Source organism: Primulina eburnea, chromosome 13, assembly GCF_022965805.1.
Source record: "Primulina eburnea isolate SZY01 chromosome 13, ASM2296580v1, whole genome shotgun sequence".
NCBI lineage: Eukaryota > Viridiplantae > Streptophyta > Magnoliopsida > Lamiales > Gesneriaceae > Primulina > Primulina eburnea.
The window spans coordinates 3,938,615-4,082,793 of record NC_133113.1 but is presented as its reverse complement, the minus strand read 5'-3'; the positions used below and the strand labels follow the sequence as shown (position 1 = coordinate 4,082,793).

General features: G+C 35.8%; 9 protein-coding genes across 17 annotated transcripts; 5 read left to right on the top strand and 4 right to left on the bottom strand.

The window, feature by feature from the left end:
- Positions 1 to 9,269: 9,269 nt before the first annotated feature.
- Positions 9,270 to 11,328, bottom strand: LOC140810211 (uncharacterized). Its single transcript, XM_073168083.1, has 4 exons — positions 10,318 to 11,328; positions 10,065 to 10,217; positions 9,453 to 9,722; positions 9,270 to 9,365 (listed from the first exon to the last, which is right to left on the bottom strand). Exons 1-4 carry the CDS (start codon positions 10,576 to 10,578, stop codon positions 9,270 to 9,272), a joined length of 780 nt encoding a protein of 259 aa, XP_073024184.1. The 5' UTR covers positions 10,579 to 11,328.
- Positions 11,329 to 14,112: 2,784 nt separating this feature from the next.
- On the bottom strand, positions 14,113 to 18,618 carry LOC140808882 (uncharacterized). Of its 2 annotated transcripts, none has more exons than XM_073166211.1 (15): positions 18,149 to 18,618; positions 17,636 to 17,812; positions 17,427 to 17,554; positions 17,197 to 17,335; positions 16,741 to 16,890; positions 16,599 to 16,652; positions 16,399 to 16,494; positions 16,223 to 16,282; positions 16,025 to 16,099; positions 15,899 to 15,952; positions 15,696 to 15,797; positions 14,999 to 15,613; positions 14,775 to 14,873; positions 14,554 to 14,661; positions 14,113 to 14,413 (listed from the first exon to the last, which is right to left on the bottom strand). In XM_073166211.1, exons 1-15 carry the CDS (start codon positions 18,536 to 18,538, stop codon positions 14,264 to 14,266), a joined length of 2,397 nt encoding a protein of 798 aa, XP_073022312.1. In that variant the 5' UTR covers positions 18,539 to 18,618; the 3' UTR covers positions 14,113 to 14,263. The 2 variants fall into 2 exon arrangements, with proteins under 2 accessions (XP_073022312.1, XP_073022313.1); XM_073166212.1 differs by having other exon boundaries at positions 17,427 to 17,551.
- Positions 18,619 to 68,567: 49,949 nt separating this feature from the next.
- Positions 68,568 to 72,926, bottom strand: LOC140809054 (uncharacterized). Its single transcript, XM_073166521.1, is given in 17 exon segments — positions 68,568 to 68,868; positions 69,009 to 69,116; positions 69,230 to 69,328; positions 69,454 to 70,071; positions 70,154 to 70,255; positions 70,353 to 70,406; positions 70,479 to 70,553; positions 70,683 to 70,742; positions 70,858 to 70,898; positions 70,901 to 70,927; positions 70,930 to 70,951; positions 71,056 to 71,109; positions 71,198 to 71,347; positions 71,654 to 71,792; positions 71,884 to 72,008; positions 72,093 to 72,269; positions 72,525 to 72,926. Coding segments are annotated over 17 exon segments (2,403 nt in total). The 3' UTR covers positions 68,568 to 68,718.
- A 21,103-nt stretch (positions 72,927 to 94,029) lies between these two features.
- On the top strand, positions 94,030 to 94,646 carry LOC140810210 (uncharacterized). Its single transcript, XM_073168082.1, has 2 exons — positions 94,030 to 94,155; positions 94,248 to 94,646. The coding sequence occupies exons 1-2, from the start codon at positions 94,030 to 94,032 to the stop codon at positions 94,644 to 94,646; spliced, it is 525 nt and encodes a 174-aa protein (XP_073024183.1).
- A 10-nt stretch (positions 94,647 to 94,656) lies between these two features.
- LOC140810209 (uncharacterized) lies at positions 94,657 to 95,430 on the top strand. Its single transcript, XM_073168081.1, has 2 exons — positions 94,657 to 95,031; positions 95,182 to 95,430. The coding sequence occupies exons 1-2, from the start codon at positions 94,657 to 94,659 to the stop codon at positions 95,428 to 95,430; spliced, it is 624 nt and encodes a 207-aa protein (XP_073024182.1).
- Positions 95,431 to 96,479: 1,049 nt separating this feature from the next.
- LOC140810697 (F-box/LRR-repeat protein At4g14103-like) lies at positions 96,480 to 99,160 on the top strand. Of its 6 annotated transcripts, XR_012113276.1 has the most exons (5): positions 96,480 to 96,817; positions 96,885 to 97,815; positions 98,345 to 98,488; positions 98,707 to 99,070; positions 99,109 to 99,131. XR_012113276.1 is itself a non-coding variant. In XM_073168576.1 (4 exons), the coding sequence occupies exons 1-4, from the start codon at positions 96,777 to 96,779 to the stop codon at positions 98,971 to 98,973; spliced, it is 1,119 nt and encodes a 372-aa protein (XP_073024677.1). In that variant the 5' UTR covers positions 96,480 to 96,776; the 3' UTR covers positions 98,974 to 99,159. The 6 variants fall into 6 exon arrangements, 5 of the variants coding, with proteins under 5 accessions (XP_073024677.1, XP_073024676.1, XP_073024674.1 ...); XM_073168576.1 differs by having other exon boundaries at positions 96,885 to 97,551; positions 98,707 to 99,159; XM_073168575.1 differs by having other exon boundaries at positions 98,880 to 99,159.
- A 9,475-nt stretch (positions 99,161 to 108,635) lies between these two features.
- Positions 108,636 to 109,580, bottom strand: LOC140810208 (uncharacterized). Its single transcript, XM_073168079.1, has one exon. It carries the CDS (start codon positions 109,578 to 109,580, stop codon positions 108,636 to 108,638), a length of 945 nt encoding a protein of 314 aa, XP_073024180.1.
- Positions 109,581 to 116,667: 7,087 nt separating this feature from the next.
- Positions 116,668 to 119,463, top strand: LOC140810775 (F-box/FBD/LRR-repeat protein At3g14710-like). Its single transcript, XM_073168666.1, has 4 exons — positions 116,668 to 116,825; positions 117,255 to 118,221; positions 118,672 to 118,815; positions 119,039 to 119,463. Exons 2-4 carry the CDS (start codon positions 117,271 to 117,273, stop codon positions 119,333 to 119,335), a joined length of 1,392 nt encoding a protein of 463 aa, XP_073024767.1. The 5' UTR covers positions 116,668 to 116,825; positions 117,255 to 117,270; the 3' UTR covers positions 119,336 to 119,463.
- Positions 119,464 to 123,587: 4,124 nt separating this feature from the next.
- LOC140810720 (F-box/FBD/LRR-repeat protein At2g26030-like) lies at positions 123,588 to 126,611 on the top strand. 3 transcript variants are annotated; one of them, XM_073168603.1, is made up of 5 exons: positions 123,588 to 123,753; positions 124,042 to 124,133; positions 124,232 to 125,008; positions 125,545 to 125,688; positions 125,832 to 126,611. In XM_073168603.1, the coding sequence occupies exons 2-5, from the start codon at positions 124,062 to 124,064 to the stop codon at positions 126,132 to 126,134; spliced, it is 1,296 nt and encodes a 431-aa protein (XP_073024704.1). In that variant the 5' UTR covers positions 123,588 to 123,753; positions 124,042 to 124,061; the 3' UTR covers positions 126,135 to 126,611. The 3 variants fall into 3 exon arrangements, with proteins under 3 accessions (XP_073024704.1, XP_073024705.1, XP_073024703.1); XM_073168604.1 differs by having other exon boundaries at positions 124,042 to 124,484; positions 124,668 to 125,008; XM_073168602.1 differs by having other exon boundaries at positions 124,042 to 125,008.
- The last annotated feature ends 17,568 nt before the right edge of the window (positions 126,612 to 144,179 follow it).

Below are 144,179 nucleotides of genomic sequence, written 5' to 3'. Positions count from 1 at the left end.
ATTTTTGATGTCATTTAAAATATTGATGCTCAATTTATAAATCTTATCAACCAAGGAGCCAATATCAATCACATTTGAATTTCGGAAAAAACTTGAAAGTTTCACTACCAGATGAATAAATTAAATGCTTAATTTGTCCAAAAATATCGAACCCGAACATGTTCGCCAAGGAAGCAGATTAGGGAATCCTTATCATCATGTTCTTCCAGAAATTGACTATCACGTCCTCTTTAGCGAAGTCTCGGAACTAACACGTAGCGAAGATAGGAAATACCGACTCAACTAATTCAGCTAGAGAAAGAGAGTCATTGATTGTAGGATGCAATATATATATATATATATATATATACAGGGACGGATTTATTCAAGGGCTGTACTGGGCTGTAGCCCAGCCCTTAAAAACCGTCGCGAATATTTGCGACGGTTAGTAAAACCGTCGCCGATTTAAATCGGCGACGGTTTTACAAACAGTCGCTATTAGCGATTGTTTTTTGGAAAACCGTTGCTAATAGCGACGGTTGTTTCGAAAACCGTCGTACATCAATGTCTTAATCCAATCACGTCCCGTCCATTTACAAGGCTGAGACCAAATTCATCCCATATCCTCTGATCCGCCCCACCTAAATTCTACAAAATTTCTCTCCCAAGTCCCAAGCTCTTTAGCGACAGAATAGAATTGCGGACTCCCGAAGAAATCGAATTGCTCATCGGCAAGGCAACAACCTGCCAACAATCCAGGTAAGAATCGGGCAATCGGCTATACATTTTTTATTTTGTTTTTTATAGCTTCTCTGTGCGTGATTTATGGTTTTTTGATTGTTTGTTGTTGAGTTGTTGATTGACTATTACTTGTTTATTTGTTTAATAATTATTTTATTCTTGTTTAGGATTATAACTTGAACTATTTCAAAATGGAACATCAATCTGCTGCAAAGAAAGGAAAAACATTGATATCCTCTTTCTTTAAGAAGAGAGATCGTCAAGCTAGTGAAGCATGTGTTTATGTTATGTGGACGATCAAGTGTTTATGTTATGTTGACTAGATTGATTCATCTTGTTTTGACATTACCTGTGTCTACTGCCACTACTGAGCGGGTTTTTTCAGCAATGAAGCATGTGAAGACGGCACCTCGCAATAAAATGGAGGATGACTTTCTTGCCGATTGTTTGACACTCTATATTGAACGAGATTTAGCTAAACATATTGATGTAAATTCTATTATTGATGAATTTTATGTTTTAAAATCTCGTAGGACACAACTTCGTTGAACGATATAATGTAAATTTTTTTTAATAATATATAACTTATCATATTGAGTTCAAACCCCCCCCCTCCCCCCAACTTTTATTCCTGGATCCGTCCCTATATATATATATATATATATATATATATATATATATATATATATATATATATATATATATTATATATTCTATGACTTCTGTTTATCAAGAAAATAATTCAATTGGAGCCTTGAGCAATGGGAAGTAAGGGGACATGCTACGATTCTACGATGTCACGAGAAATATTTTGACTCAATTTATTACCATGTTATGATTTCGTAGTTTTCTCATCACTATTTGTTAAGATAAATTTTTTTAAAAAACATACAATTTTATGTTTTCAATCCTAATAATTTTAGGTAAAATTATTCAATGGATGAAACTCGTCAAAATTTTGGTGGGAGAAAATAGAGATTTAACCAATTTTATGGGTCGACATATTAGCTCAAGATTTATTGCGGGATAATTTCAATTTGATCTTTGGAGCCATCGAAATTAACTCAAGTTTCATTGAGATCAAAATTGTTCTTCGTCCAAATAAAAAGAATTTAAAATATAGTTATTCGAAATTTATGGGAAATCGATTTTTTTTTTGGTTCGCTGACTTATTTTAATTTATTAAGACTTCAAAGTTTGGTTTTGATACATTAATTTTAAATTTTTGGTTATTTTCTTTCAATTGTTAATGTGATATCTGAGAAGTCAATAATTTCGATGTCACGACAACATTTTTAATGTCTTATCATCGTTTTTCGATGTCAAATACAAAAGTAGTTGAAAACTAAAAATCAATATATCAAATCTAAACTTTGAAAAATTAGTGTACTAAAACTTAAAATACAGAAAATATATTTTCGGAAATTTATGGACATAAAAAACTCGGAGTGTGCCGCTGTGTTCCCTGATTTTCTTCTCGCAAAAAACAAACATGTAGTAAATAAATAAATATTCTAAATGGAAGAGAAATGCTTCCGCCCAAAGATTTTTCGAGAATTTTCCGACAAACCGGAGGAAAAAGGTAGCATTTCCAACGAAAGGGTTCAATCCTTTTCAAGTCCATAATCTTCCGAAACATTGCTAAAAAGAAGTCCGAAAGAAATTTGTTTTGTTTTGTTTTGTTTTGTTTTGTTTTGCCCACAATTTGTGAGTAATATTCAGACATTCAATGCTCTCGAATTGGAAGAAATTTGTTGGAATTGGGATATGCACAATTTTTTCGAATCACCTTGCAATTCCTATTTCTTCCCCTTGTTTTGAATATATTTGTAACACCCCGAAAATTTCAGGTCTACATAATCTTCCGAAACATTGCTAAAAAGAAGTCCATAATCTTCCGAAACATTGCTTATAAAAACAATATCACGGAATGGTCATGGCTATTCTATATATTAAGGGATAGTTTGGTGTCCTTGATAACTAAGTGATTAATAATTTATCCCTCTTCAACCTATATTTGGTTCATTTTTTAAAAGTCCACAAAAACTAGATGGGCCCGTGATGATGTTGGTCTAGCATGGAGAAGACATCCCACCAAATGTTAGTGATATCTGCATGATAAAATAATAAATAATATGAAAAGACATTATTAACCCCCAAAGTTTGATGCTTTTTCATAGATTTGTCATACTATATTCCGTACTTTGGTTTTATTTTTTTTAATATGCGATGGTTTTAATTTGCCTTTGTTGTTTGGTATCTCTTTGTTTAAATATTTTAAATGCATTTAAGTTAATGTTTATTAAATACATACATATATACAAATATATATATATATATATAATATATATATATATATATATATATATATATATATATATATATATATATATATATATATATATATTATAGCATAATTTGGTGTGGCCGATGAATTTTTTTATTGTTTTCTAAATTCTCTCATTTTTTTAAAGGAAATAAAGATGAATAATTATTTTTAAAATTGTTTAAAATTATTCATCATTTATGATTTTATTTTATTTATTTCTAATATATATTTTTTAATAATTTTTTTAATTTAATCGGGATTTTAAAAAAATAAAAATAAGAATTGAGACATGCAATTACAAGATCTTGATAACAAAATATAAGTTTTTATAGTAGGGTTAATTTTGTCATTACAATTCAATATATAAATTTAATCACTCATCTTAAAATCATACCAAACATTCAACATATTATCTTATCATTATATTTATCCTTGATTTATCCTTATACTATATATCCTTTACTTATCCTATCCTATGTACCAAACTGTATCTAATGGGTTAATCGACTAAAATATTATAACGAAAGCAGTTATTCCTAACCCATAATGGTCTTCTGGACAGTTCCATGAGTGTTCCATCAAGCCATGGCCTTAATTGTTTGTAATGCAGTTTGAGTTGGGTGAGTGAGTTTCACATATTATAGAGTTCACAATAATGTTTTAGAGATCAGGCGTTACAAATTTGTTGGATCATGAGAAGTGATGTTCTCGATCCCTCTTTGTATTTCTTTACAATTGAACAATCGATAATTCAATGGATCAAAATATGACTTCGCGTATATGATATACACGTACTTTCAATTCCAAGAACACAACTATTAACAAGCTAAAAGAAGACACGCGATTTACGTGGTTCGATCAAGAATGATCTACGTCCAAGGGAGAATCTCATTAGGAAGACAATCCAGTATACACATTAAACAAAGAAAATCAGAATATGCAGCACTCAATACAATAACACTCTTGTTCTTCTCCTATGCATTTCAGAAGAACACACTTGTTTTGATTCTTTTGTGCTTTTGAAACTTCTGATTCTCTTCCCTTTATCTCATCTCTCTTTTCTTCAGATAGTATTCGGATATATATATATATGTGTCTTGATCCGATCATTCTGCTGGTTTATTTGAATCCAACTTCAGAGGTTTCAGGCCATTGATTTGATTCAATCAGTTTGTGAGCAACTGTCAATAACCAACTGTCCATTCTTGAGTCCTTCATGTGTTGATTTTATATTATTCTCCCATTAATTTTTGACACTATATTAACAAGAAGAGTAGCTTCTGACTTGGAAGGCTTTGATCAATCCACATGTTCATTCTGTTAGGTGCCATCATGTTGTTTTACCATCGGAATTGTTCCAAACAAGGTGGCGTTGGCAAATCATAATGCTAAGATCTATGGTGTAGAAGATCGTATTGATTTCATTGTAGCAGACTTTTCCCAACTTGCTCCTTTCTCGAAGGTATAGATTCCCTTTTAGGCCATTCCTTTTTTTTAAAAAAACTGAAATATGAATGTCCACCAATTTACAATGCTTCTGCTTCATTAATTTGTTCCAAATACGTGAGTAATATTCAGACATTCAATGCTCTCGAATTGGAAGAAATTTATTGGAATTGGGATATGCACAATTTTTTCGAATCACCTTGCAATTCCTATTTCTTCCCCTTGTTTTGAATATATTTGTAACACCCCGAAAATTTTAATTTCCACATAAACCACATGCGCAAGTTATTAAATTCTTTGTGTATTTTAATTAAATGTTTTAATTGCATAAATTAATTATGTTGTGCATATTTACATGTTTAAAATATACTTTTCTACATGGTTGCATTAAAATGAATTTTTAAAAAGGTTATTCGAGTTGCGATCGATGAACGGAGACCGAGGGCTGAAAAATAGAAAATGATTTTGTTTTTAATTATTTAAAATATGGATGATGCTTTTTTATTATTTTTGAAAATAAGAGGTTTTGAAGTGATTTTATACGTCGGGACGTAAATTTTATCGGTGTTGGATTTTTAATAAAAATACGAACTTTTTTGCAACCCGGCTATTAAATTCACAAACTTATTTTAACAAAACTATTTTAAAATTTTAATTAAATTCTAATTAAGACTAATGGACCTACTTTGTGTGCTTAATGGGCCTAAGCTTAATTAAGGAAATAATTAACTATATAATATACTAATCTACCCCATAATTCACCCCACAATTGTATGAAAACTCACGCCACTTTTCCTTGTGCAACACAAACACTTCCCATCAAAGTACACGACACACTCACACATTAATTTGAAGAAAAAATTTGGAAAGCTTCAAGGAATTTCAAGCCTAGGCCCTCCTCGTCGTCGTTCTTCATCGTCAACGAAAAATCGTGCGTTTAAAACGCAAATGCACGCCTTAATCTCCTTTTTCTCATCTTTCACACCATATTATGTGTTTGATACATGATTGCATGAAATACATGATGCAACTTTTATATTTTCGTTTTTATGGCTATACATGCACAAAACTAGTGTTTTCATCTTTTAAAACTCCTCATAATGATGCATAAAGGGGCTGCCATGGTAGGGATACTTGAAGGGATGTTTTTCCACATGTTTAAGGGTCCCTAGGTGTAGGTTTAAGGGCTGAAAAAAATAGGGAAGGAATAAAAACGAAAATAGACTCCTTAAGGGAAAGGACTCTTCGACTAGGAGTCTTTGAGGGTCACGGATGCTAGCTGCGGTTAGGGAAGGTCCACTAGACTTAAGTGGGCTGCATATGAGGGATGGGTAGAGGCTGGACATGGTGGTTAAGGGTTGGAGGCGAAGCTAGCCTAGGTTCGAATCATATTAGGACTAGGACTCTTGTGCAGAAAAACTCAGTAGCTTCCTAGGCATGTTCAAGGGACTTAATGGGCTGGAATTTGGTTGTATATGGGTTAGTTAGGTGTTATTAAGTTTTGGTCCAAGTTTGGTGAGTTTTGGTTAAGTTTCGAGTCCATACGAATCAAAACCGGGAAGTACGTCTAAGTTTAAAAAACGAATCGGGAAACGCCTAGATTTAAGCTTAATAAAATTATGAAAAATTATATTAAGCTAAAATAATTATTAAAAGTTAAGTTTTTAATTTGAGAATTTTATATTAAGTTTTGGTTTAATTCGAGATTAAAACGCAATAATACGTCTTATCTAAAGATTAAATTAAAAGTCCTCGATTTAAGCTAAATAAAAATATGAGAAAATTCATGTAAGCTTAAATAATTATTTGGGACATGTTAGAGTCAATAGAATTAAGAAAAAGTCAAAAACGAGAAATTTTACGTCTAGGGGTAAAACGGTCATTTTACACCTAGAGATTAGTAAACGTCATGGCAGTGCCCTGAATGCTGTTTTATGTGCTAATATTATTATTTTCAATGGTTATGGATGTTTATGGGATTTTATATGTAAAAATGAATATTTTAAATGTTGATGGAATTTTATATGTTTAGGGATTTTTGTGACGAAAGATTTATTTTAAATGTTTATGATTTAAAATGCTAAAATGTTATGTTTATGATGTTGAAATGTTTATTTAAAATGTTTATGTAATCTTTAAGATATGATATCATAATATCTTTAAGATATGAGATACTTATTTTAATAGAGTTTTTTTCTCTAATAACAGCAGCTTCCGTGTTTTAATAAAAAGAGTGAGGAGTTAGAAGATTGAGAGAGAGACGAAGGTGTTCGAAGAGTTTTGAAGAACGAAGCTATCTCGAGCCATTGAAAAGGTGTTGCTAGGAAGTGTTGACACCATCTGAAGACAACACCTAATCACTGTATTGATTAGTGTGTTGATTCTTGAATACTTTTCACTTCTCGGTTAATGCATCATCTGTATTTTGGTTATACGGTTTGTTAGAGGCTTAGGATGCAATTTGTTACTATTCTTAATAAGGGAGTTGTTTTATTTTTTCACTAGTATTGGTTTTTGTAAACTTACGAATTTTTCAAGTGAATTATTTTTCCGTGAGGTTCCGCACAAGTATTTTATACTTGTGCATAATTTATATCTCGTCTCTCGTATTGTTATCATTTCAGTTGCGTGTTAAAGTGCTAAACCATAATTTCCGCTGCATGTTGTCGTGGGTGTTACAACATCTACGCACAACACCTACATTCTGAAACACACAACATTCACCCTCATCACACACATACACTGTGGAGACGGAACTTTCAGATATGTTGCATGCTTGGTTTCAAAATAAAATGGTATTATATGCATGTTTTTATTAAGTGATGAAAATACGACATGTTGAAGGATGTGAAGGGATTGTGACTACTACATGTTGGAGATATCGTGAGGGTTATGGTCCCAGTGGGAGCCCGACGATCTTTTTTCCTTGGATACGGATACGAATACGAATATGTTAATACGTTGGCCAAGGCCCAGTTGACGGGTGAGAGTGTCGTTGGTGTCCTCGCCGCCCAGTACTGTGGTTTTCTCTAGATGGATCCATCGCCCAATACGATTAAGAATACGAGTCACAATCACGATCTGAATTCAACAAACATGAACATAAATACGAATATGAATATGATGACATGAATATGTTGATATGAATATGTTGATATGAATATGGATATGTTTATATGAAAATGTTTTGTTTTAAATTTATGCATCTTCATGAAAACGATATTTTAAGTACAAGTATTTTTCACTGTTATATGTGATCTGTATATGTATTACTTGTTATCAAGATTATGGTGTGTTGAGTCTTCAGACTCACTAGGTGTGATTGATGCAGATGATTATGATAATAATGTTTATGGAGGTCTTGATGGTTGATCTTAATGGACTGAATATGCACATAACCCGAGGACCTACGCTAGTTTTCCGCACTAGTTTACGATTCATGATTTTAAGTTATGTTAAAGATATTTTTACGACGATTTATTTATGAGTGGTTTTTGAGAGGTTATAGTATGGGCTATACTTTTCAAATGTTAGTTGGTTGATTTATTTTAAAATGACGTCAAAAATATTTTATGGTTCGGCCGAATGCTATGTGAGGTTTGAAAAAAAATTATTCTAGAACATTTTAAGAAAACGAATAGCAGACGTTTCAATATTAACTAAATGTCTAAAGGATTATTTGAAGAGACTAGAACAAAGAAGTCAATATTAACTCAAATATCTATGTTGCGCTGATTGAATGAAGATGCCATCTATTTACAGATTTAAGTTCCCGTCACTCATTCTACTGTTATTTTGTGGAGTTTATGCTTTCTCCTTGTGAAAATCTGATCCTTTCTTCTCTGTTCATATTCTTGTTGGTTAAATGGAAAAGATAGATGGTGATTTTAAGTTACGGGGTATCTTGCATTTATTTGCAGGCATTCCTTGTTTCAAGTTGCTCAGGCGATTACGCCTAACATCATAATGTACTTGCCTCGCAATGTTGATGTGCCCCAAGCAATTGAGCTTTCGTGGATGTTTTCTCCTCCCTTGGACGTCGAGGTACATTCACTAACGTGCATTTGATTTCAGGTATATGTCGATGAATCGTGGTCGCATCTGTCATGTCTTCTAATAAATATATTTAAATTAATTTTAATAAATGTAAATTATAATTATAAATATTTAATTATCTATCCAATTATTTTAAGAATATATATTTAATTAGTATTCGGGGCATTTTGGTCATTACAATAAAATTTACAAAATTAATCCATCATTTTAAAATCATACCAAACACCATGTTATTTATTCCACCATACTATTAATCCATATATCTCATTTTTTAATCACACTAATCATTAATCATTTACTTATCCTATCACACGTACCAAACGGAGCCTAAATAATTTGGAATTTGAATAGGAAACAAATTAAAACCGGATCAGAATTATCTACTTGCCTCGCAATGTTGATATAGTTGAAAATTTCATGCTCTTAAACGCTTAACATCATAATTATCTACTTGCCTCGCAATGTTGATACGCCCAAAGAAATCGAGCTTTCGTGGTCGGAAAAAGCCATATCTATCATATATTTTGGTTTTATAAATATAATGTGGTAAAAAAATCCCAATAATTTTTTTATTTAATCAAAGATATATCAAGATTTCTCTATTGATTGGGATTCTGCAAATCGTGAATTTTGTAAAAAGATTTACATTTACATAAAATAGTACAAATAAAAGTGGAATGGAAATAATATAAAAGTGGAAACGAGTCATGAGAAAATTTCAACAGTGCAACGCAAAAGCGTACATAACAACTACAACAATCTGCATGCAATATGTAAAACTACTAACGCCCAGGCCACCAAATTCATCCGCATCCTAGAAATATAGCAATGTCAACATTCAAATAACAAGCTCAAATTATACTCATCCAAAAACAATTTGAAAATCGGCCATAGTCAGCACCGAAGGTCCCAACTCCAAATCACCCATCTGATATGCTCCTCTCAAACGATCCCAAAACTCCCTTTGAGCTCGTCTCTCAGAGGATTTATCTCTCGACAGCCCCAACATCTTTTTCAGGCCCACCCCATTTTTCAGTAAAAAATCCGCTAGCTTAACTTCTTGTCGCCTCCCCTCGAAACCAACAAAAACTACTTCATTAAGATGACAAGCGATACACGGCGGCACCGATTCCACCGAATCAAAATCATAATCATCCCGGCCACCCTGCTGCTAGAAGCAAAATTTGACCAAACTCTCATCAATAAACATACAAAAAAATTAAAGTCAAGGGTGGAGGGTTATATTCAAACCTGACACTAAAAATCTGTGTGTTTTAGACATGGATCAAGTATGTTGCAAAACAAACTTAAAACATACATGTATAAATTGATATATACAGGAATGATATTAGATTTTAAACTTAAAAGTGGACATATAATAGGATCCAAGCCTGTTGTTAAAAAGAGATTCACAACCCAAAAGTAGCTCCAAGCCTACTGGAATCATCTTTCAGGAAATAGCGCATGCATTGATTATCAAAATGAAAAGCAGGGTGGGTAGTGACAAGCTTACCACGTCTATCTTGATCGATTCGAGCGACGGCATCACATGGAGCAACTTTAGAATAGCTCCACCGTTGCAACCGTGGTAACTCCAACACAGATCCAGTCGTTTCAGCAAGATGAGTTGAGGAATTTGAGGTCCTCGACTTGATCGGAAGATTGCCTATCACGGAACAATAAATGTTAACGGTAAATGAACAATAAATGTTAACGGTAAATGAAAATCATAACTGTCATGTATTCTCTTGGTCAGGGAAACTCACATCAGCGAAAAAACCAGTTAGCTCCAAATGATACAATCTGGAGCACCCAGCCAGTAAGATCTTGGCGTTCAGGCCGTTCTTCCCGAACGCTTGATTAGGCCGCCCAAAAGCGCCGTCATGCCTAAGAGTTATTGAATGGACAGAAGAATCCGTCATGTCAAATCTTCCGAGACAGCTGCCAAAGTAGTCGAATGAGAGACACTTGGATTCCGAAACTTTGACGAGGCATCTTTGTGTCGTAGGACGACCTCCGGAGATCATTTCATTTTCATCTACGGATAGGTTTGTCAAACACGGGGACTTGATTTCAATGGACTCAAGATTTGACCATTGGCAGTTGCCAAGAATTAGTGTTTCTAAGACTGGAAAATTAAGAACAAAAGGCTTGGAACAATCCTCACTCAGAATCTGAGCGAAGGAAAGATGAAAAACCTTGAGGCTAGGGAAAGAATTACTAACTGGGACTCTAAAAATGCAAGGCAATGTCAGCTCCAGTTTTGTGACCGACGTGCATTGAAAAAGAATTCGAGGTAAAACCACGCCCTCATGGTTAAAATCTATGTGCAGGTTTTCCACTTTTTTTCAACAGAACCGCGGTTATCCAAGTTGCTACCCTAACTGGATTATAAGAGTTATGGAAAAGGGAAAGCCGGAACTTGGTTATGACGGGAGTCCTGGAGAAAAAGATAACTTTGTCGACGAACTGGATCACTTCATCCTTCCTGGGAGATTTCTTGGCTAATAGCTCACCGTCCCGGATGTCTATCTTATGGATCATAGTCCACCTGTATTCCCAGGCTTTGGAAAGCAGACAGGTGCGGAATGCATCTTTGGCTGGCAGAAGGGACAAGACACGAGTAATAATGTCCTCCGACAGATTTGTGAGATAATCTTCACTGTTGTGATGATCCATTTGTGAATGGTAAACCTGAAAAAAAAATTAAATACGAAAAAATCCAGGGGAAAGGTTGACCGGACCCACCACTAAGCTAGATTCTGAAAATCAAGAATAAAAAAATGGTATAAATGCATACCATGCATGCAACCAACCAACCTCTAGAGCTAGTAAAAAACAAAATTGGCGGCAGAAATAAATTACAAACCAATGCAGCTAGAAATAAAAATCAATAAATCATTTGGGATCACCTCCACAGCCAGAAATAAAAATCATAAAAATCAATCAATCAATCATTTGGGAACGTTCACCTCCACAAGGCACACTAGCTGAGCAAAAATAACAAGAAAATAATTGAAAGAAAACAAGATTGCATTACCTCGTGGTTCTTCTCGGAGAGGGTAGGGTTTTGTTGGAGTTTTCTCCCCGGCCGGTGAGTTTTGGGGAGGGAAGGGGTTTTCTTTTGTCGCGTTTTACTTTTTAGTAGTGTTTTACCGATAAATTAGCTCAAATAAATGTCAAAATAGTGGGACCGAAATTGCCAAAGCCCATGATTCATAAAGCAACACATTTAAATAATTTACAATTTAATCTATAACCATTTCACACAAAAATTACACATTGAAATTATATTTTATCGACAGTCAGTAACACATCTCGTTTACTAGTATATTTTGATAGTTTTCTCCTTCAATCGAAATATATACAGTGTCTCAAACTAGTACATAAGAAACACATTAATCTTCACAAGTTTCTTCTTAAATCAAGGTTGAACCTCCATTAATATATGAAAGTTGAGTCGTCATTATGAATAGGGTTGAATAATAAATTTACTCAATTTTTTTCCCAAAACAAAATTTAGTAATTAAAATAATAATCTAATGTTACACGATAATCAAATATGGATTCTCACATTTTTCGAACAAAATACCAAAATGGGAGAACATTAATAATAATAATAATAATAATAATAATAATAATAATAATAATAATAATAATAATAATAATGGGCTTTTAAAATTTTAAACTCATTAAAAAATTTGAGATTCATTTTCAATGAAAAAATTGAGAATCGTTAGTCGACTCCATTAACAATGTCATTGCAATTTTTCCCCCTTCATATCATTTACCATGAATGTGTCCCTTATCTCTACTTTCATGATCCACTTTTAATTTTTTTTTTTTTTGCTAATATTTTGTGACTACTCTTATTTTTAGTTTAACTATAATTTTTTTGTTGAAACATTACAAGTTCTGGTGATTTAACAATGCTGCTGATCCAACGGCTAATTACAGAGCCTAATCGAACCGAATTCTAGAAAGAAAATTGAATATTCATAAGAAGAAGTTTTCTAAGAAGCCTAACTGATTACAAAGTAAGACTGATAAAGCATAAGAAGGATACTGATAACTAAATCGATTCAAGGATAACTAATGAAGCTCAATTGACAAATATCAGTCAATCCAAATCCATACATTCCCTAAAAAATCAGTATAATCAATGATTAAGTATTAGAGCCTAGTTGAAATAACGGATAAAGTTTTTCGTGTCAACAATCACTGAATCTTAACAGAATTTCGGGTTTCAGCTACCAGAACATGTCAGACAATACGATGACACGACAACAACGACATCTGTATTTGAAAACGAATATGTTATTTTGAAAAGTTTACCATTGCAGAGTACTCTATATATAGATAAGTTGAACAAAGCATAAAGGTAACAGACACACAATCTATCTTTGAACTTCTAAGAAACCAACCGATCTTCTCTGAAAAAGCTCTCTGCGAGCCAAATCGGAAAGTTAGCACACGTTGATAAGTCTATTATCTGATCATTTTGAGGATCAAATTTGTGCTTAAATTTCCTTTTGAAATCTATGTAATTGAGAGTAATAAGTCTTGCTGCTCAAATCGTTCTAGATTGAAATTTACTAAGTGTTTCAGTTAGGCAGTGTATAGTCCTACTGAAGTGGGTGATTTCAAATAGTTTGTAATTACCAAAGTCTTTTAGTACAATTCTTCTGTGAGAAAGAAGGGGTGATGTAGGAGTATTGAAGTCTCCGAACATCCAGAAATAAATTTGTGCATATTTATCTTTCAGTTTATCTACCTTAAGTATTATTTAGTAATCTCCAACTGCTTTTCTTTACAAGCCGTTTGTTCAAAAAATCTCAGTCAGTCTACTTCTGCATAGTTCATACTGATTGACTTACTGATAACCCAACTGACAATAATCAAATTTCAGTATTGCTAAACCAACCAAAATATTTTGTAGCTCTGAATTTACTTCCGATCCTAATAAGTGATATCCGAGTGGTTTATTCTTGTCTCTGAACAAAATTTTTTGAATGACATCATTCAACAGGATCCCAAAATTCTCTAAAGAAACTTTGATGACCAGAAGATTAGTACGTATTTTAATGAATAAACAAATATACATTTTGATTGATGTATTTTAATGAAAACAGTTATCTTATTCATTATTAAACAGTTAAAAAAATATAATTACAATTCTAAGCATATATAAGTTGAAGAATAATTATCAATCAAAAGGAAAGACAATAAGCATGGAATAAGTCCATCTTTTAGTTCAACCTAATCAATTAATTAAAGAATTTAAAAAACGTGAGTAGATTGTCGACAAATTAACAATGTAATTTTATTTCATAACTAAAGAGAGTCAAATGCAGAATCATGGTTAAAAAAAAATACAAACAAAGATCAATGTTGAATTTGACACAAGTCCATTCGAGTCTTTTTTTTTTTAAAATTTTCTGATCGATATATTGGCCAGACTTAAAGAGTGGTGAGCCAGGTCATGTTTGGATTGTTGACCACTGATTTCCTAAAAGATCAAGACTTCATTGTTCGAAGCAATATTTGTTTACGCGATGCAATACCAAAAGTCCCCCACAAAAGAATATTCATTGCGCATCAAAGCTTCACAAAGAAACCACAACTTGAAAATTATATATAAAAATACGTACTAGGAAATGAAAAAAGATTGATAGATGGTAATTGAATAAATAACAAAATGAAAAATGCAGTTCATTTCCATGCTTTCCTCCCACGGAATTGTTTGCCCGGCCGCGCTGCTCGTTTCTTCTTCTCTTGAATAGACTTGGCCACCTTAGCTCTCTTTGCTGCAAGGGGCATGGCTTTATTGTGTACCCTCTGCTCATTGCTCAGACCACCCGTCTGTGCAACATACAAACATATTCGAAAAATAAACCCAAGAAGAAAATAACCAGAGTTGAACGCGTTTTTCTCGTCAAAATAGCAACCCAACTCTCAAAAGGCAGACTCTTGAGTCCAAAGAACATATACGACACACGCACCTTTCTCCGTTTTATAGCAGTCCGAGCCTGGTATTCCCCTCTTTCCTCCCTCCCTGCTCTTATTAACGCCAGTTTTTGTTCCTTGGTTAGTTTCTGCTTTATTTTAGCCTGATACGAGACAACAACAGTTAGCACCAAGAATATAATCAATGTGAACAAAGGATAATGAAATTTGACAAATAGAACTTACGATATAAGAACATTGAAAAAGAATTACTCACGTCAAGTTTGGCAGTATGAACTCTTTTGACCCTAAGTTGCTCGGAGCTTGGAAGCTTAAACCCATTATGGGTCAAGGCAATCCTTGCCTCCTCCTTAGCCTGACGATAAATGGAAAAGAAGAAAACGAGTTGATGGATATTCAGGACTTCATAAAGTAACACTAAAGCACAAATAGTATCTCTTAATTTTTAATACATTCTTCGATCAGCATTAAGATCCAAACCTTCAGCTCTTTTATCCTTTCGAAGACCTCATTGGATAGAATGCCATCTTTTGCATCTGAGGAGGCATTTCCATATTTCACCCTAGCTAATTTCTTCAAAGCTTGTAAACTTTTATCGGCAGCATTTAGTTGTTCTTCAAAATCAAAGGCCTTCCTTTTTTGTGCTTTCGATCCACCGTCATAAACACCATCATCCCTCCTACTTGTATCCATTTCAAGTAATCCACTGTTTTCAGCATCATCGTTTTCATCCTCGGCAGCGTCACAGTCATCTTCATCGGACACTTCATTATTGAGTGGTTCGTCACCAGTGCTATTATCATCCATCTCAAAACCATTATCACTGGAACAATCACATTTGTTTTCAAGATCTCCCTCATTTTCACCACCACCATCCTTCTCGATAAGACCAACACCACCATGGCTCTCACAATCCTCACCGAGCATGCTAGCACCGCTCTCCTCATCTACATCCTCATCACTATCAACCCCTTGCTCCAACAACTCAATGTCGGGGATATCGCTAGCGACATTCACTTCACCATACGCCTTAGGTCTGGCCTCTGGGTTAATGGGCCTCCCTCTATCCTTCTTGCTCAACAGTGAGGGGAAAACCTGCAAACAAAATGTCAGATTTCCTAAAAGTCAGTGTGAGAGATAGTACGCATGTGTGTGTCCAAGGGATAGTGCAACACACCACTCGAAACAAATGGAGAAGGGCACGAACAGCTGAACGAACTCCTTGCTCCTTCGACTTGTCATACAGAACAAGGTCTTGCAGCAAATCTTCGGTCATCAGCTGAAGATAAGAGAGAGGGAAAAAGTACAGGACATGAATCTCGGTTGAAGTGCAGGAAGGAAAAGGGATAAACCACACTTCAAGGCTGTCAAGGAGTATACCAAGGGCATTCGTAAACATATCTCATGCACTGTGTGCAGCCCAACAGCGATGGCCTGCCAAGACACAATGATACCAAGTAAGGATCATCAAATGGAAGAAATATATCAAGAAAAACAAATTGGCACCTCCGGACGCGATCTATCGTGCACAAATTGGTTGACTATTTGCTTAAATAATGGTTCAACTGCATCTGGCGGGACCTAGTAAAGCAAGACGATTTCGCATCAAACATGAATCTTCGGGGTAAATAAAGAGATAAGAGTAAAGAAAGTACAAGGAGATAGAACTTGGGTGAATAATAGCTAAGCTAAAACGAAGTATACCATGTCATGACATGCCTGAATAGCAGCACGAAGTAATCTTGCGATATGGCGTTGATAAGGCTGCAAATGCATTAATAACAATACTTTGACTAAAAACCAAATTTAAATGCACTATAAGCAGACTTAGGTGAGAAAATCATAGTAAGTTACCACCTGAGAGTGGTACATCAACACACCTGGACATATTTCTGAAGGTATGGATAGAAGTTTAATAAAATCAAACGGTGAAGGCCAACAGTTCGGGCAATTACTTCGAGCAACATCATCTTAACCTAAGATGATATGGAAAATCTCAAATATAATTGAACAGCATAAGTTTATCCAATTAAACAAATCAAAAGAATTATATCTTAATCAAGCACTGAACATCAATTACCTCAAACCTCTCGTTGCAATTTTGCAGGCGTGACAACAGTTTTTCCACAAAGCCCTTTATGCAGAATGTTGTACAGACTTTTATTTTACTCTTTATGCCAGAGCATATTAAAGAAAATGATAGGATAAAATATTGAACAGACCTGCGCATCTTTCAAATGATTCAGTGGGGAACAGTTGTTTGTGATACTACTGTCGAAAGACAGCCTCTGTTTCTTCTTCATGCTACGGGCGACTCGCAGCAGTTTTGCTTTCTTTTTCTTTTTGCTAGATGTGGTGCCTTTATGGCTTGCCTACAAATTCAAGGATCAGAAAACTGGCAGCGAAATAATGCATCTGCAAACAACATGAGGCACTTTTCTATTCTGTGTTAAGATTTGTCTAAACCAAGAAGAAATGCCACATATATTTCAAACAATCTTATTTAGTATCTTAAAAAAAGAGTGAGATAAGGGGAGAATGCAGACGTTAACAATGCTGGAGGATGTGCTTAGGGACCTTACACTTTTTCCAGCTGGTAGTATCGCACTAATGCACAAGGGTAGTCTCTAAGGCATGTACATAAATCGTATTAAAAGTAAATATAATGAGCAACCAACCTTGTAGAAAGCCTCTTTAGTCAGTGCTATTTGAGGCAGTTGAGCTGTTGCGTCATCTTCGCCGCCAGAATCATTACTATCATCACCATCTAAAATCTTCTCAAAATCAAGAAGAAATGACAAAGCAGCTGTCATGATCCTGAGAAAGCCAAACATGCTCACAGCTTTCAGGACTCCATAGGAGTTTTGAAACACAGAAGAATTAGACTACATCGCATGTCAATTCAAACCTTGATGATGAATGAAAACATGCCATACATATTGCATTTGATGTCCTCTCATCAAACCAAACTTTCCTTCGATGGAGATCGCACAGGGTAACTAGTGCCACTTTTGCTTTCGCTTCTTCCTCTTGCTGCTGTGCAATGAGAAACGACAGCATGAACTGAGAGAAAATCAACCGATACGAGAACCACAGATTATCTAGTAGATAAAATACCTGCAGCATCCTATATAAAACATTCTGAAGTGCCCGATTCTTTGGATCATTCTTATGCTTCCGGTTCATACCCCAAATACTCTGAATAACATGAGAGAATGCCAGTTTTTTTAATGCCCGATCTCCCAAAGTCTGTAGCTCCACGAACAACACAAGGGTCTCAGGGATATCAATCATCTGATACAAGAGAAATCAGTTTCAACCTTCATTTAAAGGTACACAAACTCTGACATAGTGCCAATACAAGATGTAGTTGACATAAATTAAGTCGAATAATTAACCCTAACACTGCAGGCACAGAAAAATCTAGTTTCCTCCGTTCCACAATAAACTTACCGTGTCTAAATCGAATGCTTTCCAAGGCCATTCAACCAATTAACAATATAATCCACACTAAAAAGCTGAGTAACACGTAATCAAGATTTATCCAAAACCTTAGATGCTTAAATTTCCCATAAAATAAAACAGAAAAATGAAATTTTGCAATACAAAAAAAAAAAAAAAAAACTGTACCTTGCGATTAACCAACAGAACCAGAGCTCGAGTCACATTCACCCTGAGTCCGGACGGCAGGCATCGTGCAGATGAATTTAAAAACAGGGCCAACTCGTTTGGATAACCGAACAACTGTTTCGGGTAAAATTTAGTGACATGGGCCAAAAACATGGAACGATCACCTAAATCCCGAGCCACCGTCGGGTCATTGGCGATTCCACTCAACGAGGTGAAATTCAACGAGGCTTGCCTCTCAAAGAGCTCAAGCAATGACTTAAATTGATCGTAGATTAGGTTTAGCTCTGACTCGTAACCTTCTGGGTCATATTTCATTTTGCTTTGCAGGTTCGGTAGATTGAGCTTCTCTGAAACTCGTTCTGAGGCAGATACCGAGTCTTGGGAATCCATCCCTAAAACACCACTCGAACACCGCTGGGCAAAGGATGACGAATGGGTGGAGGAGCCGTCGGAAAATTGTGTTTAAAAGTGTTGTAAAAACTAGGTTTACATATTATTATTATTTTTTTTTAAGAAAAAAAATATATTTTACGTAACACTCATAGTAAATATTTTAAAAATTATTTGAAGTTTTCAATTTGGTCCTTTTGATTTTTTTTTTTTAAATCATGTAATTTTAAAAGAAAAAGTTTGATTGTTAATCAAATCTTTAAACTTATATACCACACTCTCATGAATCTCTTAAATAATAACTGGTTTACTGTTTGAGCAAGCTACATTTGATATTTTGTTTCTAAAAATACTGATCGAGAACAAAAAAAATGTGTTTTTAATTGTATATCATATATCGTATCGTTTTCAAAATATTTGAGCTGCGGACATGCCAAAATGTGATGTTCTAGGATTGAGACTATGATCGAAAATTTTAGAGCAAGTTGTTTTTTTTAGTTGAGTTGTCTTTTTTGTTTCCTAGTTTCTCCTATTTTATATGTCACGTTTCTTAGTAGCGATTCGTCGTGTCACGTCCAAATTAACCCAACTCAATTCAAATAAATATGTAGTAGTGTGAGTAGAGATTATTCCCGCGAGAATGTATGAATTTAATTGTGCTATAAATAAAATATAGTAAGGTAATGAGATATTTTCAAAATTAATTACTACTAAGAAATTAAATTTTATCAAAACTAATTATAATGCAGTCAGATTAATAAATAATTTGTTGGTTGTAAATGGGTTTACAAAATAAAATATCTATCAGATGGTTCTATTGAAAGATATAAAACCCGTCTAGTTGCCAAAGGCTACACTCAAATAGAAGGTATCGATTATCACGATACTTTCGCACCAGTAGCCAAACTTGTAACGAACCGTACTTTTACTACTTTTCAAAATTTGCGGAAAAATTAAAAATTTTCTTAAACATAAAATTCATACAGTCGTTACTTATCATTCAACATAATAATATTTAAAATCAACATCTCATACTCAAATTTTCAAACAAAGTACTTATTCCAAATTATCTCACAACCAACATAAAAACATAATATTTTTAAAGTTTTCATAAAACATAAACATAGTGGTCCTCGGGTTTAGCCTTCCGCTCAGTCCAAGCCTGCCCATTGGTCGCCACCTCCTGTCTCCTCATCAACATACTCACCTGCATCGATCAAGTCTAGTGAGTCTAAAAACTCAACACATATAAACTGGGAATAACGAGTACTACATAATATAATCGCATACAACTTCAAAATAGATCGTACATACTTCAAACTTGAACTTTACATAATAAACTTAAACTTTCATAAACTTGCTCTTTACATAAACTTTGAACATATTTGCATACATAATATGACGTGCCATCACATAAACTTTTCTTTAACATGCTTTCATACTTCAACATACTTAACTTCATCATTTTGTGTAGAGGATGTTTCAAAGCAAGTGACCCATAACATAATAAATATCTGATCAGACAAACCACAGTACTGGGCTGACAGGGACGTATCCACTGCCACATACATGAGATCCCTGTTCATAATTTAACAGGCCAGTTGATCCACGTTCATAATTTAACGCTTCACAACCACGATCTAACCCGTTCATAATTTAACGGGCGGATTGGTCCCCGTTCATAATTTAACGCTTTCCAATCCTAACTTCAAACCCGTTCATAATTTAACGGGGTGGAGAGGTCCTGGCCACGTTCACCGACTTCCAAACACATTCACTTTTGGTCACAAGACATTTAGCGTACCTCAAAAACTTCAAATATTTTCTTTGCACGTCATACATACTTACTTTGCATTGGGGGATTCGTTGGATGTCAATCGGGTCGTTGCTGCAACATACTAATATGAATACATAAACTTAACTTGTACAACTTAAACGTAAATGTCATGCTTAATCCCAAGCTAAATAAATTCTTAGAACATTCTATAATTTCCCATGACATAACCTTGTAAAACATCATATTAAACCATGGTATAAAACCTCAAATCAAACCTTAAATAATAAAATAATATACCTAAAATCTGAAGGTACACGGACCCCGTCCCTAGGTCCGTATCATGGTCCGTGTCCGTGCGCTTAAAAATTGTTGTGATGAAATAAGAAGGCACGGACACCGTGCCTACCTCCGTGTCCGGGTCCGTGTCCGCTCCGTTCGACGAATTATTTTATGAAAATTTTGCGACATGTCTATTCTCCCAATTAACACATAAGGCATCAAGATTCATCACTATGAGACCATTCTAGGACACCATAACAATGAACTAAACTTTTATAATCACCCTACAATTCATACGATCCAAAATATTGTCATTTATATTAAAGTTTATTTCTTACGTCATCTTAATAATTCAAGCTCTTAACGACAAGAATCAAAACCTCAAAAATACTCTAAACATCATTACTAACTTTCTTATATGCAGCAACGATCACCCGTCGATCCCCAACAAAGCCTGCAACATAAAAACTTCAAGAACATATTAAAATTCATAACTTTCTTGAAACACGATTTGAGCAGTCATACTAAAAACACCATAACTCACTCGTTTTTAATCCAAATAACTCGAATTTTATATCAAATCGAACGTATCGAAAAGATATACGTTTTTGTAATTAAAAGTTTTCTCAAAATATGTACCGAAAAATCGCAGTTTTTTACAGAACAACAAAAACGTTAATTTGGTGATCCAAAATTGTTTCAAACTTGATCTAGACGTGATTGCTCAAACCTCTACGCATCGCACATAAAATTTTTGCATAAATAACAACACAACGCATAATATGACAAGATCGATGCATCAAGAAAAGAATATACGTGCCTTTTGATATTTAAAAATACCAAAACGACGATACCGAAGCGGAGATGATACGAGAGACGATCCGAGACGAACTTGGCTCAATTTCTTCAAAGAAAACTTACTAAATATATGCTGGAAATTTTTAGAGGAGATGTGCTCGTTGAATGAAAAAAAAAAGAAGGAAGAAAATGAAATAAATAAATTGAGAGAGGAGTGTTTTAAAAACACAACCTTCTCTTTAGTCAAAAAGTTTAATAGCATGTTTTGTTTTGTGTTTTGTGTTGTGTGTGTGTACGTGTATATGTGTGTGTAAATGTGTGAGTGTGTGTGTGAGTCAAAGTGTGTGTGCTTGTGTGTTGATATATATATGTGTATATATATATATATATACCTACATATATATAAACAATTGTAACATATGTATTTAATATACTAAAAACCTATTTAAAAACATTTAACATACTAATTTAAAATAAATCTCATATTAACTCCATTATAAATTTTAAATTTAAATAAGATGCACAAATACTACAACTCTAAAATTTTAAAATCAATTAATCATTTAAATAATTAAGCTCTTAAATTACTAAAATTAATTAAATTATTTAAAATACTCCATCCTTATCTTAAATAAAATACTGCATTAAAATTTACTAAAAAAATCGTCCCTATCTCCTTTCCTCGATCTCGCCTCGAATAATCGCCTGAAACATAAAACTCTAGAAAACATTTTAACGTACATTAAATAAACATAAATAATTAAAATAATAAATTTCATAAATTAAATATATGCATGGATTTTACGTATACTGATTTTGGGCTTTACAATATCTCCCCCCTTATAAAAATTTCGTCCTCGAAATTAAGTCTTACCGAACAACTCTGGGTAGCGGATTATCATATCTGCTTCAGCTTCCCAAGTGGCCTCCTCCATTGATTGATTCAGCCACTGGACTTTGACTAACTTAGTCGTCTTATTTCGAAGTCTACGCTCTTGTCTGTCTAAAATTTTAATCGGTCTTTCCTCATAAGACAAATCTGGAGTCAACTGCAATGGCTTATGGCTCAGAACATGCGAAGGATTTGCTAGATACTTCCTCAACATCGAAACGTGAAATACATTGTGCACTCCGGCCAAATTCGACGGTAGGGCTACACGATAAGCTAGTGTTCCAACTCTGTCAAGAATCTCGAACGGTCCAATAAATCTCGTACTCAGCTTACCTCTCTTCCCAAATCTCATAACACCCTTCATAGGTGCTATCTTAACAAATACATGATCACCTACAGCAAATTCAAGATCTCTCATTCTTTTATCAGCATAACTCTTCTGACGACTCTGGGCGGTCTTCATTCTGTCACGAATCTTAACCACCACATCTGCAGTCTGCTGAACTATTTCTGGACCAAGTTCTGCTCTCTCACCAACTTCATCCCAATGAACTGGCGATCTGCACTTTCGTCCATACAAAGCTTCATAAGGAGCCATACCTATTGATGATTGAAAACTGTTATTGTAGGTAAACTCCACAAGTGGTAGTTTAGACTCCCAAGTCCCCTGAAAATCAATCATACAAGCTCTCAACAAATCCTCTAATATCTGAATCACTCGCTCAGACTGGCCATCTGTCTGAGGGTGAAATGCAGTACTGAATAACAATTTCGTCCCCATGGCTGCATGTAAACTTTTCCAGAAGGACGATGTAAACCTCGGATCCCTGTCTGACACAATAGAAACTGGAATCCCATGCAAACGAATTATCTCCCTTATATAAAGCTCCGCATACTGCGTCATGGAGAAAGTCGTCTTCACTGGTAAGAAATGTGCTGACTTAGTTAGTCGATCTACTATAACCCAAATGGCATTGGATCCTCTGACTGACCTCGGCAAACCAACAACAAAATCCATGGTGATATTCTCTCATTTCCACTCTGGAATGGGAAGTGACTTAAGCATCCCTGCTGGTCTCTGATGCTCTGCTTTCACCTGCTGACAAGTGAGACATTCTGATACATATCTGCGGATATCTTGTTTCATCTCTGGCCACCAATACAAAATTTGCAAGTCTTTGTACATCTTGGTACCTCCTGGGTGAATAGAATACGGAGATGCATGTGCCTCTGACAAAATATCCTGTCTGATTGAATCACCACTAGGCACCCACATTCTATCTTTGTATCTCACAATACCATCTGACACTGTGTAGAGAACACTGCCCTTCGCTTCATATTTTAGTCTCCATTTCTGTAGTTGCTCATCTGAAGACTGTCCTGCTCGAATACGATCTAGCAAGGAAGATTTGACTGTCAGATTAGACAGCTTAGGAGCTTTGCCCTTGCGATAAACTTCCAATTCAAACCTTTGAATCTCATACTGAAGAGATCTCTGAGCTGATAAATGAGCTATGACTGCAAATTTTCTGCTCAATGCGTCTGCGACAACATTAGCTTTTCCCGGATGATAGCTAATTTCACAGTCGTAATCCTTAACCAGTTCTAACCAACGTCTCTGTCTCATATTTAATTCTTTCTGTGTGAAGAAATATTTGAGACTCTTGTGATCAGTGAAAATCTGACATTTCTCACCGTATAGATAGTGTCTCCAAATTTTCAATGCAAAAAAAAAACGGCTGCTAACTCAAGATCATGTGTCGGGTAGTTTTTCTCATGTACCTTCAACTGTCTGGAAGCATAAGCTATGACCCGACCTTGTTGCATCATTACTGCTCATAAACCGAGCTTAGATGCATCAGTGTATAACACAAAATCTCCTTGCCATGATGGCATGGCTAACACTGGTGCTGAAATAAGAGCTTGCTTCAAAGTATCGAAGCTCTTCTGACATTCATCGCTCCACACAAACTTAGCATTCTTCTTAGTAAGTGAAGTGAGTGGCACTGCTATCGACGAGAATCCTTGAATGAACTTACGGTAGTAACCAGCTAAACCCAGAAAACTTCGGATCTCAGATGCATTCTTTGGTTCAACCCATTCCTTGACAGTTGTTACTTTCGCTGGATCCACCTCGATACCACTACTAGATACTATATGACCCAAAAACGCTACCTTTTCCAACCAAAATTCGCACTTACTGAATTTTGCAAATAACTTGCGACTCTGAAGAATCTGTAAGACTATCCTCAAATGCTGGTTATGTTCTTCATGGCTCTTCGAGTATATGAGGATGTCGTCAATAAATACTATGACGAACTGATCAAGATATTGATGGAATACTCGGTTCATTAGATCCATGAAAATAGCTGGAGCATTCGTTACTCCAAACGGCATCACTAAGAACTCGTAATGCCCATACCGGGTCCTGAAAGCTGTCTTGTGGACATCTGCATCCTTCACTTTCAATTGATGATATCCTGATCGAAGATCTATCTTAGAAAATACAGTAGCTCCTTGCAATTGATCAAACAAATCTTCTATTCTAGGCAATGGATACTTATTCTTAATCGTCACCTTATTTAACTCACGGTAATCGATGCAAAGCCTCATGCTCCCATTTTTCTTTTTCACAAATAGTACCGGTGCTCCCCAAGATGAGAAACTTGGGCGAATAAATTCCTTGTCCAGAAGCTCCTTTATCTGTTGCTTGAGTTCTAACATCTCAGCTGGAGCTAATCTGTATGGTGCCTTAGAGATTGGCACGGTACCTGGCATGAGATCGATGGCAAACTCCACTTCTCTATCTGGTGGAAGTCCTGCAACATCATCTGGAAAGACGTCTGGAAAATCTCTGACTACTGGAACATCTGATATAGATGGAGTGGTTACATCAGGTGCTGACACAATACTGGCCAAGAAAGCCTGACACCCTTTGGAAATCAATCTCCTCGCATGTATACATGAGATCATGCGAGGAAAATTCCTCCATCTAGCTGGCTCGAATAGAAACTGCTCCATGCCTAATGGTCTGACCAACACTGATCTCTTCTGAAAATCAATAAGAACTCGATTCCTTGTCAACCAATCCATTCCCAAAATGATATCAAACTCTGGCATTGGCAATATGATCAAATCTGCATACACCAAGTGACCCTGCAGTTCTAGATCAATATCTCTGACCACACTGGTGGCTAACAACTCTTCCCCTAATGGAAGTGTCACTGAAAAGTTCACGTCTAGGCCAATGGACTTGATGTCCAAATGATTAGCAAAGGTCTCCGATATAAAGGAGTGAGTGGCTCCTGAATCTATCAGTGCAGTTGTGGCTAATCTCTTTATGAAAATATTTCCTGAGAGATGTTAGCACAACACCAAACTTATATCCCAAAATACTAGCAATTAACTTTAAGCATAGTTGAAATCAATATATTCCAAGTCAATCTAAAATCTTACTAGTACACTAATAATCTCAAATAAAATTTCCACATGCAAGGCAAATAATACCGAGCTTAAATAGAAATGATTACCGGTCAGTAGTGTAGTGTCTGGGTTCGTCTCCTGTGCGTGCATGGCGAATACCCTCCCTTGGGTTGGCTGCTTCCACTGAGGACACTGCTTCAGCATGTGATCCGTAGATCCACATTTAAAACACTTGCCTGATCCATACAAGCATGGTCCTGGATGCTGGCGGTTACACTTCGGGCACATTGGGAAAACAACAGGCCTCTGAGGCGCCCCCTGCTGCTGGATAGGACCCTTGCCCCTAGGTGGTCCTTGGTAAGGCTTCTTCCCAGGCTGCCCCTGAAAAGGTTTCTTGTACTGGGGTTGCTGATGTTGATGCTGTGGCTGCGGTGGTGCCTGGTAGGGCCTCTTGCCCAACCTATCAGTCTCAATGTCTCTCTGGTCTTGCTCCGTCGCCAGAACTCCAGAAACGGCAGCTGCATATGTAGTAAGGCCAGTTACTCTCACATCACGGCGCAAGACTGGCCGCAAACCACCCATGAAATGCCTCAGTTTTGCTCGAGCATCATTAGCTATGAGTGGCACAAAGTAGCAACCCTGTTCAAACTTTCTCACAAACTCAGCCACACTACTATCTCCCTGTGGTAGTGTCATAAATTCCGTAGTCAAACGGGCCTGTACCTCCTCAGTGAAGTACTTAGCGAATAACATCTCTTTGAATCCATCCCAAGACAACATCAGCAAATTAACTGCCACACATGCACTGTCCCACCATCGTCTTGCATCCCCTGCTAGGAGAAAAATGGCACATCGGACTCGATCCACATCCTGCAATTCCATATACTCAAAGGTCACCTCTATAGACTTAACCCACTCTTCCGCCACCATAGGATTCGTAGTCCCTGAGAACTTCTGAGGATTCATCTTCTGAAATCTCTCGTACACTGCCTCCGGTTGAGTCCTCGGTCCTGTACCTCCTGCTGCTGGAGCTGGATTCCCCGCAACCTGTGCGAAGAACTGCGTCATAGCTGCAAGCATCTGCGCCTGCATATCTGGAGGTGGAGGAGGAGGAGTGGCTCTTTCCCCATCACGAGACTCTCGGTCCTCATCCCTAGCTCCACGGGCAATCAAACGTCTAGGAGCCATACTGTTCTAAAATTACCCAATACGTAAACCCAACATGCATATGAACATGATATAAATAACATAGGATTCACGTAACTGAACTTAAAAGTATGGACATGCTGAAAATAATAACTTAATGCATACTACACTAACATAAATCTTTGAAAACTTAAAACTTACGGACTTGAGGTGTGACCTTATGAGCTTCTTGCGACTGGCAGTAGGCATAACCCTTTACAAGAACACCGCTCTGATACCAACTGTAACGAACCGTACTTTTACTACTTTTCAAAATTTGCGGAAAAATTAAAAATTTTCTTAAACATAAAATTCATACAGTCTTTACTTATCATTCAACATAATAATATTTAAAATCAACATCCCATACTCAAATTTTCCAACAAAGTACTTATTCCAAATTATCTCACAACCAACATAAAAACATAATATTTTTAAAGTTTTCATAAAACATAAACATAGTGGTCCTCGGGTTTAGCCTTCCGCTCAGTCCAAGCCTGCCCATTGGTCGCCACCTCCTGTCTCCTCATCAACATACTCACCTGCATCGATCAAGTCTAGTGAGTCTAAAGACTCAACACGTATAAACTGGGAATAACGAGTACTACATAATATAATCGCATACAACTTCAAAATAGATCGTACATACTTCAAACTTGAACTTTACATAATAAACTTAAACTTTCATAAACTTGCTCTTTACATAAACTTTGAACATATTTGCATACATAATATGACGTGCCATCACATAAACTTTTCTTTAACATGCTTTCATACTTCAACATACTTAACTTCATCATTTTGTGTAGAGGATGTTTCAAAGCAAGTGACCCATAACATAATAAATATCTGATCAGACAAACCACAGTATTGGGCTGACAGGGACGTATCCACTGCCACATACATGAGATCCCTGTTCATAATTTAACAGGCCAGTTGATCCACGTTCATAATTTAACGCTTCACAACCACGATCTAACCCGTTCATAATTTAACGGGCGGATTGGTCCCCGTTCATAATTTAACGCTTTCCAATCCTAACTTCAAACCCGTTCATAATTTAACGGGGTGGAGAGGTCCTCGGCCACGTTCACCGACTTCCAAACCCATTCACTTTTGGTCACAAGACATTTAGCGTACCTCAAAAACTTCAAATATTTTCTTTGCACGTCATACATACTTACTTTGCATTGAGGGATTCGTTGGATGTCAATCGGGTCGTTGCTGCAACATACTAATATGAATACATAAACTTAACTTGTACAACTTAAACGTAAATTTCATGCTTAATCCCAAGCTAAATAAATTCTTAGAACATTCTATAATTTCCCATGACATAACCCTGTAAAACATCATATTAAACCATGGTATAAAACCTCAAATCAAACCTTAAATAATAAAAGAATATACCTAAAATCTGAAGGTACACGGACCCCGTCCCTAGGTCCGTATCATGGTCCGTGTCTGTGCGCTTAAAAATTGTTGTGATGAAATAAGAAGGCACGGACACCGTGCCTACCTCCGTGTCCGGGTCCGTGTCCGCTCTGTTCGACGAATTATTTTATGAAAATTTTGCGACATGTCTATTCTCCCAATTAACACATAAGGCATCAAGATTCATCACTATGAGACCATTCTAGGACACCATAACAATGAACTAAACTTTTATAATCACCCTACAATTCATACGACCCAAAATATTGTCATTTATATTAAAGTTTATTTCTTACGTCATCTTAATAATTCAAGCTCTTAACGACAAGAATCAAAACCTCAAAAATACTCTAAACATCATTACTAACTTTCTTATATGCAGCAACGATCACCCGTCGATCCCCAACAAAGCCTGCAACATAAAAACTTCAAGAACATATTAAAATTCATAACTTTCTTGAAACACGATTTGAGCAGTCATACTAAAAACACCATAACTCACTCGTTTTTAATCCAAATAACTCTAATTTTATATCAAATCGAACGTATCGAAAATATATACGTTTATGTAATTAAAAGTTTTCTCAAGATATGTACCGAAAAATCGCAGTTTTTTACAGAACAACAAAAACGTGAATTTGGTGATCCAAAATTGTTTCAAACTTGATCTAGACGTGATTGCTCAAACTTCTACGCATCGCACATATAATTTTTGCATAAATAACAACACAACGCATAATATGACAAGATCGATGCATCAAGAACAGAATATACGTGCCTTTTGTTATTTAAAAATACCGAAACGACGATACCGAAGCGGAGATGATACGGGAGACGATCCGGGACGAACTTGGCTCAATTTCTTCAAAGAAAACTTACTAAATATATGCTGGAAATTTTTAGAGGAGATGTGCTCGTTGAATGAAAAAAAAAAGAAGGAAGAAAATGAAATAAATAAATTGAGAGAGGAGTGTTTTAAAAACACAACCTTCTCTTTAGTCAAAAAGTTTAATAGCATGTTTTGTTTTGTGTTTTGTGTTGGGTGTGTGTACGTGTATATGTGTGTGTAAATGTGTGAGTGTGTCTGTGAGTCAAAGTGTGTGTGGTTGTGTGTTGATATATATATGTGTATATATATATATATACCTACATATATATAAACAATTGTAACATATGTATTTAATATACTAAAAATCTATTTAAAAACATTTAACATACTAATTTAAAATAAATCTCATATTAAACCCATTATAAATTTTAAATATAAATAAGATGCACAAATACTACAACTCTAAAATTTTAAAATCAATTAATCATTTAAATAATTAAGCTCTTAAATTACTAAAATTAATTAAATTATTTAAAATACTCCATCCTTATCTTAAATAAAATACTGCATTAAAATTTACAAAAAAAAATCGTCCCTATCTCCTTTCCTCGATCTCGCCTCGAATAATCGCCTGAAACATAAAACTCTAGAAAACATTTTAACATACATTAAATAAACATAAATAATTAAAATAATAAATTTCATAAATTAAATATATGCATGGATTTTACGTATACTGATTTTGGGCTTTACAAAACTAGTCACCGTTCGTTTTCTCCTTTCCATTGCTGCCATAAAAAGTTGGTCTTTACACCAACTTGATGTCAACAATGCGTTCCTACATGGTGATCTCAATGAAGAGGTCTATATAAAAACTTCTTCAGGGATTCTCTCATAAGGGTGAGACTCGCGTGTGTAAATTAAACAAATCTCTTTATGGTCTTAAACAAGCTTCTTGTCAATGGTTTTTTAAATTCTCAAGCACACTTATTGAACGTGATTTTCATCAATCTATTTCAGATTATGGTCTTTTTACATATATACGTGACCAGATTTCTATTTTCATTCTCGTATATGTCGATGACATTATTATCACCTGAAACAATGATGATGCCATTTCCAATATCAAGAATTTTCTTGCTCAATCTTTCTCCATTAAAGGTCTTGGTAATCTTATGTATTTTTTAGGTATTGAAGTGTCCCGTTCTAAACAAGGGATTTTTCTATGTCAACGAAAATATAATCTTGATATCTTATCCGATTCTAGAATGACCGGATCTCGGCCATATGATTTTCCTATGGAACAACACCTTATTTTGAGATCAAATGATGACACTCTTCTTTCCGATCCAGCAGTTTATCGTGGACTCGTGGCGAGACTTTTATACTTCATTGTAACTCGACCTGATATTCAATTTGTCGTAAATGTACTTAGTCAATTCATGAAATACCCTTAATCTAGTCATCTCGATGCTGCATACCGGGTTCTTTGTTATCTAAAAGGAACTGTTAGCAAGGGTTTATTTCTTTCTGCATCTAGTTCTCTTATTTTGATAGGATACGCTGATTTTGATTGGGATGGTTGTCCAACTACTCGTCGATCCACAATTGGTTATTTCGCCATGCTAGGTTCTTGCATCATTTCTTTGAAAACAAAGAAACAATCTACAGTTTCTCGTTCCTCTGTAGAAGATGAATATCGTTCTCTAGCTGCACTCACTTCTGAATTACAATGTTTGAGATATCTCTTCTCAGATCTGGGCTTCAATCATCCAAAACCAATTTCTATTCACTGAGATAGTCAAGCTGCTATTCACATTGTCGAGAACCCTGTATTTCATGAGCGCACAAAACATATTGAGATTGATTGCCATTTTGTACGGGAAAAAATTCAGGCAGGTGTTATTTCTCATGTCTACCTACGTTCGAGTGATCAATTGGCAGACATCTTTACCAAACCTCTCGGTGGTGATGCTCATCGCCGGCTACTTCCCAAGTTGGGTGTTCTCGACATTTCAATCCAGACTCCAACTTTGGGGGGGGGGGGGGGGGGGTGGTGTTGGATAATATGAGTGTTTTTATATTTGTTTGTTATTTTCATATTTGAAAATTAGTTTTATCTTATTAACAAGGCTAGTGGTCTGCCACTCTATTCTCTGTTTCTCTTTTGCCTTTGATCTCTTGATCAAATTCACTTAGGAGCAGTATAAATTTTATTAATCTTGGTTCTGCCTCTTTCTTTGCCATTAAATATCAAAGATCAGAATAAGCAATAACTTTAGTACCAATTAAATAACATCAAAATTTTTCTAAAGCAAAAACAACAGCCCAAAGCTCCCTTTCAGTAGTGAAATAATTGCTCTGAACATCATTCAAAGTTCTCGAGGCATAGTAGATGGCATGTGATACATTCCTAATTCTTTGTCCCAAAACAGCACCAAATGCATGGTCACTGGTGTCGCACATGATCTGAAAAGGCTTACTCCAATGAAGGGTTTGGATGACAGGAGCAGAAGTCAACAAATCTGTGGGGCCCTTAGCTCCTAATCTTTATTACAATTCAATTTGATTAGGGTTAATTAATTACAGAGGAAAACGAGTTTAAATTTTCTTTACAATGAGCCCAATAAATATTTTTTTTGAATACTAAAAATAGTATTTCATCTCACATCATAAAATATGCCAACACATAATCAAAATCAACTATATACAAACAACTCATATCCTCGAGACATGCCCGTTATATAGATACATATATACACTGGAAACAAAACTTAAACCTCAGCTCAACTGTGACTCCGTTCAGAAGCACCCTCTCCGGTCTCCTGATATTCTGGAGTACCTGTCATTGTCAACATACAAAGACAACAACAGCCCCATCTGGGGTGAGTAAAGCTCAGTCTAAAACAACCACAATATATACCACAAGTATCTAAACAATGATATATGATATACAATGCATGTATGTCGTGGAGGTATCAGGTCAAATGCCCATCCACTGAGCACATGTCAGAATCAATCGAATCGCTATCAAATCAATGCTCGAGCTGACACACCTGCCTCAATCAGGGATACTCGTATGATATCGTCGTCAAAGCACCATCAAATCTCAAATCTCAATCAATAATCGGGGCCACTAATGTCGATGTTTTAAGGGCCACATAATGCCAAACATAACATCGTGTTCACAAACCCGAGAATCAAATCAAATCATATCAGGGTATCCAAGGATCATAGCTCAACGTGCATGTCATGTATGCCACATAAACTCAACAAATAAGGCATATAGACATGTATTCTCAATCCAATCAATCAAACATATATCATATAAGACAGATCTCTGTCGTATGTTACCCGTCACAACATTCCTCAATTCTTCGTTCCAGTCGATGTAGCTTGAAGATATCAATATAATAATCTATCTACATCAATAACACATTCATTTCAATCAATAATTTCATTCAAATTCAATAATATAAGTTTCAAATATCTTTTGAAACTTTGAAAAATCATATCAAATCAAAATCATAACATAATTAAATTCCGACTTCAAAATTTAGTTTTTGTCGACTATTCTACCACATATATAATCAGAATTAATAACAACTGACAAACAATTCTTCAATCTCAATCCAACGATTAAAATTATCTAATTATAATAAATTGAGAATAATTCAAAATAATATTAATATAATCATCTCTTCTTCGTTAAAAGCATACACTATTCAACAATCTTCAATTTATGTATGATTTAACAATTTATCGGATTTATTCAAAAAATCGGCGAATTTTAAACATCAACAAAAATATAAAATTTATACCTCAAATCGAAGACCTCGTGTCAACAATCCCAGAACTGAAGTCAGTTCGTCAATTGGATAAACCAATAAATCGCACGATCGAAAAGAAAATCAACAACTCTATTCCTCTCACCTCTATGTAAAACTCAGTGAATGAATTGAATTCATTCACGGAAGTTTGAAATTTATCCTTTTCTTTTTTTAAAATATTATATTATATTAATAAAATAAAATAAAATAATATAATATATTATTTAACTCTTTAACATCGGTATATCTATTTGGACCAGCCAAACGATTAAAATTTTCAAAACTCAAAACATGACAATTTTAGCACTATGTATTAGCTTTCCAATGAAATTGGTCTCATTTCATTTGGACTAATACTCAGACAATTATGCTAAAAATCATAACATGTGTCACTAATTATCATTTTGCCCTTAAAATTAATTCTTATTTTTCAACTTATTTACAAAAATATCATCAAAATAAATTGAATATTTTTCAAATTATTTACAAAAATACCATCAAAACTATTTTAAAAATTGTTGGACTATTGTTTATTCTCGGGGTCTCACATTTCTCCCCAACTTAAAAGATTTCGTACTCGAAATCTCAAACATCTCTATATACATAACATTGACAAACATATAATATGTCATCAGTTATAGTACATATCAAAACTAAAATCAGTAAATGGATCATTATACATTGAATACAATGGAACAGGTGGAATAGAATCAAACAAGTGCGGATATGATTCTCGTATCTTGCTTTCCAATTCCCACGTTGACTCCTCCACACCATGTCGTGTCAATTGCACTCGAACTAACGAAATCGATTTATTACGCAATACTTTCTCCTTCTGATCCATAATGCAAACAGGTTGTTCAACATAGAAAAGAGAAGGATCAAGTTCAATCTCATCAGGTGCAAGTACATGTGATGGAACTGGTTCATAATTTCTCAACATAGAAACATGAAATACTTCATGAATGTCAGATAAAGCTGGTGGCAATGCCAACCGATGGCAAGATCCCCAACTCGATCAAGGATCTCGTATGGACCAACATAACGAGGAGACAATTTCCCTCGCATGCCAAATCAAACAGTGCCTCTAAAGGAAGATATTTTCAGAAACACTTTGTCACCTTTCTGGAATTCCAAGGGTCGTCTTCATTTATTCGCATAACTCGTTTGACGATCCTGAGCAGCTTTCATCCGCTGTCGAATCAACTGAATCTTATCATTCATTTCCTGTATTATTTCAGATTCAGTCAATTGTTTTTCACCAATTTCATCCCAGAATAACGGTGATCTACATCGTCTCCCATACAAGGCTTCAAACGGTGCCATACCAATACTCGTTTGAAAGCTATTATTATAAGAAAATTCTACCAATGGTAAGGCATCTTGCCATCCAATGTTAAAATCCATCACAATCGCACGTAACATATCCTCTAACGTTTGAATTGTATGCTCAGTCTGGCCATCAGTTTGAGGATGATAAGCAGTACTCATAGCCAAACGTGTACCCATAGCTTCTTGGAAACTACCCCAGAATTTAGAAGCAAACCTGGGATCACGATCTGATACAATCGAGATCGGCACACCGTGCAGTCTCACAATATTCTCGATATATAAACGGGTCATTCTCTTATAAGGATAAGTCCGTTAATACTGAATGAAATGTGCAGATTTCGAAATTCGATCGATAATAACCCAAATAGCATCACAACCCTTGGGCGAACGAGGTAAATGAGTCACAAAATCCATAGCAATATGTTCCCAATTCCATTTCGAGATTCCAAGACTATGGAGTAACCCTCCAGGTTTCATTCTTTCGGCTTTCACTTGCTGGCAAATAAGGCATTTTGAAATAAATTCAACAATATCCTTCTTCATACGTCTCCACAAGAATTGAGGTATTAATGTCAAATACACCTTTCGACCTCCAGGGTGAATACTATATTTACTACAATGTGCTTCTCCAAGAAGGGCATATTTCAAATCAGAATTATCATGAACTACCAGCCGACCATTAAATCGTAAAGAACCATCAGCAGAAATCTGAAATCAAGATTGATGTCCCACAGATACAAGTTCTTTCGACTTTTGGATCTGAGCATCGCTTCGTTGGGCCTTTCGTATTTTCGATATCAAGTTCGGTTCAATTTGCAATGCCGAGACAGTGACAGAATTTCAATTCGAGTGAAAAGTCCAACCAGAAGTACATATGTCCTCATGTACCTTGGCGACACAAATAGAAGCTTAAACAAAATCACGAACTTTCCGACTAAGGGCATCCGCAGTAACATTCACCGATCTAGGGTGATATTGAATCTCACAATCAAAATCCTTCAGGAGATCCATCCGTCTGTGTTGCCTCATATTCAAATCAGATTGAGAAAAGAGATAAATCAAACTTTTATGGTCCGAATAAATAACAAACTTCTCTCCATACAAGTAATGACGCCAAATTTTCAAAGCTAACACAATGGCGGTCAATTCAAGATCACGAACAGGATAACGAGTTTCATGAGATTTTAATTGACGAGATGCATAAACAACCACCTTACCATGTTGCATCAAAACACAACCCAATCCTCTACCAGACGCATCTTTACACACTACAAATCCTCCGGTACCTGAGGGAATAGTAAGCATTGGTGTTGTGGTCAATCTCGTCTTCAATTCAAGAAAACTAGCTTCACATTTATCTGAACAAATGAATCTCTGATTCTTTTGTGTCAGTTGAGTATTAGGTTTAGCTATTTTTGAAAATCCTTCATTAAAACGACGATAATAACCAGCTAAACCCATGAAGCTACGGATCTCAGGAACATTCGTAGGTTTCAGCCAATTGAATACAGCTTCAACCTTCGTAGGATCAACAAATATCCCATGTTTCGAAATAACATGGCCCAAAAATACTACTTTGTCCATCCAGAATTCACATTTGGACAATTTAGCATATAAATGGCCATTGCGAAGAGTTTTAAGTACCAGTCTCAGATGTTCAGCATGCTCCTTTTTCGATTTCGAATACCAAGAATATCAATAAATAAAATAATGAATCGGTCAAGATAATCTCGAAAGACACGGTTCATTAAATCTATAAAAACAGCAGGAGCATTCGTGAGACCGAAAGACATAGCCAAGAATTCATAGTGGCCATACCTGGTACGAAAAACAGTTTTAGGCACATTTTCATCTCGAACTCGTACTTGATGATAACCAGAACAAAGATCAATCTTAGAGTATACAGAAGTACCCTGAAGCTGATCAAATAAATCATCAATACGAGGAAGTGGATACTTGTTTTTCACAGTAGCCCGATTCAGTTGCCTATAATCGATACACATTCGTATAGTACCGTCTTTCTTTCGAACAAATAAAACTGCAGCTCCCCAAGGTGATACACTCGGTCGAATATATCCTTTATCTAGAAGATCTTGTAATTGTTCTTTCAATTCTTTCAATTTCAGAGGTGCCATGCGATAAGGAGCTTTCGATATAGGCATAGTTCCTAGCATAAGATCAATACTAAATTCAATTCTCGATGAGGAGGAAAGTCAGGAATCTCATCGGGAAATACATCCGGGAACTCTTTCGCAACAAGAATATCAAATAAAGAAGGCTCCTTCTTCAAGACATCAATAGCGTAGATGAGATAACCCTCATCTCCGCTAGTCAAAAGTCGAGACATTTCCAAAGAAGATACCAAAGGAATTTTGGCTTGGGAACCCTTGCCATAAAAATTCCACTTGGGTCCATCAACAGGTCGAAATCGAACCACCCCATGAAAATAATCGACAGTAGCTCGATTTGTTGTCAAGATATCCATGCCAACAATACAATCAAAGTCATGCATTGGAGGACAATCAAATTCAGAAATATCACATTGTCCTCATATATCAATACACAATTATGCACAACTTGCTCAGACAGAATAATCTTTCCTGCTGGCGTGGCTATGGACAACGTATCATACAATGGAGTACACATAATATCATGGGATGCAACAAATGCATGAGATATGAATGAGTGGGATGCTCCTGTATCAAATAAAACACGTGCAGGATAATCGCAAAGCATGCAAATACATGCAATCACACCGCCAGAAGCTTCTTTCGCCTGATCATCCGTCATAGCATACGCTCTCACTTGAGGAGGAACTTGAGCAGTCTGACCACCCGATCCTCGATATCGTGGAACATTCGACTGCTGGAAAGAGGGAATAAGAACAGCAGGTCTCGTCATACTGGGGTCACCTCTAAATCCTGGTTGGGGTTGGTACGAAGTCGTACCTCTATTCGGACATACACGAGAAAAATTGCATTCCTGTCCACACTGATAACAAGTACAAAACATACCTCGACACTGCTCGATAGCATGTTTGCCTCCACAATGACTACAATAAGGAGCAATCACTGGACTCCTTCTCTAGGATCAACTGGAACTCGAAGAAGATGAAGAAGCAGTAGAACCAGGCTTCTTAAACTTCCTACATCTCGGACGCAAGGTAGGCTGCTAAGCTGTCACTGGAGGTAGAGGAGTGTACTGAGGACCCCCTTGCTGTAATCCAGCTTCGGCTGCCTTAGCTCGTTCAACTACCTCTGCGTAGCTCGTAGGCAAATCAGAAATAACAAAAGTATATATAGTAGGATGTAACTCATTCACAAACCTGTAATATTTTGCTTTTGCATTTGCCGCTACGTGAGGTGCATATTTCAACAACGTAGAAAACTTCGAAACATATTCCGCAACAGTCATCGTTCCCTGCTGCAAACTATTAAACTCATTCTCTTGGGCAGTATAGTAAGAAAGAGGAGAATACTGCTCCAAAAACTGAGCCTTGAAGACATCCTATGTGACTTCAATCCCGGCCTCTTTCAATCCAATCTCAGCGGCTTCCCACCAAGATTTTGCTCGGTTTTTTAGTTGATAAAAGGGCAAGTTCCATTCGCCGAGCCTTAGAATATTCAACAATATTAAACAAGTTCTCGATATCCTTCAACCATGCTTCTGATCTTTCTGCACTCTCAGTGCCAAAGAATCTCGGTGGTTTCAAATCCTGGAATCGAACCATCACCAGATCCATGGACATTCCTTCGAATTGTCCAACCATTTTCTCAGTACTACTACTCGCAGTTTCATTTGTGGGATCCATCTACAATTATAGCATGAATATCACAAATAAATATCAATTTCACATCATCATTATCTCAAATCATCAATCTCATCAACAACTTACTCAAACTAAATCAAGTAATACAAATAGATCAAACACATACACACAATTCATTTGTGCCTATTACGTGTACACAAGACTCAATCGATCATTCCCAACTATGCTCTGAAACCATGATGTGTGGGGCCCTTAGCTCCTAATCGTTATTACAATATAACTTGATTAGGATTAATTAATTATAGCAAAAAACGAGTTTAAATTTTCTTTACAATGAGCCCAAATTTTTTTTTAATACTAAAAATAGTATTTCATCTCACATCATAAAATATGGTCACACATAATCAAAATCAACTACATACAAACAACTCATATCCTCGAGACATGCCCTGGTATATAGATACATATATACACTGGAAACAAAACATAAAACCTCAGCTCAACTTTGACTCCGTCCAGAAGCACTCTCTCCGGTCTCCTGATATCCTGGAGTACCTGTCATTGTCCATATACAAAGACAACAACAGCCCTATTTGGGCTGAGCAAGGCTCAGTCTGAAACAACCACAATATATATCACAAGTATCTAAACAATAATATATGATATGCAATGCATGTATGTCGTGGAGGTATCAGGTCAAATGCCCATCCACCGAGCACATCAGAATCAATCGAATCACTATAAAATCAATGCTCGAGCTGGCACACCGACCTCAATCAGGGATACTCGTATGATAGCGTCAATAAAACGCCATCAAATCCCAAATCTCAATCAATAATCGGGGCCACTAATGTCGATGTTTTAAGGGCCACATAATGCCAAACATAACATCGTGTTCACAAACCCCAGAATCAAATCAAATCATATCAAGATATCCAAGGATCATAGCTCAACATGCATGTCATGTATGCCACATAAACTCAACAAATAAGGCACATAGACATGTATTCTCAATCCAATCAATCAAACATATATCATATAATACAGATCTCTGTCGTATGTTACCCGGTCGCAACATTCCTCAATTCTTCATTCCAGTCGATGTAGCTTGAATATATAAGTATAATAATCTATCTACATCAATAACACATTCATTTCATTCAAATTCAATGATATAAGTTTCAAATATCTTTTGAAACTTTGAAAAATCATATCAAATCAAAATCATAACATAATTAAATTCCGACTTCAAAACTTAGTTTTTTGTCGACTATTCTACCACATATATAATCAGAATTAATAACAACTGACAAACAATTCTTCAATCTCAATCCAATGATTAAAATTATCTAATTATAATAAATTGAGAATAATTCAAAATAATATTAATATAATCATCTCTTCTTCGTTAAAATCATACACTATTCAACAATCTTCAATATATGTATGATTTAACAATTTATCGGATTTATTACAAAAATCGACGAATTTCAAACTTCACCAAAAATATCAAATTTATACCTCAAATCGAAGACCTCGTTTCAACGATTCTAGAACTGAAGTTGGTTCGTCGATTGGATAAACCGATAAGTTGCGCGATTGAAAAGAAATCAACAACTCTATTCCTCTCGCCTCTCTGTAAAACTTTCAATGAGTGAATTGAATTCATTCACGGAAGTTTAAAATTTATATTTTTCTTTTTTTTTAATATTATATTATATTAATAATATAATATATATAATATAATATAATATAATATATACTATTTAACACTTTACCAGTCAAACGATCAAATTTTCCAAAACTCAAAACATGAAAATTTTAGCACTATGTATTAGCTTTCCAATGAAATTGGTCTCATTTCATTTGGACTAATACTCAAAAAATTATGCTAAAAACTGTAACATGTGTCACTAATTACTATTTTTCCCTTAAAATTAATTCATTATTTTTCAACTTATTTACAAAAATGTACATTTTCAACTTATTTACAAAAATACCACCAAAACTATTTTAAAAGTTGTTGCATTATTGTTTATTCTCGAGGTCTCACAAAATCTTTAAACTTGTCAAATGATTTCTTGCATGCATCATCAAAATCAAAAGCTGCCTCTTTTGGAATAATTTTCACAACACGGATGCTACATTAGCAAAATGTTGGATGTACCTCATGTAAAAACCTGTATGGCCAAGAAAAGAACGCACTTCCTGCACACAAGTAGGATAAGGTAATGACTGAATAATGTCAACTTTAACTTTATTTTGGATCGGGTGAGCGATGGTATCAGCTGAACTTGCTAGCATCAGTCGAAAACCCTCACTCATTAATCACTACAAATGAGCTGCAATAGCTCATATTCTAAGAACAATTACAACGATGAATTAGATCGAGTTTGGTTTAAAACCAAGCGGAAGAAACTCGAAATAATAATTTGCTAAGAGTACTGATCGATTTTATATCAAGTGTACTGACTAACTGAATCTAGCATATGATCACTTCTGGCTTTCATCAGTTCAGTTAGGAGAGAACTGAACTGATATCAGCTGAACTGATCAATAAGTTAAGAACATTAAACACAGCAGTTAATCACAAAGTAACACAAGATATGTTTATGGTTGTTCGGAGACTTCAACTGCTCCTACGTCACCTCTTCTACCACCGTGGGTAGGTTCCACTAGAAAACTTAGATTTATACAACTGATTGTACAAACCCTACACAGCTTATGACTTACCCACTTCCTAACTGAACTCCTAGTCTAGAGTGAAGGCAGCACCTTTCAGCCAACACTAGTTTAACGTCTATGTGTCAAAGACTACATACACCTGTTTTACGTCTGTGTGCAAGATGAGATATGAGTGGTGGTGAGTGTGTGTGTGTGTGAAAGAACTGGTCTCTGAAAACTACCCAAAAAGTGTTCTCACAGACTGAGGGAAAATGGCTTCTTAGTGTTCCCTCACAACTGGACTGATTGCTTCTCTGTAAGCAGATAGAACTATAAGCGTGCCCTTCTATCTTTTATGTATCTTTTGTAGAGTGCTCTCAGAGAGTGTTGTTCACACACTTGTATATTTTCTCTCCTTGTGTATTTCGTGTATCGTGTGTATATTGAGTTCCTTCACTGATCTTCTATTTATAGGCATGAAGCTTGATTGTACAGTGATACTCAATTATTGTGGCCCTTGCATTTGAATTCTTTCCCCGACAGCATCCTGGAACGTTTTGGCATTTAGCTTGATGCAACGTCTTTGTCTGTCAGTTTGTACCTTCGTGCACAGCTGGATTCCATTGATAAGCTTGTCGTGTTCTACAAACTGATTGGCTATCAACTGAAGTTCTGAACTGGTCAGTTAAACTGGTCTTCAGTTGGGTTGGTGAAATCAGTTGACTCGTCAGTGGAACTGATTTCACTCTATCAGTTGGACTGGTCAGCTGGGCTCTTAATCAGTTGAGCACTTCATCAGCTGGCTTGTTTTTGAAGGTCTTCTGCTGAACTACCTTCAGCTGGACATTCAGTTGAACTGCTTCTGATACTTCAGTTGAACTGGTTCAGTTCATGCAATCAGTTGGGCGCTTCAGTTAGTATCTTCGATAGCTTCAGTTTTGATTCGTAACTGATTATTTCAGTTTCAGCTTTCTGCACACTAAGGTGGATCATTAGAAACAAAATAGCAAGTTTTGTTAACATAAAAATCAAGCAAAGATTGCGAACTTGAAAAGTTCCAACAATCTCCTCATTTTTTATGATCACAAAACTTGAGCAGTTTAATCGATTAAATAAATCAATTAAATTTTAAACAAAAACAATTATAAAAAAATTTTCAGTTCGAAGGATAGCAGAAAGAAAAAGCTCCCCCTTAACAACTGAATAAAGCGATTTGAAAACAATTTTTCAGTTCGAGGGATAGCAAATTTAAAATCAGTTTTTAAAATCTCCCCCTCAAGAACTGAATTAAAAATTCCCTTTAAAACTATAATTGTTTACGCAGTTAACAATGAGTTTTAATCAGCAATTACCATTCAAGCAGTTAAGACAACACATAAGCTGGAAAAGGAAGTTCAGTTATATCCAAACTAACTGGATACACATGATGTTAATTTAATCCATTACGCGTCCCTTGTATTGATATAAAGCACATTTATCTTATGTAAGGGAATTGCTACTACTCTTAGCAAATATCAAACAACATCAGTTATCAAATCATTTTACACATATTAGGCCTAAATGTACCAACTACTGGTCGATTTGAGTGCTTTAAATGCTGCATCGATCTTGAGTTTCTTTGCTAGAAGAACAACTAATTTGTCTTGAACTTGATCTCTGTGCAGTCGAACTGTTCGAGCTGACTCAAACTGAACTCAACTGATGCTGAACCGCATTGATCATCTCCTTTGATCTGATATGACAGTTAAGCGGCGGCACTTTCTGGTGATTAAGCTCCACTTAAATCATCAGTTTCAGCTGGTAGTTGGGTTTCGTCTGATGATCAGCTGAACTGGTAAGCTGGAAACTGAAATCCCATCCACTGAACAGTTATAGCTTTCCTCCTGTCAGTTGGACTCAAAATCCTGCAAGTTGCTAAAACACCAAGTTACGGAGACTAGAGATGTGGCAACAATATTAGTTGTTGAGCCAAAAATTATCTCTACTCCTACGGCAAACTCATATAAAATATTTAAAAGGATTTTGAAAAACATTTAAAATGATATTTTAAAGCATTTTAGATAAGTTATTCAAATGTCTTTGATGTGTCCCACATCGGTTAGCAAGAGTTGTCTTGGGCAAAATATATATGAATTCACAATCCTCCCCTCTTGAGCTAGCTTTTGAGGTGGAGTTAGGTGGATTCATATCATATGGTATCAGAGCCATACTCTTGACTGATCGTGTGGGTGCATGTTCCTGGAAGTGCCCTGGAGTGCGGGTTAACGATGGAGTTGGCACGAGGATGTACAGTCTAAAGGGGTCGGGTATGCCTGGAAGTGCCCTGGAGTGCGGGTTAACGAACGAGTTGGCACGAGGACATACAGTCTAAAGGGGTCGGAATGCCTGGAAGTGCCCTGGAGTGCGGGTTAACGAACGAGTTGGCACGAGGACGTGCAGTCTAAAGGGGTCGGGAATGATGTGTCCCACATCGGTTAGCAAGAGTTGTCTTGGGCAAAATATATATGAATTCACAATCCTCCCCTCTTGAGCTAGCTTTTGAGGTGGAGTTAGGTGGATTCATATCAGTCTTTCTTAGAACAACAAGCTCTGATACCAATTGTGGGATCAGGTGAGCAGGGGTATCAGCTGAACTTGCTAACATCAGTCGAAAACCCTCAGTCACTAATCAGTACAAATGAGCTGCAATAGCTCATGTTCTAAGAACAATTACACCGATGAATTAGATCGAGTTTGGTTAGAAACCAAGCGGAAGAAACTCGAAATAATATTTCGTTAAGAGTACTGATCGATTTTATATCAAGTGTACTGACTAACTGAATCTAGCATATGATCACTTCTGGCTTTCATCAGTTCAGTTAGGAGAGAACTGAACTGATATCAGCTGAACTTATCAATAAGTTAAGAACATTAAACACAGCAGTTAATCACAAAGTAACACAAGATATGTTTATGGATGTTCGGAGACTTCAACTGCTCCTACGTCACCCCTTCTACCACCGTGGGTAGGTTCCACTAGAAGACTTAGATTTATAAAACTGATTGTACAAACCTTACACAGCTTAGGACTTACCCACTGCCTAACTGAACTCCTAGTCTAGAGTGAAGACAGCACCTTCCAGCCAACACTTGTTTAACGTCTATGTGTCAAAGACTACATACACATGTTTTACGTCTGTGTGAAAGACGGGATATGAAAGGTGGTGAGTGTGTGTGTGTGTGAGAACTGATCTCTGAAAATTACCCAAAAGGTGTTCTCACACACTGAGGGAAAATGACTTTTTAATCTAAGGTGATAAACACTTGAAGTGTTCCCTCACAACTGGGCTTATTGCTTCTCTGTAAGCAGGTAGAACTATAAGCGTGCCCTTCTCTCTTTTATGTATCTTCTGTAGAGTGCTCTCAGAGAGTGTTGTTCACGCACTTGTATATTTTCTCTCCTTGTGTATTTCGTGTATCGTGTGTATATTGAGTTCCTTCACTGATCTTCTATTTATAGGCATGAAGCTTGATTGTACAGTGAGACTCAATTATTGTGGCCCTTGCATTTGAATTCGTTCCCCGACAGAATCCTGGAACGTTTTGGCATTTAGCTTGATGCAACGTCTTTGTCTGTCAGTTTGTACCTTCGTGCACAACTGGATTCCATTGATAAGCTTGTCGTGTTCTACAAACTGATTGACTATCAACTGAAGTTCTGAACTGGTCAGTTAAACTGGTCTTCAGTTGGGTTGGTGAAATCAGTTGACTCGTCAGTGGAACTGATTTCACTCTATCAGTTGGACTGATCAGCTGGGCTCTTCATCAGTTGAGCACTTCATCAGCTGACCGGGATTCTGAAGGTCTTCTGCTGAACTACCTTCAGCTGGACATTCAGTTGAACTGCTTCTGATACTTCAGTTGAACTGGTTCATTTCATGCGATCAGTTGGGCACTTCAGTTAGCATCTCCGATAGCTTCAGTTTTGACTCGTAACTGATTATTTCAGTTTCAGCTTTCTGCATACTAAGGTGGATCATTAGAAACAAAATAGCAAGTTTTGTTAACATCAAAATGAAGCAAAGATTGCGAACTTGAAAAGTTTCAACATTTTACCTACCTCAATGCTCTTTGAAGAAACGATATGACCCAAAACTACACCTTGTTCGACCATAAATTGACACTTTTCAGAATTTAACCCAAGGTTAGTTCCCACGCACCTTTTGAGGACGAGTGTAAGGTTATAAAAACAGTTATCAAATGAATCACCACACATTGTAAAATCATCCATAAAAATTTCCACGATATTCTCAATATAATCAGAAAATATGCTAACCATATATCGCTGGAATGTGGCTTGTGCATTGCAGAGGCCAAAGGGCATGCGACGGTAAGCAAAGTTCCAAATGGGCAAGTGTACGTCGTCTTTTATTGATCCTCTGGGCAATAGAAATTTCAAAATAACTAGAATAACCATCAAGAAAACAATAATAAGAATGACAAGCTAACCTCTCATGCATTTGATCAATAAAAGGCAAAGAGAAATGGTCATTCCAGGTCTCTACATTTATTTTCCTATAATCTATACAAACCCTCCACCCATTTTGAATTCGGGTGGGTACCAATTCATCATTCTTATTTTTTACCACCTTGATACGGTCTTTTTGGGAACCACCTGAACTGAGATAACCCACTTGATGTCTAAAAATAGGATAAATTACTCCAACTGCTAGAAGATTGATGATTTCTTCCTTTACTACATCCATCGTGGGTGGATTAAACTTTCTTTGGGGCTGACATGCAGGACTTACTCATTCTTTTAGTAAAATCTTATGTATGAATGTGGACGGACTCATTCCCTTGATATATGCAATGGTCGATCCAATTACTGTCTCGTTCTCTTTAAGAACTTGTATAGGTTTCTCATCTTGCTTGCTATCCAATTTGCTAGAGATGATAACATGCAATGTCTTTCCTTCCCCAAGGAAGGCCTATTTGAGGTGGTCAGGAAGAAGCTTCAATTCTATGATAGGAGCCTGTAAAACAGATGGAAGAAGCCTAATATTAGAAATTGGTAAATAGATACAAGAAACATTACCTGATTGTGATAGCTCAGGAACACAGTTCAAAGTGGCCACAATTTCTTGCAATTCTTTGTGTAAAGTTAATTCACTATCCTCATTTTCCACAGCCTTGGAAACGGTAACCTCCAATTCATCTTTCCCTGCAAGCTCAAAAACTTCTTGCGACTACTAATCAATAACGTCAATAGAATAAATGGAATCATCATCACAAGGATATTTCATAGCATCATAAATATTAAAATTAACTATCTCTCCATCAAATTCCATAGTAAGTGTACCAGTATGAACATTTATCTTATTCTTTGATGTTTTAAAAAATGGTCTACCTAACAATAGGAGACTATTGCAATCATCATTTTCTATATCAAGCACATAGAAATCAACAGGAAACACCAAGTTATTTAATTTCACAAGAACGTCCTCAACTGCACCCCTAGGATATGCACTTGACCTGTCAGCCAATTGGATAACAACTTCAGTTTTATTCAAAGGACCAAGTTTCAAAGACGTATACATAGAATATGATATGACATTAATTGATGCTCTTTCAAGTCGAGTGATCCTATTGTACAAGGAATATAAAACATACATGGGTCCTTGCATTTTCTGTAAGAAATATGACACATATTAAAAGAGGCGTGGCGTGTAAAAATTGGCGATGGCCAAAGAAGCCTACCATTTTTTACGAACAGCACATGCAGCCTCAAATTTTAGAAAATTGAGACGTGTACGCACCTCTTCCTTTGACAATCAAGCTCCCACAATAAACTCGTTGATGGTATGAGATGCATATAAATAGCAGCGATTGTGGTCCCTAAACATACAATCTCATACAGAATAATACATCATCTATAGAGAGATTGGAGTGTTTAGAAGGCTTCAATCGGAGGAAATCAGAATACTTAAAGATGATTCAATGGCTGGAGGTAACGCTCGATTTAGCTTCCGCATATTTGTTTATCATGTTTATGTACGTGCAAAAACATGATTTTTAGAAAAAAATCTCTAACATTTGGTATCAGAGCCGTGATACCTCTGCCTTGAAAATTTGTTTTTATTTTTCCGATATAATAGAACTTTGAAAATTTTCTTTATGAAATTTGCGCATGCAATTTGAAGTTTGGATATCATAAATTAAGAAATTTACCTGAAAATTTTTTCAGAGAATTTTCTTTTTGATTGCACTTTGGAATTCTTCCTTGAAGTATTGAATATGATAATTGATTCTTGAATTTTCATATAAAATGAGAAACTTTTTGAGAGCAAAATTTTCGGCTGGAGAGAAATTGCAGAAGGAAGATGAAGAAGACTTCGAATACTAAATGAATGAATTAACTAATAACGTGCATGTGAGGGAGACAATTGATTCTTTTTCATTATATGCAATTGTCGGAATGACTAATTTTTTTTTAAAAAATAATTAATAATTAATGTGAGATCCACAATTAATGTTGTGGGATCCACAACATTTGACAATTTAAAATTGTCGGTAATTGCATCTTTCGTATATTTCAATTTTATATATTTATTTATTATTATTTTTTAAAAAAATAATAATTAACGCAGGACCCACAATTAATGTTGCGGGACCCACAACTTGACAATTGAATTAGTTGTCGTATAGAATTTATTTATTATTTAAATAATAATAAAAATAATAATAATAATAAATAAATAAATAAATAAATAATGATTAATGTGTTATTAAGTTATATGTATAATTCGATATACATATAGCATTTGGTCAAATAATTTGTACACATTAAAATAATTTCAAGTTCGACGTAATTTCTAATACATGTTTAGAAATTATTTTTGCATGTTAGATATAATGTCAAATATTATGGATAAGTGTTTGATGTGTACATGCAAATTTAATATCATCTCGCGCATATGCGCGGAAGTGATGCGCGCATATGCGCGAGTCATCCGAGAAGCCAAGTAGAATTCCAGAAGACCTCGCGCATATGAGCGGAGATGAGGCGCTCATATGCGCGAGTTGCGGTGATGCTACGCGCCGAGACATATTGTCTCGCGCATATGCACCGAGACAGGTCGCACATTTGTGTGAGACGTGCAGTGCATAGATCGAGTCACCTAGCCTTCACATGCATGATATATATATACTTAAATCAAAGTTCATTCCTTGGAGCATTCAGAAAAAGAAAGAAACGAAAGTCAAGGGAACGCTTTGATTCTTGATACTAGAATTTCAGTTGTGAGAAATCTATCCATTAGAGTTTGAATCCGACTTCAGTACTGTGTTTCTATCAACGCAGGCTACAACTGGACGTAAGTTTTCTTCAGTTTTGATATGATTTGAAATTATGGTATTGCCAGAATATGATATGATTCATATATGGTGTTTCTGATATGTTAAACATCGTATAATTGCAACCGGATTGAAGAACAGTTATCGTATGAAATTGTTATGAATTTCGGAGTTGATTTGATTGAGATTTGATATCAGATTTGTACCGTTATTGATTATGAGATAGTGTGATTGATATCTGACTGATATTGTATTGCTGGGTATATTGAGATTATGCCGTTATGCCGTTGAAACAGAATTTGATTTAGTTCTGATTATATCCAGTATTGATTGAGTGGGATATCGATATTATCCTCCTTGATATTGTCACTGCCAGATTGATATTGACAAGATTAAAATCAGAGGCTTCGACGGGATCAGAGTGACAAAACGAAAGGTATAAATCAATGTGGTACCGGGAGAACGACTCGAGTATGATATACTGGAGTTTCCCTAAATCACATACTTATTGTTATTGTGTGCATTGATTTGAATTGATATGCTTGTTCTATTGAATTATAGAAAGCATGTATTAAACGAGTATTTAACGAGTCATCTTGTGACAGTAGTGCGGAATAGTGATGGAATCGTCACTGGCACATTGCACATTGTCACAGGATAGTATATTGGTGAAAATGCCATAGTCTGTGACGGATAGGTCAAGACACCGGATGTTTGGTTATATCGAAGTGGATAGAATTGGAGTTTCTTCTATTACTGATATTCGATATGGAATGCCAAAGTCTGGAAACTGGGATCCCTAGACTTGGATTGAGTCTAGTCTGAGACATGGAGTCACGAGTCTGATTGACAGTTTTATATTGATTATGTGTTCAGATTTGAATACATATTACAGCTATTTGTTTCATGCTTTATATTGATTGTATGATTGCATGTTCGTTGATTTATACTGGGATGTATATCTCACCGGAGTTATCCGGCTGTTGTCGTGTTTGTATGTGTGCATGGCAACATGTGGGACAAGATCAGGGTCGAGGAGATGATGAGCGATCGTGATTAGAGTGGAGACTACGGACTTTGACGTTGTTGTAGATAGGATTCAGCACTTGACATTTTGTTGTTGAACCTTAGTTAAGTGTGATGTTTATTTTACAAGACTTGTACTTTTATCATGATATGTACATTATACTGGATACCATTACGTTCCGCAATTTAAAAAAAATTAGACCCTGTTTATTATAATTGATTAAATTGTCCTAATGATGATTAAAAATATGATTAGCGTCCAGGTCCCCACAACAGGTGGTATCAGAGCGATAGATCTTTTAGATTGAGATATGAGCTAGTGAGCGGGGTAGATTGAGTTTTCTTTCATTGCTTATGATTGCTATCCTGGTTTCCTGCGTTAATACATGTTTGCCTGATTATTTGATGTTAATATGGTAATGTGTATTATTGGAAATGGATCAGAACCGATTCTTGATCAGAGGTAAGATGATCAGAAAGGGACTAAGACAGATTTGTAAATTATGATTGCTAACCATTTTGATAATCAGATATGCCTCCTCGAAGATTGCCAAAACAGAGTAGTACTTCGAATCCTCCAATGGATGTTACATCAACACCAATGGAAACATTGCTGAAGAGATTTCAGTCGTTCCATCCACCGACTCTGAAGGGTACTGAGACTTCAGTGGATTGTGAGAGTTGGCTAGAGGACATTGACATGCTGTTTGAGTCCTTGGATTACACTGATGAAAGGAGGGTGAAACTGATCGGGCACCAGTTGCATGACGTTGCCAAGAATTGGTGGATCACGACAAAGAAGGCTTTAGAACACCGAGGTACGAATATTACTTTGAAAGTATTTAGAACCGAATTTTATCAGAGGTTCTTTTCAGTGTCATATAGGAAGGATAAGGGAGCAGAGTTTGCAAACTTGAGACATGGCCAACTAAACATTGAGGAATATGTGGCCATGTTTTCTACACTGCTACGATTTGCTCCACATGTGGTCGAGAACGAAGAAACTGTTGCTGATCAGTTCATTAATGGCCTAAATTCTGAAATCTTTACCTTGGTGAATACCGGGAGACCGAATAATTTCACTGATGCCTTGAACAGAGCCAAGGGAGCCGAAGCCGGTGTGATGAGACAGAAGGGAGCTTCTTTTATGCCTCCAGCACCGAGACCACAACAACCACCTCCCCGGTTTGAGAGTGGTAGTAGAAGTGGAGGAAGGAAAGATTTCCTGAAAGCTAGAGGGAAGCAGTTTAATAGATCTGGAAGCAGTTCATCCAGTTCTAGTGGCTCGAGACAGACCGGTCAGGGCCAGAGTTATACAGGAGCTTACTGCAGCACTTGTGGAGGAAAACATGCCACCGAGCAGTGCCGAGGAGTGTTTGACAGTTGCCGTATTTGTAGACAGCAGGAACATTTTGCTAGAGTCTGTCCCCAGAGAGATTCTCAGATATCACAGGGTGCTGAATCATCTAGATCAGTAGCTCAGACTAGTAGACAACCCTCTGCAGTTCACTCCTTCCAGTCAGCCCAGCTCAGTCACAGCCAAGGCCAGGAGGAAGCCAGACAGTTAGCCAGCCTCCTAGACAGCAGGCCAGAGTGTTCGCTTTGACTGAGGAACAGGCTCAGGACGCACCAGATGATGTTGTGGCAGGTAACTGTTTTATTTTTGTTTATCCTGCATATGTATTGATAGATACTGGTGCATCACATACATTTATATCTGAGCGATTTGCATTGAGTCATGCATTGCCTATTGAGTCATTGTCTGCGATAGTGTCCGTCTCTTCTCCGTTGGGGACAGGTTGATATTAGTGAAATCTGTTAGATTTTGTATGCTACAGTATGACGGGCATGAGATTGATTTAGGTTGTATTGTGCTTGGTTTGTCTGATTTTGACTGTATTATCGATATGCTAACCAAGTACAGAGCAACCGTTGACTGTTTCCACAAGAATGTACGATTCAGACCTGAGATGGCGGAGGAGTGGAAATTTTATGGTAAGGGTTCTCGAGCTAGAATTTCTTTGATATCTGCTATGAATATGACTCGATTATTGCAGAAAAGAGCGGATAGATTCCTTGTTTATTCAGTTGATCTACTGAAATGGAGTCCATCATTGGCAGACTTGTCAATGGTGTGTGAGTTTGCTGATGTCTTCCCAGATGAGATTCCTGGTTTACCTCCGATTCGAGAGATAGACTTCAGCATTGAGTTGATGCCAGGTACAGTTCCGATTTCGAGGGCTCCGTACAGAATGGCACCGATGGAGTTGAAAGAGTTGAAAGAACAGTTGGAGGATTTATTGGTCAAGGGGTATATCAGACCGAGTGTGTCTCCTTGGGGTGCTCCAGTTTGTTTGTGAGGAAGAAAGACAGTTCGATGAGACTTTGTATCGACTACCGGCAACTGAACAAAGCAACGGTAAAGAATAAATATCCCTTGCCTCGTATTGATGATTTGTTTGACCAGTTGCAAGGTTCTTCGATATATTCCAAGATCGATCTGAGATCTAGATGCCATCAGCTGAGAGTCAGGGATTCTGATATCTCGAAGACAGCATTCAGAACGAGGTATGTACATTATGAGTTTATTGTCATGCCATTTGGTTTGACGAATGCACCGGCTGTATTTATGGGATTGACGAACCGCATATTCCAGATATATCTTGATTATTTCGTTATTATATTAATTGATGATATCTTGATTTATTCGAAGAATATGATTGAACATGCTGAACATTTAAGAACTTTATTGAAAATTCTGAGGGCTGAGAAACTGTATGCTAAACTGTCGAAATGCGAGTTTTGGTTGAGACATGTTATATTCTTGGGTCACATCATATCCGGAGATGGTATATCAGTTGATCTCAGCAAGGTTGAAGCCGTGATTTCTTGGCCAAGACCGACATCAGTACCCAAGATTCGCAGTTTCATGGGGTTGGCAGGGTACTATCGACGTTTTATTAAAGATTTTTCCAGCATTGCCAAACCGATCACTCAGTTGACTCAGAAAAATGCTCCGTTTGTGTGGTCTGAAGACTATGAGTCCAGTTTTCTTGAATTAAAGAAGAGATTAACCAGTGCACCGATATTAACTATCCCCTCAGGTACTGGTGACTTTTTTATTTATTGTGATGCATCTCACCGAGGATTGGGCTGTGTTTTGATGCAGCGGGGACATGTGATTGCCTATGCCTCAAGACAGATGAAGCCCCATGAATCTCGTTATCCAATTCATGATCTTGAATTGGCAGCCATAGTCTTTGCATTGAAGATATGGCGACATTATCTGTACGGTGAAAAATTTGAAATTTATTCTGATCACAAAATCCTGAAGTATCTGTTTTCACAGTCCGAGCTGAATATGAGGCAGCGGAGATGGCTTGATTTATTAAAGGATTTCGATTGTGAAATCAAGTACTATCCAGGAAAATCCAACACGGCAGCTGATGCACTGAGTCGAAAGGTATGTTCTTTATCCTTGTCGACGATTGGTGTTTCCAATTTGATAGAAGATTGCTGTTTGTCTGGATTAGCCTTTGAAACAGATCGTCAGCCTCTGAGATTATGTGCTATTCGGGTCGAACCAGAACTGATATTGCGAATCAGAGAAGCACAGAAAACTGATCAGAATGTACAGAATTCGATTGCTATGGTCAGAGCGGGACATCAATCGGAATATCAGGTTCGTGACAGTGTTTTTTATGTGAATAATCGTATTGTTGTGCCGAATGTTTCAGATTTGAGACATCTGATACTGGCGGAAGCGCATAGCAGTCGTTTTAGTATTCATCCTGGTGTCAGAAAAATGTATAATGATTTGAAGACACAATATTGGTGGAAACAGATGAAATCTGATGTTACTGAATTTGTATCCAAGTGTCTGAATTTCCAACAGGTTAAGGCTGAAAGAAAGAAACCAGGAGGATTGTTACAGAGTTTGTCGATTCCTGAATGGAAATGAGATCACATTTCCATGGATTTTGTGACACAGTTACCGCGTTCCTCCCGAGGTTGCGATGCGATTTGGGTTGTGATTGAAAGATTGACCAAATCCGCGTGCTTTATTCCATACAAGATGAAATATAGGCATGATCAGATGGCTGATATTTATGTCAGAGAAGTAGTTAGATTGCATGGAGTGCCGAAGTCAATTGTATCAGACCGTGATCCTCGGTTTACATCTCACTTCTGGCAGAGTTTACAGCAGGCTCTTGGTACGAAGTTACATCTTAGTACCGCATATCATCCACAGACATACGGACAGTCGGAGCGGACGATCCAGACATTGGAGGATATGCTGAGAGCAGTAATGCTTGATTTTAGCACTGGTTGGCAAGAATCTTTGCCACTTTGTGAGTTTTCGTACAACAACAGCTATCAAACGAGTATTGAGATGACACCATTTGAAGCGTTGTACGGAAAGAAGTGTCGATCCCCTTTGTATTGGGATGATATCTCTGAGGTTCTTCAGATTGGACCTGACATGATCAGAGATATGACGAAAAAAGTGAAGCTGATTCAGAAAAGAATGAAGGCAGCTCAGGACAGACAAGCCAAATATGCCAATGTTCGACGTAGACCGTTGGTATTTGAGGCAGGAGACCGAGTATTTTTAAAGATTTCACCTTTCAGAAGAGTTGTCAGGTTTGGCAAAAAAGGGAAGCTGTCTCCACGATATATTGGGCCGTACAAGATTCTCGAGAAGATAGGAGATCGTGCCTATCGACTCGCATTACCGCCTTCATTATCTGGGATACATGATTTTTTTCATGTATCTATGCTGTGGAAGTATCTCCCTGATAATTCTCACATTATTCAGCCAGACGAGGCAGAGCTTCATGAAAGTCTAAGTTATGTCGAAAAATCGATCCAGATTATCGATCGTAAGGAAAAGCGACTTAGAACGAAGACTATTCCTCTTGTGAAAGTTCAATGGACTCGTCATGGCACTGAAGAAGCTACTTGGGAGACTGAATCAGACATGAGACAGGAATTTCCAGCGTTATTTCACTGATGTGAGTATTTTATTCAGCTTCTGTTATACATTCCTTCTTATTGATATGATTTAATTGCCTGTGATTTCGGGGACGAAATCGTATCTTAGGGATGAGAAATGTAATGCCCCGAGATTTTCTGTGTTGTTAATCTTAAATGATTTGTTGATTAATTGACGTGATTATAGACTGAATGAATTAGACCGGGATATGCGGAAAGAAGATTGGAATTATGTGCGAGGATGAGCTCTTGCGCATATGCGCGACCCAGCCGAGCGCATATGCGCGAGATGTCCAGAGAATCTCACACATATGCGCGGAAGTGATGCGCGCATATGCGCGAGTCATCCGAGAAGCCAAGTAGAATTCCAGAAGACCTCGCGCATATGCGCGGAGATGAGGCATGCATATGCGCGAGTTGCGGTGATGCTACGCGCGGAGACATATTGTCTCGCGCATATGCGCGAGACGTGCAGTGCATAGATCGAGCCACCTAGCCTTCACATGCATATATATATATATATAAACGAAAGTCAAGGGAACGCTTTGATTCTTGATACTAGAATTTCAGTTATGAGTAATCTATCCATTAGAGTTTGAATCCGACTTCAGTACTGTGTTTTTATCTACGCAGGCTACAACTGGACGTAAATTTTCTTCAGTTTTGATATGATTTTAAATTATGGTATTGCCAGAATCTGATATGATTCATATATGGTGTTTCTGATATGTTAAACATCGTATAATTGAAACCGGATTGAAGAACAGTTATCGTATGAAATTGTTATGAATTTTGGATTTGATTTGATTGAGATTTGATATCAGATTTGTACCGTTATTGATTATGAGATAGTGGGATTGATATCTGACTGATATTGTATTGCTGGGTATATTGAGATTATGCCGTTATGCTGTTGAAACAGAATTTGATTTAGTTCTGATTTTATCCAGTATTGATTGAGTGGGATATTGATATTATCCTCCTTGTTATTGCCACTGCCAGATTGATATTGACAAGATTAAAATCAAAGGCTTCGACGGGATCAGAGTGACAAAACGAAAGGTATAAATCAATGTGGTACCGGGAGAACGACTCGAGTATGATATACTGGAGTTTCCCTAAATCACATACTTATTGTTATTGTGTGCATTGATTTGAATTGATATGCTTGTTCTATTGAATTATAGAAAGCATGTATTAGACGAGTATTAGACGAGTCATCTTGTGACAGTAGTGCCGAATAGTGATGGAATCGCCACTGGCACATTGCACATTGTCACATGATAGTATATTGGTGAAAATTCCATAGTCTGTGACGGATAGGTCAAGACACCGGATGTTTGGTTATATCGAAGTGGATAGAATTGGAGTTTCTTCTATTACTGATATTCGATATGTAATGCCAACGTCTGGAAACCGGGATCTCTAGACTAGGATTGAGTCTAGTCTGAGACATGGAGTCACGAGTCTGATTGACAGTTTTATATTGATTATGTGTTCAGATTTTGATATATATTACTGCTATCTGTTTCATGCTTTATAATGATTATATGATTGCATGTTCGTTGATTTATACTGAGATATATATCTCACCGGAGTTATCCGGCTGTTGTCGTGTTTGTATGTGTGCATGGCAACAGGTGGGACAAGATCAAGGTCGAGGAGATGATGAGCGATCGTGATTAGAGTGGAGACTACGGACTTTGACGTTGTTGTAGATAGGATTCAGCACTTGACATTTAGTTTGTTTGAGTAGCACGAAAAAATCCTTGGATGATCAAGTATGTTTCTGTTGAACTGCGTGCAGAGAGAGCGAAAATGAATATTGACTATGATTGCGCTCTAAGATTTTTTTTTTGAAGGCGAGCTCAATAATTTTTTTTGATGTATGTATGAGTTGTATAGCTTGTCTTGTTTAGCTTGCATCCATCTCTGTTGATATAGCCGAATGACTTAACGGTCGAAAAGGACAGTAAACCTGAGCTTCTGAATCAGATTAGTCGCTTTCATCTTTATGAGCAATAAATGTTCGCATATAATCTTCCTTTTGCTCATCATAAATCTGACGCTCTTTCCTTGAGGATTTCCTCGTAAGGCAACTGTTCTTTTAACATCAGAATATGAAGTCTATCTCTCGGCTTCCTTTCTGGGATAGAGAGTTAAATGCATATCATTCTTGGAATTGATGTGTAATCGTTGACTTCAAAGAGTTTTGAATGCATTCAACCGGTCAGAGAATGTCTTTTAGCAATAAGTGATTCTCTTAAATGAACCGGTTCACTTTTGCCGTAATCTGATGAATCAGCGGTTGAATATCAGCTGTTGAGAAACCTGTAGGTTTTTGCCGGTTGAGCTTGTTAGGATTCCAGCCTCGTTTGATTTCGATTTTTCATACACCAAAATTCTTGAAACGCTAGTTTCATTTCTTAACAATTTCCCCCTTTTTGGTGATGACAAAACTGAGCCGTAAGTTTGTTTATCAGAGTGAAGAACCAAGGAACCCGAAATTGTACTATTTATTAAGTCCTGAACTTTGTTCCCTGGCTTTAGCCTTGTATTCCTTTTTCTTCAGGACTGCTAATTCTTCTTGAATTTTCTTTTCCTGCTCTCTTTCCCCCTTTTTGACATCACCATGAACAAGAAATTCCATAATTTCTGTAAGTTGAGCACCTTGGGCGTCCATTCGTTGTTCAAGACGAGTGATTTGTGCCGAAAGACCAAGGCACATATTGATATGAACCGTATGATGATGATCATGTTGGTGGGAAGTTCTTGTGATCATGGCATCAAATTCTTTAGACATGGTACTTTTGATAGAGTGGAAGTCCTCTTTCAGATCAAACTGTTTGCGATTTAGAGCAAAGATAAACTGATCCATATTTGCAAGGCGGTTCAGAAGTTCTTGTTTGAAGTTTTCTTCGACAAATTCTTCCTCCTCAGATGCTGCTTGTTCAGCAAGGAGATTGGCTTTGAAGGCAATTAATTTAGAGAAATTTGCTTTGTCAGCAGATTGAGTAGATTCAGTCTAATGAGGTTCCGTCGTGATACTCTCAATAAATTGATCAATGTCCTCATTCGAGACAAAAGAGTTTGAACCGATGACCTTTGGTTCCTCTGGTTTTGCGATTTGATCATTGGGTGAGGAAGGCATTGATGAGATGAGTATCACAGCTTCCTGCACTTCCTTTGAAGAAGATGTGAGCTGATCTTGTAATACGTTCGGGGTATCATCCGTAATAGGATCTTGTGAAGAGATAAATGGCTCTTGAAATGGTTTAGCCGCATCAAAATCAGAAAGAAACTGCTCTGCCTCAACAACTGAAAGAGTTGGAGCTTTGTTTGAATCATCAGGAGGCTGTGAAGCAGATGCGCCATTGTTAGAAAGCAGTGGATAAACAACTAGGAGAGCCTAAACATCCTGACAGCATTGGTGTTTGGCACTTGGAGGATTCTCCATCATGAGTTTTTCAGAGGGTGGGTGAGCTGTTGCTTCATGAGTTGGTTGATCGGTTTCAAGAAGAGCTTCAGGTGAGAAGGCTTTAGCATTCGCATCGGATGAATGGTCTTGACCAGTGTAGGAGGCTTGTAGTTGTTCTGATCGTGGAGTATCCTGAGTAAAATCTAGCTCCTTATGAACTGTTGTGGTAGGTTCTGGTGAAGAGGGTTTAGGGCTAGTGCTAGGAATAGACGAAGAGGCCTTCTGAGTGGCAATAGGTTGAACTAGTTCTGAGCTGATATCGTCATTAATATCCATCATAGAGTCAAATTTACTCTTTTCAGCAATAGCTGGAAGATTGAGCTCCTGTCGCATGTGAGCGACTGACATAGCCAGGGACAAAGCGTCCATTTCAAGTTGAGATATGACTGCAGAGTCATCCTTGGCTGTAGGACATGTAGAATCAAATTTTTTCCTTTTCAACTGTACCATGATTTGAAGAGTGCTTTCTTTCATTTGAATCTCTAGAAAGTCGCGTCTTTGAAGAGCGGTTTGAGTGTCTGTCGTTTCGGCCCATTCCAAAATGGACCGTTCAAGCTTGGCAGCTGCCTGTATCTTCCCGGTTTGGAGGAGCGAATCAAAAGTGACAGCAGTGTGATATAGAACCCATTTATCAAACATCTTTATTTTTGTCTGAACAGCCTCATTGACACGCTGACCTGTGAGGATGATGGCCGTATGAACTGCATTGTTTTGTGGTGGATTATCAATCATCACATGTTTGCCCTTATCGGAGGAGAGAATAATAGAAACTCCTGAATAGGAGGATTGGATATCTGTTTCTGTAATTTGAATTCCTTTCAACTTGGTGACAGATACCGCAGGGATAGGGACATGAATGAGCAAAGCAGAAATATTCTTGACCAGCTTAATCTTTGTTGGTGGTGCGGTTCTTCTTTTCTTGAAAACCTGAGCAACTGGAACATCATCTTTGGACTCATCATCAGAGCTTGTTTGTAAAACCAGTTTTCTTTTGGCTTCTTTGGGAGTAGAGACGCTCTGTTTCTTTTGTTTCATAAACTCAACACCAGTTTATGTTTTGACATGGACGTATTCTTCATCTGTCGGTTTGTTTTTCTGAATGAATTTGTCAACCGATACCCAATAAAACAGTTTGGTTTTCCCAACCTCAATCATGTCAACCGGTTGGACTCCTGCTTTGATCAACATGTGGCATATTTGAACCTCGAAGCCGTTAGATTGATTGTCTTTCTTAATCATGGCTACCAGTATTTTGAAAAGAATATCAGACCAGTTTATCCCTAGATTGGAGGAGATGGTGGCCATAACAAGGAATTTCTCCATAGTAATTTTATCATATGCACCAGCTTTGGCAAGAATTCCTTTTGCCACAATATCAGCCAACAATCGAAATTTGATCTTTAAATCTCGCTTCTGTCATGTTGGGTGAGAGATAGGAGAATCAGTGAGTGAGAAGTTTCTTCGCCAAATATCAGTATTACCATCTGGCAGTGTAGAGAAGTCAGTGATGCCAGTCGTTGGTAAGCTAAACAATTCAGCAAACACCTTCTGGGTGAAGATGAAGTGTTTGTTTTGAACAGAACAAAGAATTTCTCCGTTCTTCATGTGAGCAGAATCAAAGAATTCTTTCAGTAATGTATCGGAGTAGTTGTAGATGCAGCCCAGAAATGTTCGAAGCCCAGATTCTTCAAGTGAACGGAACATAGCCTTCATAGAATTGTTGGACATCGTAAAGATGGATGGGAAGTTGATGGCTACTGTATTCTGTGCAATGGAGGCAGCCATTTGTTTTGAATTTACAAAGAATTTTGTTTGTTTGTTCCTGCAGAGTGAGCTTAGATGAGATAACACAGTGAGAACGATGATGTGAATGAAGGTATGTATGTCCGGTTCAAGAATGCACTAGTTAGTCCATGTGGAGGACTGTTAGTGGAGGATTTTTCTAAAATATTTGAAAATTTGGACGGCGGTAAAATGAGTATTTTCAAATTTGAAGGAGAAAAACGTCACTTCACACAGAAGCAGTCGAAGAGTTTGAGTGCTTTTTACGAAAATGACGTGGATGTATTATGTCCACAGAATTTGAACCGGATCATTGATGTGATTAGGTAGGGACCGGTTAAAGAAGATAATAATTATTCTTAACCATTGTTCCCCCTAAATACGTGCATGAATGACAATGAACCGTCGGTTGCTTATTATAGAACGACGCTTCACGTTTCCCACCGCAGTCACGATGACATAGACTTTTGGCGCTTGATTTTTATCTATAAATACAAGCAACGATGTTAGCAATAAAATCAAATAATAGAGATGGAGAGAGAGATAACAGCCCGGACTTAGCCGAAGAATTCATGAATGCTGTGGTGGCTTCTCGTAAAAGAGCTATTGAGGATCGAGTGATGAAGAAAACGCTGGCCATGTGGACAAAATTCCAAAGACTCCAGTCCATCCTTGAGGGCGGACTAGCTGCTTCCTCTAGAGAGATGGCGGCACTAGGAAGATATCGGCGACGTCTTCGTGTGGCTGATAATGTTGGCGTCTTTTCTGACGATGGCATTTAACTTCTCATGCTGTTCAAGGAGAGGAGTGCTCTGAGAAGGATAGCCATCTCAGAGGAGTTTTCACGTATTTCCATCGGAGGGCTAAGCAGCTGGTTTGCATTCTGGAGGTTGTACGTAGATAGGGAGATTAAGAGTGTACGCCTCCGCCTCTGTTGATGTACTGCCCCCGTCTCTAATGATGTACTGCCCTCGCTTCTAATGATGTACTGCCCCCGCATCGTATAATAAGATAATTTTATTTTATATTACTGACTGTTTCTTGTCTTTTTCTTTTATTTCCTGCAAAATTAAACTGAGCATACACAAGAAATAATCATATCATGATACGTCAATCAAACCAAGCATATTACGAAAATAAGAGAACTTAGCCTCGGGTAGTGGTTTTGTGAAAATATCGGCTCTTTTTTTATCAGTATGAACATATTCAAGCCGTATTTCTTTCTTCATGACATGTTCTCGGATGAAATGGTGTCTGATATCGATATGCTTTGTCCGAGAGTGTATGACAGGGTTGTATGTTATGGCTATAGCGCTTGTGTTGTCGCAGAATATGGGAGATTCAGCAGCTTGGAGTCCATAGTCTTTTAAATGTTGCTGTATCCATAGCATCTGAGCACAACAACTTCCGGCTGCTAAGTATTCTGCTTCAGCGGTTGATGTAGCGATTGACGTTTGTTTCTCGCTGGCCCATGAAATAACTCTTTAACCCAAGAATTGGCATGAACCACTTGTGCTTTTTCGATCGATTTTGCATCCAGCATAATCTGCATCTGAGTAACCTACAAGATTAAAACTTGAATCTTTGGGATACCAAAGACCCACATTGGCAGTTTCTTTCAAATATTTGAGTATGCGTTTAGAGGCAGTAAAATGAGATTGCATGGTTTTAGCTTGAAACCGTGCACATAAACATACGACAAACATAATATCAGGTCGACTTGCGGTTAAGTATAGTAAGGACCCAATTAGTCCTCTGTACATTTTTTCATCCACCGAAATTCCCCCTTCATCTTTATCTAATTTGATTGATGAACTCATTCGAGTGCTGGCTTGAGAGCAATTTTCCATGCCAAATTTCTTTATCATATCTCGTGTATATTTGGCTTGATTAATGAAGATACCGTTTTCAGACTGCTTGACTTGCAGTCTTAAAAAATAGTTTAATTCGCCCATCATACTCATTTCAAATTGTTCCTGCATCTTCTTAGAAAATCTTTCACATAACTTAGGATTAGTTGATCCAAAAATAATATCGTCGACATATATTTGAACAAAAAGTGAATGATCATTTCTGGAGAATTTAAATAGAGTTTTATCAATTGTACCAATAGAGAATCCATGCTCGAGCAGAAATTTGGTTAGTGTGTCATACCATGCTCTCGGAGCTTGCTTGAGTCCATATAGAGCTTTATCCATTTTGTAAACGTGATCAGGAAAGGCATGATTAATGAAACCGGGTGGTTGTTCTACATAAACTTCCTCATTTAATAAACCATTCAGAAAGGCAGATTTAACATCCATTTGATATACTTTGAAGTCCTTAAATGCTGCAAAAGCTAGAAATATTCTAATGGCTTCTAATCTGGCAACAGGGGCAAAAGATTCATCAAACTCTATTCCTTCCTCATGTTTATATCCCTGAGCCACTAGACGAGCCTTATTTCTGATGATTAAACAACTTTCATTCATTTTGTTTCTGTAAACCCATCTAGTTCCAATTATGTGAGCATCATTAGGTCGAGATACTAAGTGACATACTCTGTTCTTTTCAAACTGATTAAGTTCTTCTTGCATAGCCTCTATCCAGTTTGTGTCTAGCAAGGCATCATCAATTTTCTTGGGTTCTATTTGAGAAACGAAAGCGGCCTGCATAAATTCATTTATAATCTGATTTCTAGTTCTAAGAGGAGCAGTAGGGTTACCAATGACCAGCTCGAGTGGATGATCCTTGTTCCACCGGAGACAAGGTCCATATGGATTTGGCTCGGTTGGTTGATTGATGTCATTTTCTTGTTCTGGTGCCTCTTCTTCCATTTGTATGTTCTGCGGTTGATAATTGTTTTCTGGTTCATTTGTCTGTTGATTTTGTTCTTGACCGGTTGGGTTTTCTTTGGAGATGGTTTCACATGTTCTTATTAGGTCTATCTCATCATCATCATTGCTAGCTTCAAGGTTAGTAGCTTCAAAATTATTTATCAGATCATGCATGCTACTGTTGCTATTGTCATGACATATAGATGATTCATCGAACACAACATGTATGGATTCTTCGACAGTGAGAGTTTTTTGATTATACACTCTGTATGCTTTACTCATTGCTGAGTATCCCAGAAAGATTTCATTTTCAGCCTTTACATCAAATGCAGTGAGATGCATTTTGCCATTTATATGAATAAAACACTTACAGCCAAATATGCGAAAGTACCCCACTTCTGGCAATTTGCCGGTCCATACTTCATATGGAGTCTTTTCATGATTTTTATTAATCATAGACCGATTCTGAGTGTAACAAGCTGTGTTGATGGCTTCATCCCAAAATCGTTGTGAGATACCAGATTCAGCCAGCATGGTTCTAGCTGCTTCCTTCAGTGTGCGGTTCCTTCTTTCTTCTACTCCATTTTGTTGTGGCGATCTTGCAGCTGATAACTCGTGTTTAATGCGATGATCTTCAAGGTAGGATGACAGGTATTTGTTCATAAATTCAGTTCCTCTGTCACTCCTGATTCTGTCAATTTCTTCCCTTTTCTCATTTTTAAGCCTCTTGAGCAGCTTAATTAGTTGATCGGCAGTTTGATCTTTGGAGCTTAGGAATAATACCCATGTGAATCTGGAGAAGTCGTCAATAACTACAAGAGTGTATTTCTTTCCCCCTAAGCTCATCACCGGAATAGGTCCAAACAGGTCCATATGAAGGAGTTCCAAACATCTTGCTGAAGAGTTTCTTCTCTTGCTTTTGAAAGTAGATGCATTTAAACATTCATCATTCCATTCTCTATAGGTATTTTGACTTCGATAACCAGTCAGCACAATGGTGCCTGCATTAGTTTAACCATGCATGTGTCTTTATGAAATTCAACCGTATACCCATTGTCACACAGTTGACTTATACTGATCAGGTTATAACATAAATTTTCTACCAAGAGAACATCTTTAATGATGATTTTGCCATGAATAATCTTACCCTTACCCATGGCTTTACCTTTAGCGTTGTCACCGAAAGTCATTGTTGGCCCCTTGAAATTCACAACTTCTGACAAGAGATTTTTGTTTCCTGACATATGTCTTGAGCATCCGCTGTCTAAAAACCATGTTGATTTTTCCAAGTTTTTCTTCTTTAGTTCCTGAAATTTTGAGATAAGAAATTGGTACCCTTTTTATTTGGGTCCTGAATTAATTAGACCCTTAGGAATCCACACTTGAATTATCCTTGCGGATTTTTTGTGATGTGTTCCAGGATAACCATGATTGGATAAATAATCTGGTGGTGAATGCAATATATGTTGTTTGGGCCTTTGGTTACTGTCATTCAATCTATACCTCTTTTGAACTGGTCGGCAATTGTAGTAATTGTTAGGTCTGGTTCTTGAGTGATATCCAGTTGAGCCATTGTAACCGGTTGAGTTTGGCCTGGGTTTGCGCCAATATCGTTTGGATTTATCACTCTGAACATAACCTAAACCACGTCGCCTCCCATTATTCTCAAGATTCATATTTTGAATGCCTTGATCTTCAGGATTATCATGTTCATATACCGAGCTAGATCTGACAAATTTAATTGATATTAAACTGTCTTTCTCTAGTAACGGTTGAGTTGAAGCTTCTGAGGTGCTGCAATCATTGATGTTGTAACCCAGCCCAGTTCTGTCTCCGACTGGTTTCTGCATCTCATGCATCCTATTAAGAGAAGCAGAGGACTTGTTCCAAGTATTGACGGTATTCATTAACCGTTTGTTTTCTTTTAGTGTAGCATGGAACAATCTTCGTAAATCATCATTCTCAGCCGCTAGCAGACTTAACTTAACTTTCAAACTTTCAACCTCTTTGTGCTGCGAACAGTTAGAGAGAGTTAACTTGTTTTTTATGTCTTGTTTTTCTGCTACAGCTTCATTGAATTTCATAGATAGTCCATTGAACGCATTTACCATGTCGTGTAGTGCTGTAACAAGATCTTCTCGTGTAAATTCTTCAGAGTTAAAGCCAAATACCATTTCATCTGTGGATTCTTGATCTTCCTTGGCCATGAGACACTCGACTGTCTCGTCTCCGCTTTCACTTGAAGATGCCTCAGAAGAGGATTTTTCTGACTCGATTTCAGCCCATTTTCCTTTGTCTTCTTCTGCAATCAGAACTCGCTGATTCTTTTTCTTGACGAATTTCTTATTGTCTTTGAACCGTCTTCTATTCTCTTGTTTCTTTTCATCCTTCTTTGGCCTATTGCATTCTGCAATAAAGTGTCCCTTCTCTCCACAGTTAAAACAACCTTGACCATCCTTAGTATGGTCCTTTTTAAAATAAGGTTTATTCATTTGAGATTGATTTTTGCGCATGAATTTGCTGAATTTCTTAACAAAAAGAGACATGGCTTCATTGCTTAGTTGCTCAGCCGATTTCTTACTTGTGGACTCTTCGACCGGAAGAGTCACTGTAGCAGCTACCAAAGACTTTGTTTGTTGAGTTGCGGATGGCTCTTCTTCAGTTCGTATTCCAAGCTCAAATTCATATGCTTTAAGATCAGCAAACAGATCATGGAGTTCCAGTTTGTTCAGATCTTTGGATTCGCGCATTGCTATGGTCTTCACATCCCATTCTCTGGGAAGAGCTCGCATGACCTTCAAAGCGATTTCTCTGTGGGAGTACTCTTTTCCAAGTGAGATGAGCTCGATGATAATGCTGCTAAACGGCTCATCAAATTCTGCAAGAGTTTCTCCTAGCTTCATCTTTGCATTATCGAATTTTTGGATAGCCACGGTCAGTTTGTTTTCTTTGATCTGATCATTGCCTTCGCACAGTTGAGTAAGTTTTTCCCATATCTCCTTTGCAGTGGTACAGGTCTTGATTTTGGCGAACATGTTCTTATCCAGAGTCTTATATAGAATATCTTTTGCAACGTTGTCCAGGTTTGCTTTCTTTTTATCCTCAGCTGTCCATTCAGATCTATGTTTCTCTATCATTTGAGTAGCACCGTCGGTTGTACCAACAGCTGTGTTTACTTTCATGATCTTCATTGGTCCATCAGTAATTACAAACCACATGTTGTCATCATGTGCTGCTAGATGTGACTGCATGCGAATTTTCCAATCATCATAGTCTTCCTTGGAGAACATAGGAATTTTGTTGAAAGATACCATGATTATTTGAATTATGTCAATGTTTAGAGAAAACTCCGCTCTGATACCACTTGTTAGGATCGGGAAAGAGTTTAGAGGGGGTGAATGAACTCTTTCAAATTTTATTGTTTTTGAATTTTTGCTATCAACTGTTTTTAGGCGGTTGAAAGATATTTTCTCAAACGGTTGAAAACTTGAACTACTGGTTGTGCGGAAAACAGTTCAGAGTTTTCAATGACCAATAAAATTAGTGATACCCTTAACAACAATAAGTGATTGAGAAATATTTGCAAGAAATAGATGACAACGGATTTTATGGATGTTCGGAGATTGAATACTCCTACGTCACCCATTCTTCCTTTGTTAGGAAGGATTTCACTAAAAGACTTTGACTTTAAAAAATGTTTGTAATAGCCCGATCCAACCAGGACTTATCACACTGCCTATATTGGAACTCTTAGTGATCACTTTACACTTCTGGATATTAAGAACCCTTAGTTCTCCAGACACCTCAAATTTTAATCAAATAACCACCAGGTTACTGATATGAAACAGTAGTTTGTTTGAGTAGCATGAAAAGATCCTTGGATGATCAAGTATGTTTCTGTTGAACTGCGTGCAGAGAGAGCGAAAATGAATATTGACTATGATTGCGCTCTAAGATTTTTTTTTTTTTTTTGAAGGCAAGCTCAATAATTTTTTTTGATGTATGTATGAGTTGTATAGCTTGTCTTGTTTAGCTTGCATCCCTCTCTGTTGATATAGCCGAATGACTTAACGGTCGGAAAGGACAGTTAACGTATATCTGAGCTTCTGAATCAGATGAGTCGCTTTCATCTTTATGAGCAATAAATGTTCGCATTTAATCTTCCTTTTGCTCATCACAAATCTGAAGCTCTTTCCTTGAGGATTTCCTCTTAAGGCAACTGTTCTTTTAGCATCAGAATATGAAGTCTATCTCTGAGCTTCCTTTCTGGGACAGAGAGTTAAATGCATATCATTCTTGGAATTGATGTGTAATCGTTGACTTCAAGGAGTTTTGAATGCATTCAACCGGTCAGAGAATGTCTTTTAGCAATAAGTTATTCTCTTAAATGAACCGGTTCACTTTTGCCGTAATCTGATGAATCAGCGGTTGAATATCAGCGGTTGAGAAACCTGTAGGTTTTTGCCGGTTGAGCTTATTAGGATTCCAGCCGCGTTTGATTTCGGTTTGTCATACACCAAAATTCTTGAAACGCTAGTTTCATTTCTTAACAAATATAAACGTCAACAAGTGAGACGACACTCAGCTAATATAAGTCGATGACAATCGAGTTTACAAATTTATATCATCATTTAAAAATTTGGATAAAGATTAAAAAATATTTTAGTAATTGTAAATTTTTTGGAAAGTGGATATGATAGTGATAAGGGAATATACAAATTTATTAAAATATATATTTTTATAATACTTTTTATTAAATGAAACTAGAGTACTTTTATAATCTTAGATGAGTTATTGTTGGTATTGTAAAAATTTTATCATGATACCAAAGTTTGTTATTCTAAATGTCTTATGAAAAACTGAATATTCATAAGAAGAAGTTTTCTAAGAAGCCTAACTGATTACAAAGCCAGACGGATAAAGCATAAGAAAGATACTGATAACTAAATCGATTCAAGGATAACTAATGAAGCTCGATTGACAAATATCAGTCAATCCAAATCCATACATTCCCTAAAAAAATCAGTATAATCAATGATTAAGTATTAGAGCCTAGTTGAAATAACGGATAAAGTTTTCCGTGTCAACAATCACTGAATCTTAACAGAATTTCGGGTTTCAGCTACCAGAACATGTCAGACAATACGATGACACGACAACAACGACATCTGTATTTGAAAACGAATATGTTATTTTGAAAAGTTTACCATTGCAGAGTACTCTATATATAGATAAGTTGAACAAAGCATAAAGGTAACAGACACACAATCTATCTTTGAACTTCTAAGAAACCAACCGACCTTCTCTGAAAAAGCTCTCTGCGAGCCAAATCGGAAAGTCAACACACGTTGATAAGTCTATTATCTGATCATTTTGAGGATCAAATTTGTGCTTAAATTTCCTTTTGAAATCTATGTAATTGAGAGTAATAACTCTTGCTGCTCAAATCGTTCTAGATTGAAATTTACTAAGTGTTTCAGTTAGGCAGTGTATAGTCCTACTGAAGTGGGTGATTTCAAATAGTTTGTAATTACCAAAGTCTTTTAGTACAATTCTTCTGTGAGAAAGAAGGGGTGATGTAGGAGTATTGAAGTCTCCGAACATCCAGAAATAAATTTGTGCATATTTATCTTTCAGTTTATCTACCTTAAGTATTATTTAGTAATCTCCAACTGATTTTCTTGACAAGCCGTTTGTTCAAAAAATCTCAGTCAGTCTACTTCTGCATAGTTCATACTGATTGACTTACTGATAACCCAACTGACAATAATCAAATTTCAGTATTGTTAAACCAACCAAAATATTTTGTAACTCTGAATTTACTTCCGATCCTAATAAGTGATATCCGAGTGGTTTATTCTTGTCTCTGAACAAAATTTTTTGAATGACATCATTCAACAAGATCCCAAAATTCTCTAAAGAAACTTTGATGACCGGAAGATTAGTACGTATTTTAATGAATAAACAAATATACATTTTGATTGATGTATTTTAATGAAAACAGTTATCTTATTCACCATTAAACAGTTAAAAAATATAAATGCAATTCTAAGCATATATAAGTTGAAGAATAATTATCGATCAAAAGGAAAGACAATAAGCATGGAATAAGTCCATCTTAGTTCAACCTAATCAATTAATTAAAGAATTTAAAAAACGTGAGTAGATTGTCGACAAATTAACAATGTAATTTTATTTCATAACTAAAGAGAGGCAAATGCAGAATCATGGTTAAAAAAAAACAAACAAAGATCAATGTTGAATTTGACATAAGTCCATTCGAGTCTTTTTATATTGGTCAGACTTAAAGAGTAGTGAGCCAGGTCATGTTTGGATTGTTGACCACTGTTCATTGTTCGCAGCAATATTTGTTTACGCGATGCAATACCAAAAGTCCCCCACAAAAGAATATTCATTGCGCATCAAAGCTTCACAAAGAAACCACCACTTGAAAATTATATATAAAAATACGTACTAGGAAATGAAAAAAGATTGATAGATGGTAATTGAATAAATAACAAAATGAAAAATGCAGTTCATTTCCATGCTTTCCTCCCACGGAATTGTTTGCCCGGCCGCGCTGCTCGTTTCTTCTTCTCTTGAATAGACTTGGCCACCTTAGCTCTCTTTGCTGCAAGGGGCATGGCTTTATTGTGTACCCTCTGCTCATTGCTCAGACCACCCGTCTGTGCAACATACAAACATATTCGAAAAATAAACCCAAGAAGAAAATAACCAGAGTTGAACGCGTTTTTCTCGTCAAAATAGCAACCCAACTCTCAAAAGGCAGACTCTTGAGTCCAAAGAACATATACGACACACGCACCTTTCTCCGTTTTATAGCAGTCCGAGCCTGGTATTCCCCTCTTTCCTCCCTCCCTGCTCTTATTAACGCCAGTTTTTGTTCCTTGGTTAGTTTCTGCTTTATTTTAGCCTGATACGAGACAACAACAGTTAGCACCAAGAATATAATCAATGTGAACAAAGGATAATGAAATTTGACAAATAGAACTTACGATATAAGAACATTGAAAAAGAATTACTCACGTCAAGTTTGGCAGTATGAACTCTTTTGACCCTAAGTTGCTCGGAGCTTGGAAGCTTAAACCCATTATGGGTCAAGGCAATCCTTGCCTCCTCCTTAGCCTGACGATAAACGGAAAAGAAGAAAACGAGTTGATGGATATTCAGGACTTCATAAAGTAACACTAAAGCACAAATAGTATCTCTTAATTTTTAATACATTCTTCGATCAGCATTAAGATCCAAACCTTCAGCTCTTTTATCCTTTCGAAGACCTCATTGGATAGAATGCCATCTTTTGCATCTGAGGAGGCATTTCCATATTTCACCCTAGCTAATTTCTTCAAAGCTTGTAAACTTTTATCGGCAGCATTTAGTTGTTCTTCAAAATCAAAGGCCTTCCTCTTTTGTGCTTTCGATCCACCGTCATAAACACCATCATCCCTCCTACTTGTATCCATTTCAAGTAATCCACTGTTTTCAGCATCATCGTTTTCATCCCCGGCAGCGTCACAGTCATCTTCATCGGACACTTCATTATGGAGTGGTTCGTCACCAGTGCTATTATCATCCATCTCAAAACCATTATCACTGGAACAATCACATTTATTTTCAAGATCTCCCTCATTTTCACCACCACCACCATCCTTTTCGATAAGACCAACACCACCATTGCTCTCATAATCCTCACCGAGCATGCTAGCACCGCTCTCCTCATCTACATCCTCATCACTATCAACCCCTTGCTCCAACAACTCAATGTCTGGGATATCGCTAGCGACATTCACTTCACCATATGCCTTAGGTCTGGCCTCTGGATTAATGGGCCTCCCTCTATCCTTCTTGCTCAACAGTGAGGGGAAAACCTGCAAACAAAATGTCAGATTTCCTGAAAGTCAGTGTGAGAGATAGTACGCATGTGTGTGTCCAAGGGATAATGCATCACACCACTCGAAAAAAACGGAGAAGGGCACGAGCAGCTGAACGAACTCCTTGCTCCTTCGACTGGTCATACAGCACAAGGTCTTGCAGCAAATCTTCGGTCATCAACTGAAGATAAGAGGGAAAAAGTACAGGACATGATTCTCAGTTGAAGTGCAGGAAGGAAAAGGGATAAACCACACTTCAAGGCTGTCAAGGAGTATACCAAGGGCATTCGTAAACATATCTCATGCACTGTGTGCAGCCCAACAGCGATGGCCTGCCAAGACACAATTATACCAAGTAAAGATCATCAAATGGAAGAAATATATCAAGAAAAACAAATTGGCACCTCCGGACGCGATCTATCATGCACAAATTGGTTGACTATTTGCTTAAATAATGGTTCAACTGCATCTGGCGGGACCTAGTAAAGCAAGACGATTTGGCATCGAACATGAATCTTCGGGGTAAATAAAAAGATAAAGAGTAAAGAAAGTACAAGGAGATAGAACTTGGGTGAATAATAGCTAAGCTAAAACGAAAATGATTATACCATGTCATGACATGCCTGAATAGCAGCACAAAGTAATCTTGCGATATGGCTTTGACAAGGCTGCCAATGCATTAATAACAATACTTTGACTAAAAACCAAATTTAAATGCACTATAAGCAGACTTAGGTGAGAAATCATAGTAAGTTACCACCTGAGAGTGGTACATCATCACACCTGGACATATTTCTGAAAGTATGGATAGAAGTTTAATAAATCAAACGGTGAAGGCCAACAGTTCGGGCAATACTTCAAGAAACATCATCTTAACCTAAGATGATAAGAAAAATCTCAAATAAAATTGAACAGCATAAGTTTATCCAATTAAACAAATCAAAAGAATTATATCTTAATCAAGCACTGAACAACAATTACCTCAAACCTCTCGTTGCAATTTTGCAGGCGTGACAACAGTTTTTCCGCAAAGCCCTTTATGCAGAATGTTGTACAGACTTTTATTTTACCCTTTATACCAGAGCATATTAAAGAAATTGATAGGATAAAATATTGAACAGACCTGCGTATCTTTCAAATGATTCAGTGGGGAACAGTTGTTTGTGATACTACCGTCGAAAGACAGCCTCTGTTTCTTCTTCATGCTACGGGCGACTCGCAGCAGTTTTGCTTTCTTTTTCTTTTTGCTAGATGCGGTGCCTTTATGGCTTGCCTACATATTCAAGGATCAGAAAACTGGCAGTGAAATAATGAATCTGCAAACAACATGAGGCACTTTTCTATTCTGTGTTAAGATTTGTCTAAACCAAGAAGAAATGCCACATATATTTCAAACAATCTTATTTAGTGTCTTAAAAAAAGAGTGAGATAAGGGGAGAATGCAGACGTTAACAATGCTGGAGGATGTGCTTAGGGACCTTACACTTTTTCCAGCTGGTAGTATCGCACTAATGCACAAGGGTAGTCTCTAAGGCATGTACATAAATCGTATTAAAAGTAAATATAATGAGCAACCAACCTTGTAGAAAGCCTCTTTAGTCAGTGCTATTTGAGGCAGTTGAGCTGTTGCGTCATCTTCGCCGCCAGAATCATTACTATCATCACCATCTAAAATCTTCTCAAAATCAAGAAGAAATGACAAAGCAGCTGTCATGATCCTGAGAAATCCAAACATGCTCACAGCTTTCAGGACTCAATAGGTGTTTTGAAGCACAGAAGAATTAGACTACATCGCATGTCAATTCAAACCTTGATGATGAATGAAAACATGCCATACATATTGCATTTGATGTCCTCTCATCAAACCAAACTTTCCTTCGATGGAGATCGCACAGGGTAACTAGAGCCACTTTTGCTTTCGCTTCTTCCTCTTGCTGCTGTGCAATGAGAAACGACAGCATGAACTGAGAGAAAATCAACTGATACGAGAACCACAGATTATCTAGTAGATAAAATACCAGCAGCATCCTATATAAAACATTCTGAAGTGCCCGATTCTTTGGATCATTCTTATGCTTCCGGTTCCTACCCCAAATACTCTGAATAACATGAGAGAATGCCAGTTTTTTTAATGCCCGATCTCCCAAAGTCTGTAGCTCCACGAACAACACAAGGGTCTCAGGGATATCAATCATCTGATACAAGAGAAATCAGTTTCAACCTTCATTTAAAGGTACACAAACTCTTGACATAGTTTCCTCCGTTCCACAAAAAGCGTACCGTGTCTAAATTGAATGCTTTCCAAGGCCATACAACCAATGAACAAAATAATCCACACTAAAAAGCTGAGTAATACGTAATCAAGATTTGTCCAAAACCTTAGATGCTTAAATTTCCCATAAAGTTTAACAGAAAAATGAAATTTTGCAATACCAAAAAAAAAACTGTACCTTGCGATTAGCCAACAGAACCAGAGCTCGAGTCACATTCACCCTGAGTCCGGACGGCAGGCATCGTGCAGATGAATTTAAAAACAGGGCCAACTTGTTTGGATAACCGAACAACTGTTTCGGGTAAAATTGAGTGACATGGGCCAAAAACATGGAACGATCCCCTAAATCCCGAGCCACCGTCGGGTCATTGGCGATTCCACTCAACGAGGTGAAATTCAACGAGGCTTGCCTCTCAAAGAGCTCAAGCAATAACTTAAATTGATTGTAGATTAGGTTTAGCTCTGACTCGTAACCTTCTGGGTCATATTTCATTTTGCTTTGCAGGTTCGGTAGATTGAGCTTTTCTGCTTTCCACACGTATAATTTTTTTAAAATCACATATGTGTGAATCTTGTTCATCTAAATCATAAGGAGACAGTGTCCTTTAAGTAGCATCGACTTACGGGTTGATTCCATCCTACATGTAGAGGCACTACTCACATGATAGAATCAAGGGCCAAAATTTAGCCACACATACACGGGGTGGACTAATTTTTTTAAAATCACATATGTGTGTGAATCTTGTCCATCCAAATCATGTGGAGGCAGAGCCCCCTTAGATAGCATCGCCTTAACCTTCTAAGGGTTGATTTCATCCTACATGTAAGGGCACTACCCACATGATAGAATCAAGGGCCCAAATTTAGCCACACATACACGGGGTCCACTAATTTTTTTAAAATCACATATGTGTGTGAATCTTGTCCATCCAAATCATGTAGAGGCAGTGCCCCTTAGGTAGCATCGACTTAACCTTCTGAGGGTTGATTCCATCTTACATGTAGGTGCACTGCACTACCCACATGATAGAATCAAGGGCCCAAATTTAGACACACATAAACGGAGTCCACTAATTTTTTTAAAATCACATATGTGTGGGTTGATTCCATCCAAATCATGTAGGGGGCACTACCCACATTATAGAATCAAGGGCCCAAATTTAGCCAGATAAACACAATGTCCACTAACTTTTTTAAAATCATCTACGTGTGAATCTTGTCCATCCAAATCATGTGGAGGCAGTGCCCCCTTAGGTAGCATCGACTTAACCTTCTGAGAGTTGATTTCATCCTACATGTAAGGGCACTACCCACATGATAGAATCAAGGGCCCAAATTTAGCCACACATACACGGGGTCCACTAATTTTTTTAAAATCACATATGTGTGTGAATCTTGTCCATCCAAATCATGTAGAGGCAGTGCCCCTTAGGTAGCATCGACTTAACCTTTTGAGGGTTGATTTCATCTTACATGTAGGTGCACTGCACTACCCACATGATAGAATCAAGGGCCCAAATTTAGACACACATAAACGGGGTCCACTAATTTTTTTAAAATCACATATGGGTGGGTTGATTCCATCCTACATGTAGGGGCACTACCCCACATTATAGAATCAAGGGCCCAAATTTAGCCAGATATACACAAGGTCCACTAATTTTTTTAAAATCACATACGTGTGTGAATCTTGTCCATCCAAATCATGTGGAGGCAGTGCCCCCTTAGGTAGTATCGACTTAACCTTCTGAGAGTTGATTTCATCCTACATGTAGGGCACTACCTACATGATAGAATCAAGGGCCTAAATTTAGCCACACATACACGGGGTTTACTAATTTTTTTAAAATCAAATACGTGTGTGAATCTTGCCCATCCAAATCATGTGGAGGCAGTGCCCCCTTAGGTAGCATCGACTTAACCTTCTGAGGGTTGATTACATCCTACATGTAGGGGCACTAACCACATAATAGAATCAAGGGCCTAAATTTAGCCACACATACACGGGGTTTACTAATTTTTTTAAAATCACATACGTGTGTGAATCTTGCCCATCCAAATCATGTGGAGGCAGTGCCCCCTTAGGTAGCATCGACTTAACCTTCTGAGGGTTGATTACATCCTACATGTAGGGGCACTAACCACATGATAGAATCAAGGGCCCAAATTTAGCCACACATACACGGGGTCCACTAATTTTTTTAAAAATCACATATGTGTGTGAATCTTGTCGATCCAAATCATGTGGAGGCAGTGCCCCCTTAGGTAGCATCGACTTAACCTTCTGAGGGTTGATTCCATCCTACATGTAGGGGCACTACACACATGATAGAATAAAGGGCCCAAATTTAGCAACACATACACGGGGTCAACTAATTTTTTTAAAATCACATATGTGTGTGAATCTTGTCCATCCAAATCATGTGGAGGCAGTGCCCCCTTAGGTAGCATCGACTTAACCTTCTTAGTGTTGATTTCATCCTACATGTAGGGGCACTACCCACATGATATAATCAAGGTCCCAAATTTAGCCACACATACATGGGGTGGACTAATTTTTTTAAAATCACATATGTGTGTGAATCTTGTCGATCCAAATCTTGTGGAGGCAGTGCCCCTTTAGGTAGCATCGACTTAACCTTCTGAGGGTTGATTCCATCTTACATGTAGGGGCACTACACACATGATAGAATCATGGGCCAAATTTAGCCACACATACACGGAGTCCACTAATTTTTTTAAAATCACATATGTGTGTGAATCTTGTCCATCCAAATTATGTGGAGGCAGTGCCCCCTTAGGTAGCATCGACTTAACCTTCTGAGGGTTGATTCCATCCTACATGTAGGGGCACTACCCACATGATAGAATCAAGGGCCCAAATTTAGCCACACATACACGGTGTCCACTAATTTTTTTAAAATCACATATGTGTATGAATCTTGTCCATCCAAATCATGTGGAGGCAGTGCCCCCTTAGGTAGCATCGACAGAGTATTTTTGAAGATTTCACCTTTCAGAGGCGTTGTCAGATTTGGCAAGCGTGGAAAATTGTCTCCTAGATACGTCGGTCCGTATGAGATTCTTGAGAAGATTGGCGATCGAGCGTACAGACTTGCTCTTCCTCCTTCACTGTCCGATATACATGACGTTTTTCATGTATCGATGTTGCGCAGATATATGCCGGATGATTCTCATGTTATTCAACCTGACGAAGCCGAGTTAGATCAGACTTTGAGCTACGTCGAGCCACCGATACAGATTCTGGATAGGAAGGAAAAGAAGCTTAGAACCAACACCATTCCGCTTGTGAAGATTCAGTGGAGTCGTCATGGCATCGAGGAAGCAACTTGGGAGACGGAGTCTGAGATGAGACAGAGGCATCCCGAGCTATTCCTATGATGTGAGTCTTTCTTCCCGTTTTGATTTTACTGTTTTGGGTATACTAGTGTGATTACTGGTTTATAAGTTCGAGGACGAACTATTGTCTAAGAGGGGGAGAAATGTAAGGCTCGAGAATTATCAACTGGCATTGATGCTAGACTCATAGAAGTAAGAATGCATGACGTTTAAATGAGATTTTGAGTAGCATGGCCGAAGCCACACCGCCCCCGCAGTGCTAAAACTACCGCCCCCGCGGTGTAGGTGATAGAAAATTGGGAGATTTTTTCGAAGTAACACCGCACCCGCGGTGCGCGCACGACCGCACCCGCGGTGCTGAGACCGCACCCGCGGCGGTGCAAGCGCCGCACCCGCGGTGCGTGAATTTCTGAAAATGATATGGCTGCCGAGAGCTCAGCGCACCCGCGCCCTTACACTGCCGCACCCGCGGTAATGCGTGTTGATTGAAAAACGTAACACTTGTTCCTTTGCATGCCTAAATGGTTATGTGTCTTCATTTCCTCATTCATTCAGATTTAAGAACCGAGAGCATGGGAGGGAGGAGCTTTCATGTCTTTTTCTCTTTAAATTGTGGTTTTGAATGATTTAGCCATCCGATTTATATTCCGAGTTAAGATTTGTGATCCTTGCATCGTTGGCTACGAAAGGATGTAAGTTTTATATAATTCCAGTATGATTCGAAATTCATATGTTGGGGAAAATTATGTTTTGAGTTGAGAAATGCGTTCTTGATAGTATGAGCATCGTAGAAACGTTATCGGATTGAGTTTCAGATACTATATGACGTTGTTTCGAAATTCCAGCATGTATTGTATTGAGAATATGCAGATTTCAGCATGTATAGTGATGTTAGATGAGATTATGAGTTGATGGTGATTAAGTATGATATTATTGAGTTATCGGTATCGAAGAAATACGTCGTTATGCCGTCAAATTGTATTTGAATCGAATTCAGCTTTGAATATGGAGTTGATTGAGATATATTATGATAAGTTTGTTCACACATTGCCATTTCAGATTTGTATTGGTTATTTGAGTTCAAGACTTCGACTACGACACAGACAGTGCGACAAGAAAGGTATAATTCATGTGGTCACGGGATTGCACAACTCGATTCAGATTTGATACGAGTTTTCCTAAATCACATACTAGATTGTTATTACATTGATTATGTAATGCCTTGTTTATTGATTTATATTCGAGTCCTGAGATAGGAGAGATTGGCAGACTTGCCAAAACTAGACGTTTCGGTGTATCGACGCATAGGAGCAGATTTGCTATATGTGTAGACCCTCGATACAGAGTTGACCGAAGTCTAGGAATAAGACGTACCGTTGCCCCGAGTGGCTGGGTAGGTGACAGACCGTCTTATTCACACCGGGATCCCTAGATTAGAAATGAGTCGAGTCAAGATTTGAATGTTGAATACAGATTTGTATTCTTCTACATGTTTAGATTTTATTCATGTTAATTGATATATGCTATGCTTTTGTACATGATTTATGACATTGCATGCATCCATGTTTTATACTGGGATATGTTCTCACCGGAGTTATCCGGCTGTTGTCGTGTCTGTATGTGTGCATGGCAACAGGTGGGGCAGGATCAGGGTCACGACGAGGACGAGAGAGTTGATAGCGTGGTGATGCCGGGTGTAGCAGAAGACTTCTTATGTTGTACTAGTAGTTTCATGTTGATACTAGAGATGTTATGTTGTTCTTATAACATGTATAACAAGTAAGGCTACTAGATCACGACATGTAATGTTTGACGACTGATGTTTGTTTTAAATAAAAATGAGACGCTTTATGTTAACATTCGATTAAATGTTAGAAAGTGAAAATTTGACCCGTCATTTTTAATAAAGATCCAATTAAATCCCAAAAGAATTGAGTTAGAGCCCGGGTCCCCACAACATATGTGTGGGAATCTTGTCCATCCAAATCATGTGGAGGTAGTGCCTCCTTAGGTAGCATCGACTTAACCTTCTGAGGGTTGATTTCATCCTACATGTAGGGGCACTACCCACATGATAGAATCAAGGGCCCAAATTTAGCCACACATACACGGGATCCACTAATTTTTTGAAAATCACATATTTGTGTGAATATTGTCTATACAAATCATGTGGAGGCAGTGCCCCCTTAGGTAGCATCGACTTAACCTTCTGAGGGTTGATTCCATCCTACATGTAGGGACACTGCACTACCCACATGATAGAATCAAGGGCCCAAATTTAGCCACACATACACGGTGTCCACTAATTTTTTTAAAATCACATATGTGTATGAATCTTGTCCATCCAAATCATGTGGAGGCAGTGCCCCCTTAGGTAGCATCGACTTAACCTTCTGAGAGTTGATTCAATCCTACATATAGAGGCACTACCCACATGATAGAATAAAGGGCTCAAATTTAGCCACACATACACGGGGTCCATTAATTTTTTTAAAATCACATATGTGTGTGAATCTTATCCATCCAAATCGAGTTCTGGGATATTGAATCCATCCCTAAAACACCACCTCCAACACCGTTTGGGAACTTCATCAGACACTCCTTTAGATACTGGGCGGGGAAGGATGACACTAAGCGGTGGACGAGCCGAGCCGTCTTTAAATTATGTTTAAAGGTGTCATAAAATTAGGTGAACATACTTTTTTTAAGAAAAAAAAAGAGGTTTAGATAATAAAAAAAAATATTTTACACAACACTCATAGTAATTATTTTAAAAATTATTTGAACTTTTCAATTTGATCTTTTTGAAAAATCATGTAATTTTAAAAGAAAATTTTTGATTGTTAATAAACTCTTTGAACTTATATATCACCCACTTAGATCATGAATCTCTTGAATAAATACTGGATTATTGTTTGAGCAAGCTACATTTGATTTTTTTTTCCTGAGAAAGACTAATCGAGAACAAAAAATATATTTTCAATTGTATATCATATATCATATCGTTTGCACAATATTTGAGCATGCCTAAATGTGATGATCTATGATTGAGAATATGATCGAAATCTTGTAGCAAGTTGTTTTTTTTTTTTTGGAGTTGAGTTGTCTTTTTTGTTTCATAGTTTCTCTTATCTTATATGTTACGTTCCTTGGTAGCGATTCGTCGTGTCACATCCAGATTAACCAAAATCAATTCAAATAAATATGTTGTAGTGTGAGTAGAGATTATTCTCACGATAAGGTATGCATTTAATTGTGCTATAAATAAAATATAATAAGGTAATGAGACATTTTCAAAATTAATTACTACTAAGAAATTAAATTCTATCAAAAACTAATTATAATGTAGTCAAATTAATAAATCATGTATTGGTTGTAAATGAGTTTACAAAATAAAATATCTATCATATGGTTCTACTGAAAGATATAAAGTTCGTCTAGTTACCAAAGGCGGTTGATTCAATCCTACATGTAGGGGCACTACCCACATGATAGAATCAAGGGCTCAAATTTAGCCACACATACACGGAGTCCATTGATTTTTTTAAAATCACATATGTGTGTGAATCTTATCCATCCAAATCGAGTCCTGAGAGATTGAATCCATCCCTAAAACACCACCTCCAACACCGTTTGGGAACTTCATCAGACACTCCTTTAGATACTGGGCGGCGAAGGATGACACTAAGCGATGGACGAGCCGAGCCGTCTTTAAATTATGTTTAAAGGTGTCATAAAATTAGGTTAACATACTTTTTTTTTAAGAAAAAAAATAGGTTTAGATAATTAAAAAAAAATATTTTACGCAACACTCATAGTAATTATTTTAAAAATTATTTGAACTTTTCAATTTCATCTTTTTGAAAAATCATGTAATTTTAAAAGAAAATTTTTGATTGTTAATAAACTCTTTGAACTCATATATCACCCATTTCGATCATGAATCTCTTGAATAATAACTGGATTATTGTTTGAGCAAGCTACATTTGATTTTTTTTTTTCTTAGAAAGACTAATCGAGAACAAAAAATATATTTTCAATTGTATATCATATATCATATCGTTTGCACAATATTTGAGCATGCCTAAATGTGATGCTCTAGGATTGAGAATATGATCGAAATCTTGTAGCAAGTTGTTTTTTTTTCGGAGTTGAGTTGTCTTTTTTGTTTCATAGTTTCTCTTATCTTATATGTTACGTTCCTTGGTAGCGATTCGTCGTGTCACATCCAGATTAACCAAAATCAATTCAAATAAATATGTTGTAGTGTGAGTAGAGATTATTCTCACGATAAGGTATGCATTTAATTGTGCTATAAATAAAATATAATAAGGTAATGAGACATTTTCAAAATTAATTACTACTAAGAAATTAAATTCTATCAAAAACTAATTATAATGTAGTCAAATTAATAAATCATGTATTGGTTGTAAATGAGTTTACAAAATAAAATATCTATCATATGGTTCTATTGAAATATATAAAGTTCGTCTAGTTAACAAAGGCGGTTGTTTCCATCCTACATGTAGGGGCATTACCCACATGATAGAATCAAGGGTCCAAATTTAGCCACACATACACGGGTTCCACTAATTTTTTTAAAATCACATATGTGTGTGAATCTTGTCTTTCCAAATCATGTGGAGGCAGTTCCCCCTTAGGTAGCATCGACTTAACCTTCTGAGGGTTGATTCTATCATACATGTAGGGGCACTATCCAAATGATAGAATCAAGGTCCCAAATTTAGCCACACATACACGGGGTCTACTAGTTTTTTTTAAAATCACATATGTGTGGGAATCTTGTCCATCCAAATCATGTAGAGGTAGTGCCTCCTTAGGTAGCATCGACTTAACCTTCTGAGGGTTGATTCCATCCTACATGTAGGGGCACTACTCACATGATAGAATCAAGGGCCCAAATTTAGCCACACATACACGGGATCCACTAATTTTTTGAAAATCACATATTTGTGTGAATATTGTCTATCCAAATCATGTGGAGGCAGTGCCCCCTTAGGTAGCATCGACTTAACCTTCTGAGGGTTGATTCCATCCTACATGTAGGGGCACTGCACTACCCACATGATAGAATCAAGGGCCCAAATTTAGCCACACATACACGGTGTCCACTAATTTTTTTAAAATCACATATGTGTATGAATCTTGTCCATCCAAATCATGTGGAGGCAGTGCCCCCTTAGGTAGCATCGACTTAACCTTCTGAGAGTTGATTCAATCCTACATATAGAGGCACTACCCACATGATAGAATAAAGGGCTCAAATTTAGCCACACATACACGGGGTCCATTAATTTTTTTAAAATCACATATGTGTGTGAATCTTATCTATCCAAATCGAGTTCTGGGAGATTGAATCCATCCCTAAAACACCACCTCCAACACCGTTTGGGAACTTCATCAGACACTCCTTTAGATACTGGGCGGGGAAGGATGACACTAAGCGGTGGACGAGCCGAGCCGTCTTTAAATTATGTTTAAAGGTGTCATAAAATTAGTTGAACATACTTTTTTTAAGAAAAAAAAAAAGAGGTTTAGATTATTAAAAAAAAATATTTTACACAACACTCATAGTAATTATTTTAAAAATTATTTGAACTTTTCAATTTGATCTTTTTGAAAAATCATGTAATTTTAAAAGAAAATTTTTGATTGTTAATAAACTCTTTGAACTTATATATCACCCACTTAGATCATGAATCTCTTGAATAAATACTGGATTATTGTTTGAGCAAGCTACATTTGATTTTTTTTTTCTTAGAAAGACTAATCGAGAACAAAAAATATATTTTCAATTGTATATCATATATCATATCGTTTGCACAATATTTGAGCATGCCTAAATGTGATGATCTATGATTGAGAATATGATCGAAATCTTGTAGCAAGTTGTTTTTTTTTTTTTTTGGAGTTGAGTTGTCTTTTTTGTTTCATAGTTTCTCTTATCTTATATGTTACGTTCCTTGGTAGCGATTCGTCGTGTCACATCCAGATTAACCAAAATCAATTCAAATAAATATGTTGTAGTGTGAGTAGAGATTATTCTCACGATAAGGTATGCATTTAATTGTGCTATAAATAAAATATAATAAGGTAATGAGACATTTTCAAAATTAATTACTACTAAGAAATTAAATTCTATCAAAAACTAATTATAATGTAGTCAAATTAATAAATCATGTATTGGTTGTAAATGAGTTTACAAAATAAAATATCTATCATATGGTTCTACTGAAAGATATAAAGTTCGTCTAGTTACCAAAGGCGGTTGATTCAATCCTACATGTAGGGGCACTACCCACATGATAGAACCAAGGGCCCAAATTTAGCCACACATACACGGAGTCCATTGATTTTTTTAAAATCACATATGTGTGTGAATCTTATCCATCCAAATCGAGTCCTGAGAGATTGAATCCATCCCTAAAACACCACCTCCAACACCGTTTGGGAACTTCATCAGACACTCCTTTAGATACTGGGCGGCGAAGGATGACACTAAGCGATGGACGAGCCGAGCCGTCTTTAAATTATGTTTAAAGGTGTCATAAAATTAGGTTAACATACTTTTTTTTTAAGAAAAAAAAATAGGTTTAGATAATTAAAAAAAATATTTTACGCAACACTCATAGTAATTATTTTAAAAATTATTTGAACTTTTCAATTTCATCTTTTTGAAAAATCATGTAATTTTAAAAGAAAATTTTTGATTGTTAATAAACTCTTTGAACTCATATATCACCCATTTCGATCATGAATCTCTTGAATAATAACTGGATTATTGTTTGAGCAAGCTACATTTGATTTTTTTTTTCTTAGAAAGACTAATCGAGAACAAAAAATATATTTTCAATTGTATATCATATATCATATCGTTTGCACAATATTTGAGCATGCCTAAATGTGATGGTCTAGGATTGAGAATATGATCGAAATCTTGTAGCAAGTTGTTTTTTTTTCGGAGTTGAGTTGTCTTTTTTGTTTCATAGTTTCTCTTATCTTATATGTTACGTTCCTTGGTAGCGATTCGTCGTGTCACATCCAGATTAACCAAATTCAATTCAAATAAATATGTTGTAGTGTGAGTAGAGATTATTCTAACGATAAGGTATGAATTTAATTGTGCTATAAATAAAATATAATAAGGTAATGAGACATTTTCAAAATTAATTACTACTAAGAAATTAAATTCTATCAAAAACTAATTATAATGTAGTCAAATTAATAAATCATGTATTGGTTGTAAATGAGTTTACAAAATAAAATATCTATCATATGGTTCTATTGAAATATATAAAGTTCGTCTAGTTAACAAAGGCGGTTGTTTCCATCCTACATGTAGGGGCACTACCCACATGATAGAATCAAGGGTCCAAATTTAGCCACACATACACGGGTTCCACTAATTTTTTTAAAATCACATATGTGTGTGAATCTTGTCTTTCCAAATCATGTGGAGGCAGTTCCCCCTTAGGTAGCATCGACTTAACCTTCTGAGGGTTGATTCTATCATACATATAGGGGCACTATCCAAATGATAGAATCAAGGTCCCAAATTTAGCCACACATACACGAGGTCTACTAATTTTTTTAAAATCACATATGTGTGGGAATCTTGTCCATCCAAATCATGTGGAGGTAGTGCCTCCTTAGGTAGCATCGACTTAACCTTCTGAGGGTTGATTCCATCCTACATGTAGGGGCACTACCCACATGATAGAATCAAGGGCCCAAATTTAGCCACACATACACGGGATCCACTAATTTTTTGAAAATCACATATTTGTGTGAATATTGTCTATCCAAATCATGTGGAGGCAGTGCCCCCTTAGGTAGCATCGACTTAACCTTCTGAGGGTTGATTCCATCCTACATGTAGGGGCACTGCACTACCCACATGATAGAATCAAGGGCCCAAATTTAGCCACACATACACGGTGTCCACTAATTTTTTTAAAATCACATATGTGTATGAATCTTGTCCATCCAAATCATGTGGAGGCAGTGCCCCCTTAGGTAGCATCGACTTAACCTTCTGAGAGTTGATTCAATCCTACATATAGAGGCACTACCCACATGATAGAATAAAGGGCTCAAATTTAGCCACACATACACGGGGTCCATTAATTTTTTTTAAAATCACAATGTGTGTGAATCTTATCCATCCAAATCGAGTTCTGGGAGATTGAATCCATCCCTAAAACACCACCTCCAACACCGTTTGGGAACTTCATCAGACACTCCTTTAGATACTGGGCGGGGAAGGATGACACTAAGCGGTGGACGAGCCGAGCCGTCTTTAAATTGTGTTTAAAGGTGTCATAAAATTAGGTGAACATACTTTTTTTAAGAAAAAAAAAAGAGGTTTAGATAATTAAAAAAAAATATTTTACACAACACTCATAGTAATTATTTTAAAAATTATTTGAACTTTTCAATTTGATCTTTTTGAAAAATCATGTAATTTTAAAAGAAAATTTTTGATTGTTAATAAACTCTTTCAACTTATATATCACCCACTTAGATCATGAATCTCTTGAATAAATACTGGATTATTGTTTGAGCAAACTACATTTGATTTTTTTTTTCTTAGAAAGACTAATCGAGAACAAAAAATATATTTTCAATTGTATATCATATATCATATCGTTTGCACAATATTTGAGCATGCCTAAATGTGATGGTCTAGGATTGAGAATATGATCGAAATCTTGTAGCAAGTTGTTTTTTTTTCGGAGTTGAGTTGTCTTTTTTGTTTCATAGTTTCTCTTATCTTATATGTTACGTTCCTTGGTAGCGATTCGTCGTGTCACATCCAGATTAACCAAAATCAATTCAAATAAATATGTTGTAGTGTGAGTAGAGATTATTCTCACGATAAGTTATGCATTTAATTGTGCTATAAATAAAATATAATAAGGTAATGAGACATTTTCAAAATTAATTACTACTAAGAAATTAAATTCTATCAAAAACTAATTATAATGTAGTCAAATTAATAAATCATGTATTGGTTGTAAATGAGTTTACAAAATAAAATATCTATCATATGGTTCTATTGAAAGATATAAAGTTCGTCTAGTTAACAAAGGCGGTTGATTCCATCCTACATGTAGGGGCACTACCCACATGATAGAATCAAGGGTCCAAATTTAGCCACACATACATGGGTTCCACTAATTTTTTTAAAATAACATATGTGTGTGAATCTTGTCTTTCCAAATCATGTGGAGGCAGTTCCCCCTTAGGTAGCATCGACTTAACCTTCTTAGGGTTGATTCTATCATACATGTAGGGGCACTATCCACATGATAGAATCAAGGTCCCAAATTTAGCCACACATACACGGGGTCTACTAATTTTTTTAAAATCACATATGTGTGGGAATCTTGTCCATCCAAATCATGTGGAGGTAGTGCCCCCTTAGGTAGCATCGACTTAACCTTCTGAGGGTTGATTCCATCCTACATGTAGGGGCACTACCCACATGATAGAATCAAGGGCCCAAATTTAGCCACACATACACGGGATCCACTAATTTTTTGAAAATCACATATGTGTGTGAATATTGTCTATCCAAATCATGTGGAGGCAGTGCCCCTTAGGTAGCATCGACTTAACCTTCTGAGGGTTGATTCCATCCTACATGTAGGGGCACTGCACTACCCACATGATAGAATCAAGGGCCCAAATTTAGCCACACATACACGGTGTCCACTAATTTTTTTAAAATCACATATGTGTGTGAATTTTGTCCATCCAAATCATGTGGAAGCAGTGCCTCCTTATGTAGCATCGAATTAACCTTCTGAGAGTTGATTCAATCCTACATGTAGAGGCACTACCCACATGATAGAATAAAGGGCCCAAATTTAACCACACATACACGGGGTCCATTAATTTTTTTAAAATCACATATGTGTGTGAATCTTATCCATCCAAATCGAGTCCTGGGAGATTGAATCCATCCCTAAAACACCACCTCCAACACCGTTTGGGAACTTCATCAGACACTCCTTTAGATACTGGGCGGGGAAGGATGACACTAAGCGGTGGACGAGCCGAGCCGTCTTTAAATTATGTTTAAAGGTGTCATAAAATTAGGTGAACATACTTTTTTTAAGAAAAAAAAATGAGGTTTAGATAATTAAAAAAAATATTTTACACAACACTCATAGTAATTATTTTAAAAAGTATTTGAACTTTTCAATTTGATCTTTTTGAAAAATAATGTAATTTTAAAAGAAAATTTTTGATTGTTAATAAACTCTTTGAACTCATATATCACCCACTTAGATCATGAATCTCTTGAATAATAACTGGATTATTGTTTGAGCAAGCTACATTTGATTTTTTTTTTCTTAGAAAGACTAATCGAGAACAAAAAAATATATTTTCAATTGTATATCATATATCATATCGTTTGCACAATATTTGAGCATGCCTAAATGTGATGATCTAGGATTGAGACTATGATCGAAATCTTGTAGCAAGTTGTTTTTTTGGAGTTGAGTTGTCTTTTTTGTTTCATAGTTTCTCTTATCTTATATGTTACGTTCCTTGGTAGCGATTCGTCGTGTCACATCCAAATTAACCAAAATCAATTCAAATAAATATGTTGTAGTGTGAGTATAGATTATTCTCACGATAAGGTATGAATTTAATTGTGCTATAAATAAAATATAATAAGGTAATGAGACATTTTCAAAATTAATTACTACTAAGAAATTAAATTCTATCAAAAACTAATTATAATGTAGTCAAATTAATAAATCATGTATTGGTTGTAAATGAGTTTACAAAATAAAATATCTATCATATGGTTCTATTGAAAGATATAAAGTTCATCTAGTTACCAAAGGCTACACTCAAGATACTTTCGCACCAGTAGCCAAACTAGTCACTATTCATTTTCTCTTTTCCATTGCTGCCATAAAAAGTTGTTCTTTACACCAATTTGATGTCAACAATGTGTTCCTACAAGGTGATCTCAATGAAGAGGTCTATATGAAACTTCTTCCAGGATTCTCTCATAAGGGTGAGACTCGCTTGTGTAAATTAAACGAATCTATCTATGGTCTTAAACAAGCTTATCGTCAATGGTTTTCTAAATTCTCAAGCACATTTATTGAACACGGTTTTCATCAATCTATTTCAGATTATGGTCTTTTTACATATATACGTGATCAGATTTCTATTTTCATTCTCGTATATGTAGATGACATTATTATCACTGGAAACAATGATGATGCCATTTCCGATATCAAGAATTTTCTTTCTCAATCTTTCTCCATTAAAGGTCTTGGTAATATTAAGTATTTTTTAGGTATTAAAGTCTCCTGTTCTAAACAAGGTATTTTTCTATGTCAACGAAAATATACTCTTGATATCTTATCCGGTTCTAGAATGATCGGATCTCGGCCATCTGATTTTCCTATGGAACAACACCTTCGTTTGAGATCAAATGATGACACTCTTCTTTTTGATCCAGCAGTTTATCGTCGACTCGTGGGGAGACTTTTATACCTCATTGTAACTTGACCCAATATTTAATTTGGCGTAAATGTACTTAGTCAATTCATGCAGTGCCCTTAATCTAGTCATCTCGATGTTTCATACAGGGTTCTTTGTTATCTAAAAGGAACTGTTAGTAAGGGTTTATTTCTTTCTGCATCTAGTTTTCTTACTTTGATAGTATACGCTAATTCTGATTAGGTTGGTTGTCCAACTACTCGTCGATCCACCATTGGTTGTTTCACCATGCTAGGTTCTTGCATCATTTCTTTGAAAACAAAGAAACAATCTACAGTTTCTCGTTCCTCTGCAGAAAATGAATATCGTTCTCTAGCTGCACTAACTTCTGAATTACAATGCTTAAGATATCTCTTTTCAGATCTGGGCTTCCATCAACCAAAACCAATGTTTGTTCACTGCGATTGTCATGCTGCTATTCACATTGTCGAGAACCATGTATTTCACGAGCGCACAAAATATATTAAGATTGATTGTCATTTTGTACGCGAAAAAATTCAGGCAAGTCTTATTGCTCTTGTCTACTTACGTTCTAGTGATCAATTGGCTGACATCTTTACCAAACCTCTGGGTGGCGATGCACATCACCGGCTACTTCCCAATATGCTTTGTGCTCTAACTCTACTAGAGAATGACATGGCTTCCCAAAAACTAACCTATAGAGTGACATATCAATTGATGTCTTATACGCAGTTCTGTAGGCCCACAAAGCATCATCCAATCTCAAGTCTTTCCTAGTGGGATTACCGTTTTCTCCAAAATGGACTTGATCTATCTATTTGATACCTCGGGTTGTCAAAGGGTAATATGCAAGTTTAGGGGCTGTTTTGGTTGTTTATTTTAGATGTCGTAGCAGCGTGTCCGGGGGCAATCCAACGAAGCCCACATCGTTTGTAAGTATGATTGACGTGCAAAAATATATTATTTTGGAGGTATGTGATTTGTCTTGTGGCCACCCGGTAAAGCATGATGAGGGATGTATGATTATGAGAGTGGAAAGTTGTAAAACATGACCGACGATCTATACACCCGGTAAAGTATGTCCGAGGATTTATGTATGTGGGAGTGGAAATCCGATTGAAAGGCCGTGGTGATCCCTATCAGCCTAGTACTGTGGTTTAGTCTGATCAGGAGATTCATGTTATGGGCAATTTGATTTGAAACATATTTCTACGCAAAATTATGTATGATTATGTATGATATGATGGAAGCGCTCTTATGAAAATGTTTATGCAGCTATGGCACGTCTATGCTTATTTATGCTTAGTTTTTATTACGTGCGCATTACTTTCAAATGCATGAATTTTATTAAGTATTACTTGCTATTTGTGGTTTATGCATGTTGAGTTTTTAGGCTCACTAGACTTGATCGATACAAATGATGATGCTTTTGAGGAGGCAGGAGATGCTGACCAGTGAGCTTGCTCGGACTATGTGCAGTGCAATTGTGCAAACCCGATGACCGTTATTGTTATGAAATGATCTTATGCACGTTAAACATTTTTACTCTGATTTTATTAATTCACGTTTTGTTGGAAACTAAGTATTTTCTTATGCTCGTTTCAAATAATGCTTTTTCAGTTGTTATGAATGATATTTTTATGCCCTGAATATATTTTTGTACTTGGACTAATTTCAAGAATTTAGTCAAACATTTTGTTCAATTTAAAATTCGAGGGTTTACGATTTAAATAAGAAAATTTTTATTTTTCCGCAAATTTTAAAGTAAAATTAGTTATTTTAGCACGTGATGTTACACAGTATGTGTGACGCCCCGAGACCGAAGCGTCGGTAACATCCGGCATTGTTTAATAATTACTTGAAAACAATTAAGCCTCGTATCGAAATGCCAAATAACCAGTCTTTTTCATAACTAAAACATTGTCTTTACATTGACAATAGAATAAAAATACATCAGAGTTGCGGAAGTGGAACTAAACAAAAAGAAGAAAAAATCTTGATTCTTGAATCTTGCTCATCGACTACCATCCCCAGAAAGCTTCTTGTTCCTCCTCATTCAGTTGCTCTTCATTTTTATCTGAAATTTGTAAGGGGTGAGTGTTTTGGAAAACACTCAGCAAGTGGGGGGTCGATCGATTTCCAATGATTCATATAGAACTTAATCTTTAAAGCATTTCTTTAACAAACTTTCAAATCTTAATACTTTTAACTTATCATAACAGAACCGAATCAAATATGAGACAAAGGTTATCAGACGAATCAGAGCAGTTCAGAAGCAATTAAAAACAATTCAGAACAATCACAACACTGTTACTCTTCTCATTTCCATGGTCAAATTGTCCCCAATATGTTAGTCCACAAAGAGGTGAGGCCATAACACGGTTTTATACTCACCGATGAGGGCCAGACAGAACATGATTTTATACCCACCAATGGGGGCCAGACAGAATTACAATTCTCGTCCCATTTCAAATCGAGTTGTAACAGTGCAACACAGAATTCAGATTTTTCGGACAGAACTTATCAAGATTTCAGAAGGATACAGCGGAATCAAAGAATTTCGAAGAACAGAAAGAGCATATCATCTATCAAAATTTTAAATTATAACAACACTGATTTTCGAACATATGGACACACATACAAGCATGTCATATTATTTATATACAAAGTTTAAAAATACAAGAAGGTACATAACAAAAACCCACTTACCAAATTCGAAGGTGTAGTTTTCGAAATTGCCGAGTCCAGAAGTACAGTGATGAAACTTAAAATTAATAATTTATTATATGTTAAAACCTATATTTTAAAATTTAAGTTTCATTAAAATTATAAAATTATGTTATTTTATTATTGTTTGTTTATATTTAATTGTCTTACTAAATATGTTTTATTTTCAGGTTTTCTACGTGTTGGTAAAATAATGATAACTCAAGCTACAAAATTCAAATGGAGGTGGTTCAAACATGTTCGGAATCCTTGAGAAATTATCTACAACTTTGCAGAAGACATGATTGCCTAAAAAGTTCATTAAGATATTCAAATTGTGCAAATATCAAAAGGAGGATAGATTTACTTTTACTATGACTAGCGTATAGTAAAAAAATCATAACTATTTCAATATTTAACCAAATGAGGTGAACCAAAAGGCCAAAGTCATCTACAGACAATTCTCCACATGTTTGCTGTTTTGAATAGAGTCAAATTCGGTGATTAAAGTCGTGGAGCATAGCATTGAAAGAAGGGCCATGGAATTGAAGTTGGAGGAGAAAAAAACTACTATTACAACTACATGGCATTAATAAAATTTTTGACGCTTTCTCTCATTTGGTCTATAAATAGAGGCCTTGTGCTAGCTTGAGAATCATTCTATCTCATTGTAAAATAGTGTGTTTGTATAAAAGTTCCAATTTCCAATATATTTTCCATTTTACCAATTACGAGTGATGATTTTAGTGTTGATCAAAAGTAAGCTTATGGCAAGCTAAATCTATTATGTCAAGGTGAAGAGGATGAATTCTTGGTGAAGTAAGATTGTTTATATTTTGTGTATTCTTTCTTTATTTTTTTCATTTAGCTAACTTCTTTTTATTGTAAGTATAAAAGTGAATTATTTGTTGTGATCAATTTACATCAAATGCTTGATACCATTTAAGTGGTTATCTTGATTTGTTGTTTAGTTTTTACACAATAAATATTTCATCAAATATTATTATTGTTATATTATATATATATATATATATATATATATATATATATATATATATATAATTATATCCTATATTTCATTTAGACGATAGCGTGGCTCTGCCGATTGTTCTAAATGAAATATTATGATTTAATACTAACATCTAACAATCTAACATTTACTTTATCGCAACTAACTTTTATTTTTCGTATCTAACTTTTATTTTACTGCAACTAACTTTTACTTTCCCGCATCTAACTTTTATTTTACTGCAACTAACTTTTGCTTTCCCGCAACTAACTTTTACTTTACTGCTACTAATTTATTAAATCATATATTTCATTTAGGCAATAACGTGGCTCTACCGGTTGTTCTAAATGAAATATAATGATTTAAATTAACATTTACTTTATGAAATTATATATTTATATAGTTATATATATAATCATAGGTACCATATATAAAATATCGGTTAATTCGGTATAAAATATCGGTTAATTCGGTACTTTCTATAGTGGGAACTATATTATATTATGTGTGTGTTTAAATATTTAATTTTGTTGGAACCATTATTTATGGTGGTTTCCTTTGTTTTACTTTTAGTTAAACAATATTACATAAACCAAGAATAAATCCTCGAGCCTTGACAAAATTTATAATTTGTAAACTTCATTCTTGCATTTGACAACCTACACTTGGGTGAATTATAATTTAAGTAGTAGCATACAACTCTCGTTTAAGTAGTAGCATACAACTCCCGCATATGCTAAAGACTTTTGATGATTTTATGGATTACTGCTTTTATTTATAGACCATTAGAATGCTAGAATTTATTGAGTTAAATTTTAGACTTTTATTGCTTATTTTACTTATTTCGCATGAATGATTATGGATAATATGTAGTTTTGTTATTTGACTATTTATGCTAATTTATTTATGATTATAATTATGCATGGTTTATGGGAAAAAAAAATAGTGTAAACTAAATGAATTTAGAAGGAGGGTCGTTTCATATATCATGTCATTGGTGTTTGCTTTAAACCATATAAAACTTTATGCAATTTAAAGCTGAGCATGATCAATGAAACATGAATGTTGTTCAACATACACGTCCTCTTGCAACAATCTATTTAGCAATGCACTTTTTATATCTATTTGAAATACTTTGTGTGTATGTATACATATATATGATTGAGTGAATGTCTTGCGATTGATTTTCTTTTAATGTAAAGACCAAAGGTCAAGTGGCAAAATTACGGTGGTTTTTGGTTACACATCACATATCTTGAATCTGGCTCATATATATGTAGCATACCTCTTTAATCTTTGATTTTTTGGTCCCTAACACTGGTTTCTTGGTCAATGAAATTTGAAAGTAAGAGGACCTCATTTTGATTACTTATTAACATTTGTTTTATTTATGTTCGACCATTGCCCAATCTAAACAAAGGCTTCCACTTCCTAAATTGGATTTTCTGAAACGATTAGATTCCAAAATATGAAACAGTGTTGCACTTCATGTGATGCCATTTCTTGAATCAATCGTCTTAGATATGGTAAGTTTTTCGCCACTCCACCGTATGGGTTCTACCATAAAAAACAGGACAAATTTTGAACTTCGAAAAAGCTATGCGTAAATAATGAAAAAGCATGTGAGAAGTTGAATGTCATTTTTCACTTTATATGCATTTGAGGGCTACAGCACAACCTACTTTTTTTTTATTTTTTTTATTTTTATACAAGTTAAAATTTCAGCCCACCCACCAATGTCATAGTCCAGCCCAACCCATTTACATGGATGAGACCAAAATTAGCATGAACCAAGATAGCCCACAATAGCTTCTCCTAATTTTCACGCAGTTTTCACGAAACTTGGGATTCTTTTTTGTTCGCTCACCGTAGCAAGATTTCTTAATCTCTAATCGTTTTTCATTTCTAATTCCATGGATTTTTCATGCAGTAGGTTGCGATAATTTCTTTGTTGATTTTTCAGGTAGAAGAAGGATGAATAATTCAAGGCATGTGTCGTCTCGAGACTCGAATCGTAACTATTGTTTTTCTTGCTTTAGTTTTTCACCACTATGTGTTCTTGCGTATCGGTGTGTGTAATTAATTTATGGCACGACAATAAATACATAATTGCTTGTTCTTCCTAAGATTTGGTCCATTAGGTGGCAGGTGCATTAGCTCCATTGTTAATAATTCACCATGACATTTAATTAAGTAAACTACTAAATTTTCCCATTAAATTTTTCTCGCAGTAAGTTTGAAAGTTCATGCGACAATTCTCAGTCTTAGAGAAAAAAGAAAATTTTGAATTATGATATAGAACTTGAAATTGTTATGGTTATTTTATTATTTATAATGATAAATAAAAGTTGAGTTTTCTCCTAAAATTTTCGATTAAAAGTTAGATTATTGCATGAATATTTCATGAATTTCAATTCTCTTTTATCATTTGATAGCAGATTTCTTGTTATTCAAATTTTTTTAATCTTTAATTAATATGTCAATTACGTAAATGTTGTTATATTGAATTGTGTATATGTATTCTGTGTCAAAGTGTAGTATGTAAATTTGTTGTTTTGTGGAATAAATTTTTTGAGGTAAATAACGAAGTAGGAACTTTTTTTACAAACACGAAAACTTATGTGAGAATAGCTCACAAATCAATTTGATGAGTCATTAATTAGTTATTGCTTGAATATTTGTTTATGAGCAATTGATTCTTGAGTCTTGATTGTTTGTTGTTGAGTTATTGATTGACTATTACTTATTTATTTGTTTGATAATTATTTTATTACTTGTTTAGGATTATAACTTGAACTATTTCAAAATTGAACATCAATCTGCTACAAAGAAAAGAAAAACATTGATATCCTCTTTCTTCAAGAAGGAAAATCGTCAAGCTAGTGAAGATACTTCAATTCCTACAGTCCTAACAATGCAACATCAATCCAATGAAAGTCTTCCATTTCCCAATATCCAAATTCCTTCATGTTCCTCTCCTAGAGACGATCATCAGTCATCATCTACTTGTATTGAATGAGATCCGGGAAAAAAAAAACAAATATGTGAATATCATGTTAATGTACGAGATGGGATAAGACGTTCATATCTAAATATGTGGCCTCATCAACCAGATATGTTGGAGTATCCAAGTACAAAATTTGGAAGCCAGAATCGTCCTTTTCAGAAAAAATGGTTTCAAAAATTTTATTGGTTGGAGTATTCGCCTTCAACAAATAAGGCATATTGTTTCTATTGTTTTCATTTCCTGAATGATGTTAATTCATCCAATATATCGGCATTGGTCAATGAAGGATTTGACAATTGGAAAAGGGTAACCAAGGAAAAACATGTGCTTTTATTGCGAATATTGGTTCTGCAGCATCTTCGCCTCATACTATGTGTGAGAGAAGGGATGAAAATTTGATGAGGCTCTTGCAACATATTGATAAAATGATGCATGCACAATCTAAAGAGGAAAAAGAGAAAAATCGTCTGCGTTTGAGCACCTCAATTGTAGATGTTCGTTGGCTAGCACTTCAAGGTTGTACGTTTAGAGGTAACGATGAATCTCTTTCTTCATCTAATCGTGAAAATTTTCTTGAATTGGTGAAGGCTTTTGCAAAAATGAATACAAAAATTGATGAAGTTGTACTTGATAATGCTCCAAAAAAATGCCCAATACATCGCTCCAGAAATTCAAAAAGATATTTTACATATTATGGCCAATAGAGTCCGGCAGATGGTTCGTAAAGAAGTTGGAGATAAATACTTTTGTATTCTTGTTGATGAAGCCCGAGATATATCTAAACGAGAGCAAATGGCCATTATATTGAGGTTTGTGAACAATCATAGGATTTTGACAGAAAGATTTTTTTACATCAAAAGTGTTAGTTACACTACCTCAATGAATTTGAAAAATGAGATATCAAATGTTCTTGTTCATCATGATATCCATGTTAAGAAAATTAGAGTCCATGGATATGATGGTGCTAGCAATATGCGTGGAGCGTGGAATGGACTTCAAGCATTATTTCTCAAAGATTGTCCATATGCATACTATGTCCACTGTTTTGCACATCGTTTACAACTGACATTGGTTTCTGCAGCTAAGGATGTTAGTGTTATTTGGGAGTTCTTTTCTCATTTGGACAATATTGTTAATATTGTCACTTCTTCTACTAAACACTTTGTTGAATTACATACAGCACAAAGAAATGAAATTGATTATATGTGAGAACGTGATTCTAGAATTGGTGCAAACCAGATTGGTAATTTGCAACGACCACGAGCTACTCGTTGGAGTTCTCACTATGATTCGGTAAAAAGCTTCATAGGTATGTACACTGCAACTTGCAAAGTTTTTGAAGTTCTCAGTGATTATTCTCCAAATGGAAGATCTAAGGCTGAAGTTCGGGGGATTTACAGAAACATGGAAAGCTTTGAATTTGTGTTTATTTTGAACTTAATGCATAAAATTATGAGAACACCATATACTATTTGTCAAATTCTTTAAAGAAAATCTCAAGACATTTTGATTGCTATTACATTTGTCACTACTACCAAAACTAGCCTTCAAGAATTTAGAGAATGTGGGTGGAACGAATTTCTTTAGGAAGTTAAAGTTTTTTTGCTCAATAAATGAAATTGATGTTCCTGACCTTGATTGTCTATATAAGATTGGACGTTCCTGTCGGCAAATTACAATAGAGAGTCATTACCACTTTGATGTTTTTAATGCAGCAATTGATTTCATTTTGATGGAGTTAAATACTCGGTTCAATGAGTCATCGGTGGAACTTCTTTCTCTTAGTACAACTTTAGATCTTAAAAATTCATTTGACTCGTTTAACAGTGATGATATTTGCAAGCTTGCAACGAAGTTTTATCCTGGAGATTTCACGGATCAAGAAATTGTTGCTTTGGAGTATGAATTGATACATTATAAACTTGATGTGATGTCGAATTTAAAGGTTTCTATACTTATTGAGTTGTGTCAGCAATTGATTGAGAATGGAAAGTCAAATGTTTACGTTATGTTGACTAGATTGATTCATCTTGTTTTGACATTACATGTGTCTACCACCACTACTGAGCGAGCTTTTTCAGCAATGAAGCATGTGAAGACGGCACTTCGCAATAAATTGGAGGATGACTTTCTTGCCGATTGTTTGACACTCTATATTGAACGAGATTTAGCTAAACATATAGATGTAAATTCTATTATTGATGAATTTTATGATTTAAAATCTCGTAGGACACAATTTCGTTGAACAATATAATATTTTTTTAATAATATATAACTTATCTTATTGAGTTCAAAATTAGAATTATCATCTCGCTTAAACTAACGTAAAATACGAGTAAACTAACGTAAAATACGAGTTTAAAAAATATATAAAACTATTTTTTTTAAAAAAAATCAATATAATAATTTTTAATGATCGCAAAACCGCAGCAAATTCGATTTTGAAGCCAAAAGCCCACTCCATCTATTAATTAACAAAAAGCCAAAACTTCATTTGCTGCGCATTGCAGAGGGTAATTCAAGTTCATCAGGTAAAAGCTAAAACCATCACGTTTATATGCCATTTTGGGGTTTTTCCTCCGTAGATTTTGGTTTTTATCTCTTCAAGTTCTTGTGTTTGGACTCAATTGTTTAATTTTACATGTTTTTTTTGGCTTCCTGGCGTTTCAAAATATATTTCTACGCCCTAGTAGCAAAATTGCAGAAATGGGGATTGTCGAAGTACCTCTATTTGAAGAAAAAGATATAAATTTTTTACAAGCATTTTTTCATGAAATGCGAATTTGTCCAAGATGCCGCCAACATCCCTTGTGCCATTTTACTAGATTCTTGGGATGCATGATAGGATTAGCCATTTTTCCCTCCTCTTTGATTGGTAACTGAGTTCGACGTTTTCTTTAGTATTTCAGGTAAATTATGGGTACAAAATTTCTGATTGACAGCAATCAAAGTAAGAAACAAAGAATCACTTACGATGAAAACAATGGCGAGGATATCATCAGTTATTTGCCTGAATGTATTACTAGTCGAATCCTGTCCCGCCTGCCCACCAAAGATGCTCTACGAACTTGTGTTTTGTCCAAGGATTGGGAACACAAGTGGACTGGCATTTACAATATAGACATCGATGATGATATACGGTTCGTGCTTAAGAAAACTAGGAAGACGAGCTTTATTAATTTTGTGGACAGGATCTTCTTTCTTTCTCGGAATTCTACCTTAAAAAGATTTCGTCTTCGGTGTCGTCTTGAGTACAAAGCACATCGAATGATATCATGGATATCTGCTGCATTAATGAGAAACGTTGAGGATTTGGAAATAGTTTATAATGATGATGATGTTGTTTTACCCGGTCGCCTTTTTAATTGCACGTCATTGACTACAATGAAACTAAAATGGCCTTGTTTTTTCAGAGTTTCAGCGCAGAATTTGTTTTCCAGTCTTAAAAGTTTGTATCTTGACAGAACGAAATTTCTAGGTGAGTGTGTTCCCAGTACCAGCAAATTGGTGTTTGATTTTCCAGCGCTGGAAACGCTTGAACTACAAAATTGCAAATGGTTAAAAGTGAATCTTGTGGAAATCAATGCCCCAGCCTTGAGTATGTTCAAGGCGGTATGCTGCTCAGATCTTCTTGAAGTAGATAAATGCCAGATCAAGTTTTCTAAAGCCAAGCTTGTAAAGTGTGAATTTGTTGGTCGATTTATTGAGGATTTTGATTTTAGTGCGACATCAGTTTTTTCTGCAACCATTGATTTTCGAAGTTATTACAAAGATGATATTCACTTAATTAGAAAGATAGGATTACAAGCTGGGCTCTTATTAAAAGGATTCTGTGGTCTAAATCGTTTGAAAATGTCCGGGAAGGTTGTTGAGGTTAGTTTCTCTAACCATGTTTCTTTCGTTATATGAGATGGTACATTGTTAGTCATCACCTAATTGTATCTCACCCAAGAATAAAGGAAAACTAATTGATGTACTTCCTGATTAACGCATTGGAGACATCTTGATCCCAATCCAAAAGATTACTGATGAAAGGTAACTTCACAATATCGAGATTGTAAAATATGATAAATGCAAAGAAATATAAAATTGAAGTATTTTTGCATCTGAAACATTGATTACATTTCTGATGTTACTGAAGACTCGTTATGAACAAGACTAATACGTATGGTTAAGTGAATGTCTTGTGATTAGTATTCTTTAAAAGTCAAAAGCCAGGGTCATGTGGAGCAATTGAGGCGGTTTTTGTTTACAGTTCACATAGCTTGAGTCTGACTCTTATTTTTATAGCATTCCTCTTTGCTCTTTGGTTTATTTGGTGACTAACACTCTTTTCATGGCTCGATGAAATTCACAAGAGGACCCTTATTTTCATTAGTTAACGTTTTTTTATCTGTATTAGGCTGTCGTCCAATCTAATCAAAGGCCTCTACTTCCTAAATTTAATATGCTGAAACGACTAGAAGTTTTTACAAAATGCAACAGTGGAGCACTTCTAGAGTTGCTTCATGCTATGCCATTTCTTGAATCGATCGTCTTACAGATGGTATGTTTTTTGCCACCCTCCTAATATCCATCATCTGGAGAAAATGTTTGTATATGTTTCCTCTTTAGGTAAATATCTTGCACAGACAATCATTTCTTGTTCCCTTGTTAAATTTTACGAGTGTTTCTCAAAACTAACCTAAAAAATTTATTTCGTACCCAACTGGTCTGGATCCTTGTATGTCAAAAATTATTGTATTCATGGTTATCTTTTTTCAGTGGTACTGGGATGATTATGATTATGATGAGGTGGAATCTTTGCCATCCTGTATTGTATCTCATCTTAAAGAAGTCCGGTTTAGCTCGTTCAGTAAGAGGTTACCAGATTATCGTATGGCACAGTTTTTGTGGACAAATGCTTTACGGCTGAAGAAAATAGTGGGGTTGCGCAGGGAGAGTTCTGAAGAAAGGCAAAGGAAGAAAATGTTTGGGCAGGTCAGGGAGGAATCTGAAGAAAAGAAATTGAGAATTTTTGGGCAAAATTGAAGACTGTGTTTAAACATAAAGAACATGGCATATTTGTCAAAAAGAAAATGCTAACTTGAGTTTGGTTGGAAAAACTATGGATATCTGTTTTTGGAAAGTTTAGTTGGAAAAACTATGGATATCTGTTTTTGGAAGACAAAATATTGCAGCAAATGTGAAAAGTTGGGCTCCATTTTTAACTTTATATGTTCTCATTTCACATAATTTTCTTTAGATTCATTTCCTTTTACCTTGCACTCTCAAAGATGCATGATTTTTATTCCACAAAAAAAAAAAAATTTATATATCAAACCACAAGCTGGTTCGTTGGACATCTATTTTAACAAAATATATATGATAGAACATTCCAGCATGCCTCGAGAAAAAAATCAATCTCCAAATTCAACCGCGACATAAATGGTAACAACTCAAGACAAATGAAGATAATAATTTGTTTTAGCTTGGAAAGTGATACACGAAACATTTCATTGTTAAAGTTGCATATTTTTATTGCATTTTATCCTGTGGCCGTATGGTGATATCTTGTGGATGACCATTGACCACTTAGTATCAATCAATATTCCATGTATCTCAAATATCATGTTAATTGTGTATAGAATCTTCATTTATCATATTCAGATCACGCCATCAACGAGAAATTCGTGTTTGAAAGAAGTAGTGGAAAATATGTTTGCACAATTTTGTTGTGAGGCACCGGTATATGGTAGAAAGTTAAAAAACAGCAGAAAAATCCATCTTCTAAGGAAATCTTCTCGATTAGACGTCGAAAACGAAGGAATCTAGTATAAGAAAATGAAACAATGATTGTTGGAGATAGTTGTTTCTTCATTATTTCCTCCCTTTTAAATCTCGATTCCTCGAGCTGGTTCCTTGACCAGCATGCTCCACATGGGAGTGGAAGTTTTCCTCCACTGCCCTGCAGCTATTTTGGCATTTTCTTTGCAAATAACCAGCAAAATCCATCACTCAATCTCAACATTTTCGAATACAATTAATTAGTAAAAAAGGGCATCCAAAATTAATTGTTTTCTAGGCCAAACACTGTTTTTTTTTTTCTTTTTCCTTTTTTTTCAATTCAATCATTTGTTATAATGCATACTGATAATATCTGTTGATTTTTTTTCTAAAGTAATATAATAAATTTTAAATAAATGTCATGAAACTCAATCAACAATTTAGATATTGTTTGAATCTAAGTAATTAGTTGAGTGCATAAATCTAAAGATGTCAAAACAGGACGTCGGACCCACCTTAGCCTGCCATCAAATGGGGTGGGGAGGGGTGACCCACTAATTTAAATAGTTAGAAAAACCTCGACATAATCTAATTCACCACGTGATGTTTGTTAGATGGGTCAATCTGCCAAAATTAAACGTTTTTTTTAAAAAAAATTTAACAATCACTTAAAATCTAATCTTAATATTCTTACTAAAAAATCTCAAATATTTGATGAAATTGAATATTCATGTCACTAAAAATGAGCATATATTTGAGCTACGAAATTATACATTAAACAGTATTATCAAAAGATACTCAAAACACAAACATATCTATTTTTTTAAAAAAAACATGAGAGTGTTAAAACAAGCTGGAATCTCGCCGAGAGAAGATGAAGAAAACTCTATCGCCGAACTTCCAGAAGGAAGAAATATTATTGCGGGAAAAAAAAATAAAATGAATCCAAAGAGTACAATTATTTATACTAAACTAAAGGAACATGTTGAGACAAATAGCAGAAACCGCGAGCACGATATAAGAAATCAAGAATTAGAGCAAACAAGACGACACACACATTTACTTGTTTCGGATTGGATCAATCCTACATCCAAGGTTCTGGGAACACCCCAAAAGAATTCACTATAATGAACAAGTTTGATACGATTACAATTCTCTCCGATGTCACAATTCACCCTACAACCGAGTTCTCAATACAAACTATATTAGTGTGTCAAGCTTGTATAGTGCTCGGTTTTACCTGAATCACCGCAATTCTAGACTCAAGAATTGTATCAAGAAGGGAAGAGGAACCTCGAGTGAATGTTTCTGTGTACAGAGAGTTTTTTTCCCGTGAAGAAGATGATTGAATAGCTTAGTTCGTTAAGTCAGTTTCATAACCCCTTTTAACCATTCCATTCCCATTTAATCCATTGACTTCCAAGACTTAGTCTCAGCCGTTGGATGAGTACTTGGCATCCTTGTGCATCTAAGCCCTTTGATAAAAAATGAGTCAAAATAATCTTCACAATTCTCCACTTATTTGCTCATTTTAGTGGTTCTCAAAAAATGTTCCCAGATACAAGTCCTAACAGTTACTCCTTCATGTTAAGCACACATAGTGCATCCTTGAGCTTGTTGACTGGGATGACTTTTGTTAACATATCCACAGGGTTAACCTTTGTGTTGATCTTCTTGATATTTACTAGTTCCTTTGATGTGATTTCCCTCACAAAGTGTAGTCTCACATCGATGTGCTTAGTTCTTTCATGAAATACTGTATTCTTAGACAGATGGATCGCACTTTGTGAATAACAGAAAACCGTAGCAGAGTTCTGTTCATATCCTAATTCATTTACAAAGCCTTTAATCCACAAGGCTTCCTTTACTGCTTCCGTAAGAGAGATATATTCTGCTTCGGTTGTTGACAAGGCTATCACATGCTGTAGGCTTGATTTCCAGCTTACAACATTTCCTCCAACCGTAAAAACATATCCGGACAGGGACCTTCTTTTATCAAGATCAGCAGCATAGTCAGAGTCACAATATCCTATGACTTCACATGTTGATTGTTGGGATCTAGAGTAAACCAGTTTCAACTTCTTGGTTTCATTTAAATATCTTAGCAACCACTTCACCGCCTGCCAATGTTCCCTACTAGGCTTGCTCATGAACCTGCTAATCAAACCCAATCCATATGCGATATCTGGTCTGGTAGATACCATAGAGAACATAATGCTTCCCACATCATTTGAATATGGTACATCCTTCATGTGGGCATATTCTAATTCAGTGTCTTCCTCCTTGACAGCTTTTAGCTTGAAGTGTGCACCAATAGGAGTGCTAACACTCTTAGCGTCTTTCATACCGAAGATATCCAATAACTTGCTGATATATCCTTCTTGAGATAAGTACAGGGTTCTTAGAGGTCTGTCCCTGATAATATCCATACCTAAAATGCGCTTGGCTGGCCCAAGATCCTTCATCTCGAATTCATAATTGAGTAGATACTTTAACCTCTGTATTTTCTTCAAATCCTTACAGGCAATGAGCATATCATCTACATAGATTAATAGATATATGTATGGCTTATCCTGAAATCTGGAGTAGTAAACACAGCTATCATATTTTGATTTCTTGAAACCTTGGTTCTGTATAAAATCATCGAACCGCCTATACCATTGCCGAGGAGATTGCTTGAGTCCATAAAGTGATTTCTGTAACAAGCAGACTTTTCCAGCCTCATCTTGTTGTACAAAACCCTCGGGTTGTGTCATTAGGATCTCCTCTTCTAATTTGCCATGTAGGAAGGCGGTCTTGACATCCAATTGCTCTAATTCCAAGTCAAACGTGGCATTTATTGACAGTAAGATTCTGATTGAGATGTGTTTCACTACAGGAGAGAAGACTTCATGATAGTCCACACCTTCAACTTGGGAGAATCCTTTTGCCACTAATCTGGCTTTATATCTAGCTGCTTCTACCCCTGGAATCCCTGATTTTCTTTTGAATACCCACTTACAATCAATGACCTTTTTCCTTAGTGGCCTATCAACAAGGATCCATGTGCAATTTTTATCCAGTGACTCGATCTCCTCATTCATGGCTTTCTTCCACTTAGGCCAGTCCTTGGTTATTTTTGCTTCATTATAGCTAGTTGGTTCCTCGAGTTCAAGTAAATCTGCCACATTCAAGGCAAATGCAATGAAATCTGCATTTGCAAACCTTGGTGGCAATCTTATCTGTCTTCTAATTCTGTCTCTTGACAGAACATAGCCATCTAGTCCTTGAGTATTATCACCATCACTCTGAGCTTCCTCATCACCCTAAACTTCTTGATCATTGATGTGAGGATCTGGTTGAGCTTGATTCAGAAATATGTCATGGATGTTTTTAGGCCGAGAATCAATACTTCCACCCGAATCTTGGCTACCTGCAAGTTCTGCTTGAGAGTTTCCATCCAAATTTTGAGAGTTCACCTGGTTTTGTAAATCTTGCTCAGCTTCTTTAGAGCTGGCATTTTCTGGAATACACATATTAGTTTTATAAAACTCATTTTCATTAAAGATTACATCTCTACTAATCACACATTTATGTTCATCCAATAACCATACTTTGTAACCTTTAACTCCACTGGGATATCCAAGGAAGATTCCCCTTTTATCTCTTGGATTGAGTTTACCTTGGTTGACATGAACATATACTACGCAGCCAAAGGTTCTAATGTGTTCATACTCAGGTTTTACAGTAGACCATTTCAGCTCGGGAACAAGGAACTCTATGGCAGAAGATGGAGACCTATTATTAGATAGCAAGCTGTTGAAGCAGCTTCGGCCCAAAACTTATTTGGTAAACCACTCTCATTTAACATACATCTCACTTTGTCCATGATTGTTCTATTCATGCGTTCTGCCACACCATTTTGTTGTGGCGTGTATGTGCATGTTCGATGTCTAACAATTCCAGATTTTGCACACAAGTTATCAAATTGCTGATTACAGAATTCTAGACCATTATCTGTTCTTAATCTCTTTATTTTACTCCCTGTTTGATTTTCAATCAAGGTTTTCCATTCAACAAATTTATTAAATGCTTCAGCCTTTGTTTTCAGAAAATAAATCCACACTTTTCTAGAATAATCATCAATCAAAGAAATAAAATACTGAGAATCAGAGAGTGAGGGTGGTACCTTAGGTGAGCCCCATAGATCAGAGTGTATGTAGTCAAGTGTTGATTTCGTATTGTGAGTTGATGTGTTAAATTTCAGCCTATGTGCTTTTCCTAACGCGCAACTCTCACAAAATTCCAAGTTGCTGATCTGTCTTGGATTCAGAAAACCTTGCTGGCTCAGTTCATGAAGTCCTTTTAGACTCATATGCCCAAGTATCTTGTGCCACAGGGCTGTTAAATCCTTGGCAGGTGCTATGACATTTGTTTCTGAAGTAATGTTGTTACCTTGCAACACATACAATCCTAGTTTCAGGATTCCTTTCATGATTACCAGGGATCCTTTCGCAACTGTCAATACAGCATCTTGAGCCTTGTAACTGAATCCCTTTTGATCCAGTATGCCTAAAGAGATTAGGTTCCTCTATAGGTCGGGAATGAATCGAACTTCAGTGATTACTTTCACTGATCCATCCCACATTTTAAGCTTCATTGAGCCAATACCATGAAATTTGCATGATTGATTGTTTCCCATTAGCACTTGACCAGAATCTAGTTCCTCGAAGTCAAAGAACCATTCTATTCTAGGAGACATGTGGTAGGTGCACCCTGAATCCATGATCCATTGTTCTTTAGGATCATCAGTCGATATGGTTAGAACCTCAGCATCTTGATATCCTTGGAGTACATTTACTTCTTCGGTTCCTAGACTTAGATCAGTCCTTTGATTTGCTTTTCTTTGAGGGCAATTTCTCCTGAAATGACCTTCTTTCTTACAGGTCCAGCAGGTCCTCTTGGTTCTTGATCTGGATCTGGTTTGAGGTCTTTGTTTGTTCCCATAGTTTCTTCTTTCAACTGATCTGCCTCTTACATTTAAGCCTTCACCAGGTGGCTTGTATTGTTTTCCTGCAGCTCTGAGATCCAACTCCTTCGAGTAGGCAGGACCTGTGACTTCTTCAAGAGTGAGAGTATCTCTTCCATATTTCAAAGTATCTCTCAATTGATCGTACTGCTTCGGCAATGAGTTTAACAAGAAGATGGCCTGGTCTTCTTCATCAATTGTCACTTCTATGTTTTCAATATCAGAGAGTAGCTTGGTGAATTCATCGATGTTTTCATCTATGGACTTGTTCTCATCCATCTTGAATCCATAGAATCGTTGTTTCAGATAGATTCTGTTGGGAAGTGCTTTTGTCATATACAGTTGCTCCAATTTGGTCCACATCTCACTGGCCGACTTTTCTTTTACCACTTTTCTGAGGATTTGGTCGCTCAGACTCAGCACAATTGTATTTCTTGCTTTCTTGAGGATCTCGGCTTTGTTTTGTATTGTGTCGGGCATCTTTGATTCACCATTTAAGGCCTCATCCAGCCCTAAATTTCCCAGGTGTGCAATCATCTTCTCCCTCCACAAGTTAAAGTCGTTCCTGCCATCGAATTTCTCCACCTCGAATCTTGATGTTGAGAAATAAACACAAAGGTTCGATCGAGCAGTCAATTCAGCAGCTTCGGAACCTGGCTCTGATACAAATTTGTTGAGACAAATAGCAGAAACCGCAAGCACGATATAAGAAATCAAGAATTAGATCAAACAAGACGACACACGCATTTACTTGGTTCGGATTAGATCAATCCTACATCCAAGGTTCTGGGAACACCCCAAAAGAATTCACTATAATGAACAAGTTTGATACGATTACACTTCTATCCGATCTCACAATTCACCCTACAACCGAGTTCTCAATACAAACTTTATTATTGTGTCAAGCTTGTATAGTGCTCGATTTTCCCTGAATCACCGCAATTCTAGACTCAAGAATTGTATCAAGAAGGGAAGAGGAACCTCGAGTGAATGTTTCTGTGTACAGAGAGTTTTTTCCCGTGAAGAAGATGATTGAATAGCTTAGTTCGTTAAGTCAGTTTCCTAACCCCTTTTAACCATTCCATTCACATTTAATCCATTGACTTCCAAGACTTAGTCTCAGCCGTTAGATGAGTACTTGGCATCCTTATGCATCTAAGCCCTTTGATAAAAAATGAGTCAAAATAATCTTCACGGAACAAAAACTCATTTGTCAAAAACGTGTTTTCACATTTCTTTAACTCTCAACACTCCCCTTCAAGATTGGTGTAGGTTTAAGACACCAATCTTGGACAGTAAATAAGAATGTTGCTCCCGACTTAGACCTTTAGTGAAGATATCGGCAAGCTGCTCGGTAGTGTGAATGTATTCAGTCTTGATCATACCGTTCTTGATCTTTTCTCTAATCAAGTGACAATCAATCTCTATATGTTTGGTACGCTCATGGTATAATGGATTTGCCGCAATGTGTAGAGCCGCTTGATTATCACAATACAAGGTTGGCGTTGTGCTCAATGTTGTTCCCATATCTGCTAGTAACCCAAGTATCCAAGTCACTTCACATGTGGTTCTCGCCATTGCTCGATACTCCACTTCAGCAGATGAACGCGGCACCGTACTTTGTTTCTTAGACTTCCAGGAGATCAGGGAATTTCCCAACTTAATGCAATAACCCGTAACCGAGCGACGTGTCATTGGACATGCTGCCCAATCAGAATCACAATAAGAATGCAATGAGAAATTGTTAATAGCTGACAACATGATTCTTAGACCAGGTGCAGACTTTAGATAGCGTAGCATATGCAGAGCTGCATCCATATGTGATTTCTTTGATGCATGCATAAATTGACTAAGAACTTGTACATCATAACAAATGTCGGGTCTTGTAATAGTAAGGTAAATGAGCCTCACAACCAATCTTTTATAAACACCAGACTCGGCCAGTAAGTTATCATCAAGCTCACTGGTAGAATTCTGTCGATTGAACTCATCCAGTGCATGACTTGTGAGCTTCTGATGTTGCACAACAGAGGTGTTGCAAGTTTTAGCACCTGTCAAACTAGAATCAGCTAATAATTCTAACACATATTTGTGTTGGTTTAGATAAATCCCCTCCTTGGACCGAGCCACTTCAACGCCAAGAAATAACGCAAGTACCCAAGGTCCTTAATATGGATATAAGAATACAAAAACACCTTGAGATCAGAAATAGCTTGTTCATCACTTCCAGTGACTACAATGTCATCCACATAGACCAACAATAATGTGATATGCAAAGAGTCACGCTTAGTAAAAAGAGAATGATCATGGGCCGATTGGATAAAGCCTGCCAGTCTCATAACACTAGCAAATTTAGTGTTCCATTGGCGTGAATCCTATTTGAGGCCATAAAGAGACTTAACAAGTCGACAAACACGCTGCTCCCCTTGAAGAAAATGACCAGGTGGCACATGCATATACACCTCTTCATCTAAATCACCTTGGAGAAAAACACTAGTCACATCCATTTGATAAAGAGGCCAATTCTTCGCAGCCGCAACACTTATTAAACATCGTATAGTGAAAATCTTTGCGGTAGGAGAAAATGTGTCATGATAATCGATCCCTTCTTGTTGCGTGTAGCCTTTGTCTACAAGACGAGCTTTAAAGCGATCAACTGTGCCATCAAGGTGTCGCTTAATCTTATAGACCCACCAACAATCAATGGACCTTTTTCCAATCAGTAACAACACTAATTCCCAAGTGTGATTAGATTCCAATGCTGCTAGTTCTAAGTCCATAGCTGCCTTCCATCTAGGGTCCAAGACAGCCTCATGATAAGAGTTAGGTTCTCTGTCAGCAGAAATGCCAGCCAAGAAAGACTGATAAGGTTTAGAGAAATTGGTATAACTAAGATACTGGGTGCGGGAATATTTGGAAATGGCCAAATTACAGTGAGATAATGTAGGGCAAGAGTAGCTTTTGGTCCAAACAGAGGGCTTGGAGAGACGCAAGGATCGTTTCTGAGGCTGGGAGACCGCGGGATCCATATGAGTAACAGGAGGTTGAGTCGAAGGATCAACAAAGTCAATAGAAGCAGAGGGTATCTTCAACAATGTTTGACTGAAGTGAAGGAGATTTATGAGCATCATGTGGACGAAAAATAGGCAAAATCGGATTAGGAGTGGCGAAGGGAAAAACATTTTCATGGAATACTACATCTCTTGACACAAAAAACTTCTTAGCACCCAAACTCATAACTTTGTATCCCTTTTGTGTGCTGGAATAACCCAAGAACACAAAAGGATTTGCTCGAGCTAAGAATTTGTCCTTTAGAGTCAATGAAGTTGCATAGCACAAGCACCCAAAGACACGAACATGATCAAAGGTTGGAGATTTATGGAACAACATTTCATATGGTGTCTTGTTTTTTACTAGCGGACTAGGAGTACGATTAATGAGATAACAAGAGGTTAAAACACAATCTCCCCATAATTTTAATGGTAATGAGGATTGAAAGCGGAGAGCTGGAGCTATATTGAGCGTAACAAAACAATTGTGATCTTTGGTGAATTTGGATATTGAAAGTAGGTTGAAGTTGAAATCTGGCATGTGTAATACATGGTTAAAGGTGATGGAGTTAGTGAACAAAATAGACCATATCTTATTGACACGAGCCTTGGTACCATTTGGTAGTCTTATAGACCTAGGAGAAGTTGCTACAGATTGAGAGCCTAGCAACATATTTTGAATTCCCAACCATATGCTCATATGCATCACTGTCAATTATCCAATGAGATGAAAGGTTTGTTGTAGTAGGTATACCTGCCATATTCAGAACCGGTTCTGTCACAGAAGGAAGCTTATGAGTCCCTAACATATTTAAAATCTCGGCATATTGAGCAGGGGTGAAGACTGAAGTAGCGGCTGCATTGAAATCTTATGTGCTCGACTGAGTGGTAGTCTCAATTTGTGCCATATCAGTCAAATTTGCGTATGGTTTTTGATTTCTATAATGATCCTTATGTGCTCTGCCATTTTGTCCACCCTTCCTGTTGTTATTGGTTTTGTGCAATTTGTGACCAGGAGGATATCCAACAAGTTTGTAACAAAAGTCTTTGGTATGGCCATTCCAGCGACAATAATTGCAAGTTAAGATATCCTTCTTTTGGTTACCAAGCTTGCCTTGGACAGAGAAAAACACTGTTGATGGTTCCTCTACAACAGAAAGCGATCTATGTGACTCCTCTTGGGATATGATAGAAAATGCTTGACCAATTGAGGGCAGACGACTCATCATCAAGACCTGACTTCGAATTTGTGCATAACTGTCATTGAGCCCCATCAAGAATTGCAGAAGTTTCTGCTGCTGTTCATGTGCAATATATTGCCTTGCCGTATCACATTCACACGAAGGAAATATAACCAATGATGAATATTCATCCCATAATTGTTTCATCTTACAATAGTAACTAGACACAATGTTGTTAGCTTGTGTCAATCTCCCAATTTCTCGGTGGAGGGCAAAAATTCTTGAACCATTGACTTTATCATATTGATCTTTAAGATCAGACCAAACAACAGACGCATCTAGTGCATAAACAATTCCCCCAAATATTTCCTTCGAAATTGAATTCATAATCCACGACAACACCAAGGCATTGCATCTCTCCCATTGATGAAGATTTGGCTGATCAAGGAGAGGCCTCTTACACGTTCCATCAATAAATCCAGTCTTATTTTTCGCACGTAATTCAATGAGCATAGCTCGAATCCATACTCCATAATTGTCAATTCCAGACAAGTGATCAGTAACGAGACACATACCAGGAGTATCATATGGATGAATGTAGAGTGGATCATTGAATCCAATATTAACCGCCATTCCAACAAACCTCGATCGAAGGCTCCATCAAAACAATTGGAGTTGCTCACGTACAGATCCTCACACCTGCACTGATGCGAAGCAACAATTTGAAAATTGGAGAAATATCGCAATCTCTGATACCATGTTAAAGCAAGCTGGAATCTCGCCGAGAGAAGAAGAAGAAAACTCTATCGCCGAACTTCCAGAAGGAAGAAATATTATTGCGGGAAAAAAACTAAAATGAATCCAAAGAGTACAATTATTTATACTAAACTAAAGGAACAAAAACGCATTTGTCAAAAACGTGTTTTCACATTTTTTTAACTCTCAACATAAGGAGGATAATTGCATAATTTTTTTTAAAAGGTTATGTTTTTTTCTATTTTTTATTATATTATTTGTTAATCAAATAATCTACTATTTTAATTCGATTTTTTAACACTCCTACTTCAATTTTGGAAACATTAGAAACATATATATACTTGGCTCAATCACGCATATAAATATCAGTATACACACATAATACACCCTTACAAATTTCACACAGCCAGATAACAATTAAATCAAAGGAGATAAATATACGTTCAAAAATAAAAAGGGGGTTCATGGCCAAGAGGAAAGATGCACGAGGAACGGTGATTTTGGAATGTACCGGTTGTATTCGAAATGGTGTTAAGAAGGCATCAACCGGCATTTCCAGATATATTACTCAAAAGAACCGGCACAATACCCCTAATCGATTAGAATTGATAAAATTCTGCCCCTATTGTTACAAACATATGATTCATGGGGAAATAAAGAAATAGATCGAACCAAGCCTTTGAAGGACAGGGGTAAAATCACGTTATATAGAACATATTCATATTTAAATCATCCTATATTTGGGTTAAAATGACAATTCAGAATATAGGATTTTCGGAATAAGAAAATAATAAATAAACTAAGCAAACAAACCATGGATAAATCTAAGCGACCCTTTCTTAAGTCCAATGTAAAATTTATTTTTTTAAAAATAAATGGTGGACCAACCCAACGAACTCAACCCAACCCGTCCTAACTCATAACCGAAACGATTAACCGTTTTAATATGCCTCCAAACAGGTTGTTAAAAACATAATTCAACCAGTCTTTTTTCTTAAGGTAGTTTGGGTCTACATGATTGTACGAATCCAAATTGACATCGCAACATAGAGTTAGTCACATGTGAAACCGTCTCACGGATCTTAATCTGTGAGACGAGTCAACCCTACCCATATTCACAATAAAAAGTAATACTCTTAGCATAAAAAATAATATATTTTCATGGATAACCCAAATAAGAGACCCGTCTCACAAATATGACCCATGAGACCGTCTCACACAAGTTTTTGCCCGTAACATAAATCAATCTAATGAACCTAGAAAAATTTGGAAAGATACGAAGTTTTATAATTGCTAGTGTTATACTTCAAGATCACGAATCACACCACAATTAACAAGATCAAAATGAACCAATGAATCTTTCATGCACGTCAAGAAATGCACACGAGGATTACGTGGTTCGGCGATGAAACGCCTACGTCCACGGAAGAACACACCAAAACACTTGTATTGATCAAATCAGCAACCAAGAGTTACAAGTTACAAGAAAAACAATAGCCAAAGAATCGAATCACAAAATGGAAAACTCTTTTCTCTCCTTTTGTTCTCAATTCTCTCTTTTGGATGCTATCTCGTTTTTTCTTCTTGTTCTCTCTCAGATACCTCTCTGCTCTATATATATATATATTAGCATATATCTGTCTTCGTGAATTATCTCTCAACTGATTCCTCCCAAGTCTACTTCCGTCATCCAACTGAATACCCAAGCTTCTTGCTAACTGATTTCGGTTATGGCCACTAACCACCATTAGCTTTTCCTTGTTCATGTTTCAACGTCTACTAACATTGGGAGTCACCAGTATTCCAACAATCTCCACCTTGACTCCAAGGTTGGTGGTTCCCCTTCTTTTGTTCCCTTAATTCCAGGCTACTGCCTTTACCAAGTTCATTCAGTGCACGAACTTGCTTCTTGGCAGTGATTTTGTCATTATATCTGCTGGATTGTCTTTTGTATCAATCTTCTCCATTTGGATTTCTCCCTTAGATATAACATCCTTTACGAAATGCAGTCTTATATCGATGTGCTTGGATCTTTCATGGTACACTTGATGCTTAGACAGATGTATTGAGCTTTGATTGTCGCAATGTACCACAACTTTGTCTTGACTCACACCTAGTTCAGACACCATTCCTTTCAACCATAATGCTTCCTTGATTCCTTCAGAAAGAGATATGTACTCAGACTCTGTTGTTGACAGCGCTACCACAGATTGTGTGTTAGCTTTCCAACTTACTGTTGTTCCATACATAGTGAATATGAATCCTGAAAGAGATTTTCTTGTATCTATGTTTCCAGCAAAGTCTGAGTCTACATACCCTACTATGGGATTTTCCACGCTGCATACTTTCTCAAACATTAATCCAATGTTTGCCGACCCTTTTAGATATTTGAACACTCCCTTTAGTGCATTCCAATGGTCCTCTCCTGGATTTGCCATGTATCTTGACATCACACTCATGCTGTAGGACAAATCCGGTCTGCTACAAACCATTCCATACATTACACTACCAACACCGCTGGCGTAAGGGATGTGTGTCATTGCCTTCACTTGTTCTTCGTTGGCAGGGGATTGTTCCTTGGACAGTTTCAGTGACTGAGAGAGTGGTATAGTTACTAGTTTGGCTTCATGCATGTTGAATCTTCTGAGGACTTTGTGAATGTATGAGTTTTGGCACAGAAACAGTTTGTTTCTTTTCCTGTCTCTTACAATTTCCATCCCTAGGATTCGCTTGGCTTCTCCTAAATGTTTCATGTCAAACTCTGAACTCAGAAGTTGTTTGACATCTTCCATATTAGCCTTACTTGTGCTGGCAACTAGCATATCATCTACGTACAACAGGAGATAAGTTTTAATCTCGTTTCCTTGCTTGTAGATGTACACACAGTTATCATAGCTACATCTTCTGAAGTCATTGCTCAACATGAATTCATCAAATCTTTTATACCATTGCCTTGGACTTTGCTTAAGTCCATATAGAGATTTTGAGAGTAGGCAAACCTTTCCACTGGTGTCCTGAGTGTCATAACCTTCGGGTTGGTTCATGTAGATGATTTCTTCTAGTTCACCATGCAAGAAGGCCGTCTTAACATCAAGCTGTTCTAGTTCAAGATTTAATTGTACTGTTAATGCTAGTATCAATCTGATTGATGAATATTTAACCACAGGTGAGAAGATTTCGTTGAAATCTACTCCTTGTCGCTGTGAGAAGCCTTTTGCAACTAGGCGTGCTTTGTATCTTGTTCCTTCTTGACCAGGCACACCTTGCTTGACTTTATATATCCATTTGCATCCAACCACTCGTTGATTCTTGGGTCTGTCCACTAACTTCCAGGTTTTGTTTATGTATAGAGATGTCATCCCCTCATTCATGGCCTTCTTCCACCTTTCCCTGTCTTTTCCTGAAACAGCTTCTTTATATGAACTCGGTTCATCATATTCCAGCTGTTCAGCTACAGCTAATGCATAGTGGACAATGTCGGCTTGACCAAACTTATCAGGGGGCCTGATTTCCCTTCTTTGTCTATCCCTTGCCAGCTTGTAGGATCTCAAATCATGTTCAGTCTGAGAAACTTGATCGTCTTGATCCAAGTCTTGGTCATGCTTTGTCTCATTTTCACAGGTTGTGGTGTCTTTTGGTTGCTCCACCTCAACTTGTATTCCATCTGTTCTCAGTTCATTTTGTCCCGTACTTGTAGTTGTCATCTTGTATCCCATTTTGGACTCATCAAAGGTTATGTCTCTTGTATAGAAACACTTGGTACCGGTGCTTTCTAGATTCCAGACTTTATAGCCTTTTACTCCCTCGGGATAGCCAATAAAAATGCACCTTCTAGCCCTTGGTTCCAACTTGTCTTGTTTGACATGTGCATAGGCTAAACAGCCAAAAATTCTCAGTTTTGAATAATCTGCTGGTCTTTTATTCCAGAGCTCCATTGGGGTTTTAAAATAAATGGCACTAGAAGGACATCTATTTATCAAGTAACAGGCAGTAGTAATGGCTTCTCCCCAAAAGGCCTTTGAAAGTCCAGCATTTAGCATCATGCATCTTACTCTTTCAAGAAGTGTGCGATTCATTCTTTCAGCCAAGCCATTTTGTTGAGGGGTGCCAGGTACTGTGAGGTGCCTTGTAATCCCCTTTGATTTGCACAGATCTTTGAACTGTTGAGACATAAATTCCAAACCATTGTCTGTTCTGAGATATTTCAGCTTCAGGTCAAGTTTGTTTTCAGTTAGAATGAGCCACTCTCTGAACTTGGTTAGTGCTTCGTCTTTGGTTTTGAGCACAAATACCCAAACCCTTCTTGAGAAATCATCAATAATGGACATAAAATACCTTCCTCCGGCATGTGTTGGGTTTCTAGAGGGGCCCCATAAATCTGAGTGCACATACTCGAAAATTCTGGTTGTGTTATGAGTTCCCCTTTTGAAACTTACTCTTTTAGCTTTCCCAAGGATACAAGATTCACACTGGTCTAGATTGAGAGTTTGGTCACCACAGAGTAAGTTTTGTTTGGATAGATGAGTTAGACCTTGCTCCTTGACATGTCCTAGCCTGAGATGCCACAAGCTTGTTGCATCATTTTTGGTTTGTGCCACTGCGGACTTTCCTATCACTGTGGTACCTTGCAGTATATATAGAGAGTTTCTCTTATGTCCTTTCATGACCACTAATGATCCCTTGTGGATTGTGAGCCTGCCATTACCAGATTTGAAACTATAACCATTTGAGTCAAGTGTCCCTAATGAGATTAAATTTCTTTTGAGATCAGGGACAAATCTCACTTCAGTAAGCAATCTCTGCATTCCATCATGCATCTTAAGTCTTATGGTACCAATGCCTCTCACTTTACATGATATATCATTTCCCAAAAGTACCAGGCCTTCTTCTGTTTCATTAAATGTCTCAAACCAGGATCTGGTAGGGCACATGTGGAATGAACACCCTGAATCAAGAATCCAGTCACTGCAAAGACTCTGATCTGTGACTGCTAGTACTTCGGCTGAATCATAACCATCACTAACCACTGCAGCTTCATCTGCTTGTTTTGACTTCTCTTGCCAATGCATCTTCTTTTCAGGGCAATTCCGTTTGATGTGCCCTTCTTTATGACATTGAAAACATCTATATCTAAATTTACTTTTGGATCTTGATTGTTTTCTTTGATTTCTTGGAGACCTCTTATCAGTTCTTCCACGTATTGTGAGGCTTTCACCTTGCATGTGTCCATTGGATTGGATCTTCCTTTGTAATTCCTTGGATTGCACGGCTGATTGAACTTCTTCAAGGGAGATTGTTTGTTCTCTGCCATATAACATGGCATCCCGAAGATTTTCATATGAATTGGGGAGGGAGTTTAACAATATCAGTGCTTTATCTTCATCCTCCAATTTTACATCTATATTCTCAAGATCATCCAAGATCTTGATAAATTCATCTATTTGTGTTGCAACCTTTTTATCTTCTGTGATCTTGAATGAATATAGGCGTTGCTTCATGAACAGTCTGTTGGCAAGAGATTTCGTCATGTATAAGTGTTCCAACTTGTTCCACATGGCTGCTGCAGAGGATTCTTTTGAGACTTCCCTGAGTGGTTTATCACCGAGGCATAGGATGATAGCACTTTGTGCTTTGGCAAGAATTTGTGTCTTTTCTTTTGAATCTGCTGGAGTTGTATCTTCCCCATTCAGTGCTTCTATCAGTCCTTGTTGGATTAGTATGGCTTTCATCTTGATTCTCCACAGTCCGAAGTCATTACTTCCAGAGAACTTCTCGATATCAAATCTCATCGAACTCATCTTCTTGACCTTTGTGATTATGGCTTCGATCCTTCCCGTTTTCCCACAGACGGCGCCACTTGTTATACTTCAAGATCACGAATCACGCCACAATTAACAAGATCAAAATGAACCAATGAATCTTTCATGCACGTCAAGAAATGCACACGAGGATTACGTGGTTCGGCGATGAAACGCCTACGTCCACGGGAGAACACACCAAAACACTTGTATTGATCAAATCAGCAACCAAGAGTTACAAGTTACAAGAAAAACAATAGCCAAAGAATCGAATCACAAAATGGAAAACTCTTTTCTCTCCTTTTGTTCTCAATTCTCTCTTTTGGATGCTATCTCGTTTTTTCTTCTTGTTCTCTCTCAGATACCTCTCTGCTCTATATATATATTAGCATATATCTGTCTTCGTGAATTATCTCTCAACTGATTCCTCCCAAGTCTACTTCCGTCATCCAACTGAATACCCAAGCTTCTTGCTAACTGATTTCGGTTATGGCCACTAACCACCATTAGCTTTTCCTTGTTCATGTTTCAACGTCTACTAACATTGGGAGTCACCAGTATTCCAACAGCTAGATTTGCTTAAGGCGATGCAATTTCTTGAATCCATCGTAATAAATACAACAAGGTTTTTACCACCCTAATATTATCCACCAATCGTCGAAAATTATTGCATGTGTTCATTTTTTAGGTAAGTATCTAGCACATGCAAGCATTTTTGTTTTTTACATGTATTTTTGAAGCACGAGTTATCTTGGATTAAATCGAATATGGCGGACGTTGCAAATTTTTTTTATATAAAATATAAAAATTACCTTACTGCATGGTCTGCCATTAAAATTGGATAACCCTGCATGGGGAAAGTCGACCCTAATATAAATATAGCGACCTAATGCCAGATCCGATTATCCCGATTCATACGAGACTGTGGAGTTCATATAATCAGACATGAACCCCCATAACCATAACTCCAAACCTTGATATGACATATGCTAGGTTCGAAAAAGTGCACAACCCTTTGACATTATGTTTACAATTTTATTTACTTTTCAATTGTTTTTGAAAAAAGAAACCTTCCATTTTTTAAAAAAAAGAACACCTATATATATATACCGGTAGAACGGCACACACATTGCCATTTGCTCAGCCCATTACATCAACAAAGATTCAGACAAGTTTCTTTGTTTTGTTTTGTTTTGTTTCCTTTTGCCTTTGAGCAGACACAAATTTCTCCTGATAGGGTCGGACGCATACAGCAGATTAGTAATCATCAGACTAAGAGAGCAATCAGGGCTGTAACCATCCTGAAATCACATCAGTTCACCGGGTAAAAGTTAAAACCATCACTTTTATTTGTGATTTTTGGGTTTTTTATTCTCGTAGATTTTGTTTCGATTTTTGGTTTTATCAGTGATTTTTGGTTTCAGACTGATTTGTTAAATTTTACCTTCTCTTTTCTTGCTTTCCGCATTTTCTTTGTGGAAAAATTTAGTAGATGTATGGTATACAATGATGCTCCCGAAATAGAATTTGCAGAAATGGGCGTGCGCTGCAGTATAACTCTATTTGAGAGAATATATATATATATATATATATATATATATAAATTTTATAAGCGTTTTTGCTAGAAATGAGGATTTCTCCAAGATTTTAGTGTGCTGCCATCCTCCCTTGTACCATTTTATTAGATTCCTTTGGAATTTTCCCTCTGATTTCATTGGTAACTAAAGTTCTTCAATTTTCTTTAGTATTCCAGGTGGACTTTTAAAGTTATGGGGGAAAAAATTCAGATTGACAGCAATGCTGGTAAGAAACCAAGAATAACGTATGATGACAGCGAAAACATCATCACTAATTTACCTGAATGTATTATTAGTCGGATTCTGTCCCTCCTGCCTACTAAGGACGCTGTGCGAACTTGTGTTCTGTCCAAAGACTGGGAATACAAATGGACTTTCATTTACAATATACACATAAGTGATGGAGAACGCTTTTTGCTTAAGCAAACTAGGAAGACGAGCTTTGTTAATTTTGTTGACAGGGTCTTCTTTCTTTCTCGGCATTCGACCTTAAAGAGATTTTATCTTTGTTGTCGTCATAAGTACGATTCACATCGCATAATATTATGGATATCTGCCGCACTGATGAGAAACGTGGAGGATATGCATATAGTTTATAATGACGAAGGAGTTGTTTTACCCCGTTGCCTTTTCGATTGCAAGTCATTGACTAGTTTGAAACTGCAATTGCCTTGTATTTTCAGAGTTTCAGCCCATAATCTTTTTTTCAGTCTTAAGATTTTGTATCTTACTAAAACTAAAATTCTAAATGACCATGTCCCCAGTACCGACCGATTGATATTTGATTTTCCGGTCCTGGAAACTCTTGAACTACAGAACTGTGAGTGGTTGAAAGTAAATTTTGTGGAAATCAATTCTCCAGCCTTGACTAAGCTCCGTGTGATACATTACTTGAGTCTTCCTGAAGCAGATAAATACCGGATCAAGATTTCTGGAGCCAAGATTGCGCAGTTCGAATATAATGGTTATTTTCTTGAATATTTTGATCTCGGTACATCATCAATCTTTTCTGCGGCTGTTGATTTTCACTGTTTTCCAAAAGATATCCAAGTGGTTCGAAAGAATGGATTACAAGCTCGGTCCTTATTGAAAGGATTATTCTCTGGTCTAAATCATTTGAAATTATCCGGGGAGGTTGTTGAGGTTAGTTTCCCCAGCCATTCTACTTTCATTATGTTAACATCTCTGCTCCGATACAAAAGATTAAAGGTAAAAAGGGGGAATTCATGACTTCAGAATTGTGAGATTGTAAAATATGGTAAATGTGGAGAAATTTTACAGTGAATTAATTTTCTGTCTGAAACATTGATTAACATTTTCAAAGTTGCTGAAAAATGAGTTGGCAGAGAACAAAGTTTACTTGTTATGAACAAGATTAATGTGTTTATATGATTGACCTGATGTTTTTTTACCAGCATTTTTTCAATGTATAGCGCAAACCTCATGTGGAGACTTGAATCTGACTCGTATTTCCGAAGCATTACTCTTTGATTTTTTCGGTCTCTAGCCCGCCCTGGTTTCTTGGTTTGATGAATTTAAAAATCATTGGACCCTTATTTCCATTAGTTGTAACATTTGTTATATTTGTGTTAGGCCATCGCCAAATCTAAACAAGGGCATCCGCTTCCTCAATTTAATATGCTGAAACGATTAGAAGTTTTCACAAAATGCGACAGTGGAGAACTTCTAGAGTTTCTTCACGCGACCCCATTTCTTGAATCCATCGTCTTACATATGGTAAGTTTTTCGCCACCGTCCTGATATACATCCTCTAGAGAAAATGGTCGTAGCCATTGCCTCCATAGGTAAATATCTAGCACAAGCAAACATTTTTTGTTTTTTGTTGATCCCTTGTTTAAATTTTACATGTATTTTTCAAAACTAAAATTTACTTATTGCCCGATCCCTCTAATCCTTAGATGTCAAAAATTATTGTATCCATGGTTTTGTTTTTCCATAGGACAACTGGGATGACTATGATTATGACACGGTGCAATATGTGCCATCATGTATCGTGTCCCATCTTAATGAAGTTCGATTTAGTCGGTTCAGCAAGAGACTACCAGATTATCGTATGGCAGATTTTTTGTTGTCGAATGCTACACAGCTAAAGAAAATGACGGGGCTGCGCAGGGACAGTAGGGAAGAAAGGCAAAAGAAAAAAATGTCAGGGGAGGAATCTGAAGAAAAGGAAATTGATGATTTCTGGGCAAAACTGAGAAGTATATTTAAATATAAAAAACATGGTAGATTTTGAACTTTGAGTTTGGTCGAAAACGTTATAACGGATAACTTTTGTTGGTGTTTTTGGCAATCACATTTTGGTGCGACTTTTCTTGGTTAATTGACTTGTTGGGTTTTAAATGATATTAGCAATATTGTGGATTTTTTGGACTATTTGGCTATTCATGGGATCGTCTTACCTAGTTTCTGGTGTTATAATGAGATTTTGTATTCTATGTGTCATGAGATTTTGACAAATTGGATATTGTATTGAATTTTTTTGTGGCATATAAATTTATGCACAAATATTGATGTACAGATAAGTTAACGTCCCTTTTTTCATTATTTTGAAAGAAGATATTTTTAAAAAATATATAATTTTATATTTTCAGCTTTCATATTAAAAAGTCATCATGATCGAGCAGCTGTAGGTTTATTTTGAAAAAGTTGATTTATGTTTCTCTTTTGATATATATATTATAGGGATTATTGCTGTGGTGTCAAAACCATATTTTATTTTTGATTTTAACGAAATCATCAAATTTGGTCGTACATATATGATTCATGATAGAATTTGATTGAAACATTTCAAATTTGAAAAAAAAATATCTCATTTCTAAAATTTTATTTTGATCGCATAAATATTCCATAAAACTTGTACATAAAAGTTTTTTTTAGAAAATATTCTATATTTTAATATTTAATATATCATTTCACATATTTTTAAAAGTTTACAACTTAGCTCACTCAAATAAAAATGGTAAACATGTATTTTATTAAATATAAACTCATATTACATACTTTCATAGATAGAAACGCAAAAAAAAAGTATAATTTTATGCTTCTACCATTCTACAATCACAATTAATTCTTCTATTTTTTTTTTTTGACTGGAATTAATTCTTCTAATTTTAATATTGACTCTTCGCTTCTTATTACCTTTTTTAATACCAAAACCTACTAATCTCTAGGGTAGAAAACAAATAAATAATCGACATACCTCTTATTCAATAGATCATATATTTTCACTATTCTATTTTCAAACTACAATCTTCTTTGTGATTTATATTCCTTTTAAATATTGAAATTCAATAGTTGACGCTCAGTTTTAAGTATGTTTAAAAAACATGATCTTGAAAAATAATTTTTAAGATTGAATAAAAGTTTTAAAAAAATATAACAGAAGTTGAATAGGCTGGATTGTAGACGTACTAAGACGACGAGAAAAGAAGTTGAATAGGCCGGATTGTATGTACACATATTTAAGTTTTTTTTTTTATTTTCTTGTAAATTTTTATAATGAACTAATTTTATACCTACAAATATATTATTGTTGTTGTTGTTGTTGTCGTTATTATTATTCTTGTTTCTACAATCTGATAAAAAATTTAGCAAAGTAATTTTTTATTGAATTATTATTAATTACTTGTATATTTATTATTTAATTTCCAGTTTAAATTTTGGTCTAATCTAATTCTATAACTATAGAAAATATAATTTATTCAGAAATGTTAAAATATTCTACTAAAAATAAAATTAAAATAATTTTTAGATTCATCGAATGAAACAGTTCTTATTGTCCCTATATTAGTTGTGGACAATGTCATTATAACTATCTATTTCAAAAAAAAAAAGTCAAAGAATTAATAACGTGATGATTAAGATTTCTAATTTAAAATAATAAATTGTAACCTGGAATATGTTAATAGTCACTCGTGACTAACCTACTTGTGTTGAAGAGGACAAAACCAATCACAATATTTGTCCAAAATTATCCTAGCTCAACCTATTTCGCATAATATATAAAATTCACTTAGCGTCCTCTATTTTACCTTATATATTCTTATATGATTAGTCACTTGAAGGTTAACGTACTCACGGTATAGAATTTCTCAGTATTTTTCTTTTACTAACTACAAGTTCAGTTTGTAAATCAAATCCAACGAAAAACAATCTTTCTTGTACTTGTATCGATTCCAGACAATACTAAAGCTATCTATTTCAGAAAAGAAATCGAAGAACTAATAAGAATATTTTACTTCAACCCATTATGGGCCGTCATCTTACGAACAATACTTAAGATGAAATCCAAGCTTTCTCTCCTGTTAGACTATGCAACTGGTATTAAAACAGAATTAGATATCAGTTATATCCATCAAAACCAATATGTACATTAAATGAATAATAAACTAGTTATCTTGTAGTATAGAAAATGTTTAGTTGTAAAACATATGTATAAACCTAAGAGATTTAGATTGTATTCTATCAAAACTACATAGATGAAAATTGCTTTTTACTTCTTAATTCTATGTATTTATTGTTAGCCAAGATCGAGAAGATCGGATCACAAAAATTAATTTCTTGTGATTTCAATCAACTCTTCTTCACAGGATCGATTGTTCTACGTTTTTAACACGAATTAATTAATTACAACACGCAGAGATTAAATATTACCTTTGAAGCGTGTTTACGATCTTTCTCTGCACTGGATCTACGCTCCAAACCTCCAAGCCTTCTCTGGTGTTCTCTCAAACTCTTCACGTAGGATTGTGTGTGGTCACAAGTTACAATATCACACACATATATATATATATATATATATATATATATATATATATATATATATATATAAATATTTGTGATATCTTGTAACAAAAAGATAATGACAATATCTTTTAGAATATAAATTTAAATGGACAGAATATATTATACCATATCTAGAAGATTCGATATAAACTTCCATGTAATATAATAGTCCAGATAAATTTATCCCACATGTAACATAAATTATAACTCATATAATTTATCCGAGTTTATATTAGAGCCACCAAAGGGACCTGGTCGGATTCAATTAAATTAAGCTCCAATAAATTAATTTGATCCAATCAACTCATGATTAATCAAAATAATTTATTAATCTTATTCTACTCCACTAAAAGAATAAGATTGCACTCTCAAATTAATTGATATTACTGAAGCACAAAATCAATAATTATATCCTCTGATTTATCGACCCAACATTTATTTCTTTTTCCTTATAGCATATTAACTATCTCTCTGTAAGTTTCTTCCACTTATATCATATCGAACTTTAGATTGTTCTCACAACGAGGTTCGAATAAATTATGTTCATATACTTTAATTTATTAACTAGCCCCGGACCACGTATGCACGAGGGCTTCCTCCTTCGCTTCTGCTTCACCTCATGGGTACCAGTAGAGGAACTATAAAGGACTAACCTACATGCCCCCTCATCAGTGCTTGCCTAACTAGAGGTCCCCTTCTCTATTGGGTGCCATCCCATTACTCGTTGCGCGTTAACTAGGAGGATTCCCAACATACCTAATATCCTTTTCTTTGCCCAGATAGAAATTCGTCGCGCCTCACCGCAGGCACTGAATGAATGAAATGAGTGGAGATCTTCCTTCCCCTTACTAATTACCAAGAACTTTGTTGCCACTAGTGGAGACTTATCAGTCCCTCATTGTAGTACTCTAATCGGTCGTTCTACGAATTAAATTAAAGTTCATGTTTTCTTATCTTAAAAAAATAAAGTTACCAAGTTCATAAATCTATCAACTAGATTATTAAATATAAAAACCTTATAGTCGTTACTATCCTTTTCATATTAATAGGTTTTCAAATTTATTTTATTAATCTCGAGTTTTGGTATTTTTATCGATTGTTCAATGGATCAAATTACAGTTAATATATAAACCGAAGTTACCAAGTTCACAAATCAATCAACATCAATAATGTTATTAAGTATAAAGACCTTATAGTCATTGTCATGCATTCAATTTGAATATTCTATTTTCAAATGTCTAATAACCTATTTATAGAATTGTAATCTGATTAGATTTTACGATGAGCATATGCTTCATGTCCAATTTAAGACAAGTAGTTAAACTTTTTCCACTTTAACCCATATTCGACCTTTTTCCTTGCTATTTCCACTTCAATAAGCTTCTTCCACTTTCGCAACCAAAACATAAGTATTCAGATCATTCGATTTGTTTAGCTAAATCAGTTTTTAAATTGGAACGATAAGTTTTTTGAACATTACAAACTCTAACCAGAGTTATTTCAGATTTTTCATTTCTTTAACATTTTTACTCTAACAGATTATTTTTATTAATATCTTAAAAAGTCAAAGTATTTATTGTTAACTATATCAATTAATTATGAACGAATCGATATTGTTTTATTTTAGTTTAGATTTAATTATTTGATATACATTAGCAAAATACGTTTAATTTTTTTAAAAAATAAAAATAGAAACTACAAACCTCGGTATTTTTGAGGTGACCATGCCGAGTATATAAATCACGCCAGAATTTGATTGAGCCTGGCTTACGGCAGTTACCTGGCGAGCATGGGGAAGTTTCTCGCAGCAGATCAGTTCTCGGATTCAGAGGCCAATTAGGGTTTCAATTCACATTAGTTCCTCGGGTAAAGGTTGAAACCTCTAAGGATTTTGTTATGCTTTTGGTTTTATCTCTCAATTGTTCTTGTTTTAGGACTCTGTTGCTATACTTTACCTGCTGTTTTTTCGTGCTTTCTGCATTTTCTTCCGAGAAATTTGCTTCTTGTAGCCAATATAGATATTAGTGTCCTTAAAAATGTCGATTTGTCCAAGATGCATTTGGCTGGCTGCCTCCCTTGTGCCATTTTATTGAATTCTTGGGTCGATAGGATTTGATTCAGTAGCTGAGTTCTATGGTTTCTTTAACGTTTCAGGTTGACTGTTGAAATGGTGGATGAAAGCATTCAAATTGACCGTGATGCAGGTAAGAAACCTAGACAGGCGGCTGATAAGGAGGGGAACGAAGGTGAAGACATTATTAGTAATATGCCCGAAACTATTATTTGTCAGATTCTATCCCTTTTACCCACTAAGGATGTTTTGCGAACTTGTGTTCTCTCGAAGGATTGGGAATACAAGTGGACAGGCATTTATAATATAGACATCAATGATGTTCAGCGGTTTTCACATAAGAGGACTAGGAAGACAAGTGTTGTTAACTTTGTGGACAGGATCTTCATTCTTTCTCGGAACGCGAGCTTGAAAAGATTTCGCCTTTTGTGTCAGCAGAAGTACGATGCACGTCGAATGGTGACGTGGATATCTGCTGCATTGATGAGGAACGTTGAGGATTTGGAAATAGTTTATACTTTTGAAGGTGTCGTTCTGCCTCGTTGTTTCTTTGATTGCAACTCACTGACAAACCTGAAGCTTAACTTGCCTTGCATTTTCAGGCCATCGCAAAATTTGTTTTCCAAACTTAAAAATATGTATCTTGCTAGAGTTGAAATTCTAAATGAGCATGCTTCCAGTACTAGCCAACTGATACTTGAATTTCCAGTCTTGGAAACACTTGAACTAAGAGATTGCAAATGGTTGAAAGTGGATTTTGTGGAAATCAATGCTCCGTCCTTAACTGAGTTCAATGTGTCCTCCAATGTCTCCGAAATAGAGAACTGCCAGATGAAGATATCCGCAGCCAAGCTTGTGAAGTGTGCAGTTTCTGGCCTTTCTCTAGGAATTTTTGACCTAAGTGCATCATCAGTCTCTTGTGCTTCAGTTGGTTTTATGAGTTACGCGTGTGATCTTCAAGGAATTAGAAAGAATGGGCTACACGCTCGGCTCTTATTGAAAGGATGCTCAGGTTTAAATCATTTGCAACTATTGACTGATATCATGGAGGTTAGTTCGTCTAACCATGTTGGTTTTATTATATTACATGGTGGATACATTGCTAGTAATCGCAGAATTGTCTCACCCAAGAATAAATTAAACCTAATGATTTGGTCAATACTTGTTGCATTTAAGCTCTTTGGCATCTTGATCCCCTCACAATAAATTTAAAGCAATAAAGGTGGCTTCGCTACTTGATATTTTTTATATTGTAAAATCTAGTGAATGCTGAAAAGTAGATCTTGAAATGATTTTCTGTATCTGAAATTACTGATAACTTTTTCCAAAGTTAATGAAAATAAGTTGGTATGCTATCGACAAGGCTACAACTGCGTGACATACATAGGATTGCGGCGATTGCCTGAAGATCTCGTTGTTAGTATCTTTTCAATTTTAAGAGCAACAGTCAGTTGGTCTATATTATGTCAATAACTTGAATCTGATTCACATTTATAAAGCTTTCTTTACTCATTAACTTACGGTGCAGCTAGCCTTTCTTGGTTCAGTAAAATATGAAATTTAATGACATTGGTTATCTGTGATAGGCAATTGACCAATCAAAACAAGGGCCTCCCCTTCCTAAGTTTAATATGCTAAAACGACTAGAAATTTCTACAAGATGCAAAATTGAAGCTTTTCTGGAGTTTCTTCATTCAACACCATATCTAGAACGACTCAGGTTAAATATGGTAAGTTGTCACTACCTTTATCCACAAATTACATTTGCAAGTGTGATTTTTGAATTTTACTTTCCTCCCGATTTTTATTTTCATCCTTTTTTTTGGTTTCTTGATAGAACTCTTGCCAAAGTTTATTATCTTCCTTTTTGCAGTGGGATTGTGATGATTATGATTATGATTCGTTTGAACCGATACCATCATGTATTGTGTCTCACCTTAGTGAAGTCGAGTTTAACGGGTTCAACGGGATGAAGCCACATGTTCATCTAGCAGATTTTTTCTTAAAAAACGCCTTAGAGCTGAAGAAAATGTCAGGGCTTTTCAGAAAGAAATGTGAAGAGAGACGAGGGGAAAAGAACTTCTGGGCTAGATTGAAAAAAGTATTCGGTGATGGCAATTTTGAGGTGGATTCTGAGATAAAAAATATGGCTGATTTTGAACGTTTGTTTGGATGATAAACAATCTAAATCGAATTTTTACATGGAAAAGCTTGCAGCTGATGCTAGTATGAATGCATTTAACTGAGACAATCTGGGCATCTCAGCCATGGTGCAAGAAGTCCCTTTTCATATTATTTTCACTAAATTTTTTAGGGCTTGAAAGAAAATTGATTTGATTTGATTTGGTTTTGTTTTAACAAACAAAACATCATCTTATAAATACTTCAGACCATATTTTTTGGAAAAATTTCAGATATATGCAGTTTAGTTTGGATAATTTCATTTCCAATAAAATTGGAACTAGTGGTTTTGATTTTTCAAACTTAAGCTAGACCACTGGAGAATATAGTGCATGCAACTTGAGTACATGTTTCCTATAAAATAAACAATTATATTAAATAATTATTTTTAATTTTTTTTTTTTTGATTCAATGGTTATTGCATCTTTACTTTATAAAATTATGTTTATTTTATTTTTTTCTGTATTTTTAACATTTGTTTTTGTTTTTTTGGTGTGGTTATTTTTAGAACTATGGACTTGTAAAGTGTGATGTGGATAATTTTATAAAAATTTATAGGAGAAACCTAACAAATAATAAACAGTATATATAATAATAATAATATACGAGAAAATCCTGGGGGTTTGTCAAGAAGGTTTGGAGAAAGACAAATTAAGATCTTTTGGGCAAAAGATAGCTCATTACTTATTTAAATAATGTCTAAGTTTGACACGAGATATCAAGTGTATTATTCGATTGTAACAAATTCTTTTGCCAACTAAAAAAAAAGTATTTTAAAACCTTCTCTAAAAAATAAAACAATTTACCAGTTGCCATTAGTTTATGTGATACGAAGAAAAAAAAATCTTAATTCAACTCGTATAAACAATATATGGTTTGTATATTTGATGTAGCCAGATAAAATTGTTACCCGAACCAAGCAAATTCAAAGGATGTCCGGATCTTGGTGCGTAAATATCGCTCTTATGAACCCTAAGAAAAAAAATGATGGATCCTCACCTGCATCACAAACACAAAAATTAGAGATATTTCGACACTCAAATCACCGTTATCCCAAACTAGATCAAAATAAGGAAAATTTTGGCGCAAAATTAAAACTTACTTTATAACAAGTCCATCTTAGGGTGTATTGGTTGTACACTTTTAATAACTTTTATGGAGTTTAAAAGTCTAGAGATATTCAATCTAGACTTTTATATACTCTATAAAATTTTATGGGGGTGTATTTATTCTATACTTTCAAAGACTTTTAATGACTTTTTTTAAATGATGGACTTTTGTGGAGTTGATGGATTTTTATTGACTTTTATGGAATCTCATAGAATTGTAAAACAAATTTCATTGACTCTTATAGACTTTTTTTCAAGATTTTTGTAGACTTTTGTAAACTTTTTCATAGAATTATGTGAATTTTGTAGTTAATAATTGTGATTTATTTTTTATTAATTTTTTTAAATTAATTATTGGACATAGATAACCTCTTCAATTTTAAATTATTATTTTTATTTATGAATGTAAATGAATTGTACTTACTTAAAAGTTAAATCAATTTAATTTGTGAAAAACGACAAATGAACTATCCAATTTATTAAAATCAAAATTTCAATTCTTTATGTCAATTCAACATATTAATGAATAATATTTTTATAAGTTCATAATAAAATTTTATTAAAAGAACACTCAAAACAATTGAGCTTCATTATCTAGTTCAATTTGAAATTCATCAAATTGACACTTCTTTCAAAGAAAATTGTGTAATATTGCACATGCCAATACAAGCCTTGTTAGGGGTGGGAAAAAATACCGAATTTTCGGTATACCGAGATTACCGTAACAAAAAAATTATTGAATTTACCGAATTTTAAATATACGAAGACTTCGGTAAGGTACGGTAACAATACCGAATTTTTCGGTACAAGAACGATATCCAATTTGAAAATTTTGGTATATATCGAAATACCGGAAAAATATACAAAAATTTTAAAATATATAATATTTTAAAACAATAAATTATAAATTTTTTTAAAATGTAAGGTTTTTTTGGTACGGTATACCGAAAATTTTGGTACAGTACCGGTATGAATTTGCTTATACAATAATTTAAGATATAGATTAACTAAAATTAAAGAAAATAATTAAAAATAAAATGTTATATAATTATTAATAAAAAAATTAAATTTTAATTATGTTTTTAAAAAGCACAAATAAAAGGAAAAATATAGATGAGAAAAAAATGAAAGTTTGTATTAAGAGATTTCTCAATTAAATGTACATCCAAATCTTTAGGTTGGATAAAATGTTTTGTTGACATTTTATTGTTGTACCTTAGGCTATAATTCTTGTACTTAATAGAATTCCATAGAGTCATTAAAAGTTTATTGATATTTTGAATACCTATAGACTTTTGTAGAGTTTTTAAAAGTCTAGTTTGAATATCACATGATTTTTTAAAATTCTACAAAATTTTACATTGAATACCACTAAACTTTTATGGAGTATATAAAAGTCTAGTTTGAATACCTCTACACTTTTAAACTCCATAAATGTCATTAAAAGTATATAACCAATACACCCCCCTTAGTGGTGTTCAATTTAAACTTTTGTAGAATTTAAAAAATCATGTGATATTCAAACTTGACTTTTAAAAATTTTACAAAAATTTATAGGTATTCAAAATGTCAATAGACTTTTAATGACTCAATGAAATTCTATTAAATACAAAAATTAAAGTCTAAGATAACACAACAAATGTCAAAAAATGTGTTTGATTCAACTAAAGATTTGAATGTACCTTTAATTTGAAAATCTCCCAAACTCATATACTCAATACAAATATTAATTTTTCTTTCTTTTTTTATCCATATATTTTTCTTTCTGTTTGTACTTTTTAAAAACATATTTTTTTTTATTACTAACCATAGTTTTAAATCAAATTATTAACATCGTTCATTTTATTTTTAGAATTTAATAACAAAATCTCATAAAATTTAACATTATATTTATTAAAAAATATGACACTATATAAAAAAAATTATAATATTTTAATGACCAATAAATTGAAAATAATAATTATTTTTAATTAGTAAAATTTAATTTTTTATTAATTATTATATAACATTTGATATTTAATTATTTTCTATATTTTTAATTAATATATATCTTGATTTTGATTATAACTCAAAATTCTTCCACATGATATTTTTTCATTAACTTGAATATATATATATATATATATATATATATATATATATATATATATATATATATATATATATATATACAATTTTGATATCCTGCACACCTATCGTGCATATTTTTGTGAGCACCGATAAGGTGTCACTCACCCATTGGATGCGTAATTTTTCTATATATATAAATATAAAAGAATAACTATAATAAATTAAATATTTTAAAATTTTACAATTTACATTAATTTCAAATATTTAACATACTTATTATTTATTTTCAGATACATATAATTCTCTTGTTTTATTCTTTGTTTGACATATAAAAAAATAATTGATATTTTTTTTATAGAATTTTGAATATTTATTAATATTGAAAATTATTATTATGTATTTTTTTAAAAAATATTAAATATTTAAATAAGCATATTGAATTGACTCGAATAATTGAAGTTTAATTGCAATAAATTAGTATTACTTTATTTATTATCTTTGGTAAAATCAATATGTAAAAAATATTATATTGAGAGAGACAACTATTTAAAATAAATAAAAATTATTCACGTTCAATTGTGAGTTCAAATAAATTTTTAAAAACTACAATAATAAATTACAAAAATCCATAGGATTCTATAAAAAAAGTTTACAAATATTAATAAAAGTCATGCAAAATAAATTAATAAAATGTTGTGAAAATCTTTAAAATCTATATCTATATATATATAAAAGCAGAGTTTTTGCCAAAATAGGAAAGTTCCCGCCAAAATTACTTACTAAAAAAAGAAAGATTTATCATGATTATAGATATATGTGTACTGCAATAAATGATCACTTTAATTATTGTTTGTATTGATTATATCAATTCATTTAATTTGATTTTGAATTTAATTAATTTTTATATTAATTCAAATGTAATTTATGTATTGTATGTTTTTTTATTTTTTTACTCAAATTAAAACTAAACTCTATTGAAAACATAAACTATATTAAAAATTTTGCATGAATTAAATCAATCATTTTAATTAAAAACTATATAAATACATTTAAAATACAAATTATTGCAATGTTCAGTATCCTTATGAGGTAAATGATTCAAAAATAAATTTTTCTATTTTAAGTAATTTCATGCCCAAATTACTTACTAAAAAGGAAATACAATATTTAGTTAGTTTATTTAATTTTTCTAAAAATAAAATTGATTGAGTGTTAAAAGTTATCACTACAACAAGGTTTTCCAATGAACATTAATTTACCATTTAATAATCATAATTTTTTTTTTATCTCAAATACATATTATTTCGAAATTACCTTTATTTAAAAGAATTAATGCGTTGTAGTTTTCTTCCAAAACCATATGTATATTGTATATCTTGAATTGTCTTATTAAAACTTCAAATAAGAAAGCACAAAAAAATTAAAAGAGATAGATTAACAAGAGTTTCAAATGGACATTAAATTAATCTCAATAAACATGTATATTATCATCAATAATCAGAAATGTTTGACACCCAATGGATGCAATTCGAGATTTCTATAATTTGGAAGAGTTAATGTATGATATAATTATGTCAAAAGCATCTCATGTATAATTTTTGTCTCTTGGGATGTCTTATTTGAATTTAAAATTATAAATAATGCAATATATTAGAAACCAATTTTATTCTATTTATCTTACTAAATTTATCTACTCCAAAATTGAATTTTGAAATGACTCATCTTTTCAGCACCATATATGAGTTGAATCTTTTCAAGATGTAATGTTCGTTTAAATTTAAATTTGTTCGTTGTTATGAACTACCTACATATGGAAACAACGAGAACAACAAGACACTTTGAAATATATCTTTCATGATCAAGAAGTAAAAAAATATTATTCATCTATTTGTACAAAATTTTAATTATTATGTATTACTAATGTGATGATTTTATTCTATATTACAAATTTCACGGATACATGATAGTATAAAATTTCCTGTAATAGAAATGATTAAACCAATTCTAAAGAATGTAAGTATCTTATTAGAATACACCTTATAAAATTTATTGACATTGTTTTGGAATAACATAATAAATGATAATTAAATAATTTTTCTGATTTATACATAATTTACTTATGATCACATGTTTTATTTTTCTTTCGGAATAATAGGCTGTTGTGTATATTATGAAGAAATTTTGTAAATAAAATCACAACTCATTTGGATAAAGATATTGATGAAACAATTATGGTTATCATTCAAATATGTCAAACACGTGTCATGTCACAAAATTGTTTATGAATGTGGATTTAGAAGAAATTACTGAATTTTAAAAAAGTATTTCTCATTAATTTTATTGAATGTGATTTTAAAATATTTTTTTTTATCACATGTTAACTAATAATATATAACTTCTCGAAAATTAAAGAATTAAATATGTATTAAGGTTGGTGGTCGACATCAATACACTAAACACGATAAGCATCATGTTATTGCCTTATGCTAACATAATATAAAATTTTGAGAATCAATAAATCTCAAGATCAAGTGAATCATCTGGTCATAGGGTACCCAAGGGAAGAGAATCCCCCAGCAACATCCACCGACTCAACCGCTCGGGGTGGAGTGCTGTGTTCTACAATCCCAGGACTATGGTTCGTTTATAGAGAGTGTTCAGGCCATAACAGTGACCTCCGCATACACTATGCCAACTCAACTATAGCCACATACGTCCAACAAATCAATATATCAAGGCGACCTCCGCCATATCAAATCTGAATCGATAAGTGGCTCAATATGCAATGTAATGATGCAAATCAACATCATCATTTCGATATCATAATAAACTCATCTCAATACAACAATCATAATCAAATCACAAATAATTCATCGAGCCATATAATTTTCAAATTAAAATAAAAATGATAATTTTACCTCGTATGTTACCGACCGTAACATACCTTTCGAATATTACCAACAAAAGATCAAAATATATGGTTGAGAAGTCTTGAACCCTCGCAGTTTACTCGATTCGCTATCAACCAACTTAAAGTTAATAATCTTGAGCCAACCCAAGTCAATACTTCGACCGAAACTTCAATATATAAATCAAGAACTCGGATTACTTATCAACACAGCAATTTTCGTACAAAATTCATAATTAATTCGGCACAGTTTCAAATCAAGATCTGTAAATTGGATATGCAATAAAAATCAATGCCCAACAATTCTTCTTCACAAACTTTTGTCAAATAAAGTCATTTACTCAATCGTTCATAATTTGAAACATACAACATAATTTTCGAAATTTTGCATCAGTACAAATCTGGCACTGTTTAGTATTTGGAGCATAACTACCTCAATACTCAATGGAAGCAAGCCCATTTTATATCATTTCGAAGACAAGACAACGTTCTATGGAATTGAGTGATTCTTGAACATTTTTAGTAAACAGAAGACATGTTATGTACACAAATCTGCACTAACTCGGATTTCCAGACCATTTTTAGTAAAAATCACATATCTCTCTCAATTCTTCATGGAATTGAGTGATTCTTGAACCAAATCGAATCTACCTCAATGCTCTACAAGTTTGATGAAGACCATAACATCAAAATCCAAATATAACCGTCCCATATACCCAAAATACAATAGGCATAAAAACTGATCTTGCATAGAAACAAGAAATCATGCTCATATCCATTTTAAATTCAAACCAACACAAATACAACATCTCCAACATCTCAATATCTCAAATATCAACTCAAATATCAATTCTAAACTTCAACCCATTTCCAAACTTGAATAAAAATGGGAAATACTTACATCCTCGTGAAGCCCGTGATGAGAGGATCACAAATCTAACTTCATTTCATAATTTTCTTGAACAAATCTCCCATAGATGGAAGAATAAATTTAGAAAATGGAAGGAAAGAGGCTTTCGGTGGAGGAGAAGGAGGAGAAATGATTGGAGGAGGTGAAAGTTGAATTAAATATTGATTTTTCGCGTCTGTAGCGCCGCAACGCTACTTTTTAGCGCCTCAACGCCAAATTTGCGCAAAACTAGCGCCTAGGCGCTACTATTCTAGCACCGCAGCGCCTGATGAACAGTAACTTTTTTTTTAAAATTAGGGCATTACACCCTCTCCTCAGCAGCATCAGCATTTTTTGAAGGTTTCTTCAGCAGCCACTCGAAAATTCTTCAAAGCTTTCAAGAAAGTTCCTTCCCCGTTCCTACGATGCTCGTCGTAATATCCAAGTTTTCAAGAATTTTAATGCAAAGGCACGCCATAAATCTTGTTTTGCTCATCATTCACGCTACTTATTGCTGATATGTGTGTGTTTGCTTGAGAAATTATTTATTCAAGCATGTGGTTTCATTTTTCATAAGGTTTGGCATGAATATGCATACATGTTTTCTCGTAACTCACGATTTTTGCTTTTGTTGGGTAAGGGGCTGCCATGGCTGTGTGTTTTACGGATTTTAACGATGGGAGTCATGGTTTCAAGGGGTTGGAGTCGCTAGGTAGTCGAGGTTTGGTTAAGGCCGAGCGCTAATTACCTTGGTGGTTAGTTCGGGTGTGGCTAGATCGAAAGATTTGAGCGAGCCGGAGGTGAAAGGGCTGTTCCAAGCCTTGGACCAGACCCTGGTGGGTCTGAGCCGTGGCCTAGGATGGCTCGAACCCTGCTGGTATTGGTCTCGGGGCCGGTCGTGAGAGTTGTGTGGAAGGGAGTCTCGGTTAGGGCTTGTTCGGTTGGCCCATGGGAGGTTGCGCTTAACAACGTGCATGGGGCTGAGGGCTAGGGTTATGTCGGTCCAGGAGGGTCCAGAGGTGGGCTAGGAATGGTTGACTAGGGTCTGGTCCTTGTTGGTTTGGGCTAGAGTCGAGAAATCGAGGCTAGGGTAAAACTAGGGTTTCGTGGTAGGTGCGCAGAAAAATTCTAGCAAATTTCAGTCGTTGTTCGTATGTCCAAAGGGGTCTAGAACATGTGGTTTAAGGGCTGGTCATATAGGTTTGAGTCATGGTTTAAGTTGGGAGAAGTTTGGTTAAGTTTCGGGTTGAGTCGGGTTAAAATCGGGACCTCGGTCTAAGTTTAAAACGAATCGTATAAGTTATGAAATGAGCTCGAGTTTACGTCTAAGAAATGATTATGAACCTAGGAGCTCTCTCTTTTTAAGCTGCCCCTAAAAGGTAATTGATTATTCAGTTTAGTGGCTTCCAATCTCAGCAAACAAAATAAAGTCCACAAAAGCTACCAATTCTAGTCCGATCTGGGAAGGAGCAAAGAGCCAAGAGAAAGATCCGCGTCGACTACCGAGACCTCAACACTGGTGGTACTTCTTGTTGAATTAAAACCCGCGGGTCGTAATGTAGGGGAGGCAATAGAACGATACCACTCCGAGAACAAGACATCCTGGACAGAAGGCTGAGAATGCTGTCACTAGAACGGACCAAACAAAGCAAGGGGAATTCTTCGTGGGTGATAAATCCCGGTTGGGTGGGGGTGTAGTTAGGCATGCGTACATGAATATAACTATTGGGAGTACTGTAAAGGGCTATTTGTGCTTATTTGACCAATGACTAGCTTTGAGCTCCCTGGGAATGGAAATGCAGATGCAGAGGCCCATTTACCGGCCAAGGCCATAAAGGCCTTGAAATTTTTTTGAGGTGTTTTTAGGAGCTTGGTTGGCTTCGGGTTGAAATTCTGAGGTCTAGGGGTAAAATGGTCAATTAGGGTTTTCAGGAGCAAAATGGTCATTTTGCACCCGGATCGAGTTAGCAGTCCTGGCAGCGCCCCGATCTCGAAATTACACGTTTTTAATGTATATGTTATCACGAACACGATTATCACGAACACGACTCTTTATCTAAATATGATAAATACGTTGCATGCTTGATTTTAAGGAAATTTACCTATATGCATGATTTTTATAAGCAATGAATATGTTGACATGTTTTGAAGGATGTGAGTTGGTTGTGACTAATACGAATATGAATACGATGACATGTAAGGCCAATGCTCAGTGGATGGGTAATACTGAAACGGCCTTGATTTTTTTTTTTTCTAATCTTAAATCATAAATTCTAAAACACTAAATAAAAACTTTACATATCATAAATCATAATAATTTTAACATATGAAATCTCAAATGCATAATATAAATCCTTTATCATCGGCTAACCAAAATTCCTAAATCAACCTTTGAAAGGATCACTAACAATAAAAATAAAGCATAAAATATCTCTAAATAAACCATTTAGCATAAATCTATAAATCATAAATCTATCAAGCTAGTGCGGAAACATAAAGGCTCTCGGGTGTGTACTGCTGCATTCGATCCACTTAAGCGTCAGCACCTCCCATAAATCATCAAATCCTGTATCATACAAACATAGTGAGTCTAAAGACTCAACACGTTCTAAACATGGATAACAAATAATACATATACATCCACGTGCATTTAAAATCATATTTTTATTTAAAATAATCTTTTGAACATAAATAAACCATTAAAAATCATTTAAGCATAATTAATCATAAATAGTAAATCATTTTAAAATAACTTTAAGCATAAATAAATCCTTAAAAAATCATTTAAAAATAGCTTTAATCACCATTATGAATCATATATCATAAAATCATTAAGATCGTAAAGCTTTCAATCATGTATCGTTTTGGGTGAAGTTTGATCCTTGAAAGTGACTAGCTTTTATACTTTGGTCGACTGCAGTCTTAGCTCCACATGGTCCATGGGGTGTGCATTAGGCTCCATCATGGAAATCTGATCATTGGGGTCCTCTGGGGCCTTTTCCCATACATAGGATCCCTCTGGGGCCTTGGCCCGTATATGGGCTCCCTCTGGGGCCTTGGCCCTCACGCCATCTCCACAAAATCATATATCATATATCTTTTCTTTTGTCACAGTCAATTCACATCCCTCAAAATAATTTTCCTTTTTCTTTTAAAACATAAAATAAGACAGCTTTCCAAAAATAACATTTTAGACAGTATAAATTGTATAGCTTTACCATAAATCATAAAAATAAATATTATCATAAAAATCATCATTTTAAATCATATAATATCATTTTGCATGCGTTATGATCCTTCGGGACATTGCTAATCGTTTTCGTATTTTACTAAGTGTAAAAAGACTATTTTGCCCTTGGACGTAAAAATTCTCGAATTATATTATTCTCACTTTTAATGACATGGGATAATTTTAAATAATTATTTAAGCTAACATGAATTTTTTCATATTTTTATTTGGCTTAAATCGATATCTTTTAAATAAATCTTTAAATAAGACATATTAACGCATTTTAATCCGAATTAAATCAAACATTAATATAAACCAAATTTAAAACTTAGACTTTTAATAATTATTTAAGCTTAAAAATAATTTTCCGTAATTTTATTCTGCATAAAACTAGGCTGTTCAATTAATTCTTTAATTAGTGTTTCGTGCGGCAATAAAATCTCGGAAAAATCCAAAACTCATTATTTTGACCCCAAATTTTAAACATAACATTTTTAGTATTTATTCTACCCTTCCAAGTCATGAACCACACCCGTGGACCCATGGATTCAATTTTTGTCATTAAGTTCGAAATATGGACCCATTATCGAACCACCCGAGCCATCTCCCAATTTAATCGAGCCACGCCCAAGCCACCTCGAGCCAAAACCTAGCCAACACACCTAGGAACCCTACTGACCAAGCCCAGCCCATAGAACCTAGCCCTAGATTACTCAAACTCACCTGAAACTTGGCCAAAAAATCTGCATGTGTTGTGCATGAGTCTCCTAGAATATGTAGGACTCCTAACTAGTCTAGGACTCTCCCAACCGAGCCACCACCAAGCCCACCTGACCCTAACCATTCCTGGACCACGTCCAGACCCAGCCCAGCCCCTGGAACCCACGCACGAAGCACTGAACCCAGATGACAGCAGCCTGCGCGCGATTGGTGATCCCTTGCTTCTCACGATTTTGTTTGCTCGGCCCTCACTGAACAAAGCCACACCCCTGAACCCAGACCTTCCTAACCCTCACTGGACCATCCCAAGCCATCACCCAGACCACCTATCCCAGCCCCTACCCAGCCGCAGCCACCTGCACAAGAAGGCAGCAGCAGCGCACCTTCATGGTGCTTCTCACGATTTTCATGTTTTTGCTCGAGCCACAGCGCGTCCAGCTACTCCAGCCCCTGGCCCGACCCCTGCCCATGACCCTTAAACCCTGATGGACCTACCCTAAGCCACCCAGCCCCTGCAGCAAGCCCCCTTGGCTGCTGTCCTTTCCAACAGCTCGCGCGAGGAGTCCCTACTGCATGGGACTCCTCCAAAGCTGCGCACCATGGCTAGAACGCTTCCTGACCCTGAACCACGTCCCGCACGAGCCCTCCTAGAGACCTGGTCGAACACCAAGCCCCCATGCATAGTGATCGAAGCACCTGAAGATTGCACAACCATGAACCTATGTTTCTAAAGTCTGAATTTTTACCCTTCGGTTCCAGCCTTGTTAACTCAATTATTTTGTCATCTTTTGGCTATAAATCATAATTTATCATGTATTGGCAGCGTGTCCGTTGGATTCAAAACTTTTTTCAAATAAACGTAAAATCGTCGCGTTTTTGAAAATATACGATCTACCGCGTAAAAATAATAGAATACCTATTTTATTCAAGCATAAATAATTAAAACACATATTATGATTTGTATGATGTTTGAAAGGGTTTAGAAAACGTGCATTTACGTTTATAACGCTCGAATATACGATCTTCGGTGAGGGTGCGATGTTGGACGACCGGACGACGAAGAACGCAAGCTTTTCTTCCCCAACCTTATTTTCGAATTTTTGTAGGTGTGTGCTGTGTGTGTTTTGGCTGAAATTAGGGTTAATTGTGAGGTTATGAAAGCGTATGAGTCCTATTTATAATTAAATTTGCAAGTTAAATGAGCTTTAGTTTTGGGCTTGCAACTTAAGGATAATTGGGCCTACTTAAATTTATTAAATTGGTCTCAATAACACTTAAATAAAAAAAGTTTATAAAATTAGTTTTCATAAAATAATATTTTTGATATTTTAAAACTCTTTGTTTGCCCAAAATCAGCTTCCCGGGAAAAATCGAGCTCGACTCGTAAAATATTTCGAACTCCAATATTTTTAGAAAAATTAAATCATTTTTAATCATATTAGGAAGCCTTGCCATTATTTAAATAAAAATACATATTCTTGTCTTGGTCGTCCCCCGTCTCCTTTTCCCTGCCTATTATCGAATATTCGGGTAAAATCCTTATTTTCATGAAATCATGTCATATTATCATTTAATCATGCAATCACATATTTAATCATATAATAAAAATCATGCTAGCATTTAAAATCAATTAATTAAAACAATTAAGCAATTAAAATAATTTTGCATGCATGCGGTTTACGTAGGTTGGTTTTCGGACGTTATAAATACTGTCGCTGATGTCCCCGTCGCTCACGGTTATACGTAGATGGATCCATAGAATAGAGCTGATGGTGTACAACCGCCGGGTACCACGGTTATACGTAGATGGATCCATAGAATAGAGCTGATGGTGTACAACCGCCGGGTACCACGGTTATGCGTTGTCACAAGTCAAATGACTAATGATGTACAACCATAACCGCAGACTATTCCACTCGATAAATTATAACCACTTGGAAAGTTTGAAAAAATGTTGTTCAGTTGATAATGAAATGATCATCTATCTGTATGAATGAACATCTATATGTCCTTACCAATGAAATATGACTTTTATATCACATATGTTAGTTTCGAGCCTGAGCGACCTTTATCTTTATTGTAGGCGGTTGAATCGACTAGGAACAAGTTTAGAATATATAAAACTAGTATTTCACACGTGCGATGCACGGAAAAATGTTATTTTATATAATTAATGATTAAAATTAGTAAATATTAGTGTTTGAATAATTATTTAAAGTTATTGATATAGTATAATGAATATATTTAATTTTTAAATATTATTATCAAAAATTATATATAAAAATATTAATGTTGTAATGCCCGGAAATTTAATCCTAGTAATCTATAATTATTGAAATATAATCGATATGATTATGAAAGGATTAATCGGGACACGAAATAAGACTACGTATGACTTGGGTAAGTTTCGGACAGAACTGTTGGCGCCCGAGCGGTAGAAAATGACCGCCCGAGCGCCATTGTGCAACAAGAGTATAGTTCGGGCAGAAGAGGTGGCGCCCGGGCGGTAGTTTATGACCGCCCGAGCGCCAATGCAGATGTGTGCGGGCAGAACCCTCCGCGCCCGGGCGGTAGGTTTTAACCGCCCGAGCGCCGAGCTCGCGCCCGAGCGGTAAATTGCCACCGCCCGAGCGCGAGACATGCAGTTTGAAAAGTTGCCACGTTTCCCTTGAAATACGAATTGATGGATATATATATATATATATATATATATATATATATATATATATATATATATATATATATATATATATACATGCAAACATTTCTTCAGAAACGGAAAAAGGGAAATTGAGAGGAAATCTTGTTCTTTGCAATTCAAACTTCAACCGTGCAATATCCGTCCGTCCAAATTGTAATCCGACTTCGGTACTGTAATCCTATCGACGTAGGCTACACTTTGACGTAAGTTTTGCTACGTTTTGACATGCTTTGAAATTATGCTATTGTCAGAATTGAATAGGATTCATATATGATGTTCTTGACATGTTAGACATCGTAGAATCGAAGTCAGATTAAGAAATAGACTGATTATGGAATTGTTATGAATTTCTGATTATAATCGGTTGATACCGGACAGATTTGAATTGTGGCGGGATTATGAATTGTACTGGATATAGGTTATGGATTGTAACGATTATCTGGTGATGTTGTATTGACGGGGATAGGAGAATTTTACCGTTATACCGTTGATTTTGAATTAAATCCAGATTGATCGGATTGTTATCGATTGGAACGGTATATTGATATGAGATTGTTGGTATTGTTATTACCAGACAGGCTGTGAGTTCAGGACATCGACTGAGCCAGGAACTGACGAAAGAAAGGTATAAGTCAATGTGGTATTGGGAGATGGACTTGAGTCGGTTTAGACTTGGGTTTCCCTAAATCACATACTTTACTTTATTGCATTGATATTTGCATTGATTAATGATATACTTGTTCTCTGGAGTTATAGATTACAGGTATTAGACGAGTAGTCTTATGACAGAAGTGTCGTTAGTGGTGGGATCACCACGGGCACATTACACGATGTCATAAGATGGTGTATTGGCGGATGTGCCAAAGTATGTCACTGGATGGTTGGCTATCGATGTGGATAGGATGGTGGCTTTTTCTATTACTGTTAATCAGTATTGTATCGATGTGGATAGATTAGTAGCTCTTCTATTACTGTTAATCGATGTCATATCGATGTGGATAGAATTAGAGTTGCTTCTATTACTGTTAATCGGTACTATATTGATGTGGATAGAATAATAGCTTCCTCTATTACTGGTAATCGATACCGTATCGATGTGAATAGAACTGGAGTCTTTTCTATTACTGTTGATCGATACCATATCGGCGTGGATAGAACTGGAGTCTTTTCTATCACTGTTAGTCGATATACACATGCCAGCATCTGGAAACCGGGATCCCTAGACTAGGATTGAGTCTAGTCTGAATGATGTAGCTACGAGTATTGTCGACAGTTTGTTATTGCTTATTTGTTACATATATCTGTTACCTGATTACATGCTTTATATTGTTTATATGATTGCATGTTTCATTGATTTATACTGGGAGTTATTCTCACCGGTTTATCCGGCTGTTGTCTTGTCTGTATGTGTACTTGACAACAGTTGGGACAGGATCAGGGTCCAGGAGATGAAGAGAGAGATCGTGATTAGAGTGGTGGCACCGGACTTGGACTAGAGATAGGGTTGAACACTTGATAGTAGATGTCAAACCCTAGTTTGAATAAATGTTTGTGATACAGGACTTGTATGTCATATACTGATATGTATATATGTTTTAATTTCACTACGTTCCGCAATTTAAAAAGAAAAATTTTTAGACCCTGTTTTATAATTGATTAATTAGTCCCAAAGATGATTTAGAACTTGTTTAGCGTCCGGGTCCCCACAAATGTCGTTTGAAATAACGCTCAAATGATGATAACAATATTTTGTCGTTAAACTGACTTATTACTTTTTGGTTAAGTGGAACTGCTATAAATAAGAAAAACATAAAAAAATTTAAAAAAATATTATATTATTTTGTTTATCAAAATTTTAAAGAAAACATAAATTATATAAAAGTAACACACAACTTAAAACCATAATCGAAATTAAATAGAATGATATAACCAATGCTGATACTTAAAAATGTAGTTTATAATTTTTTAAAAAAATCAAATTTAAATTTTAAAAAATAAACTGAAAATGATTCATGATCGAGCAAAACTTGCACAGTGAAATCCCCAATAAAATATTATTTCGTATGCTCAAAAATTGATCGCAAGTGCACGATGTCAAGTTATAATATAGTGTACGTGAGTACGAGTATCGTTCCGCTGAAGACTGTGTTTAACAATTATTATTTTCAGTTATTTAACATTTAGCAACGAAAATTGATTTGTGTGATTATTCCTACTATACTCAATTAAATATGCAATTAAAATGACTCAACAAGTGATGAATGAGAATTTATATCTAAAATGATTGAATTAAACTCAATGAGAAATGGATTTGTTGGGAATCTCGGTTCACCTACCCCTCGTTAATCAATTAATTCGTTCGATCGTGATCTACGCTTCCGACAGGATTTCCTAATCTATTGAACACACTCTCTCGAGCTATGCCAAACTAATTCCACTCAATGAAGTAATTAAATATCTTTAATTATTTATCAAGAGCGAATCGCATTTCGTTCTATAAAATCCCCTAGTTTTCGACCTTTAGGACTATGACTATCGACACGTATCCAATTTCATATATCTATGTAAATTGTAGATCCGCGAATTCTACTACTCGATCCTATCACTCGTTATTCTCTCGAACACACTCGTGATATAAAAACGTCGTTAAAGTTAGCTATTCTTTAATGACACGATAAAACAGTAGTAAAATCAAGAATAACGCACAATCAAAATATAAATTAATTCGATTCAACGTTCGGGGTAGGATCCCCTTTAATCCCAACAAATATGAAGTTAGCTACTAGAATTCATTGTAAAAATAAATGCAACAATGTTTAACATGAAAGAAACTAGATTAGAAATACTAGGCGAGACGAAATCTGCGAAGAACGGTGCTGGGAAAGTTTCAAATCTTCAATCCAAGCGCAAAGTTCTCTCTAAACTTGATGACGGCTGCAAAATTATGTCTGAATGCCTCCCAAAATCGACCCACCAGCCTTCCATATCAGCCTTGTTCAGAAAATAAGGAAAAGAATCGGCTGAAAAAATCTTGCCAAAAATAGGTGGCGCTCGGGCGGTAGAAAAGTACCGCTCGAGCGCCACACCCTCTGTAATTCTCCTTGGCACATGCAGCATTCGCGCTCGGGCGGTAGAAAACTACCGCTCGAGCGCCGACCTTTCTGTCGAAGTTCTTGGGGTGAGTGGCTCTCGCGCTCGGGCGGTAGAAAACTACCGCTCGAGCGCCAACCTTTCTGTTGCCTTGGTCACCTTTCGCGCCCAGGCGGTAGAAAATTACCGCTCGGGCGCCACTCATTCTGTCTGTTGCCCTCTCATTTGTACACTTTTGCTCCATTTTTTGTTTTCCGGCCACTTTTCCTGCAAATTCATCATGCCTGAGTGAGATATAATAAAATGCAAATGTTTACTCTAAAATGAACATAATGTGATTGAAATAAACGATGCACCATGCAAAACACACACAAACTAATGCAATAAAACGCGTAAAAACGACACATATCAACCCCCTCATACTAACCTTTTGCTCGCCCTCGAGCAAACTAGGTTAAAGCACGAGATTCTAAACAAATACAACAAACACAAAATACTCAAACAAGTAATAACCAACACAAGTAAATGTCAATGGTGAGTTAACAACTTTTATGCTCATGCCTCAGTGAACTTTCCCACATACAAATCATGCTCAAGTCGAATCACAAACGAATACTCATTCTCATCTACACATAAATCTCGACACTAATTTGAACATGTGTGTGTGTCATGATGGGTCTAGTCATTCGTACTTCAAATAGATCAATCATCAAATCATGCGAGTCACTCAATTAACACTTCAATACAAGTCTCACTAGCATGCACCCCCGTGTCCATTTACCACCAACCATAATTTGAACTTTATTCGATTCTTAAGTGCAGATAAGGGTGTCAAAAAGAAGGAAAATAAGCTCAAGTGGCTAAAAGTTGGGAGTACACCGATCATTTTCATTGTGCAATCGTCAAGACTTTTCGTCTGACTTTCCTCGTCTCCTTACATCTCCAACTTTTAGCCTAGGAATAGAATTTCATTCCTTTTATTTCGGCTCCCCCTCAACTTACATCTCCTTCTTTCTTCTCTTTTTCTCTTTTTTTTTTAAATGCACAATTTTCACACATGTACTCCCTAGGCTAAGAATATATACTTTGGATTACAGCTGGTTAGGAGTATGACATTTTAATTCAGTGCATTGGAAAGGAGGTAAATGTAAAGTTCAAGGCAAATCAAATTTTCTCATTCAAGGTCCCAATTAGCGACTTATTTTCACGGGTTTATATGCTAAATCAACTCATAAATGGTGCCTTTCAAGTTAACCACACAGAACTTTCAAATTTCACCATTATTCCTACAAAATTCTAGTCCCCACACATATGTGCTCAAAAA

What these genes read in the sequence shown, in the direction of transcription:
- LOC140810775 (XM_073168666.1), top strand. Translation starts at nt 117,271, where the DNA reads ATGGGGGAAAAAATTCAGATTGACAGCAATGCTGGTAAGAAACCAAGA. An exon ending in TATCCGGGGAGGTTGTTGAG is followed by an intron (nt 118,222 to 118,671) that starts GTTAGTTTCCCC and finishes TATTTGTGTTAG; the next exon opens with GCCATCGCCAAATCTAAACA. An exon ending in AATCCATCGTCTTACATATG is followed by an intron (nt 118,816 to 119,038) that starts GTAAGTTTTTCG and finishes GTTTTTCCATAG; the next exon opens with GACAACTGGGATGACTATGA.
- LOC140810211 (XM_073168083.1), bottom strand. Translation starts at nt 10,578, where the DNA reads ATGATCTCCGGAGGTCGTCCTACGACACAAAGATGCCTCGTCAAAGTT. An exon ending in TAACTGGTTTTTTCGCTGAT is followed by an intron (nt 10,218 to 10,317) that starts GTGAGTTTCCCT and finishes GTTCCGTGATAG; the next exon opens with GCAATCTTCCGATCAAGTCG. An exon ending in ATTTGGAGTTGGGACCTTCG is followed by an intron (nt 9,366 to 9,452) that starts GTGCTGACTATG and finishes CTATATTTCTAG; the next exon opens with GATGCGGATGAATTTGGTGG.
- LOC140810208 (XM_073168079.1), bottom strand. Translation starts at nt 109,580, where the DNA reads ATGGCGGTTAATATTGGATTCAATGATCCACTCTACATTCATCCATAT.
- LOC140808882 (XM_073166211.1), bottom strand. Translation starts at nt 18,538, where the DNA reads ATGGATTCCCAAGACTCGGTATCTGCCTCAGAACGAGTTTCAGAGAAG. An exon ending in TTCTGTTGGTTAATCGCAAG is followed by an intron (nt 17,813 to 18,148) that starts GTACAGTTTTTT and finishes CTCTTGTATCAG; the next exon opens with ATGATTGATATCCCTGAGAC. An exon ending in ATCATTTGAAAGATGCGCAG is followed by an intron (nt 16,653 to 16,740) that starts GTCTGTTCAATA and finishes TTCTGCATAAAG; the next exon opens with GGCTTTGTGGAAAAACTGTT.
- LOC140810697 (XM_073168573.1), top strand. Translation starts at nt 96,777, where the DNA reads ATGCATGATAGGATTAGCCATTTTTCCCTCCTCTTTGATTG. An exon ending in TTTTCCCTCCTCTTTGATTG is followed by an intron (nt 96,818 to 96,884) that starts GTAACTGAGTTC and finishes TCTGATTGACAG; the next exon opens with CAATCAAAGTAAGAAACAAA. An exon ending in TGTCCGGGAAGGTTGTTGAG is followed by an intron (nt 97,816 to 98,344) that starts GTTAGTTTCTCT and finishes TATCTGTATTAG; the next exon opens with GCTGTCGTCCAATCTAATCA.
- LOC140810720 (XM_073168602.1), top strand. Translation starts at nt 124,055, where the DNA reads ATGGTGGATGAAAGCATTCAAATTGACCGTGATGCAGGTAAGAAACCT. An exon ending in TATTGACTGATATCATGGAG is followed by an intron (nt 125,009 to 125,544) that starts GTTAGTTCGTCT and finishes TATCTGTGATAG; the next exon opens with GCAATTGACCAATCAAAACA. An exon ending in AACGACTCAGGTTAAATATG is followed by an intron (nt 125,689 to 125,831) that starts GTAAGTTGTCAC and finishes TCCTTTTTGCAG; the next exon opens with TGGGATTGTGATGATTATGA.
- LOC140810209 (XM_073168081.1), top strand. Translation starts at nt 94,657, where the DNA reads ATGGTTCGTAAAGAAGTTGGAGATAAATACTTTTGTATTCTTGTTGAT. An exon ending in TGGTTTCTGCAGCTAAGGAT is followed by an intron (nt 95,032 to 95,181) that starts GTTAGTGTTATT and finishes GGTGCAAACCAG; the next exon opens with ATTGGTAATTTGCAACGACC.
- LOC140810210 (XM_073168082.1), top strand. Translation starts at nt 94,030, where the DNA reads ATGTGGCCTCATCAACCAGATATGTTGGAGTATCCAAGTACAAAATTT. An exon ending in ATTCGCCTTCAACAAATAAG is followed by an intron (nt 94,156 to 94,247) that starts GCATATTGTTTC and finishes CAATTGGAAAAG; the next exon opens with GGTAACCAAGGAAAAACATG.